Source organism: Anastrepha ludens, chromosome 4, assembly GCF_028408465.1.
Source record: "Anastrepha ludens isolate Willacy chromosome 4, idAnaLude1.1, whole genome shotgun sequence".
Lineage (NCBI taxonomy): Eukaryota > Metazoa > Arthropoda > Insecta > Diptera > Tephritidae > Anastrepha > Anastrepha ludens.
Window position 1 is genome coordinate 32,325,782 of NC_071500.1, and position 144,179 is coordinate 32,469,960.

General features: G+C 38.1%; 2 protein-coding genes across 4 annotated transcripts; both read right to left on the reverse strand.

Annotated features, from left to right (window-relative positions):
- Nucleotides 1-10,398: 10,398 nt before the first annotated feature.
- On the reverse strand, nt 10,399-80,689 carry LOC128861513 (leucine-rich repeat protein SHOC-2). The gene is made up of 5 exons (XM_054099695.1): nt 80,335-80,689; nt 78,801-79,289; nt 16,660-17,674; nt 12,690-12,888; nt 10,399-12,619 (listed from the first exon to the last, which is right to left on the reverse strand). Exons 2-5 carry the CDS (start codon nt 79,100-79,102, stop codon nt 11,628-11,630), a joined length of 2,508 nt encoding a protein of 835 aa, XP_053955670.1. The 5' UTR covers nt 79,103-79,289; nt 80,335-80,689; the 3' UTR covers nt 10,399-11,627.
- Nucleotides 80,690-120,390: 39,701 nt separating this feature from the next.
- Nucleotides 120,391-136,270, reverse strand: LOC128861518 (large proline-rich protein bag6-B). Of its 3 annotated transcripts, XM_054099708.1 has the most exons (12): nt 135,685-136,270; nt 135,493-135,591; nt 135,193-135,310; nt 134,473-134,672; nt 134,285-134,416; nt 133,599-134,222; nt 133,013-133,544; nt 125,334-125,981; nt 124,442-125,026; nt 124,239-124,372; nt 121,358-121,573; nt 120,391-121,270 (listed from the first exon to the last, which is right to left on the reverse strand). In XM_054099708.1, exons 2-12 carry the CDS (start codon nt 135,556-135,558, stop codon nt 120,932-120,934), a joined length of 3,594 nt encoding a protein of 1,197 aa, XP_053955683.1. In that variant the 5' UTR covers nt 135,559-135,591; nt 135,685-136,270; the 3' UTR covers nt 120,391-120,931. The 3 variants fall into 3 exon arrangements, with proteins under 3 accessions (XP_053955683.1, XP_053955684.1, XP_053955682.1); XM_054099709.1 differs by having other exon boundaries at nt 124,442-125,023; nt 135,493-136,270; XM_054099707.1 differs by having other exon boundaries at nt 135,493-136,270.
- Between the last annotated feature and the right edge of the window lie 7,909 nt (nt 136,271-144,179).

Consider the following 144,179-nt stretch of genomic DNA (forward strand, 5'->3'; position numbering starts at 1 on the left):
TTTAAAAGAAAAATTCGAAGATTTCATTTGAGCATCAAAAATAAATCAAAACTATCGACTTAAAGGCAATATTAAAAAATAAATAAATAATTGGCGCGTACACTTCTGTTAGGTGTTTGGCCGAGCTCCTCCTCTTATTTGTGGTGTGCGTCTTGGATGTTGTTCCACAAATGGAGGGACCTACAGTTTCAAGCCGACTCCGAACGGCAGATATTTTTATGAGGAGCTTTTTCATGGCAGAAATACACTCTCGGAGGTTTGCCATTGCCTGCCGAGGGGCGACCGCTATTAGAAAAATGTTTTTATTAATTTTGCTTTCACCGAGATTCGAACCAACGACCTCTCTGTGAATTCCGAATGGTACTCACGCACCAACCCATTCGGCTACGGCGGCCTAAGGCAATATTAGAAACATTTATTTACCACAAAAATTATTCTAGATTTTTATATTTTCTTATAGGAAATTGCGGGAAAAATCCAATAGAAACCAATTTATTGCTTATAGAACGACATTTATTTAACCATAATTTAAAAAAAAAACAAAAGTGCGTATAGCGTAGTACACATAACAGAACTGAAACTTTCAAGGCAGACAAAGAAAGAGGGAGAGGCCGGAGAGAGAATGAGAGGGAGAGAGAAAGAATATATCGATGGTTTTCGAGAAAAGTGACACAATTCAAAAATACAAAATACTGAGGTGGGTCAGTTTTCTAGATAATTGGCGCGCCAATTCGATCACCTGACAAAACGACACTAACGCCATCTCTCAGAATTGCTTCAAGATTCGCTTATGACGCTTTTCCAGATAAAAATATATAAACTCTGTAGTTGAGTTTTGCTTTTAACGGCAGAACTCCGAATTTGAGTTAATTTTGAGTTGTGTCACTTTTCTCGAAAACCATCGATATATTATATCTAAATAAATTTACAACATTTGCCGAGAATACAAATAGACAAGGAAAAAATGACCGAGGAAATAAAACGCCAAAAAGTAGACACCAAAAATATATTTCCTACAAGTTTGCACCAACAAACAAGCGCCAAAAAGTAGGCAGTGTTATTTCTCACTAGAAATTAGCAACCACTCGGAAAAACTCACGAAAAATAGCCTAAAGTGTATCTAAGATATATGTATATAGCTCCCTCTCTCCTTTTCCTCTACGTTATATTGTTTTTCTCTCTCGCGGAAGGAAAATGCCCAAAACGTTGCATTGGGTTGAAATATTACTCTCAATTCTCGCTCGACCATCAACGCCTAAGAAGTTTCACTTCAAAAAAATAAAAAAAATTCTTGCACAATTAAAATCCAAATTGTTAACCTTATATCTCGACAACCACTCAATATTTTTTACTCTATTTGCACAATTTATGTTACTGAATAGTAGAGCATCTTCCCTAAATTTCATCAAGCGATGAAGTTTTTCAGCGGGTTATAGTGAAAAGATTTTTAGAGGTGTACTCTTTAACAAACCGTTATTCGGCTCTGAGCGAATTTGTCAGAATTAACTGAAGGACTGACGTCACCTGTCACACACGTCGCTTGCAGCTCTTCTTTTTCTTCGCCTCGCAAAACTTTCGGCGAAGTGATGGCGTGAATCATGAAAACAACATCTTCAAAATGTGAGTAACGTTCTGGTGAAGAAATTTACTTGGAAAAATATACTATACTTGTTGAACTTCGTCAATGAAAAACAAACAAAAAATACCTTAATTGTGGATGAATAACTCAACAAGTCATGGATTCTTACCAAGGCAATGCTACGGTTCAATCAGCATTTCACTGACTATCAGCCTTATTCGTCGGATCTTACGCCATGTTAATTCTATCTGTTTCCCAAGTATTCAATTCGCCTTGCCTGCTTCCCATAGCGAAATCTGTATTCAAAACAACAAGATTTTGGTCTATTAAAGCTGTGACAGAAGAAAACTTCATTCCCCGTTTCGAATAATGAAAAATTCGCGAGAGAAGTGGTGAACCCAAAGTCAAATGTTTTGCAGCACTAGTCTCGTTATGTAATAGCCATACCCGACGCTCTTCTTTTCCATATAAAAACCTATTTAAAGAATATCCAGCTTAAAGCAGAAGTATTTTGTTTTGTAACTTTATTTAAAGTAAATTTTTATTTAATCTTACTATCAATAGTATCATCAAGACAATAATAATATATAGATTTTTTTGTTTCGAATTTATTTACGCAATAATAAATCAATATTTCTATACATTACTGCACTTTTCATCCTGTCCCAATTAAAATATAGCACTACCACATAAATATATTTTAAGTATAATAATGGATTCAATTTAATTATATATTTTATTTTACTCGTACGCTTAACGTAACATTTTTTTTGTGTATATATTTACGATTTCGTCGCGTTTATTCGAAGAGTCAAATTTGTGTGCGCATGCGTATTGCCATGTCGGTATGAAGGTAAATAAATGGGTTCCTTTGAAGGGGGAATCGAAAACTGAAAATGGCTAACGTTGTAAGTGGCAAACAGCTTCAATCAATATACAGATTTGTAAAGTTTAATTAAAAATAAAAATAAATCGGTTTCGTTTTGTTCAAGTTATCGCTTTTCATATAAATATATCAGTTTAAGATTATTTTGGTTTATAATATTTCTAATGTTAATATACAAGTTGAAGTCTAAAATAAACACAAATGGAGTCATAAAAATGTTTTTGATGGCGCCATCTTTTTAATAAGTTAATGCGTTGGAAGTTACATCCCTAGCTGACTTCCAGTGAAAGCTTGGTGACATTCGGTTCAGTGGAAGCATCTAAAGTGTCACAACATTTGTGTCATCGGTACAAAAATGAGTTTCGAACAAATAGCTAATATCAAATTTTGTTTTAAAATCAGTAAAACTTTTACCGAAACATTTGAATTGATAAAAAAAGTTTATGGCGATGATTGTCTATCTCGTGCCAGAGTTCATTAGTGGTTCACACGTTTCAGAGATGGTTGTGAGGACATAAATGACAATGAACATACGGGCCGCCCAAAATCAGTAATCACCGAAAACTCCATCGAAATTCTTCGTAAATATATCAAAAGATGAACCGAAATCATCGCTGTAATTCATGGAATCGGAGTTGAATATCTCCAAAACATCGATTTATCGTATTTTAACTGATCATTTCGGCTTACGAAAGGACTGTGCACGTTTCATTCCGCACAAGTTAACTGAGGACCAAAAATTACTCAGAACTCGACATTCAAAAGACCTCATTAAAGAAGCGATAAAAGGCGAGAACTTCCTTTGCAACAGTGTAACTGGCGTTGAAATGTGGTGTTTTCAACATAAAGCTGAAACTAAGCTGTAAAATGCCGAATGGAAGGCACCTGACGAGCCACCACCCAAAAAATAGCGTTTGGAGAAGTTCAAAAATCAAGTCGATGCCCATTTGTTTTTACGATTCCAAGGGAATTGTCCACAAGGAGTTCGTGCCAATGGACCAAACCGTCAATGTAATTTTCTATATTGGCGTTTTAAAGCGTTTGTTGCATCGCATTCGTCGAATTCGCCCTGAATACCGCGAAGGAGGCAGCTGGCGCTTATTTTATGATAATCCACCATCTCATCGATCCACTCATGTGACTGATTCTTTGACTAAAACTCGCATTTTAACCATCAATCACTCACCGTATTCGCCTGATATGGCTATGTGTGACTTCTACCTATTCGGAAAATTGCATTTGGCCATGAGAGGAAAACGTTTTGCGTCCGTAGAGGCCATCCAAATGTTTGTACCGATATCCTGAAAGGAATTCCGGTCAGTGACTTGAAATACTATTTCTAAAAGCTTTTAGATCGCGCAAAACAGTGTATCGAGGCCAGATGGTAATATTTAATAAACTCAAAGTTATCAGAATAAAGCTCCTGTCGGTTCTATTTTAGCTCAGTCTTGTTTACTTTGGACTTTACCTTGCATATAATACCACTATCTGGTTATTTTCATCGGATTTGTATCGCTTTCCAATCTTTTGACATAAGTCGCTTTATCACTCGTGTATAAGGCATTAGAGGATTTATTTGCTCTTTCTTCAACATTTAATCTCCATAAAAGCTTACAATCCACAACAATACCTAGGTATTTAGTTGTTGTTGTTGTAGCAGGAAAAACATTTCCCATAGGTATTCGGGGAGTGCTGCTAGAGTGACAGTCTTTGGCGGGATATATGTAGAGTAAATCCGGGTCGTTCGGTAACGTCGAACCGACTGTCAGGGGAACGCCTAGGTATCAAATCCAAGATTTTCGTGCCAACTGCACTCCTCCAAGCCTCGGAGGTGACCAGTTTGGAATCTTTTACTTCCTTTACTTCCAGTTTGACCTGTTCCCTCCACTTGTAGATTTCTCTAAGGGATCTTGTGAGTACTTCACTCATCGTTTGTGGACACTTACCTGAGATGATAACAGCCAAGTCGTCAATCGTCGGTCCACTTTTCCCAAGTATGATGAGAATCTGATTTATTACTAGGTTCCTTAGAAGGGGGGAGTGTACTCCTCCCGATGAAGTTCGTCTGTTTGCCTTTTACGAGCTAATACTGGACCCCCATTCGCCCATCACTAAAGGACAGTTTAATAGGCTGTCGATTCAGTGTGGTATAGTAGGTTCCACACCACTTGATTACAGGCCCTCTATCAAAGCTTCCGCAGATACATTGTTAAAGGCTCTAGATATGTCAAAGAAGACTCCCAAGGCTATTCTCCATAGTGCACCGCTTTCTTCCAATGTAGCACCACCCTCTGAAGAGTTGTTTCAATGGACTTTCCCTTCGTGTACGCAAGCTGATTTGGTGACAATAGGCTAGGTTCTCAGTTTTATGCTTAATGTTCGAATCTAGCAGTCTTTCGAACGTTTTCAATACGAGTGATGTGTGACTAATTGGCCTATAGTCCTTGGGATACACGTGACTGCTTTTACCTGGTTTAGGTATAAAAACTACCATTGCTAATCTCCAGCTTCTAGGGACGTAATTTAGCTTTAGATAGTACAGCAATATTTATTTCAGCCGCGGTATTAGCACAGAGCTACCATTCTACAGTAGCGCTAGGAACGTTCCGTTCGCTCCTGAGAATTCGAATGGGTTAAAGGACCCCAGAGCCCAATCCAACCTAGTTGTTGAGATCAGGTCTTCGACGTTCTCGTCATTCCTTGTGCTTCCAATAATACAATTTTGTTTTTGAATAACTTTCCTACTAAATGACAAAAAACAAAAAAGAGGTTGTCTGTAAAGTCGGTTTACTGACGATAGTTTAACGTGACAACGTCATAACAAAATATTGATGGAATGGTTGCAATTTTCAAAACAAAATTTTAATTTTATTTGTTTGATAGATATTTTGTAGGGATATGGAGAAGGAGGTAAATGGAATCGCAATGGAATAGGTCAAGTTACATTTACACAAACGTGAAAAATGACGAAACATTTATCAAATTCATGAATGATATCTTCAATTTCGATTGTGCATCAGACGTTAATAAGTCAACAACACTAACAGGCATCATCATCGATTTGACTTTCTCAAGACACATTACACTTGAAACACTCCCTTTCATTTCCTATTTTTCCTATCATCGTTTATTCTCAACAGAGAAATGGTTCATTACCATGCACACAGGAAGAAGGCATATGCAAATACAAGTATGTGAATTTATATACAAATGCGCATATACATACATATATATGCTCACTCAAGTAGGACAGAGCCAGATGTCGAACGTTGCCGAACGCGGAGACCGATTGCGCTCGTTGTCGTTCGTTCCACGCTCTCGCTTGCAGTTCAAGCACATTAGCTTACATTTGCTTGCGTACGGAATAGATTCGTATATTTGATATGTCCATATGACTTGTATGCATCTTTACATATAGATTTGTTCTTTTTGAAAATTGCGCGAAATTGTATATGTATATGCATGTTTATTTATTGTACATATATTAGTATACAACATATCTTATAAGGTATATGGTAAATATTACCATACATTTTTTCCTTCATATATAATAAAAAAAATTAATAATAATAACATTAAAACAACAGGTATTATTAACAAACTTGGTTTTATTTTAAATTCTTCAAGAAAATCAAATTAATAATAATCAATAAGAAGGCATATGCAAATACAAATACGTGAATTTATATATGTACATATGCGCATATACATACATATATACGCTCACTTAAGTAGGAGAGAGCAAGATGTCGAACGTTGCCGTTCGTTTGCTTTGTTTGCTTTGTCGTTCGTTCCGCGCTTTCGCTTGCAGTTCATTCAAGATAACGGCAATGAGCAAGGTAACGACAAATGAGCAAGGTAACACTAATGGGCAAGGTAACGACAAATGAGCAAGGTAACGACACATTTTTTCGTGCGTGCAGCCCGCTAAATCGAATTATAAGACGTTATCACGTCAAAAAAAAATGGTTTGAGTGATGGAAATCTTTATTTTGATCTTTACGCGCTCCATTGCTTGTCTGTTTGTATGCTGCAGCTGTTTACTTCACAAGTGGCAAATATGATTGACGTACGATGCCTTTTGCAAATATTATAAATCTTCCGAAAGGCTGATTAATTTTAATTTGTTTATGACGAAATTGTGTCCGGTACGCTTTGCTTCATGAATCACATCATTCGGTGCTAAGCGATATTTCTTTTAGTTTTATTGAAAATTTCTACGAAAAACTTCCGGCATAATTGCATAAAACTTTCCTATTAAAATGTAAATAAAAATCTCATTTTGGCAGTCTCCAAGCCAAGACAAATAAAAAAAAAACAAATCAGCTGATATCTCCCTGAATTAAAGATGATAGAATACAAGATTGCCCCTTCCGAATTCGGTGTGTCCTTAGGCTCCATGAGTAAACGAACAAAAGGAAGGCGAATTATTTGCTTGTGATAAGGAAAAATAGGCGAAAGCAGTGGAAACAACCAAACACAAGGAATTATACGCATACGTACAAACTTTCTTGCCACGGCATCTTCCGCACAAAAACGTTAAACCCGCATTTGGAAGCTTTAAATTCATTTGTGCTTTATTAGTTGCATTAGTTTGTTTAGTTTTAGTCTCAAAAATCACAATTTTACCAAACCAGTCACTGCATTTTCACAAACATGTACTTTTTCTTGCTATTGTTTGTTTTGTATTGGTAATAGATCTGACGTCAGACCGCTCAAATTAAGTAACTGTTTTGGGAAGACGCCACCTTCAGTATTCAATTCGCCATGGATGCCACTTTTAATATATTCGCCTTGACTTGACAGTTAAACAGTATTTTTGTTTTTCGTGATGTCTTGATTCTGCCTCATTTTTGCAAAAATTAAAATGAGGAAACTTCAAATGTTCGTACATCAAATTGGCTGCCACATTTTGTATTATTACACTATGATTTCAAGGCGAATCTTTTAAAGTATCGGCAAATCAGCTAATTTCTTTTTCGGTTCTTTCGCCGTGTCCATGCTTCTGTCAACTAAGAATAATAGAGAAAGAGATTTCGCCTTCCAAATTCGCCGTGCCGTAAGAGTCCATCAATAAACAAACAAAAGGAAGGGGAATCAATTGTTTGTGAAGAGGAAAAGTAGGCGAAAACAATAGAAACTACCAAACACATACGAACACCCATACACACATACTTTCTTGCCACGGCGTAGTGCGCATAAAAACGTAAAACCCGCATTTGGAAGCTTTAAATTCATTTGTGCTTTAACAATTTAACACACGGCACTTCGTTTGTATTAGTTTGTTTAGTTTTAATCTCAAAAATCACAATATTACCAAGTCAATCACTGAATTTTCACAAACATGTAATTCTCCTACCTTTGTTTGTTTTGCTCGTTTGTTTTTTATTGCGAAGGCAACTGACGCCAGAATGAAGAAACTGTTTTATAATGGCACCACCTTCAGTGCTCACTTCGCCTTGATTTTGTATTGCGAAGGCAGCCGACGTCAGAGTGTAGTCATTGTTTTATAATGACGCCACCTTCAGTACTTAATTCGCCTTGGTTTTGTAAGGGATCTGACGACAGACTTATCAAAATAAAGTAACTCTTTTCGGAAGGTGACGCCTCATAGTACTCAATTTGCCTTGGATACCACCTTGAATATATTTTTGTTTTTCATGCTGTCTTGTTTCTGCCTGATTTTTTCCAAAAATATGTATATTTGCAAAAATGAAAATGAGAAAACTTCAAACGTTCGTACATCAAACTGGCTGGCACACTTTATATTGTTACACTATGCTTCCAAGGCGAATCTATTAAAGGCGTTATCGGTAAATCAGCTGATTTGTTTTGCATTTCTTTCGCCGTGTCTATTGCGCTGTCAGCCCAGTATGAAACAAGGAGAATTCATTCTCTATTTTCTACTTTGCCATTATTTGGCTTTGACAATTCAAAGTACAAAACATTGTTGTTGGTCTAGTGCCACCACCTCTAATGAATGCGCCTTGCTATGATGCAAGTGAGTATAAAATATTCTGAACCATAACTTTTTTGTTGTTTATTTTTCTAAATTTATTTTTAAAACTCATATACAATACTTGTGCTTGCAAGGTACAGCTAAAGCACTGAAAGCCGAATTATGATAACTTAGTATCAAATTGCAGCTGGCGTCACCCTAAAGGGATTTTAACAAAATCATCTAACCGTACTTGATATACATACATACATAACTCCAAAATATATCTATATTAAGTTCAACTAAGTTTACGAATTCACAAAATTTCGCTTTGGCCTTTGTTATGCCTTACATCCGTAGATATGTGTGGGCGTATGTACGTATCTATGCAATCGAAAATATTTATTCTGAAGAGCCATTACGTTTAAGTGACTCGTTAGTAATTTTTTAGAGGATATTTCAACTCTGCCAAATTACAAGTTGTATTCGATGGCTGTGCAAATATTACCACAATGATGAATGCATACTAATATTGGCTAATAATTAATGGTTAGCTCTTCGGATTTATTGCTCATCAACCAATTCATAAAAGTTCAAATGCACAAACAACCAGCTGCAGATTTCATACATATACTTGTATATATACATACATACATATATTCATGCTGCACATACATAAAACCTCACTAAATACGTATGTATGTGTGTGTGTGTGTGAGTAAATTTCGGTATAATCACAAAATATAAACTTATTTAATTTTTAGTCACAATAAACCAACATTTGCGTTACACTTCGCTTTAATTCGCTATTTCTTATTTGGGAACATTTCACGTTCCTTTTTTATTTCTTTCCATATTTAAACTCTACATCAAGTGAAACAGTAACTTAGAATAAAAAAAAAAATTATAATAAAATAACTTAAAACTTGAAATATTTTTAACAATAAAAATGGTTTGGATTGCTGGGTATGTGTATGTGTGAAAGTGTGCATGGACTTATTTCCCTGTAGTTCGGCCAGTGGCAAGGTATTCATTACTCCTACCACTTTTTCCCACTATGAAGCGCTAAAGTCCCGAATTAAAGTGTAAGACCCGAATTAACGCCGAGCAAAAATACGAACTGCATCGCAGTTGAATTGGCGCGTCAAAACTTTTTCTTCTAGAAAAAACAAAAACATATGAAAATTCATAACGAGCAGCAGTTGCCAAAATTACACTAACAAAAATGTATCATTCAAAAGAGTGGGGACGTGAAAAACGCAAACAAAAATGAAAAAAAAACATAACATTTAATATAAATATAATTAACTTAAATCTAATATTATTTATTGTGCTTAGTGTGTGGCGTATTAACTACACCGTAAAATTCGACTTGAAAGAATTTAGAAACGCATCAATTTAAGGGGGTATTCTGTTCTAGAAATTTGGAAAAAATCAGTTTTTTTTTTGCATATTTTCAAAGTTTAGACCTTAAAAAATATGCGCTTCAATGGATCTTTCAAAATTCGAATTATTTTCGGAGATACAGCGGATTTTGTGACGTAGCGCCGGCCGAGTGGAGCGAACCGCACAATGAACGGCAGATGTTACCGGACGACTTGAGGACTCGTTCTTTCCAGAAAATCTTTTGTATCCTAACAACCTTTATTTATTCTATACTTATATATATACTTTATACTTCTTAATATATATATACCTGGAAATATATCGCCGATTAATCCAGAGTGAGTAGTAAATATTATGATCTAAGTTATTCTATTGGAATAGTTGCTCAAACTTCAAACGCGATTTTTTCAAAACTACTTTTTTTGAGATGTTCATCATGATATCTCGAGTTCTACTTGACCGATCGCTTTGAAGTTTGATAAGAATTTTTTATTATAGGTACATCTGTCTATCGCGCCTGCCTTGGATTTTGAAAAATTTAAGTTTGAAGTGTTTTTAAAAAATTTGAAGAGGTAAAAAAGAGGGTAACAAATTTTGTTTTTTTTTCAAGTTGACGCCATTTGGTGAATTTTTTTCTTTGATTTGGCGTAATCCGATAGCGCCATCCTAACTAATGAAGAATTTTTTTAATTTGTTTGTTTTAGATCACTACAAGGGTTGGAATCATGTCAACCATGGAGCACCGTTTTTTATGTAGCCCCCACTCCGCCGGTCTGTAATTCCAAGATTTTTTTTGTTTTTTTATTATTATTTTTATACTTTTCCAATATTAATAAAAACCATGAAAAAATGGATGGTAAAAATCTTTTTAATTTTTTTATCTTAGTTTTAAAAATACCTAAAATTAAGGTGTCTAGACCAGAATACCCCCTTAACATTGAATTTGAATGAAATGGACGATTCAAGACCTCCCAGAATGTTCGGAAATGGCAAGTTTTTTGTTCTTCCAGTGCCATTATTATACTAAAATAAAGAAAAATAATAATAGTTAGACAGCGAAAACAGAGTTTGGATGGATGCGAAGAGCGCAATAGCAATGAAACCGAAGAGGAATTGCCCAAAAAAAGAATGAAGATTGTAAGACATTGCAAGGAACCGTTATATAAAACATTAATTAAGTTATTTTCACAGACTCAAACGAGGAATCAGCGCACGCACGGTGCAAATAAAGCCTTCAATGCGTCATTGCACCTTAAATGCATTGTACAGTGGTACAACTTAGATGAAATTTTTGGCAAAACGAGTTACAAAAAATTGAACTATCTTTTACGTATCCTTAATGCACGAGCTTCCTTTGCAATGTTATAATTGTGAAGCCTTTCCTTATTAGCATCGCAATTCTCAACACCTAAAGGACCTTACTCAATAATAGACCTTTCGAGGTACGCCTATTTGCCTATTCTCAGAGCCTAGAGTCTATAGCGCCCGAGAGCACGCGACTTGCAATGGCATCTCATTGTTGAAAGGGCATAGCAAATGGACTAACCTCTGCCACAAAGAGGATGCCAATTCTCAAGCCGAACTAGAGATGTTTAAGTTTGATATACTTGCGTGTGCTTGGGAGTGTGTGTGTGATATGGATTTGAATGTGAAACAAACTGTTTTGTAGTAATATTAATTTCAACTATAATTACTAAAACTAAATATGTACGACAATCAAAATTAAATTAATTTATAATTAACCTGAAGTGGGTGTAGACAGACGACAGCACAGTTGGGAAAACTTAAGTTTTAATAATGTTGATGTGTTAATGTATAGGTATTTGTTGTTGTTAAATTTAAGGATTTTCGGGTGGCTCATCTGGTGTTAGTAGACTTTGCGGTGCATTATCGAGTTCGGTCAATACCACCGATGGGAATTCGACATGCACCGAATTCGAATTCGAGTCTTCTTCGAGTACGTTCGGTGACGGGCGATTTCCCGGTAGGAATTCATCCAAATTTGGAATATATTCTACAGTTACATATTCAGTTGGTGGCGGCATTGAAGCTGTCTCTGGTAAAGGTATTTCAGCAACCTCTGCAACAGCTTCGACAGCTGGAGCCACCACCATAGCTGGTGCAGCTATAATTTTAGTCAATTCCGTTATGATCTTCGCGTCTTGTGGTTTTTCTTCCGCACCAACCGCTACAGCTGTTGGTATATTTTCATCCCCAACTGGAACATCACCTTTGCCAGCAAATACCGATTCCATTGTATTATTATTTAAATCTATCGAATTCGCCGGCTCTTTGGTTGTGTTGGGTGCCAATGTTATAGTAGTTGTTGCTATTGCATATTCTTCATCCACATTTTCACTACCAACACCATAGAAATGCTCAGCGTCACCCGTTTCATTCGTTTCCAAAGTGGATGCCGGGAGCTTTGTTGGTGCTTCTAAAGTTTCTACTTTGTCGTTGGTAATTGGTTCGGCTGTAGTAGTAGTTGTTGTTGTGGATGTCGTCGTTGTTGAGGTTGTAGCTGTTGCAGAGATTGCTGATAAAGGTGCAAGAATGAGTGGTTTTATTAAAGGTGGCAACACATCATCTGCGCTATTCAATGGTTGATTCAGTAGTGGCACTATGACGACCGGCTTTGCGTTGGCCAATACTTGTTGACTCAATTGTGTTGGTATAATCAGTGGATAATTGTTCACGAACAGCATCGGCAAAACGGTGCAAACTTCCTGGTCACTTTCGAAGCACTGCGATTTGCCACGTATGCGCGTCTCCTGTTTCAGCATAATGGGGCATAGTTCGTTAAGGCGATTGTCACAGAGTATTGGATTGTCTGCAAATGCAAGTGCAAGTAAAGATTATTAACTATCGAGAACGAGAGGGGAGATGCTGCAGAAACTCACCATCTAAATACAATTCCAATTTGCCAGGAACATTGTGATTCATGCACCTCGTTTGTGAAACTAATTCGGAAGAAATCGATGATATTTGGTTGCTGGTGAGGTTGGCTTGACACAGTACGGGCAAACCATGGAAATCCTTTTCCAATCTTGTTATATTGTTGTAAGCTGCCTTTAAGATCTTCAGATTCGGAAGGAATGTCTGTAAAACAAAGTAAAAAGTATCGATTATTGATACTGATTAATCAATCTTTAATTTTTGAATCACTTTTTTTACGCAGATTTGCAGTAAGGTTTTACGCTTATGAGATAGGCTGCGTTTTAGAACTATTAGGTAGGAGCCCTGTCAGGGCAAAGGGATATAAATTCACATTTTATAGGAACTACGGACAGTTGCAAACTCATACCTTTTCAAATATTGGGTATGGGAATAAGTTTCCGCGCTCGCAAAAGAGGTTCCGCTGCTGATACTATTTTTCTGTTCGCTCTAGTAATATGCTGGTGACTTGTAGATGTATATGTCAGGTCTCGATCGCAGTAGTTGACATGCGTCTGAAGCGTAAAGATACTTTTTTATCTGACGTCAAAAATGGCTACGTTCGTCCCGAAAAAAAAGCATTTGCCCCGTTAAATAAAACTTGTAAAGAGTGGTTTCGACGCTTCCAAAGTGGCAATTTAGATTTGAGTGATAAAAATCGTGGAGGGGTACCGAAAATATTCGAAGGTTTTCTGCATCGCGTTATCATTGGTGATGAAAAATGGATATATTAATATATGATAGCCCTAAGGGTTGAGAATGTTGGAGCCTGCCAGGTGAGCCAGGTACATCGACAGTGAAAAAAAAAATTCATGCTTCAAAGGATGTGTTGTGCATCTGGTGGGATCAGAAGGGTGTCATCTATTATGAACTCCTTCAACCGTTACTGACGATCGTTACTGACTGCAGCTAATGCGTTTGAATCGAGCTCCCAAGGAAAAGCGGTCAGGATGGGACCGTAGGTATGACAAACTAATTTTGCTGCATAACAACGCCAGGCCACACGTTGCTAAATCAGTCCAGAAATATTTACAGGAACTAAATTGGGAAATCTCGCACCACCCGCCGTATTTCCCAGACATTGCACCTTCCGATTAATATCTGTTCCGACCAATGCAGTCAGCCCTTATGGGAGAGCGGTTCACTTTTTAGAGAGTATCGCAAACTGGCTCAATGAATGGATGAAATCAAAAGAACTCGAATCTTTCGTCAGAGGAATCCGTATGCTGCCCGAAAGATGGAGTTAAGTTGTAGCTTCCGAAGGCACATACTTCACATCATATCATGCATTTAATTTAATTTGAATTTAATTGTTTAAATAATTCGTAACTTTGGCTAAGATAGGACGGAAACTTATTCCCATACCCAATAAGTTCTGAATGAAATTGTGGGATGCGAAAGTAACTGATCTTCACAAATTCATGAAAATTCTCCAACTGAGTTAAAAATTTCCGTGGCATTTTTGAAAACTACTTCGATAGGAATTTTGAAGATAGAAAAACTAAAATAAATAATTGGCGCGTACACTTCTTTTAGGTGTTTGGCCGAGCTCTGTTGTGGCCCTTTGTGCCTGAAGCCTAAAATTGGAAGCTTCTGATGAATCTGAGTAGCTCATCAGGTTTTTTGTTGCATATCGCTAATGGATTGAGAGTCGCACAACTTAGGTGTATGAATGAGTCTTCGCGGGAACTGCACATTCGTAGAGGAAGTGCTCTGGATTTTCATCATTCAGTTCCCAAAAATGGCAGACGTTTTTTTTCTACTAATTCTATAATAGTTTCATAAAATGATAACAAAAACTGTATAGTCTTGTTCCATATCGTTCGCAAGTCCTCTTTATCCAGGTTTATTAACATATTTGATGCTCTTCTGGAGCATATTTTCATACATTCAAGCGGATATCAATGGCATAGAAAGTAACAGAGAATGTCTTCGAAGACGCACAGCTTCGACTTTAGTCTGAGCCTTATTTGCACTGCATTCTCACATAATAACATCTAATCTTGCTGAGGAATACTTCTCTATCTTCAATGAGGCTACCATACCATAAAGGTCATGACAGCAAAGAACAGGCTGACTTCCTAGCAAAATTACGAGCTACATTATCAAAGCCCGCATTAAGGAAGTTATAAAAGAAGACTGGGAAAATAGGGAGTTCATACGACACTGGACGGAAAGTCAACAGCAGTGCCTTCTTTCCGGAAGAGCTTTAGGTGGACTCCTAATTCCTTTGTAGAGGTTTGTAGGTTTACGAATCTTTACTAGATACTATACGGAACAATACTATAGTCTTATTATCGTTCTAGGAAAGTAGGATTAGTAAGAACAAGCGTCTGCCGTTTTTGCAAACTGGACAATGAAACGTCCGAGCATATTCTCTGCGGATGTGTAGCTATCGCAAGATGAAGACTAGCACACCTATGTGATGTGACTTTGAATCTATTGATGATACTGAATAACAAGACTGAGGAAGTGCTAAAACTCATTAGAAGCCTCTATTTATAAGCTCACGGTCAAACAATTAAGTTATTGAATCTAAACCAACTAGCAATTCTGCTTTCCGAATATGGTAGAATAATTTTTTTTTTTTTTACCCATAATCCAAATTTTTTCTACCTCAGTGTACTTTTCTAAATACCATATGTCCATATGGATATATACTCGTAAAGGGTGATCAGATTGAAGGTAATTTTTCCAATAGGGTGTTTTTTGACAGATCACCCGTGGCTACTGTTAAACTGAATACATATTTTTTTCAGTATTTCAGCCATTCAAGAACAGCCTTAACATCCATTGAAAACAACCGTTTGGAGCGGCCTATGAGCTGGAGGAATCATCGGCCTACATTTCTTCAAAGACGAGCTGTCGCAAATGTATCAGTGAATGGCGAACGCTAACGCGCCACAATACTTTCTGATGCCTGAAGTCGAAGCCCGTGGTCTCCACAACATTTGGTTCCAGCAAGACGCCAGCAACATATAGCCCACAGCCCGTGAAATAATGGATTTACCGCGTCGTCGTTTCGGTGAGCAAGGACCAGTGTATTGGTCACCAAGATCGTGTGATATCACACCTATCGACTTTTATTTGTGGTGGTATATAAAGTCTAAATGCTTTGTGGCTAAACCAGCTTCGATCGAGGCGTTGAAAGCCAACATTACTAAGATTATTCACACGATACCGGGCGACAGATCGAAGTCCTCCAGCGAGTCATTCAAAATTGGTGTTTACGGATGGCCGAATTACGGCGTAGTTGTGGCCAACATTTGAAAGGGTAATTCCTTTAATCTTAAAAAATAAATGTCATGAATGGTTCTGCACAAAAATAATAAAGATTGCCCAATCAATTTGAAATTTCATTGTTTTATTTCAATTTAAAATTCAATACCTCTAAATTGATCACCCTTTATGTACTGTATAATTGGCGCTTACACCCTTTGTTGGGTGTTTTGACCGAGCTCATGGCAGAAATACGCTTGGAGCTTTGCTATTGCCCACCGAGGGGCGATTGCTATTAGAAACAACTTTTTCTTCGTTTTGGTCTTTCATCGAGAATCGAACCTACGCTCTCTCTGAATTCTGAATGGTAGTCACGCACCAACCCATTCGGTTACGGTGGCTGTACACCCGCGAACACCCTTTTATGGGTTTTTTGGCCAAGTTCTACCGAGTTCGAACACCACAATGCGTCTTGATTTTTTCTCACAAATGGAGGGACCTACAGTATTACCCCGCCTCCAGCCGGCGGATGTGACGTTTTTTCATGGCAGAAATACACTTAGAGCTTTGCTATTGCCTACCGAGATGCGACCGCTGTTTGTGAAACGTTTTCTGTCCTTTGGCGTTTCATTTTCAGGCACTACCGAAGGGTAATCACACACCCACCGAATCGGCTATGGCGCTCCTATATCGCTGTTACAATCACAGTTTACTTACCCTTTCCATTTCCTTGAGCGTTAGTAGTTGATTATGCGACAAATCTAAAATCTCCAGCTTCGCTAAACCGATAAAGTCCTCCGGCAAGATGCGTTCTAGCTGATTAAAAGACAAGCTTAATATTCGTAGACTGTTCAAACCCATTAGGGCGCCATCTAAAGACTTGAGCTCGTTGTGATCCAAATTAAACTCGAACAAGTATGAATTCTGATCGATATTGTTTTCCTGATGGCCGGTGAGCCGCTTGATTTTGTTGTTGTTCAACATCAAATGACGCAACATAACCAAACCACGTATCTCACTCATTGAGAACTCTTCGATTTCATTGTAAGAGATATTTCCGCGATACAAACGTCTCAGGGGCAATAGTGAATTGTTTAAGGATTTTATGTGATTAACCGAAAAGTCGATATCCTCTAGCATTTCACATTCCAAAAAATCATCTTGTCGCAGATATTCAATCTCATTGTTGAAGGCATGAAACTCATTCAAGTTCTTGGCGTGCTTGAAAATGCCATCGAAAGTGCGTATGCGATTGTGTTGCACGTGAAGATTCTCCAATTTGTGCATGTAACGCATGCTCTCTGGCAGGCGTTCCAGGCAATTATTTTGGGCCATAATCAATTTCAAACGATTTGACTCGGGCAATTCATCATCCAAGTTGCTAATTCTATTCATATTGATGAATAACGATTCCAATTTGTCAAGATGTCGTAGAGTGCCATTGAGGTTTTCAATTTGATTGCGTCCAAGATGCAGAGTGACTAGGCTGGTTGGAAAGGCGCCCTTATCCAAGCGCTTTATATTGTTGCTAGGCAAAAAGAGATTTACAACCATTTGTGTGCCCTTGAGATCATCCTGCAGTACCGAACGTATGCGACAGCGTCCCATGTCAAATGTTTTCACAATTGGCATATGATTCAACATGTGCTTAGGGATTTCTTCGAGTTCATTGTCGCCAACACTGAGATACTCCACATTTGATAGCCCACGAAAAGGTAATTCAGGCACCGATCTAAAAATAGGCAAACAAAGACGAAAAAGAAGAAATATTAATCGAAAATAACCAAGGCAAAGAGAAAATGGTGGTGATAAACTTGTGCATATGAATGGAAAGCTTTCGACGCCAACAGCGCGTTCACGAAACCAATATCAGCTTAAATGTACGTATGTATGTATTGTATGTTTGTAGATGCAATCTGTAAATGTGTATGTGTGTGTAATAAAATATGGTGTCTATAAATTACATGTGCTCGCATACTTATGCACACTGTTTTCAACACAGCTACGAGTAATATTGAAATTGTATAGCGGTAAAATAGCGGAGAAAAAATATTCCTACATTGAGTAGATATTGAAAACGGAGTTATTTCTCATAAAACTTCTGCTCATTTTGTACATTTTTAGCCACTTTTCAACCCTTATATCCATCATTTAGGCTTCCAAGTATGAAAAGAATCAAATTATTGATGAAATGCGCCACAGCTTAGATCACCTAATTTCAAACACCTTGATTTTCCCATTCTGATTCTTATGTTTTGCAAATGATCAGAGTACTGCGATTTTATTTACTGCTAGTTATAAGTCACTCGGTACCGCCACCGCCATATGCAGCGACAACGCTAGTGCTTCCACTGCGCTGCACATTTTTTTTTTTCGGGACAGACTAGCGAGTACAGCACTCAGACAACATTAAGTCCATTGTACTGCACTCGGATTTCCTTTTTAATTTTCTTTGAATCTACTAGACCTCCGAAGAAATCTGAGTAGATCTTGTGGTGCCAAGGAGCCAAGGTGGTTGCTTCTTAACACATCAGTGCCAAAGACCTCAAGCCTGATTCGAGCGAACGCCAGGCAGATGCACAGAAAGGGGTCCGCCGTCTCATCCTCCTCCCCACATGCTGGGCAAAGTGCACTGTCTGAGATGCCCATCTTTTCCATGTGCTTCGCCCATAGAAAGTGACCCGTCATCAGTCCAACCAGCGGCCTACAGTCCCTTCTGCTTAATGACAAGAGGAACTGCGACAGTCGGTCGGGCATAACAGGTAACATTTTTGTCCATCTGCAGCCTCTCTCGCCCTGCAAGGTTCGCTTGTGGGATAGAGTAACCCATTTGCTAGCCGTAACTTTGATGGCTGCAGAAAGGAATGGCAGAACGGGCTCCAGGCCAAGGAAGTTGGCCTCAGCGCCATTGTAGCTAAAGAGTCAAAGATCTTTTTACCCGCGATACCCACGTGTCACGGGAACCATGTTAGTATCAAGATATTATGTCTGCCGACATATCTTAACCTGGATTTTCAGTACTCAACCTTGAAGTGGATGAAGGGCTGTCCAAGATCATGAGCGCAGCTTTGTTGTCGCTGCAGACACATACAGATCTGCCTCTCTATCTGTTTTCCACACCAAAGCTCATCGCTTCTTGAACAGCATACGCCTCCGGTTGAAACACTGATGCGTGCATCCCAGGAGAGAAATATAGTTTTGTCCCGCTTGATTCCACGTAGACACCAGAGTCTAAACTGAGCTCGGTCCTGGAGCCATCCGTGAAAATACGAGAACAGTGTTTGTCGAGCTCATTTTCAGAGTTTCAGCCTCTGGCAGCACCTTACTGTATCTCTTGTCAAGTACGATGGTACGGATGGCATGGAGACAAGGAGCATGGCGAGGATCGTTGGATCGAAGTCCATACATTCTCTGCTGTCCAAAGACGGACAGGGACCGTACTAATTCCCATTATGTTTCAGCCTGCAGATGGCATACATGGTCTCTTCTTGGATGAAAACATCAAGTGGTGGTAGACTAACCAGAGTAGCTAATGCCGGGCCGGAAATAGTCGGAAAAGCTCCGGTGCAACAGATGGCCACAGTGCGTTGCAGTCTCGATAAGCTCCTCTTGACTCCCACGAGAGAGAGTCTACTCATCCAGACCACTGATGCATAGGTGATAATAGGTCTCATCATAGCCGTGTAGATTCATAGGACTTTGCTAGGAGAAAGACTCCACGTTTGTCCAAAAACACCCTTGTGCTGCCAGAAGGCTGTGAGTGCTTTGGATGTCTTTGTTTCCACGTGTGACTTCCAAAGGAGTTTACTACTCCAAGATATTTGGTTTCTTTGAAAAGCTCGATTGTGACTCCTTTTAGCTTAGGCAGAACGAGTCCATCAAGCTTCCTCCTTCTGGTGAAGAAGACAATACCAGTCTTGGTAGTGTTTGCCGATAGCTCATTCGCACAGCAACAAGTGCCAGTCATATCCAGAGTTTCTGCACTTTCCTACAGATGTTCACAAGCGAAGGGCCTGTTGCCAAACGGGCAGCGTCGTCCGCATATGCTTGTGCGTAGACTCCCGCTTCGTTATGCTGCACATAGTCGCAAGCCAAATAAAATATCGCGGTTTCTGAAGTTGTTGCAGCTGACACTGCCGCTGTGCGATTTGTCTCTTATCAAACAAACTTGCCTATTTGCTTTTTTCGTAACTTTTCTATGATCCATGAACGTCAAATAACTCATAATGATCTCTTGTTAAATTTGTGTTTTTTTTTCCGCGATACATTGTTTTGATTAAGATCCATATCAGTACTATACCACTTATATACTCGTATGCGGTCAAGTGTGAGATTGTAGCTTTGTTCATGTAAAAATTCTACAGTAACTTACCAGTAACTTAGTTTCCGAGAGCTCCTAAAGAGAAAAATATCAAAGCAAGTACATGCAAGCGGAACCAGTAATAATTTCCAAGTTTTACGAAACCTGATTAAATTGTTGGCGGGAAAAATCACTGAACGTAAAAATTTGTTCAGTTGAGCTACGTCGTATTAAATAAAAAAATAAAAATAAAGCAAATAAAGTGCACATTTAAGAAAATGCATCACTTGATTTTTTTTCACAATAATTTGTTGCATTTCATCATCGCTGCCAGTTAAAAAACATTCCATTATCAATCGTACTGTTGCGGCAATCGCAGATTTCTTCATATTTGCCTTGCTTCCGTCTATGCACGTATGTATGTATATATGTATGTACATATGTATATTGCCAAATTAGTTAAGAACCAAGCAGTACAAGCACAAAACACAAAAGATTCCTTCAATGTGTTCGCTTTGTATGCCGAAAACTGCAGCAATGATGAGTGGAGGCTGTGGTTCAGAGAGGCACACCCTATTTAACTTCAAATAAGCTTTACAAATTTTATCTATTGTAAATTATATTTACTTATATTCTCCATTTTAATCACCATTTTTATTTAAATTTAGAGCTTTGACTCAATTCGCAAATTGACGACCTGAAAAAAGCGGCGTGCTACTTGTGGAGTGCCAGACTGGTACTTCAATCATTTTTCCCTCGACCTGAAGCGTAAGTGTGTGCTATTATCCACAATCGTCGAGGTTATTCGTCTCTCAATAAATTCTATACCAAAAGCCTCCGATCGAAACTTAGCGTGTTGAAGTGTTTCACCTTCATCAATCCAGTCAATGTAAATCGGGTTATCCTGTACGCCGACTACATTCAGGTATGTGAATCATAAATAACTACCCGTCAGATTGTATTACCTAGTCAGCATTTCCTCTTGTTCAAACGAGCAAATACCTGTCTAGATCTCCTGTAATTGAGGGCAATATAAGCTAAACCCACATTCAGACTCGCGATGAGGTATGATATAACAGGTTGTGAGCTTCAGAAAGCCTGTTCTGAGCCTGATTATTATAATGAACATGAAAAAGTAAACATTTTGAAGTGGTTAGAAGCTTTCATGGTAGCATGCGTATTGTAAACCATATTCTATTTTCCGTCGTGGCTTATTTTTCTCTGATCTTACGATGATTAAAGTGCTTGCGCAAAAGCATCTTATCCGAAATGACAAGCTTCGCAGTGTTAATGAAACGATTTGAAGCCTGGAGATCTGGCGCGCAAGTCCAGTGCTTTGGAATGTATAGTTTTTTTCAATCGTTTTCGAGGACGATTTCAATGAAATAATTTTTCCGTATTTTTTGAAAGTGTGTTCTTCAAAAAGTAAAGTAAATTAAGCTTATAAATTCAAATCTACGAAAATCAATACTACCTTGAAGAGTTTAAAATTTTGAAGCATTTAAAAATGTGAGTGTGGAATTTTCCAATGTTTCCGTTTATTTTTTAGGCTGCTGTATGCATGCATACATATATACACATGTGCACATACATATGTAAGTATGTATGTAGAAGTATATGATAAGTAAACTTAGCCTCCCAACGTCATGAAATTCATTCACAATATTGTTTACGGATGCTCTTGTCTGAATTGCAATCTTTTGCAATGATGCAAAAAAAACGGAATTAAGAAGAATTCGCGAAACAAAAACATGTTTATGGAAGACATGCGCACTAAATGTCCTTTGAAGCATATTACATTTTAATACGAGAACGATATAAAAAAAACTAGGGTCTGTCAGACTCACGCACGGTAGAAGTGAAACTTCTCTCGTGTTAAATTCAGGTTTTCATATTTTTTTTTCTATATCACTCCACATAAATTTGTACTATTTATTTTTGTCCTTATTAGCTTCAAATTTGACACTTGGGTGCAGTGTTGCACTTGACGCTGACATTTCTTTGCACTTCCAATGGTATTTTTTGCCTACTTTTGGCGCGTTAATCAATTTGCTTTGATCACCGAAACGGTTGAAATGTCATTTTACAACCTTCTACTTCAACTATCGTCACTCGTTTGGCAAACGCTCTCATTGTATCGCTTCGTCTCCTCCATACCTACCATCTATTTACTTCACAGCAGTTTCTTATTGCTTTCCCGCTTACACACATTCAATCGGCGCTTTATCTGATACTCACACACAGCACTCATTTGCACGGGCTATGGCTATCTATAATACCCGTTGTCGGTTGTCGATTGTCGGTTGCGTGCATGTCGCCAGTCTACTTCAATGCTTACTTGTGTGCTATATACATTTCAGTTCGGCGTGTCTCGGTGGCTCCCTCACATCGTTCAGCGCTTGCGATGCGAGAGAGCGACAGAGAGAGCGAATAGGCGAGAGTGGGAAGGAGCAGCTGCTCCTTGGCCCCGCCCATTTGACGGATTTCGGTAACGCTCCGAACTTACCGTTTCACTCGCCTATTTTCAATCTGCCTTGGGGCCCCCGACGCGCCTAAAGAAGTTTCACTTCAAAAATTTTATAAAATAAAAGGTGTCTTAAGCTACAATTATATTGGGCTCCAGGCCGTAAGGCCATTGAAGAACGAAATAGTAGACGGTCTCTCTACCCTCAGATTTTGTCAACGAAATACCAAAGCTAAAACTAGTAAACTCTTGTAAGGAGGGATAAAATCTCTTGGGTGTGCAGGTAACATTTCTCTGATCTGGGTTCCAGGACATGGGAACAAAGAGGGAAATTAAATTGGTGATGAGCTTGCCAGGAAGGGGACTGAATTGACCTCAGAGACCACCTACCCGGTCATCGGCATCCCCCTGACAGTTGTTAAAGGGGAACTGCACAAATTATTTCTCAGGAAAGCGCAGAAAAGAGGGAGCTCTATTTCTTCGTGTGCTATTTCGAAAACCCTTTGGCCCCAATACGATATACGAAGGACAGAGAAAATCCTTTGGACTCCTCGCCATTCAATTTCCAAACTCGTAGCTGTGTTTACGGGTCACTGAACGATCGGCACACACGCGGAAAAGCTAGGGTTACCATTTAACCCCCATTGCAGAAGCTGTGAGGACCTTTCAGAGAAGGAGATTGTTGAGCAATCTTTGTAAATGTCCGGGTTTGGCAGCTAGATGATTAAGCTAACTGGGTGCTCCTTTCTTCGACAGCCTGGGGCAGTGCGCCAACCTAAATCCAATCAATATTCTCCATTATATCAACAGCTCTGGCTGGCTGGCCAAAGATGGCATAAGAAGAGGTAACGTCTAAGAGTTATTCACTACTGACCTCTAGGCGCCACTTTTGGGGGATCCCTTACATCCTATCCTATTCCTATGTAGAATAGTATCCACTAGTGAAGCAATTAAATGTTCAAGCTTACATACCCAAATGCAATTACCGGGAATAAAGGCCACCTGCGATTTAGCAAATTATTTATTATCTAACCATGATCTACCTATGCAACTTTCCATAAAAAAAAAGTGTAAATTGTAGCTACATACATACATACATACATATGTGTTCTATGTTCAAATACCTTACCTTATAAAAATAATTGTCGATATTTTCCACACCAAGATAGATCTAAAAATAGAAGCCATCCAGCAGACAGCAGTTTATCATCCTCAACGATAACGGAATTCATGGAATGTGCATCACTTTAACAAAAGTTAGACACATCCAAACTGGTAATTGTGTGTGTTTATGATTAGTCGCGAGGATACTCCAATCAATTGTCAAAACAGCCCATCACCAACATAGACATTATCATTATTAAAGGCACGTCGCAATCACGATCGTGAACGCCATCGTGATCTCTGTCAACAGTAACATGAGGCGGCGCTGGCCAGCGGCGCAAAAGCATGGCGGAAAAAATTTCTGCAGCTATTCCCAGATGAATAATGCAGTGCTCAGTTTCCCCAGCTATAAATGTATGTATGTATCGACATGTACAATGTGCATATATGTTCCTTGTACAGAAGCATATTACCAGAGCATCATTCACCGTGAAAGCATTTGATGATATGTACATATTTACATGGCCTGCAGGAAATGAACAAAAATTCAAGTTCCACTGTAACTAATGACGAAACTTCTACCTTAAATCAGGCTGGGAGAGGGATGTGAGAAAATCTCTTACTATCACTAGGTGCCTTATTTAAATGCCGTGAAAAGAAATATATTTTTAACAGAGGCTCCTTAGATGCTTTTACTCCAAATGCTTGATTTGCTTGAATTGTAGTCCTGGACATCAACATGGGAAGTAATTAATTTATTGAATATATTTTTCATCTTGACAGCTCCTTCAGAGATAACATGAAACATCGGCCCATTAAGAATCCCTTTTTTGGTGTTACGCTAATCTCCTCCTCCTATTTGTGGCGTGCGTCTTGATGTTGTTTCACAAATGGAGGGACCTACAGTTTTAAACCGACTCGGAACGGTAAATATTTTTTATGAGAAGCCTTTTTATGGCAGAAAAACACTCGCAGCTTTGCCATTGCCTGCTATTAGAAAAAACTTTAATATAGGAATCATAATCCTTTTTCTCTCTACGTAGGCCATTTTTTATGGCTACAGTATATTCCTAAATGATGAAATAAAAATATCTCAGCTATAGAGCAAAAAACTTCATAACCCTCCCCAAGGAACGGAGAATACTCACAGGCATTCTCACAGGCCATTGCTGCCTGCGCAGTCATCTGCACATGATTGGGATATGGAACACTGATTCTTGTTGTTTCTGCGACCAATTCCAAGAGACTCCAATGCAGCTTTTTCTTGAATGCAGTGTCATAGCACCCAGGCCATTTACTGCCAGAAGCAAAGCATATACACTCAGTCCAATAAGTCTTGTACACAAGAGGAGTGATCTCGCAAATAGCGCCAAGTGCTTGTGGTGACAGGAGTAAAGGGAGAGCCTCTCTACATTGGAAATACGAAACAGAGAGCATCTTGGTTTTGCTTAATAATCCTAATTGCCGCCAGTTAACGCAAAGAAGCACCGACTGGAGCATAAAACGGGCCAACGGGCCATAAAAAGTTCGTTATCATCTCACGATAGCGAACACTATTCACAGTAACTGCCTGGCCGACCTCATTTTGGAAAAAATACGGCCCAATGATGCCGCCGGCCCATAAACCGCACCAAACAGTCACTCTTTGTGGGTGCATTGGTTTTTCGGCAATCAGTCTTGGATTATCATTCGCCCAAATGCGGTAATTCTGCTTATTGACGAATCCACTGAGGTGAAAATATGTCTCATCATTCTGACCATTGACAACGCTTAAAATGGTCAAGAGGCTTTAGTTTCTGAGTCAACTGCACCTTGTAAGCGTATAAATGCAAGTCTTTATGCGTAATGTTCATCAACGACGAGCGTGAGAGGTGCAATTGTTGGGCACGACGACGAGTATCGGGAACAGCAGCAATATTTTCTGCAGTACGAGCTGTACGAGCATGCACTGGTGTTTTCACATCTCCTACAGACCCGGTTTGCTCAAACTTTTGCACAATATTTCCGATTGTACGAACATTTGGACGATTAAATTGACCGAAAAAATCACGAGGTGCGCGATATGCATTTTGATTTGAACGCCCGTTTTCATAATAAGCCTGAATAACTTTAAGGCCTCGCTTGATTGTGTATCTTTCCATGGTTCAAATTGAATTAATCTGAAATTGAAAAATGTCAAATGAAATGCAGAAAAGAACTTGATGTTTAGGTGTGGTTCACATTCAATATCGGTCCTTGAAATTTAACCACCCTTTATATCTGGAGGGTTCACTGCGCCTGTTAAGAAGATGAAATTGCTGTTGCGCGCAAAGCGCTCTATAACCACTTCCTTCAAAGCTCTGTGTGAAACTTTCGTGTACAAGCAATTCTAAATTCGCTTTACGCTCACCATTTTCCAACAGCGTGGCGTTTTCCTACAGGGTATTTGCAATCGCGTGCTTGCGCATGCCAATAGCACAGTAGCAACAGCAGGTGCCATCAGAATTTCTTAAAACAATTTAATTCATTCAGTTATAAGCAATGATAGAGGAGGTTATGCAGCTCTTTGCAGCCTGTGATTAAATGGGCTGTGCTAGACAAACATTCAATAAGAGTCAAGATTGGCATGCTTGCGTATGCAACCAGTTCTGTGAAGCTCGTCTTAGTAGTTGTTGTTATTGTTGCACTGCATACGCGCGCATGCGTGCGAAGGAAATTAGAAATTCTAATACCAGACAAATGGTCGTTAATTATGGTGTGGATCTATTTTTAGTGACTACAGTTGTCAAATGTGGCGCCCAAGACAAGTGTGTCAGTTGACAGGTTGACATGCGCTGTAGTGGAGAGGAAGTGCTGCATTCCGGTCAGTGTAAGCTACATATTTAATTGTGATAATTGATTGGCATTTGTTCGTCCTTGGTTTTTATGGCTGAAAATTATTTATCTTGAAAAAATTGTCTGTCTTTGTTAGGGATATCAAAAAGGAGGAATTAGAGAGGTGTGAGGAAGGGAATTTACTTAGGAATACTGAATTTAGCATCAGAAAAACCCGTCTATGCTAGTCGATTCAAGCAAGCTAAAAACTCAATTGCAGACGATCTGCAATCAGTTGCCAAAAAATTTTGCTACACAGTTTCCGACGTCCATTTTTCCAAAAATGGAAGGAATTTAAGTTTAAAAACTTTTTTTTTTAGATTCATGGAGCTAATATTCGCCAGCCTTTCGAGGGTGTGTTAATAAAAGGAAGATCATCGTAACCAACGTCCACGCTAAAACTCGGTAGTGGTAACATTAGCACTCGAGACTTTCTATTCTACCAGTAGGAACACCTATTTTAATGATCTGTGTCCTCATTGATGGAGGATGGTTGCATATGCACTGTGTAGAAATCTAGTCAAGTGGGGAAAGTTACTGATCGCCATTCACTTGGGAATGGCCAGGACGATTCTTCTGCATATGGTTCAAGCAGCTCACAACTCCCGGGATTAGCCGAAGTATCCTCTGGGTAGCTTCCGAACATCCGTTCGAGAGTGAGCCAACGTGAGAAGGCGAAGCATCCCAGGATAGCTGGTTGTGCGCTGCGTTTAGGACTCGCCACGTAAAAATCCCTACCACCCAAATGAAAACAGCAACAAAGCCTCGGATGAGAACTTCCTGTACTGATGACGACCCCTGCAAACGAACTAAGGTTTTGAGGGCATGCACATGGAATGTCCGGTGCCTTAAGGGGGAAGGTGCCTCTGTCCAGCTGGTTGATGTACTCGTGACTGTAAAGGCTGACATCACTACCATTCAAGAGATGCGATGGTCGAGGCAAGGACCTTGCGATTTCTACTACAGCTGCATGTTAAGGAGCGCAAATTTGGTGGTCGTTCACTCCGGACGAGTGTCTCATCAGCATCAAAGCGCAATTTTTCAACATCTCGCTCATTTGCGCCCACGCCCCGATGGAAGAGAAAGACAATGCGACCAAAGATTCCTTCTATGAGCGCATGGAACGTATCTATGAGCGCTGGCCCCGCCATGACATAAAAATCGTGCTTGGCGACTTCAACGGCAGGGTGGGCAAGGAGGGAGTTTTTGGTCCCACAGTTGGAAAATTCAGCCTACACAACGAAACATCCGGTAACGGACAGAGGCTGATCGGCTTCGCCGGCGCCCGAAGCATGGTAGTCTGCAGCACCAGATTCCAGCATAAAAAGATACACCAAGCTACCTGGCTGTCTCCTGGTCGAAAAGCGTGAGACCAGATCGCATATGTTGTGATAGACGGAAGACACGCTTCTGGCGCATTAGATGTACGCATGATCCGAGGACCCAACATCGAGTCGGATCATTACCTTGTTGCAGCCAAACTGCGCACACGCCTCCGTGCAGCAAAAAACGTACATCTACCTATGTACGCAAAGAATGTTCGACATCGAAAAGCTGCGATTACAACAGACAGCCAGACAGATACGCCACTCGACTCTCACTCCTGCTCTCAGAGAGCACTGCCCAACAAACCGGCATCCACGAACAATGGAGCAACATTTCTCGTTCTCTACGTACCGCCGCCGAAGAAGAAATCGGATTCCGGCGAGCCCGAAAAAACAATTGGTACGACGAGGAATGTTATGCTGCCGCAGAAAGAAAGGATGCCGCCTATAGAGCCACGTGGGATCGCTACCGAGAGCTGAAAAAGGAAGAGAGACATTTTATCTGAAAGAAGAAACGATAGGCCGAAATACGTGAGTGCGAGGAGCTTGAGATGCTGGCCAACAGGAACAACGCCCGAAAATTCTATCAGAAAGTTCGGCGGCTTACAAGAGGTTTTAAGACCGGGGCGTTTTCCTGTAAGTACAAAGACGGCGATCTGGTGACTGACATCCAGAGCAATCTTAAATTATGGAGGGAACACTTCTCGAACCTGTCAAACAGTGATAGCTGCGCATGTCACAGAGAATGTGAAAATCCCGATACCCCAATCGTCGACGACGGAATTGTCGTTCCGCTACCCGACCATGACGAGGTAAGAATAGCGATAACGCGGACAACAAAGCCGCGAGCCCCGACGGACTGCCGGCTGAGCATGGCGGCGAGGAGCTGGTAAGGTACATGCATCAGCTCCTATGCAAAATATGGTCACATGAAAGCATGCCTGCCGATTGGAATTTAAGTGTGCTCTGCCCAATCCATAGAAAGGGTGATCCTGTAATCTGTGCCAATTATCGCGGGACTAGTCTTCTAGTAGCCGTAGCCAAATGGGTTGGTGCGTGATTACCATTTGGAATTCACAGAGAGGTCGTTGGTTCGAATCTCGGAGAAAGCAAAATTAATAAAAACATTTTTCTAATAGCGGTCGGCAGGCAATCGGCCCTCGGCAGGCAATGGCAAACCTCCGAGTGTATTTCTGCCATGAAAAAGCTCCTCATTAAAATATCTGCCGTTCGGAGTCGGGTTGAAACTGTAGGTCCCTCCATATGTGGAACAACATCAAGACGTACACCACAAATAGGAGGAGGAGCTCGGCCAAAAACCTAATAGAAGTGTACACGCCAATTATTTTTTTTTTTTTTTTAGTCTTCTAAATATCGCCTATAAGGTTCTAGCGAGCGTATTGTGTGAAAGCCTACCATCAACCAACTGATTGGACCTGTGTAATCAATCGCTCAAACTATAAACAAAAAATTTTGTATTTAATTTTAAAGTCATACAAAAACAACATCAATCTAGAACATAAAATGCATCCTGTATGTATTTTTCAAAATAAATACAATTGCATACGCACTCGTATGTATGTATAAGTAAGTATCAACTGTATAGGGATGTGTAATGATATAGTTATAAGCAAAATGACCCATATTTTTATCCGGCCATGGACTATCACTTCAGCAGCATTCCCCAAAAATGTATGGGAAGTTGCATATGAATGTATGTACGTTCTTACAACAACAATAAACAGCAGTATATTTTTTTCAAGTTATCACTTTAGTACAGTGATGCCCGAAAATTTCTTATGGGCAAGCAATTCTCATACATTGAAATAATTTGTGTATTTCTGTGTACATATATTTGTATGTGTGTTTTCATATAAGTAAGAGCTTGGAGTATTTCAACAGCCCTTTAAAAACTGCGAAGCTTACTACCTGTTCGACATATACAACAACACACAAGAACAATACAAAGCTCAAGACAGCAGCTACGCCAGTAAAAACATTATTTTTGAACAACTTTATTCTGTATAAAAATGTAAAAAAAAAAAATTATTTCTTATGAGCGAGCATAAGCGAGCAATGATTTGAATGTGAAATTGAATGTCTACGAGTTTTACAAAAACAAAAGTACGAGCATAGGCTTTGGGCATCACCGCTTTAGAAGAAGCATCATTTGCGCCTTATCAGCCATATTTTGTTAGTGAATGGAGACTTCAGATACGTCGTTATGCTAACACGTCTTTTTCAGTAGATAAGAACTGAAATAAGTATATATGTATGTATGTAAGTGCCAGATACTCGTAGTAGACTATGCAGTTGATTTTTTCGTTTTCTTGGTATGAAGCCAATGCCTACTGGGCACTTAGTTTAATTTTTCTTACTTTTTTAATTTTTTTTTCGTAAGAGTACCTTATTATGCAATTTATTATTATGCTCGCTTTTACTATGTACCTACTGTTCAACATTCTGAAGCTGCCTATAAGAAAGTCTTTGACTAATCGTGCCACATGTCTGGCGAAAGAGTATTGCATGCCTGACACTTCACTATGCCCAATTACTTCTAAATACATATGTCTCATATCCGCTTGGAAATGCTACTTGTTATTTCAGAGAAAATTCTTAAGACTCAAAAGCGTGGATATGAAAACTTTTGCCAAAGAAATTAGCAGGCAATATTCGTATTCTTTTTGTTGCACCACAAAACGAAGGCAAGAGAGGATGTGAAGTTTGTTCATTTCCCAAAAGACAAAACGAAAGGAAAAAATTGAATAAAATTGGCTAAATTAAAGCTTTACACACAACAATACTGTGAAATATAGTATATACGTGTACAGAACTCAGTAACTAGGTACATATGTACATACAGAGCCCCCCATCTATCGTTACGGATTTGAACTAGGTATTATTTGAAGAATGGTAACACTTAGCTGTCATCTGATTTGACAGAAAATTAGTTTTATTCTTCCGCTGAACGAAAATGGTTGTGTATTACTTTTGTATTACTTTGAAAATCATGATAATGTTGCAGAATGTGTACGAAAATTACGTACGACAATGGGAAGAACAAAAGCAGCGAATGAAGCGTATGTGCGTTACTTTGCGAAAAAAAGTAAGAGAAACTGGGTTGCTTATTGACAAACCAACGCGTGACCGACCAAAAACCGTGCGTACACCCGAAAATATTGCTGCTGTGGCCGAGAGTGTTCGTGAATCACCACCGCGAATTCACCGTCGTTCTCAACAATTGGACATTTCGGAGACATCATTGAGACGAATTTTGCGTAAAGACCTTGGTATGACGCCGTACAAAGTCCAAATTGGTCCAGTTGTGTTCCATCATTAACCGGAAGGATTGTACTTCAAAATAAAAAAAAAAACAGTTTGGAAAAATATTGAGTAGTTTCTTTTTTATAGTATTTTTAATTCCGTAAAGTTATATGGCGGACCCTTTATATAGACGCCAATCACATGCATTGTCAAAGTGACAAATCCACGGTAATGGTTAAGGGGGTATTCTAGTGTAGAAATTCGAAAAAATCGGTTTTTTTTGTTTTTTTTTTTTGATATTCTAAAAGCTTCAAGAATATGCCCTTAAAAGGATTTGTTAAAATTTTAATTACTTCCAAAGATATAGCTATTTTAGTGTCACGACTTCTAAACTGGCTCGGCTGGAACGCCACAGGGCGTAATTGCACCCAAAACATAACTATATATTTCAAAACGTTTAACTTGACTTCACAGGTTCTACTATACTATATATACTATACCGATTTACTTGAAATTTGATGTGAGCCCCCTCAATATAAAGGGTGGTTAAGTTTAAAGGGCCGGTGTTGATTTTGAATAAAATACAATTTTTTTCTCTTTATTATGATAATATTGGTATAGCTCAATTACGTGTGGAACGAAATGTCGGCCAAATGGCCGCAGCGGCCTCGGCGGCACACCTCCATCCGATGGTCCAAATTTTCGATGACGCTGAGGCATAATTGAGGTTCGATGCCGTTAATGTGCCGAATTATCTCATCCTTTAGCTCTTGAATTGTTGCTGGCTTATCGACGTACACCTTTTCTTTCAAATAACCCCAAAGAGAGAATTCCAACGGTGTCGTTGACGTTTAGGTGTGGTTCACATTCTACATCGGCCCTTGAAATTTAACCACCCTTTATATATCTATCGTACTTACTATTATTATAAACAAAATAAAATTTTTTACTATTTTTTTTAAGTTCCGAAAAGTAACAAAAAGTAGTAAATAAATTTATCATTTTTTCGGGCAGCCGTAATTTGGCGAAAAAAAATTTTTTTTCGACTTTTTTGTAGTAAGTGCGATAGCAGCATTCATCAAGATTAATAATCTTTTTTATTTTTTTGTTTCAGATTGTTAGAACGCTCGCAATCGTGGTAGGTGTGGCGCGCCATTTTTTGTTTACCGCCCACTTCAACAACTTATAACTTTTTGAGTTTTTCGTTTTTTGAGATTTTTAATTTTTTTATGTATTTTTAAAACATTAATAAATATTTTATTAAAAAATGGATCGTAAAAATATTTTTTATTTGCTATTTATAGCACCCGAAAGAACGCCTCAAATTCATGTCTCTACACTAGAATACCCCCTTAAGTTAAAAACATAAATAATTAAGTGCCAAAAATTAGTCTATTACTTACATCGACCTTTTTTAAATTTTTATTATCTTTTCAGAAAAGTAATTAATTTTTATCCTTTTTCCCTTATTTTCAAATTTTATCAATGGTAATCATCCGAACGGAAGCATCCGAAATCAATTGTCAAATTTTACGCAATCTTTTATTATTGAATTATGGGGGTCTTTTTACATTTTTCGTTGCATCATCGGCATTTACAGTCGGATCTTGAATATGATGTGTCGATGCTTTTGTCTCGAACATACGAGTACAATTTGTTGTTTGTTTCAAAGTTCGTTGACGTCAAGTACTCCGTTCTAGTACTTGCCCGCCGGATTTCAGTTCCTATCACCCTGTCGTACCATCCTTATGCCAGTAAAATAAGTTAACGTTTGCTAATCGCCGAAAATCATTAAAGTTTTACTGAGAAAGTCTTTCGATTCAAATGCAATTTAAATTGTTTTTGTCGCATGTCATGTCTCCAGCATTTGCAGTCGGATCTTATAGCAAAACAGTAACAAGACACAGTGACATCACAAATTACAAGTAAAACAGCTCGCCGAAAGGCAGATTGTTTTTATGAAAAGCTTTTTAATGGCAAAAGTACGGACGGAGGTTTGCCTTTGCCGGCCGCTAACAGAAAAAACTTTTTCTATCATTTGGTGTTTCGTACCTACAATGAGTTTCAAACCCTTACCCTATCGAATGGTAATCATTCACCAATCCATTCTGCTACATATTAAAGTTTATTATTTCTTTATTGTTGTTACTGTTCCTACTACGCAACTGCTATCAGTGTTCTTCTCGGCACGCTAAAATGCCCACGACATTATCAAGTCATAGTAAAAGTCAAAAAGAAATTTCATTTACAAGAATATGAATTATTTGTACGCATGGGGCACATACACATGCACATATCTATGTATGAGTATTTTGATTAATAATGGAATATTTCATTTATGCTCTGCTGTACTTATCAAACTTTCGTCTTATAATATTTTATTATAATATATTTGTTGCCATACATTATAAAAATTCCATTCTTAAAAATGTCTAGCTACAGGAATCCTACGAATTGTTATGCTATATATACGTACATACATACATACATATTTTAACGAAATTTTATTAAGTATTGACTGGGGTAATGCCTTCCACGACAATGATGTTACCTCTTGTTTTCATTTTTTTAAGACTAAGGTTTCTGAGCTCTGTTTGAAGCACATTCCTATTTATCATAAGAAAGTATATAAGTCACCTTGGCATACCAAACGGCTTAGGCACCTAAAGAATCTAAAAAACAAATTCTCTAAACTGTATAAAAGGTCTGGAGACCCAATGCACTTCTCAAAATTTCAATGCCATTTAAAAGAGTTTAACTGTTTGAACAAGTTCTTATATAGAAATTACATCTTGAATTTCGAAAACAATATTATTTCGGATTCGAAGGCCTTTTGGCAATTCATCAAATCAAAAAAGTCTTGCTCAATGGTGCCAAACAATGTTTTTTATAATGGTAAATATGCAAATTCTGCCATAGAATCTGCCAATTTATTTGCTGACTTTTTTTGCTCTAATTTTGAACCCGACCTAGACTCCGATTCTAGTTTGCCCTCTAATAGTTTTTCACCTCTAAATTTTGGGACTTTGTACCTATCTGTTACTGATGTCGTCAAGGGTATTACGAAGCTTAAGTCTACAACGAAAACTGACTCGGATGGCCTTTCGGGCATTTTGCTGAAGAATTGCTTGTGTCTCGCTGAGCCTCTTACAATTATATTCAATAAATCGTTGTCCTCTGGTATCTTTGTTGACGACTGGAAATTTACTTCCATTACGCCTATATTTAAGAGTGGAAATAAAAACGATGTTAGCAATTACAGACCGATTTCGAAGCTTTCGTCTGTCTCAAAACTTTTTGAGATAACAGTAAATGATAAGTTATATTTTGCTGTCAAAGGCCTAATATCTACCAACCAACATGGTTTCGTTGCAAGTCGCTCCACTGTCACTAACTTGTCTATTTTCAATGATTACTGCATTTCAGCCTTCCAGAACAGATCTCAAGTTGATGCAATTTATACAGACTTCTCTAAAGCGTTTGACAAAGTATCGCACCGAATACTCTTGTCGAAGCTTGCATCATTGGGTATACACTCCACTTTTTTGTCTTGGATCAAATCATATTTGTCCAACAGACACTGCGTTGTAGCCGTCGATAATACGACATCCCGTGCATTTATTGAATCCTCCGGTGTCCCACAGGGAAGTATTCTAGGACCCCTCCTCTTTATACTCTTTATTAACGATATTGGTTCTTGCTTTTCATTTGCAGAACACTTGTTGTATGCTGATGATCTTAAAATATTTGCGGTGATTAACAGTGTTAGGGACTCTGAAAAGTTGCAAACCGACTTGCACAATGTCCGGAACTGGTGCTATTTAAACCATCTGTCACTAAATATTAGCAAATGCTTTCACGTAAAATATGCTAAATCAAACAACACTTTGCATACTTCGTATAATATTGCTGGCTTACCTTTGCAATCCGTTGAGGAAATTAAAGACTTAGGCGTTATTTTCGACTCTAAGCTGAATTTCACCAGCCATGTTAACCACTAACCAATAAGACGATCATATGCGATGCTAGCATTCGTTCGCCGAAATTGTTCTGCATTTACCAACCCACACACTCTCAAAACATTGTATTGTGCTTTTGTTAGATCAAGATTAGAGTATGCCGCTATTATTTGGAGACCGTACCAAATAGGTCTGTCTAATCGGATTGAGAGAGTGCAGAAAGTCTTTCTTCGTTTTGAGCTCCGATCTTTAAACTTTTCTGAACCTGTACCATCGTACCGCTCTCGATGTTTACTAATTGACTTAAAACCACTTGATAGCAGACGGTCTATTCTATCGTGCTCATTCATTATAATATATATCGTGCTGGGATGAATGCTCCGATTCCTAGGGCATGTTCAGATTTAAATATGTTTTTCAATTCTTCTGGTGCTGATTTTACATGGCCGTATGGCATCTTAGTCAATCATCTTAAATCGTTCTTTTCTTAGTAACTAATAAACTATTGTACATTAGCTTAATATAGTCTGTAAGAATGTATCCATTCAAAGACAATAAATAAATAAATAAATAAAAATAAATAAATAAATATATGTATATGTAAGTATTTTGACTTCACAAATCTTCTCATAAAATGCAGGCCTTTCGGAGGACAATTTTTTTATCCATTGTGAGGAAGTCATTCCTTAGGCTGTGAACAGAAAAACATCCTAGGTAAGGAAGCCTATTTTCGGACAAAGAATATAGTGAAACAGCTGGTCAGATAGATTTGGGTGTAAATGCACTCAATGCAATAACCAATAATGGATACCAGAGCAATGAGGAAAACTGATTTTTCTCCGTGTAGGTGTTCCAAGTCCGACATACTACAAGCTTGGTTGAGCAACAATATGAACATTTTATTTTATTTGTAAAGCATGGTATACGAGTACAGGGTCCAGTACTCGAAGTGTAACCAGTTTCAGACCGCTCGCGCAGCTGATGCCCGTGTTAGTTGGCTAAATGCTAGTCCAGAGTATTGTTTACAAGCGCGCGGAGGCATTTTGCCGAGAGTAAACGCGAAAAAAGAAAATCAGTAACGGATTTCAAACGTAATAGTGCGATTTCATTATATTTGGCTGAAAAATCACAACCAGCGATTGTTCGTGAGCTCAAGCACCTTAAAGTAAATAAAGTTTTTGTTTATCGCATCATTACTCGTTACAATGATACTGGTAGCATCGCTAAACGTCATGGAGGTGGTCATCAAAAGACTGCAACGTCACGTGAAATGGTTCAAAAAGTGAAGAAGCAACTTGACCGAAGTCCCCGATGAAGTGCCAATCAAATGGCGAAAGAACTGAAAATATCTGACTGCAGCATTCACCGCATACTGACCTCAAAGTGAAGCCTTACAAGATCCAAAAGGCGCATGACCTCACACCAAAGCAGCAACAAGTCAAACTTGAGGTAGCGAAGGAGATGCTTCGCTTGGCCGAAAGCGGTAAATTTTCGAACATTGTGTCTTCTTACGAGACAATTTTACAAATTGACTAATTCGTAAACTCCCAAAACGATAAACCCTATCGTTCATACGAGAATTTGAATCATCGATTGGCCACCAGGAGACAGCACCCGCCACAGGCATTAGTTTGGGCCGCAGATGGGCGCTCTCAAAGCGTTTTCATCGAGCCGGGCGTCAAGGTAAATGCGAAATATTATGGAAAGTATTCTGGAGGTTGCTTTGAAGCCGTGGAACACAAAGATTTCTGTGGCAGCCATGGACGTTTCAACAGGACTCGGCACGGTCTTACACAGCTCGAGTGAACCAAGAATGGCTAAAACAACAACGTTCCGAACTTCATAACTACCACATAATGGCTCTTAAATTCACCAGATGCAAACCCGATGAATTATTCTCTTTGTGCCATTTTGGAGAGCACGGACCGATCTAAAAAATTCACCAGGCTCGAGGCGCTGAAAAAAGCCATTGTCCGCAAGTGGGACAAAATACCTGCAAGTCACATTCGGGCAGTTTTCAATTCATTTCTGGACCGCCTCAAGGCCGTAGTCAAGGCAAAAGGTGGTGATATCGAACAAAAGTAAATTGATTCTTAATTTTGTATTATTTTCATACATTTTTTGCTTTGAATTGAATAAAAGTAATTTACCAAACTAAGTTTGTGGTTTTTTTGATCGGTTACACTTCTATGTTATTTTTGTATCAGTTGGCCATGGGACAAAAGAAATTGTAAGTGCCCAGGATGCCCACTGGTGCTCACATCGCTACTAATCCTGGAGGTTTCATTTCACATTCGTCTCGTATATTGAATTCTTTTTAAGGTTTTTCTCTCCAGTATAGTTGTTTCTCTCGGTGTCACTGATAGGTTCACGAAAATTCTTTTTTGGGGAGAATTTTTGCTTTTCATACCCACATAAGGTTGTTTAGCAGGTCTCGTCTGTAAATTAAAATAAAAAGATCTGTTTGATCTCTCTCTCTCTCTTCAATAATTATACACGTTCAGCACTTGTCTTCAAGTGTATTATAATTTTGCTCATATACATAGCTTTAGTTGGTAACAGCATAAAGAAATCGAGAGAGATACACAATTTTTTCTCGCATCTCGGGAAAAGTTGGTTCTAGCAGAGCTTTATAAATAGTTGCCTCCCGTCATTCTGTAATCTACAATTTTCAATGCGAACGCGCCATAGTACGGCATTGTTCTCCACACCAGAACACTACCTTCACCTTTCCTCCTTTCTTAGGTCATGGAAATAGTATTTGTATCCATAGAAATTCTTTTCTATTTTCATTAAATACTATTTTTTTCCATTCACCGGCATTTCAAGTGCGAAATTCGATGCAATCGCAAGTATTTTGCGGCTTTCCTTTAGTGTTAAAGTCATCGCAGTTTAGCCTTTGTAGTTCTTACTATAGCAGGCGCTCTGTTTCACGTAAAGATCTACAACGTTTAGACTTCGACCAATATTTTTGGCAACTTGGCGATTTGAAAGTCCTCCGAGGTCAAATATCGATTTGTCCTTTTACACGATCTGCGAAACCTTTCGGGTTTCTCATTTTATTAGAATTAAGAAAGATTTCGACCGAACACAATAAATACTTAAAAAACGATCCCTTATCACACATGCGAAATACCGTTAGATGGAATAATATTTTGATGCATTTTCGAGCAAAGTACAGTCTTCACTTGAATTATCAGAAAACCTTGGATTACTAGATCAAATAAGGTTGCTTTAATAACCATTTTCTTCCATAAAAATGATTGCCTCTAAAAAGTATACCAGACTGCATACATATCTCTACATCGAAAAGCTCAGAATGCTGAGAGGAGTTCAAAAATTAATTTGTTTCATTGTAATTAAAATAGCAACACTCAGCTCTCATATAATGGTTTATTTTCAAAAAGAAAAAAAAGCGATATCGTTATAAGCAAATCAGTTTTGATAAGCCAAGAATACTGAAGTAAAATTCTGAAAAATGTCTCATCCATTTATGGGTAAATTCGTGCTTTTCGATAACGAGTTGCACGTGTTGCACGTCACCTTCTTTGGTTTAGATTAGCTTAGGTTGACCTGAGTGGGTGAAAGCCATCACATACTCGTTGACCTAATGGTTCTTAGTGGTACCAGATGGAGCCACCTTATTTAGATACGACATAATTGTCCGAATGGACTACAAAGTGGCGTATAAAACTTAATGAAGCCAAGTCACTTCATGTGGATTTTACAAACAAAAAAATTCAATATAATCCTGTATATATTTCTGGCACGAAAATTCCTTACTCCAATACGGCGAAGTACTTAGGGATGACGCTTGATGCCAAACTATGCTGGAAAGAGCACGTTAAAATAAAACACGTGGAATTAATCCTCAAAATGCAAAAATTAAACTGGCTTACTGGAAGGAGGTCTCCTCTTTCCATACAAAATAAACTTTTAATTTATAAACAAGTATTTAAACCTGTGTGGACTTATGGTATACAACTATGGGGCTGTGCCAAACAAACTCATATCGAAAAAATACAACGATTTCAAAACAAGTTCTTAAAGAACGCAGTAAACGCGCCATGGTATGTGAGGAACACTGATTTACATCGTGACCTAAAGATGTCATTAGTATCAGAAGTTGTCAAACATTACGCTGTAGCTCATGCCGAAAGACTCGAAAAACATACTAACCCGGAGGCTCGGCGACTTGCCAATTTAGATGACCAATGCCGGAGACTTAAACGAAAAAAACCAAATGATCTTGTTCCAGAAATTTTGATGACTGACAAATATATGTAAATTTCTGTCAGCTGTCTTCCAGTTATATACGTGTTTCCTGTAAATACTGTTGAATTTAATAAAATAATATTACTTGATAGTTGTGAACTAGGTGTAATAGAATGAAATGTATTTAAATATTTATAACGTTTCAATAAAAAAAAAAAAAAAAAAAATAATTGTTATTCGCCTCGCCCACTTTTTGTACATTAAGATGGATCTGAAGATATTGACATCTCGTCAAATTGGATTGAAAGCGATGTCAGCATTGAGCCAGTTAGTAACGAAAAAGTAATGAGCGAAATTTTCAAAATGAAAACCAAAAGAACGCCTGGTTTCGACCTCATAACTGCAGAAGTTCTGCAGAGATTGCCCAATAATTGTATTACTTGTCTGTCTCAATTGATTAATTTGTGTTTTTTGTTAAAATATGTTCCTATGTATGTACTGAAAGCCGGAAAATCGCCAAATGATGTGTCTTCATACCAACTTATTTCTCTGCTACCAATGCTGCCCAAACTTTTTGAACGACTGTTACTGACTCGAATGTTGCCGATTATAGAAAACAAGAGCCTCCAAGAGCACTCCACAACCGACCAACTTCACAGGGTTGTTAGAACCATAGAGTGTGCGATAGAGGAAAATAAAGTTTGCGCAGCGGTGTTCCTTGACGTCTTGCAGGCGTTTGTCAAAGTTTGACATACGGGCTTACTCCACAAACTAAAATTGATTTTGCCCAGGTATTATTGCGAAATCCTTTCTTCCTACTTTGATGGCAGATACTTTCGTGTCAGACTTGACAACGCCTATTCTTCATTGCAAAAAGCAATCGTATAACTTACCGGTTCACGAGCAACACGTTACCGCAAGCTTTGCAGATGACTAGCAGTTGGAGGAGTAAATCGAGACTACAACGACGAAATTGCAATCAGCGGTGAGTTCTATTGCAACATGGGCAAAAAAATGGCGTATCAAATTAAGTATTTCAAAATCAGTGCACATTGTATTCGGCCTGAAAAAAACAATTTACAAGCAAGTCTACATAAACGGCGTAAATACATATACCGTACGTCAACGAGGCAAAATATCTTGGAATAACCTTTGATGCTAAACTGCGTTGGAAGGCGTGAAGAGCTGTAATTAAAACCAAAAAACCTTCTTTATCCTATTGGTAGACACTCTATTCTGTCAACGAACAACAAACTACTGCTATATAATCAAATTCTTAAACCGGTCTGGACGTATGGCATTCAGCTATGGGGATCCTCAAGCGAATCTTGCATGACTATTATCCAATGATTCCAAAATAAAGTGTTGCGCAACATCGTCAATGCTCCATACTACAGGGTGGCTGATGAATTTTGCTACATTAAGAAACTCAAATAACTTTTTTTTAGTTTATGGAATTCATTTATTTTTTTTTCAAGTTGAAGGTCATTAAATTTTATTAAATGTAGCTTAACTAGTTTTAAAAATAATTGAATTTAAATGCCCCCCATGCTCGTTGACACAAGTGCGGCATCTTAGTAAAAAGTTGCTCATTGCTGCTTTGAGAGTTGCGACAGGAATAGCCGCAATTGTTGCCCGAATGGATTGTTTTAGTTCATCCAAATTTGTTGGCTTTGTTTTATGAACTTCTTGTTTACATAAACCCCACAAGAAAAAGTCAGATGCAGTAAGGTCAGGCGAAGTGGGGGGCCAACGAAATTCGGAGTTTCTTGAAATCAATTTATTGGGAAATTTTCGTCGCAACTCTGTCATAACAGTCTGGGCTATGTGAGACGTTGCCCCATCTTGTTGAAACCACACAGAGTTGAAAGGAATTCTCTTTCGACGTAGTTCTGGATAGAAAAATTCTTTCAGCATTTTCAAATAACGGTCTCCAGTAACCGTAACGGTGTGGCCATTTTCTTCAAAAAAATAAGGCCCGGCAATACAGCGTGAAGAAACCGCACACCACACTGTCACGCGAAGAGGATGCAATTCCGTCTCGTGGAGTATCTGTGGGTTAGAAGTACTCCATATTCGACAATTTTGTTTGTTCACATTGCCGTTTAAATCGAAATGGGCCTCATCAGACATGAAAAGGCAGTTTAACATGTTTTGGTCTTCTTCCACCATTTGCAGGATCTTCTGGCAAAATTCCAAGTGAATCGGCAAGTCTGCTGCATTCAGTTTGTTAACCATTTGAATTTTGTAGGGAAATAAGTCTAAATCTTTGTGCATTATTGTTTGCAAAGACTGTCGGCTGACACCAAGTTGAGCAGATAAGCTTCTTGTTGAAACCCTTGGATTGCTTTGTATAGCTGCAGCTACAGCAGCGATCGTTTCCTCCGTCCGAATTGGTGGGTTTCGATGATAAGGCCTTCTTGCGACTGTTCCTTGCTCAGCAAAATTATTCACCAGTCTCATTATGGTCCATCTGCTCGGGGGATCGCCGCCAAACATCCGCCTGTACTCTCTCTGTACCAAAACTACGGACTCCAGTGCGTGATAGCGGCGGACTATCCAAATTCTTGTTTGCGTGTCCCAGTTATCCATTTTAATAAAAAATTAAAATTAAATTTTAAAGATCAATCTGCAAATTAAAACAAAAATGGAACAGATAACTTAAAAAGGAAAAAAGTTATTCAATTTGTTTTTGGTAGTGGCTTTCATCAGCCACCCTGTATGTGAGAAATCTCGACCTCCATCGTGATCTTGGCATCTTACCCATTACTGACGTGGCGAAAAAGTACGCCATGGCTCACAGACAACGTTTCAGTCAACGCTGAAGCATTGGCTTTGCTTCAGCCAAATACTCATCGTCGGCGGCACAAGCGTAAAACAATTTTAGACCAGATGGGCACCCAGTAGCAGCTGTCCCTTATTTAATTATACATTCATAATGAATTTATTAATATCGAGGCATCTTAGTTTTTCCTTTTTTAATATATATGTTCAATAAAATTTGCTCGTTAGTATCTTTACTTACATAGTTGTACTATTTGTATTTTCTAAACGTTATTCTGTTTATACTTTAAGATGCGTTAATACAAAAAAAAAAAAAAATTAAGATAAAATTTTCGTCCATCTGTCCGTCCGCTCCTCTGACGTAGCTATAACTATCATTGTCAGCCAGCCGAAATTAAATTTTATTAAAATATGCGCGGTTATATGAAGTTCCATCCAGACCGAATTTAGCACTTCCTTAGTTGTTTTTCATAAAATTTTCATTTCTTTGAAAATAATTGTTGCATATTTTCTGGAAAAAAACATGACTTAAATGATTTCTTCGAAAAGGAACGTAAGATGCTTAGAAGCCTCATCACAAGCTAATTTACATACATACATAGACATGGAAATATAAATGTCCAGCCCTGTAGGAAAACTTGAACTAGTCATATAGTCTGATACTGAATAGATTTGGTTCGAAAAACTACAATGAACGAAATGGAAAGGTTTTTTTTTATTTTTTACCGAAAATGTAATACGCAAGGCTATGATCTGTATATGTCATAAGTACATACATACATACATATTATGTACAGTTACGAACATGTAACCCAACACGCGTAGTGTGTTTGTGTTGAAGGGTTAGTTGGTTGGTTAATATTAGTGCCTTTTTAGTGATTATCGAGGAATCAATAAAATAAATAAAAATAAAATAATAAGGTGTTACATGATCTAAGAGCTATAAAATTAAGCGGGTTAAATATGTATTTATTTCGAATTTTATGAAAATTCCTGAAAATGAGAAGAGTAAAATTTACGCGTTGCGGAAAGAAAAGTATTATTCGGGAAATGAGTAAGAAACGTAACATTTTGCGTATGGTCAGAAAAACGGCTTATGGCAATGGACTGGTCTGATAACGACCCGCACCCCATGCTCTTAAGAGCATCATCATAAAGGGTGGTTAAGTTTCAAGGGCCGGTGTTGATTTTGAATAAAATACAATTTGTTTAGCAAATTATTGTCATTTCTCTTTATTATGATAATATTGGTATGGCTCAATTACGTATAGAACAAAATCCGCCGCGGCCTCGGTGGCACATCTCCATCCGATGGTCCACATTTTCGATGACGCTGAGGCATAATTAAGGTTCTATGCCGTGAATGTGCCGAATTATCTCATCCTTCAGCTCTTGAATTATTGCTGGCTTATCGATGTACACCTTTTCTTTCAAATAACCCCAAAGAAAGAAGTCAACGGTATCGTTGACGTTTAGGTGTGGTTCACATTCAACATCGGCCCTTGAAATTTAACCCCCCTTTATTTTGAAAACATAGGTTTCAAAGACGATGCCTAGACTTTATTTAACTGCTTAACGCAGTGAGAGATATTTTATATCGTGAGATATTTTATGTCTCTAACTGTAAGTCAGATATAACATCTGCAGTACGCAAAAACTAAATTTTTTTATATTTTTTCTTTTTTTTTGCTTAAGGATTCTGTAATAAAAAACTAATTATGTATCTAATATTTGTTTCTTTTATTATTGAGAGTTGGTTGGTTGATTGAAGTGGTGATTCTCCAAGAATCCAGTTAGTGCTTCCGCACTATCTTGTTGCCACACCCTCTCTATCAACAAGTTATACGATGATTCCTTCACCACTGTATCCAGTTTGTGCGATTGAGAAACCTTATAAGGTTGTTTACGTCTATACCAACCAGCTCTTCGAGGCTTTCAAAAAGCGGTTTGACAAAGATTCGATATTTTTAACCCTTCCATAGGACAGAGCATTTACAGAGGAGGTGGAATATATGTAGTTTCCTTTACTCTACGGTTGATTACAATTATGAATATAAATTTTCGTCGCCTGCTCGCCTATGGATCAAAAGCCAGTTATCACTGCTGTGAGTCTGAAGACATCCCGTTTCATGTTTATCAGTGTTGACGATGGTTTGTGGTTGATTGTTTCTGGTTTGTCTAATCTCTCCATCTACAATCCGTGATTCGTAAATATTTTGAGGAGGTTGCATTCTTGATTGCACCCAGTGGTGTCAATACGCATTCTGCAAGAGTTTGATTCATTGCAGACCCCCTTTTGCAATTTCATCTCATTTGTCGTTTCCTTCAATGTTTCGATGTCTCGGGACGAAGATTGAGGTAACGTTAAGATTTACGCTAAAGGTGGTAAGGATATTCCCGTTTTGTCCTACCAGTTTGGTGGTTGTTGTAGCCAAAACCAGTGCCTAGATTGTAGCTTGGCTATCCGAAAGAATTGCAATATTATCTTTAAAAAATAATTCTGTGATTAGTAGCCTATAAGTTTAACGGATTGCGGGTACTTCCGCCTGGTATGCACTTCAGGCATTAGAAAGTCGTACAGATTTTTCATTCTAAGTCTATTACCAGTCTGCCCCAATACCACAATCCATTTTAGAACCATCTGAATGCTGACGACTTACTCCCTTACTCCATTCTTCCCGAGATGGAAAGAGAGTGGCAAAATTCCTATTGAATGTCATCGTTGGGACGATGTAATCTATCCTCACAGAGATGTAAATGGTTGGATTTGATGCTTGGAAAAGTTCGATAGAAGGGAATTGTAGATGGAATGCTGCAAAGTTTTATTAATGCAATATCGGAGATCATTGGCGGTATTTTATTTAATACCAAAATGCTCCATTAAAAACATAGAAATTACATTGTGGCTATTAAATAATGAAACTGGAATGCGATGGCAGTAGGGCACATGCGATCAACTTCAGCGGCTTTAGCGTGATGCCTTCCCTTTCGAATGCAGATGCTCACGTTCCTATGAATAAAACAGTTTAACTAAAGCCTTCCATTAATTTTACATAGACATTATTTGACAAGATGTTTGAAGCCCAATACAACCTCCTATTATTAAAATATCGCCCTTAATCGCAGGATCCGACATCATGCGACTTCAATCCGTGCGGGTAAAGAGGAATCTGCACAACGTATACTGAAATTTGAAGAAGGCGAGCCAAGCAGCACCAAGAAAATGGTAACACCTAAAACATACTGGCTAAAAAGCCCATTACATTCGAAGCTCTGGAAAGTAAAAGGCTTGATAGTCAAGGAGGAAAGGAGATAAGTGACAGAGAAGAAGAGAAAGGTAGAATAGAGACAGAGATAGTTAATCATGTGGGAATTTTCCAGTTTCTTTGACAAATCTGATAACATTCTTCAGCTTGAGAGATAAAATTTTACTCATTCGCATGACATCGGAACCCAAAATTCGTAGCATTGCTCTAGCAAAAACAGTACACTCACAGAGAAAATACTCAGTGCTATCCGGCACCTTTAGGCAAGACAGACGAATCGGTCTTAAATGATTCCAATAGAGGTCATATGCTGACCCCATAGGTTGGGTCCTGTAACAATACCGACCATCAACCAAACGTCTTTTCTGTCAAGTTTTTGAAGTAAGTTCGACAGTTTGCGGCAGATCAGGTTTGTGACAAAACACTTTGCAGTTCTGCGGCGTTCTAGACTCACCCATCGCTCTTTATATAATTGTATACATAATCACTGATCCACTTCGTGATTCCTGTAGAACTGATTCCGATTATGGGCTCTGGTGCTTGTGGGGTAACCACTCAATCGCAGTTGGCCAATTCATCGGCAATTTCATTTCGAACACCGCAGTGTCCTGGAACACATATAAGTACGAGCTTATTGCGTCTGGCAATAGAATTAAGCTTCTTCTCACATTCTCGAAACATCTTTGAGGTTTGCTTTGCGTTCTCCAGGGCTTTCAGCGCAGCCAGACTGCCACTTAAGACTCCAATCTGTTTCCAGCTCAAACTTCTCGCAATTATGCATTCTGCTACTTTCAGAATGGCAAACATTTCCGAAAACAATAGCCATTCCTCCCATAGGGGAATGACTCGTATTACCATCGTTTAAGTACCGTCCGGCTCCATAACCTATTTCATTCTTGGACCCATCGGTAAAGAAAATATCCGTCAAACCTCTCTGAATGCACTCTGGGCTACTCCATTGCCCACGCAATGGAAAATGAAACTATGGGCATAAGATCGTCTTTAGGTGCTAAAAACCATGGTTACAGCTCAGATATCATCTAAACGTTTTTTGAGTCCCGAAGTTCTTTATGGAGCCTGCACATTGCTTGTTGGGCCGCAAAAATCACAATTTTTTCTATCTTCAAATTCGTATGACCGTAACTGAATAGGAATATAAATTCTTGAAGAATTCAAGTAGGTACATTCGTGTTCGTTTTTAACATCGCCATGGTGAAGAAAATCAGTAAGAGTCAGCTTTCCTGCTGGGAACGTACTCATATTATTTGCCCATAGTTTGGTTGGGGTCATCGTAGCGGGGGAATAACTTATGCATGACGAAGATGCCTCAATTGAATTTTATTATTACGTTCAATCAATGATCAAGAGGCCAGTATAGGTCGTGTGACAATTATAATACTTAAAATATTGATCAAGTTCACAAACTCAATTGTTCGGTTTGCTGTGTGCGTTTGTGTGTATAGTTGGATCGTTTTTCGAAGGCATAAGCAAATAGGTTACATACATATACGTACATACATATGTTTACATGTGTATGTATGTAGAGTGAGCCCTATGCATGAAAGACTAAAGAGTTTTCTGAATTTTCACGAACGCGCCTCTAGTACTGAGTATATACACATATAAATATGTAGTTTTATTTTCCTATAACACAAAAATGTTCAATTGGGAAAATGCAAGCTTTCGAAAGGAAACCCCCTTTAAACAATTTGTAAACATTTCAATGAGAACTAATTGGATGCGGGTGAGGTTAACTCAAAGAAGAAAGTCATGTTTTTAAGAATTTTTTTCGGCATACAAATAGTGTTCGTTTACTCAGTTCATTTCCATATAGCAATTCAACATTTGACTGCCAGTGGGGACATTTGACTTGAGTGGGCAGATTCGAATCTCTGTGCATGAAGCACTAAATTCTGTTTTTAATACATTTCTCTATTCCGATCTTTTTTTTAACATTTAGCAATATTTTTATTTAAAGCTATTTATTCGGTTGGGGACTAAGTTCGTAGTATTTTTACCGAACTATATCAACTATATACTCGCCGTTGTGGTTTATAACCTCTTCCCACTTCTCGAACAATTTGTTAATGCCGTTCCGCCAAAAATCACCTGATCTGGTGGCAAAGAAGTTGTCGAGCCAGTTTTTAAGGACCTCTTTGTTATCGGAGGTAACGCCCTTCATATGGTTTGACATTAGGCAAGATCAGGAGAATACGACGGATGCTGAAGGATCTTCCATTCGAACTCTTGGATTGTGGCTTTAACGACTTGTGCAACAAGAGGCCTGACGCTGTCGTATAGGAATATGGTTTGACTATGTCGATCAGGTCCTTTTGCAGTCGATAACCTCATTCACGCGCATTTCTCAGTTCCACCAAACACATGTCATGTCTTCTTTGGATGAAGATCCGGCCTGAATTTCAGCTTTAGCGTATCTCCTGGAGCCCCCCACTCCTTACTTTACTTTATATTGATGCACTCGTATGGGCACCATTTCTCATTCCCCGTGACGATTCGGTTAAAAAGCGCTGTTTATGACCGCGTGCTGCTCGATGGCGGGCGAGATGCTGAGACGCAACTTGAAGGCGGCTTTCTTTGTTTTTTGCGCCATTGAAACGTGATTGAGAATCGTTTTATGATCACAGTTCATTTTTTCCGCCAATTCACGACTGTTTTGACGACGGTTCTCCTTCAAGAGTGATTTCAGACGTTGTTCATTGAATTCAGAAGGCCTTCCGGTGCGGGACATGTCATCGACGTAAAGTCGCCATTTTTGTACTTGGCAAACCATTTCCACGCTATAGACTCACCTATGACACCTTCTCCATACACGTCGCAAATGTCCCGGGCCCAAATAAAGATCCTGCGGCTTGGTTGGCTGGGTCATGCCGTCCGAATGGATACAAACGTTCCGGCTCTGAAAGTATTCGATGCGGTACCAGGTGGAGGTAGCAGAGAAAGAGGAAGGTCTCCTCTGCGTTAGAAAGATCAGATGGATAAGGACTTGGCTTCACTTGGAGTCCATTTATCACGAGAAAGAAACGACAGGCGCGCTTTGTTCAACCTCGGTCAATATCGCTTAAGCGGTTATCGCACCAATCAAGAAGAAGAAGGTTTCAAATTTCATTTATTTAATTAAATTTCAAATTGCTGCCTCTTGATACATCTGACAAAACAGAACCTTTCGAGATATTTGTTGACGGTTTTTGGAAGAAAAACCTCGGTCTATCGTCATTATAAATCACATGGAGTTTTCCTCGATTCATAAAATCATTTGACTTCGAGGTTTTAATCGACTTTAGTTCACTGCTGTGTGTGTGTGAAGTGACTGAGAATTCGCTATTGTTTTAAATGCTGTTGATATAACCAACTTCACAAACGATTCAAAAATAAATATTACGACACGGCTGCCGTTGGTATCTTTGGTGGAACTCACACCTTTAAAGCTCGCCCTTTTTTGCGGCCACTCAAGCTGCTATCAAAACCAATTCGAAATGTATTAAAAAACGTGGGCTCAGTAATTTCTTCGTTAACAACGTAAATCTGTTCTAGACCCCAAACATCCAGAGGGATCAGGGTTTGTTGTTTTCACAATCAACCACACAACGATTTATGCAGAAGCTGTAGAGACGGTTAGGTTAGGTTGTGGTGGTAGTCTACTTTGACCAGGGCTCTTGTGATGCCACTGTGCGACACGGGAACCTCATTTATTTATCTTATGAAACCATGGTTTTTTTGAAGCGCAGGATTGGTCCAATCTTTCGTTAGGAGTTTTAAAATGTATCTAGCTAGAAAACCTGCTCTGATTTTAGCTAACGCTGGAAAATTGAAGAGGAAGTGCTCAACTGTTTCTTCCTCTTCCTTATCTCTACAACTTCTACAATATTTATGAGAGAAATCCTGCCAAATATCCAATGGCCTGTTAAACAAGCCACGTCCTTCGATATATCCTCTCTTGAAAGGCAAAGCAGTTACTTTGCCTTTTTTTTATTTATTTGAAGCCACATCTCTTTATGACCTATTGTCCTCTTGAATACTGTTGTTTTTGATTATTAATTTGCTCGTGGCCATAGGTATCCCGATCGTACTTCTATCACTATGCAGTTGAAGTGTAGTACCTCTCCTGGCTAGATTATCGGCTTTCCATCAATGAGTCCGGAACCCAAATGAGGCTGACCTCGATTACGACACTAATATCATTTCGGGCTACCCTGCATACCTCTGCAACCTTTGATCTTAGTATAGTCGCATTCATTGATTCAATGACCGCCAGGCTATCCGAATTATTATATATAAGTATATTTATTGTAATCTTTGTTAAGGAACTTCTGAACCTCTGCCTGAGTCACAGCAGTAGTTTGGTAGTTGAATGGATAGTTCAATTCCTTATTCGTTCGACAATACTTCATAGCCAACCCCATCGTTTAACTTGGAACCATCTATATAGAAATTTGATTCCCCCTTCTCCATGAGGGGACTCCATGACCTTGGTGTTTGTCACTTTCTTCTTGCCGTTGTGCTCGACTGGGAGAGTCTGTCGAAAGTGAGTCTAGGAATAGATTAGTCTACATCCTTTTTGTGGCTATAACTGTAGAGCTGAGAGTTGTAGAGATAAGAAAGAGATAAAATCTACTCAGCATTTTTTTCAACCCCAAGTCGTTTATGGTATTTCTGGTTTTTGGGAAACTCTTTTTTTTGAAGATTTGATTAGTTTCGCTACGGTGAGACGCGCTTGATTGAATTCACCAAAAGATCGAATAAAAAAATTTTTTAAAGAAGTCCGTTTAACCTGAGCGAACCTTGTAATTGCTCGAACATTATTTAGTTTTATTTAGAGCTTAAGTCTGAACGAAAATAGAGAAAAATTAGACTTTTTTTCATTACTATTTCTTAAACTTCACTCTAGCAAGTATCATTATCATCGATCGTGCCCCATGGCTATCCTTTTCGGTAGAATATACCATCTTCAGTTCAAAGATGGGCAATTTTTGCAGTGAATTTCTACCAAGAAACATTAAGTCGCATAATAAGTATTTAGGTAGGTGAAATGGTTGAAGTGCCAGTCTAGTCCGGCACACCACAAGTAGCACTAAAGCGTCGTTTTGATACCATTATGAGACCTCCAACCGGCAGATATCTCCAACCAGCCAGAGCTGTTGATGTAATGGAGAAGATTGGCGGGACTTAGGTTGGCGCACTGCTCCAGGCTGTCGAAGAAAGGATCACCCAGTGATCTTAATTGTCTATCTGCTAAACCTGGACATTTACAGAGAAAGTGCTCAACAGTCTCCTTCTCTGAAAGATCCCCACAGCTTCTGCAATGAGAGTTAAATGGTAACTCTAGCTTTTCCGCGCGTATGCCGATCGTCCAGTGATCCGGAAGCACAACCACGAGTTAGGAGGAAATTAAATGGCAAGGAGTCCAAAGGACTTTCCGAGCCCTCCATATATTGTATTGGGGCCAAAGGGTTTACCGAAATAGCACGTGAAGAAATGGAGCACCATCTTTTCTGCGCTTTCCTGAGAAATAATTTGTGCAATTCCCCTTTAACAACTGTTAGGGGGATGCCGACGATCGGGTAGGAGGTCTCTCTGGCCAATTCAGTCCCTTTCCTGGCAAGCTCATCAGCAATTTCATTTCCCTCTATATTTCTGTGTCCTGGAACCCAGTTCAAAGAAATGTTAGCTGCACACCCAAGATATTTGATGTCCTCCTTACAGGAGTTTACTAGTTTCGTTCTGCACCATGGCGTCGTCAGACTATTTGAACAAGTACCTAAAATCGGAAGAAGAATCTCAGCGAAACACATAAGAAAGGATGTAAGCGTCAAGCTTTTATTATTTTAGGAAAATCAAACGATTTATTCTTCCCAACAAATATGAAAATTTTTAAATCTTGATAAGAAATTCTACGCATAGAATTATGGTTTACAGCGATGCAATTGGATTACCCTTTTATGTGTACGTATCTATGTATGTGTTTACGTACGTATATGTGTGTATACAAATACGTTTGCAATGGAATGTTTTTTTAGTTGTTTTTGTGTTGTATTATTTACGATCTCGATTTAGTTATGCTTCTTGGTTGTAATTAATTGGATTTTATTTGCCTCCTTAGCATATTCATTAGTACATCTGTAGAGTAGTCGTACATACCTACGTACATACATACATCATTGAAGTATGTATGAGTGCGTATTCTAAGTTATGTGTATTCCTTATTTTATACATTTCATTTCCTTTTGTCTGCTTTGCTCTGGTCAGTTGCATATTATGGCAATAGGTCAATTGATATAAATTACTAGCAACAGCAAAGATTGAAGCCACCAATGAATTGAGCCTTTGGCGAATGAAATAATTCGATTATATTCGAATACATATGTACACATGTAAGTATATATGTACGAGTACATATTAAGGTGTTACAAATACAATATAAAGCGAATATAATACTAAATTTGATAAAGAAAATAATATTAACATACACTGCGTTCAATACATAACTCAAGCACAGGGGCTTGTTGACAATATTTCCTCTTATTTAATTTTAATATTTTTTTGTTTATGAAAATATAGTCCAATCTTCTACAAAAGCCACATAAATCCAAACTTTTCACTTTTTGAAAATTAAAAGAAAAAAAATTTCAATAAATGTTCCTTAAAATTTCACACTTTTTATTAGCATCTTTAAAGAAAAGTGTTGTATGCAGTTTATTCCACTTATGTGGCCAATTCCCAAAGCTTGGAGTGACTCAAACATCGCGCTGATTTTGAATTTTTTTTTTTTTTTGCTGACGGTCTCGGATGTTTTCTTGGGTAGTATAGTGACAGAGGGTGAGTCTTCAGCGACTTCTGACGTATGCGCAATTCCACCAGTCGTTCGAGACTTTTCAGCATGAAAGACGTCATGCTGATGGGTCTAAAGCTTTTGCGGCTGGCATAGTCATCTCTTCCAACCTTTGGGATGAAGGCGACCCTCACCATCCTCCAAGAGTGTGGTATATAGGCCAGTGCCAGGCATGCAGAGAAGATTTTCTTCAAGGCTGCTGTCACAGACTCTGCGCCTTCCTTCAGCATGACAGGATATATGCCATCTGGTCCGGGCGACAAAGAAGCAAATAATTTATTTGGAAAAAGGATATCACTAATATGTCGGGTTAGCAAGTTTTATTTAAGCTAAAAGGTTTACAAACTACTTTTATCTTTTTAATTCAATTTCTTTACTTAGCTTATAGACTTGATGTTGACTATGACTATGACGTTGCCGGATAACTATATGAACTACATTCGTTCTGTACTACACAAAGCTACGTTATAATGATATAACTACAAATAGATACGTGGCTATGAGGAGAACACATACATATATAACTTGGTTTACATGTAGGAGAAAACTGTTTGCTAATTTACAAATTAAAAGTGGATTTATTCGCAAATACGTACATTAAATTAGTTTATTTCAAACTAATAACTATTTGGATTTTGGATGTAATGATTTGCGCTTCATGGTATCCTTACCAAAATGCAAAAATTAAACTGGCTTACTGGAAGGAGGTCTCCTCTTTCCCTACAAAATAAATTTTTAATTTATAAACAAGTATTTAAACCTGTGTGGACTTATAGTATACAGCTATGGGGCTGTGCCAAACAAACTCATATCGAAAAAATACAACGATTTCAAAACAAGCTCCTAAAGAACGCAGTAAACGCACCATGGAACACTGAGGAACACTGATTTACATCGTGAACTAAAGATGTCATTAGTATCAGAAGTTGTCAAATACTATTACGCTGTAGCTCATGCCGAAAGGCTCGAAAAACATACTAATCCGGAGGCTCGGCGACTTGCCAATTTAGATGACCAATGCCGGAGACTTAAACGAAAAAAACCAAATGATCTTGTTCCAGAAATGTTGATGACTAACAAATATATGTAAATTCTGTCAGCTGTCTACCAGTTATATACGTATTTCCTGAAAATACTGTTGAATTTAATAAAATAATATTACTTAATAGTTGTGAACTAGGTGTAATTGAATGAAATGTATTTCAATAAAAAAAAAAAAAAAAATGGTATCCTTATCATCGGGCACTGAATGGGGTCGTCTTTTGTAGAAAATGTGTCCTACACGGAAACACGGATATATTCTTTAGTGCCATAACATTGCCAGACACGAAAGGATATTTCAATATTTTTACCACCCCAGATATCCATGCCGCCATCATAAGCCCTAATCTATTTGAAACACTGTCGATTTACCGCAAATAAGCAACCAGCCATTGTTAGTATTTTAAATTGACATTTAAAATGTTCATCTTCCATCAAAGTGGCTCTTGGCAAAGTGATCTATTTGTAATGTAACCCCCAATCGAAGCCACCACACACAAAACGACGTGCGTTCTATTCAAACGTATCGGGAAATGAAATCTATAACCGGTACTGGTATAGTGGAGATTTCTTGCTTCACTGCATGGGCAAGAGGTTCAGCCCACTGTTCATATTTCAGTATAGGAAAAAAGCAGATCGCCTTCCGCGGCATATGCATCTACCATACTATAGTATGGTTGGTCGAAATGATTGACAGCATCGTATTCGTAGGTTGCGATAAACCCATGAATCAATTATTAATGGTTTGCTCACTACTGACATTCGATTTTTGACACTCCCTTACAAAAGGTTGTATTTAAGAAGATGAATAAAGTGGAAAATATTAAATCCTTTTTGGTAATAATGGTAGCAAAAAAGTATATTATTTTCTTACTTAAATGGAAAGAAACTGCGAGCGGTTTAAAAAATAAATTTTAATTAATATTTGAAAGTAAAGAATGGTCCAAATAGAAGTTATTAGCGGAAATTGCCAAGTCTAATATTAAAACAAGAAATTATTTCACTTAATCCAAGATTTTATTTTGTGAATTAATTTTTAAATTTAAAACCGATCGGGAATTGCGAAGTTTCGCCAATATGAAACTTTTTTGTTAAAACTAAATAAATAATTGGCACGTACAATTCTGTTAGGTGTTTGCCCGAGATCATCCTCCTATTTGTAGCGCGCGTCTTGATGTTATTCCGTAAATGGAAGGACCTATCCGTTTTATGTGGAGCTTTTTTATGCTGGTACTGTGCCTTGCTAAGCCTCCTCTGGGCACTTCATCCATCCATGGAAAGGTGGGCTCATTAGAAACAAGTTCCGTCAATCCCAATTTTTTTATAATGGGGTCTGAAATGTTATCGATCGCGTCGGGACTATCCAATTAGTCTCCCTGCAACTCTTTGGGAAATGCTAGCTGTTTGCAAATCTATCTAAATCACCACATCATAAGAAATAAAGCTTTGTAAATTCTCCAGTCATCGATCTCGAATTGCCTCAATTACTCTACGAGTATCATGTCCTGACTTAAGCGGTATGTATTTCATGTCATACTACCATAGTCTTGAACATACCGATGAAAACTCTTGAGGGAGTTGTTGCTCGTAAGCAGACCATATTGAAAATGAAATGTTTTTTTCTACAAATTTTACTTTTCCTCCACTTTTACACTAAATTTCTAGAGCTTGCAACTCAGTGTCTTGCTAAGGGAGCCGATTTGTCAAGAGAGAACGAGAAAGCTGCTTACTGAGAAAATCTTTTATCATTGAATCATGCGATAAACCGAATGAATCTTTATTTGTACAAAAAGGAATCTACTCGTACCAAACGCTACCATCAACGAGTCTTAAGGTCTAATTACAATGAAAGCTTAGCGAATAAGTCTTAAGGGCTAATTACGTAAGTAAAGGGTGGTTAAATTTCAAGGGCCGATGTTGAATGTGAACCAGACCTAAACGTCAAGCTTTTTTCTGCATTTCATTTGACATTTTTCAATTTCAGACTAACTCAATTTGAACCATGGAAAGATACACAATCGAGCAATGCGTTAAAGTTATTCAGGCTTATTATGAAAACGGGCGTTCAAATCAAAATGCATATCTCGCACTTCGTGAAGAAAATTATCTTCAGTGATGAGGCACATTTTCACTTCAGTGGATTCGTCAATAAGCAGAATTGCCGCATTTGGGCGAATGATAATCCAAAAGTGATTGCCGAAAAACCAATGCACCCACAAAGAGTGACTGTTTGGTGAGTTTATGGGCCGGCGGCATCATTGGGCCGTATTTTTTCCAAAATGAGACCGGTCAGATAGTTACTGTGAATAGTGTTCGCTATCGTGAGATGATAACGAACTATTTATGGCCCGAAATGGAAGATATGGATGTGGACGATATGTGGTTTCAACAGGACGGTGCCCCTTGTCACACAGCTAACGAAACAATGGCTCTTTTGTGTGAAAAATTTGATGGCCGAATAATCTCACGTCGCGGCTAAGTCAATTGGCCGCCAAGATCATGTGATTTGACACCGTTGAACTTCTTTCTTTAGGGTTATTTGAAAGAAAAGATGTACATCGATAAGCCAGCAACAATTCAAGAGCTAAAGGATGAGATAATTCGTTACATTAACGGCATAGAACCTCAACTATGCCTCAGCGTCATCGAAAATTTTGACCATCGGATGGAGGTGTGCCGCCGAGGCCGCGGCGTCCATTTGGCCAATATTTTTTTCCGTACGTAATTGAACCATACCAATATTATCATAATAAAGAGAAATGACAATAATTTGCTAAACAAATTGTATTTTATTCAAAATCAACACCGGCCCTTGAAACAAAACCACCCTTTATAAGCACATGCACGCTCTGCTAAGGGCCTGTTCACATAAAAGCGCATGCCTACAACTAGTGTTTGCCTTACAATACCAATATCTAAAACATAAATTGAAACACATCAGACAAAAAGAAAGGAAAGGAAAAAAGAACCCGTTTTGCTTACCATCGTGTTTTGCGCACACTACACATTTCACCTTCTTTTCATTCAAAATAACAATGCAATAATATGATATTATATACGGATAATCTTTTTTTTTTTTTGCGTTTCAATATAACTGCTACAAATATTTTGAATAACAATGTAGAAAAATAGAAATATGTAAACAAAGCAAATCCGCCTTTGGCACAAAGTTTTGACAGAAGTGCCAATTCGCCCAAAGCAAATTAATCAGTTCTTCTAATGATACCACCTTTTATAGATACTCCTTGGTGTTTCCCTTCCAAATGTTGCCCTATATAAATGGGCACGAACTAATCCAATGACAACATTAATATATATTTCCTGCTAATCTGAGACTGATATTAGAGTTAAATATTTACTTTTTACAGATTAGTATTTGTCTGGAAAGGTTTAGTAATTTCCAGTAGAAGGCAGATATGTTTATAATACGTGCCCACAAAGTAGTTACTCGATTACGTGAACACCGTCAGACAAATAGTGTTTACTAACTAAATCTAATACATGGAAAAAAGTAAGTATAAAAATAAATAGGTAAATAAGCAAAGTTGTAAATATAATTATGTTTTTTATTTTTATTTTTATTTTTTTTTTTGTGTTTTTATTAAATTATTGCGGCGGTGACTCATTCAAGCTCATTATTACAATACAAAGGAGCAACTTCTTTCTAAATTATTGAAATTTTGTGTGTGTTCTTGTGCAAGTCGACTACTTTTTTTATTCCTTGTTCACTCTTCTCGGGCCTCGACTAGACTCAGTCTTGCACTGGTTTCGTTAATATGTTTTTAATTTCTGACAGGGTAGGTGAACAGCCTGCCCCTAGTCGAATATTATTTGCTTGTTATTTACCTGCTGTTGCTGGTAAACAAACCAATTGCCATCAAGTGATCAGAAAAGCAGGCCTGAATCTTCAACACGTCAGAGAAAAATATAAATCAATCTAATTATTCTCCCGCCGTAAAAATAACCGACAACAAGAAATCCATCCCCACCGCAATTCTGTGCAATTTCATGCTCTTAAACGTGTCTAATTTTGACGGCCGGTACCCGTCAACCGCTTACCCGCTGTCCGCTGCAATTCTGTTCAAGGGATAACCCCTTGGGAGTCGTTAAAACTATCCAAAGAATGAAATATCCTTAAGGAGACTGCCATCTCAATTTAATGCTTATTCTTCTTCCTTTGAATTTGATTTCCGCTCTTCTCTAAATTAACTTTTAAGCATATTTTCGTTAGACATTTTGTATATCATTTATTAATTTATTTGTGTGGTTTGCTTATGTTTATATGTATTTATCCCACAGTCTGTATGCGTATTGTTTTTTGAATAACGAAATGAAATCAAATGAAATAATCAAAACGCTTTATTGCCAAATAGTGAAAAAACTAGCAGTCCAAAATTCATAAAATTATAGTAGCTTGTCCAATTTTGTTGTTCAAATCAATATACTTACATACATAGGTGAACGAGTGTAGACTAGAGAAGAAAAGTCCGTTTGCACTTCTTTAAGCTTTTATTCATTTTCGTCATAAAAATAATTTGCTGGCAGGATTGTGCGCCCGTCTCCTTCAGCAGTCAAGGTGAAAAGGAATTTCATAGAATATGCAAAAGCATACCTAACCCCAAAGGCGAATGCCGTTTAGCCAAACAAAGACCAATCAGTCTGATGTGCGAGATTATGTAACAGCAATTATGCGACTTGTGACTAACTCTGATGACGTACAGACATTGATGGTAAATGATTTTTTGAAAAATCCCTACACAGCCCAAAAAAATTCCCTACTTTTCCCTACGCTTACAAAAAATTTTCCCTATACAATTCCCTACATTATAATGAGGCACTTGCAACGTCAAAATTGAATTCTTTGCTTAAGTTTTGGACTTGGTGCTATTTTGACACTTTATAACAAAAACAAATTTTATTTCAAATATATATAAGTACACATATTTATTATATTATAAACACCAATGTAAAGAAATATTCAACAAAAAGACTAAAATTTAGACTTTTTCATTACATTCAGTTCGGTTTAAAGCAAGGCAGAGTTTTTATTTTTTCAGAATCCGGCACTGTTTCTTTTAAGAGTGGGATTAAATGGTTCACCTTTTGCAGCGCGACATTATGCTATGCGAAATTTCTGGAACCATTTGGTTTACTCGATTTTTTCTCAAAAACTCTGTTTATTTTAGGTGTCTTTTTTATTGCCTTCATATTTTTTTGGTGCATTTCTGATTCGGCGTGCTTCTGAAAATCAGACTTGCCGCAATTCAAAACTTTGTCGCACGCAGCGCATTTTCATTTGAATGGATCGTTAGCCACAGCTTCCAACCAGCCACTAAAATTGTAGGCGTCAAGCCACTTGTTATTGAACTTTTGTTTCCGATACTTGTATTGTTTTTTCCGGTGTTCCTCCGAAGAGTCAGTCGAGGAAGGGGAACTCATATATGAGTATACATGCATTTTAAATATAAAAAAGGCTTAAATTAAATTATTTGCAAACTTACTTCAAAAGTGAAAAGCACCAGAAAACTAACAATTTTCGCGCGAAGAAAAAATCGTGTTAGCGTTAACGAAGAAAAAAACGGCAATGTTGTCGTATTAACGCTTTTAAAAGTATTCTGCCATAAAGAAAAAAAGTCTGACATGAAACCTTACTGCGGATTTTTATTTTAAATGAACTTTTCTAATTTTTCCCGCTATTTCAAATTTTTCCAAAATTTTCTTGAAAATTCCTTACATTTACAGAATTTAACAAAATCTGTCCTTCTCTTCCCTACACCCACATTTTTCGACAAAAATCCCTACATGTAGGGAATTTTCCCTACATTTACCATCACTGCGTACAGATCGAAACTAACATTCAATCTCGACCCATCCGACTATCTGTACACGACCTCGGCTCGTGATAATTACGTTTGGCCCGACGATCTATTCACGAGGCTGGCTCGTCATATTCATGTTTTGTGCCAACATTTTTATCACGAGTCAGACTCGTTAAAGCACGGCAAGGGGCTAAGATAACTCTCGCGCGTTAACAATAAAGATAAAAAAACAAATTTGTAGCGTTTTAAAAAAATTTGTAATCCATAGAGGCATTCTAATTTTTGATGCATCTTTGAATTTTTTACTTTGCTTATTACCAGATATTTTAGTTGTTGATTGCCTGAAAATTTTTCAGGAATGTGAGCTACGCTATTTCAATTTTCTTGCTTTTCCATATTTTTCTAGCTCAAGTTTTTGTAGGAGGTTGTAGCACAACAAAGAAAGTTCCATATGAATTAGTTATGCCTAATAGGACAAGTTCAACATCAATGACCGCTCTCAAAGGATATTTATACCGCGCTTAAATGATGTCCCTTCAACTTTTTCACAATTCTATTATTAGTACTTTTTTTTGAATCAGGTTCTTGCATTTATGGACAACACAAGTACGTACGTATATCGGGCATGAATTACAGCAATCATGATTTAGTTTAGATTGCATTTAAAATATTAGGTGCGCAACTAAGTTTCCGCTGTTTGTCAATAGATGCCGCCAGCAGTGTGTGCTAGTCGATTCTAACATAACCTAAACGTCATAAACCAAGCTTAGACATATGGTAAACAAACCACTTCGACACATTAGTGATTTTGTTTTGGTATCATATACTTTTGGTTTTGTGATAATGTCTGATTTTGTGCCGAATAATCGTCGTTTGCGGGAAGTGTTGATTTTCTTCTTTCATTCGAAAAAAACGGCGGCTGAAGCGCATCGAAAGCTACAAAAAGTTTATAGAGTTGCTGCTTTAAGTGAAACAACGTCCCGAGATTGGTTCCGTCGCTTCAAAGACGGTGATTTTAACTGTCCGCGTGAAAGAAGACCAAAAACCTTCGAAGACGCTGAATTGGAGGCATTGCTCAATGAGGATCCATGTCAAACGCAAGAAGAGCTTGCTTCAGTATTAGGAGTTATCCGCCAATCCATTTCCAAGCGATTGCATGCTTTGAGAATGATTCAGAAACAAGGGACTTGGGTTCCTTATGAGTTAAAACCAAGGGATGTTAAACGTCGTTTTTTCGTCTGTGAACAACTGCTCCAGCGCGCAAAAAAGGAAGGGTTTCTTCATCCCGTGATGAAAAATGGATGCATTACAGCAATCCAAAGAAAAGAAAGTCATGTGGACTGCCCGGTCATGCTTCTACGTCGTCGACTCGGCCGAATATTCACGCTGCGAAGGTTATGCTAATTATTTGGTGGGACGAAGTTGGTGTTATTTATTATGAACTATTAAAACCAAGCGAAATCATCACTGGGGATTCGTATCGGCTTCAATTGATGCGATTGAGCCGAGCACTGCGCGAGAAGCGGCCACAATACGCGGAGAGGCATGAAAAAGTGATTCTACAGCATGACAATGCTCGCCCGCACGTTGCCAAACCCGTTAAAACCTACCTGGAAACACTGAAATGAGAAATCCTATCCCACCCGCCATATTCTCCAGATATTGCGCCGTCCGATTACCACCTGTTCCGATCGATGGCACATAGTTTAGCTGACCAGCAGTTCCATTCATATGAAGACATCAAAAAATGGCGGTATACGAGGTCTACCAGAAAGATGGGAAAAAGTAGTAGCCAACGATGGGAAATACTTTCAATGAAACCAGATTTCAGAATAAAAACAACGAGAACTTCGTTGTGCACCTAAATAAATAATTGGCGCGCACACTGCTGGGTGTTTGGTCGCGTATGCGGACTCAAAAAAGTGTACAACGTTTAACTTAATTCAGATTGCAAATTTCAAGCAAATAAAGGGTCTTTCAAAACTGACACCTAGCTGTCGAATTCCCAGGCGGTACCTTTTTTTATGCCATCTTTGTTATTTGCCATGTAGACAAATTTAAAATTTTACAGAATAAAACAATAGGTTAAAATTATTGAAACTTATTAAGAAGATGTTAGATCTTTAAGATCAAATTATCGCGAAATTCGTAATTTTTTTAGTGGAAATAATCGTCCGAATGAGTCGACAACAATTCAAAGGTAGGTGGGAAAATTTCAAGAAACGGGTTGTGTCGTGGATAAAAAAGACTGGCAGAGCAAAGACTAAAAACCGAGCATCCTGTTGAAAATATTGCTGCTTTGGCGCGAAGTGTTGCTGAACAGCCTTCAGCTTCGATACCGCGGCATTCTCAACAATTTGGTGAATCGACTGCTTGGAGAATTTTATCTGTAGCCATGTTCATGGACATTTAAATGATTTAATTTTTCACATATAATTCTTAAGAGCCGTATTTTGAATCTAAATTTTTACATATTTTATTTTAAAACAACATTTAGGCGCGTCTTTTGAAATACCCTCTATAGCCCCTTGGGAGAGGGCATAAAGCTCTAGTTTTCTCCACTTGTAGGACAACATCAAGAATTACATAATAAATTAGAGAAGAAGTTAGGCTAGACACCTAGCAAAGGCTGCTTAACTTGCGTCACTCGTTTAAGCAAGTGTTCTTAAATTCAAGAGGCTACTGTACATGAATGCTTCTAATGTAAACGAAAAGATTAACGTAATTAAACACATATACTTATGTATATATGTATGTATATGCACTGTATTCGGGGAAAAGTATGTATTTCATTGATTGTACAAACTTTTACTGATTGTGAAATATTTAGCATGTAGAAGCTCGTGTGGTGGTATGGGTGCATATGCCGGAATCCAGTTATCTGGAATTATTAGGCACTACTGTGAGTAGAGACTACTGTCGGAATCCCCTTGTAAATTTCCATAATTCATATCACTTTGTGAAAAGTTGTACGTTCATCGGCTTTACTGGCGAAGCATGCAGGCTACATGCCACAGAAAATTATGTGATAAAGAAAATTTCTAATTTTCTCTCTCAGTGTAGTTTGTATTTGTGCTGACACTTATTTTTGTTCTTTCTAAATAATTCTGATCAACATTTAAACTCAATTAATCACACAAACTCTACTAAGCGAAATTAAGCTCTAGAACAAAGATTTTCTAAGGGATTTAGGCAAATGTCTTTAGGTTTATGTCCTTACGCGGACATACTCGTAATAGCTCCTAGCGTGGTTAGAAACACCTTAAACACATAAGAGTTGTGACTATTAACTTCCGTCAATTAAGTCAAATCTCATATCCCCTTAAACTAGTTTCGGACTAAGTTTCAAATCAATAACCCTTTTGGATCGTGTTGTATGCGTTTTTTTACTGGCGTTAAAATTACTGAGCCTGGTAGTCACTGGAAATGAGACGTGAATATTTGTGTATGACCTCGAGATTCGTAAACGAAGTCAGCAGTGCGTGGAAGAGGGCGAGAAGCGGTCTAAGAAAACCAGGATGCCCAAGTCACGACTGAAGGAAATCTCAACCATTTTTTGGGAGAACCTTGTGTTGGGATAGATATACTTTTGGGCTCATTTACTACATCATCATCATCATTGATTCCTTGAATACCTAGCGGGGCATAGGGCACCGGAAAAAAAATTATACAAGAGCATCATATTTCACAATTTTTTTTGGATATGCGAAAATACATCGCGATGTATGTATATTAACAGCAACTCATTGATCTCTGTTGAAAATATGTCTTTCATTTATTTAAAAAGGCATAGTAAACATTTTGGTTTTTTGGATTACGACATTCTTGCAGCAAATGAGCGATATTTTAACGTCCTGGAGCAGTCGCATTTCGCTTTTGCTGGCCGAACTCGCCGATAATGTCTAGATCACCTTGCGACGTTGTCTTATTTCCCGAACGAAACTCAGCATGGCGGCATACGGTGGTCCAAGCTAACGTGTTGCCGCTGGGAGGTCCTAGATGGCGTGTCCTAAGCTTCAAAACAGCGAATAAATATCTTCACAAAATCCATATCTGAAAAATGCTTCAATATCTTAATAATTTGCTCACACAACCAAATCAACAGGCAGGCTGCATAAGAACGACATCGCCAGTGCCACAGGATGGTCCTAGTAATATGGCGTAATACGAGGGGTGCCTTTTATATGTCGGGATTAGAGAACAAAAACAAATTTTAATCATCGAAAATCACGTTATTGTTTTTCAAAATATTCTCCATGAAGATCTATACACTTTTGCATGCCTTTGAACCAATTGTCGAAGCACTTTTGCCACTCTGAATGAGGTACCTCCAAAACATGCATTCTGAATGCCGCAACCGCTTCTTCAGGTGTCGAAAAACGTTGACCTCTCAGTTTGTTTTTTACGTACGGGAATAAAAAGAAGTCATTCGGTGCCAAGTCAGGACTATACGGCGGATTACCCATTAATTCGGTGTTTTGGGTGCTCAAAAATGCAGTTGTTTGAGCCGATTTGTGAGAGCTCGCATTGTCCTGGTGAAGAGTGATCCGTCTTTGGCGATTGGTTTTCCTAATTTCTTGGATGACAACTGGCAAACAAATGGTTGTGTACCACTCAGAATTTACTGTTCTGCGTTGTTCTAGTGGTCCGGTTGCGACATGTCCAGTTTTTCCGAAAAAACAGGCGACCATTTGCTTGGAAGTGCTTCGTGCGCGAACAACTTTTGTTGCATTTGGCTCATCTTGAAACACCCATACAGTCGACTGCTGTTTACTTTCGGGCTCATACGCGTAAATCCATGATTCATCACCTGTCATGATGTCATAGACGTGTTTCGAAGCCCCGCGATCGTATTTTTTGAGAATTTCCTTCGACCAATCGACACGAGCCTTTTTTTGAGCGACTGACAAATTGTGTGGGATCCAACGCGAACAAATTTTTTTGACAGTCAAATGTTTATGCAATATTGAATGTATGCTGGTCCCACTAATGCCTAAGATTGTCTCAATCTCACGATAGGTCACATGACGATCTTGCAATATCAGTTCGCGCACAGCATCTATGGTTTTCGGAACAACAACTGATTTTGGACGACCTTCACGAAATTCGTCTTGGAGTGAACTACGACCACGATTGAATTCACCATACCATCGATAAACACTGGTCCTTGATGGAGCTTCATCGCCAAAAAACGAATTAAGTTCATCCATGCAATGTTGCTGAGTTAATCCACGTCGAAAGTTGTAAAAAATAATCGCACGAAAATGTTCGCGATTTAATTCCATTTTTGGACCGAGATGAATCTGTTAAGTTACTGTAAACAACACAAATAGCGCTGGTATTTCAAAACGTTCTGAGTACGTAAAAGCCAAAAAATGTCAAACTTTGCGATACAGCTGTCAGTTGCCAGATTGCAACACCAGGGTTGCCAAATCCCGACATATAAAAGGCACCCCTCGTAATAGACGTTTAACGTTTATTTTCCTATTTCTCATTTGAGTTAATTTGCTTGAGAACTAAATCATACTAAGTCATTGCGTTTAGAAGGGAGTTTTCTGAGAAAACGTGAACGTCAAAACGCGATAGTCAATGTATTGTCAATTAAAAGGTCGGTGCATCGAATTTATTTTTGAAATTCCCTGTGTGTGATGATAGGTTATTAATGTTCGAACAAAGTTCTCTGTATTTCGAAACGTTGAAGAGTAAAGAGCTTCAGTTTATAGCTCATCGATTTCGTGCTGAATTTGTATTAATTTTTTTAACGCCAAATGGCTCGTAGTACCAAAAAATCATGTGATTTAAAAATCACCCTGTAAGTTAGGGTATGCTATCCAGGTTTCTTGTCTCAGACAAGACACCCGGTGGCCTTAAGACCCATTGTGATACTTGTATTTGATTTTCGTTCCCTAACCAACTGGCTTAAACCACTTAGATCTTTTTAAGAAGGTTACTAGTCCCGTCAGTGATTTATTTTGCTAATTTCCCAGCTCTTAAAAGAAATAATCGCCCAGATATTTAGCATAGCTTCTTTGAAGTGCAGATCATTCACAGAGGAGATGTTGTACCGACTCAGTTTCTTCTTCATCTTCACAACTCCTGCAGAAGTCATTGTGAGGTACACCCAATCTAATGGTTAGGGCCAATAGTGCAGTGAACCGTTATAACACCTGTGAAGACGCTAATAGTTGATCTGTACGGTACAAGTATACATTTTGTCCTTGTTAGATTCAGTTTTGGCCAAAGCACTTTGAAGACCTTGTAATTAGTGGTCAGCGACCTCCTCCTATTGGTTTCCGCGAATACGTTCAAGTCAGTCTCAGTGAATAGTTCGTTCAGGGGAATGTTTATGTCCTCTACCATTCGCTGAAGGTCCACTTTAGAGCCTTTCCTTGCACACTCGTCCGCTCTTTCATTTCCCGCCACTACGGATTGGCCGGAGATCCAACGTAGTGTGGGATTGTGTTGTTAGATAAGGGCGAGCGACCTCCTGCATTCTGCATCGAAAATGGTAAGGTTTGTCATAGGTAAGTCCATCAGTCTTATCGTTTTTGCTGCTTTGTTTATAGCGTAGATCTCCGCTTGGAGACACTGCATCCAGGTTGGTTTTCAAAATTTTTATTTAAATTACCAAAATCATCCTCTATACCGATACTAAGAAAATTTTCTTCACTTAATAATAAAATAACTCGAGAACAACCGAATTGCAACTTCGTCTTCGATCATGTTGAGTCAAAAAAGTTATTTTTTTATAAATTTATTAAATTGTAACATTTCTGAATACTGGTACCCAAGTCCACATTTTCTGTTTTGCCATAAATTGCTATAAAATATATATCTATCTGTTCCTCCAACGAGTGTAGCTAGTGAGCTAATCTTCAGTGCATACCAGCTCTATGGGTGGCTATATGTAGGGTGGCGCTTGCAAGGTGAAAATGCCGATGTTCTTTTATAATATTGTACTTTAACATTATAATATAAAATTATGCAACGTTGAGTGAGTTGGTTTAGAGACCGACTGCCACTTCTGAAACGAGTATTAAAGAACTACTGCACACACTCACATGTAAAAATAAGTGTTTTGTTTTTGGTTTTTGTTTAACAAACATATCTGACGTTTTTTAAGAGCTTGAAAACTTTAATGATAAACATAACCCAAATATTGTTTGAATGAAGTTTTTTTATTATAATCTGGTAGATAATTCCAGGGTATTTAGTTTTTGAATAGGATATCCGGCATATATCTGCCGCGGCTATGAGTTTCATGGTCCATTCGATCAGCCCAATTTATGACTACTCTTTCCAATAAATCTGAATCATAAATCTTAATTACCTCAATCAGCAAAAATGCGACGCAAATAACAGTCATTTTATCTTGATTCTTGCACGAGCTCTATTTTATAGGAACGTAAGCCAAGATCCTTACGAAAGATTTTCCACGTAGTCGAAGGACAAAGACCAGCAAATTGAGAATGACGACGAATCGACATTTTCAACACTTCGCTCTATGGACGCGGCGAACAGATTACTTTTTTGTTTCATCAAATTAAATATCCGCGTTAGGCGCTTCATGATGTCTTGGCAAAACAACACCGTTTGACATTCTCAGCTGTCAAATATCACGTCAGAGTTATCGATATCGATAGCTCTCATGCAGTTAAAGAACACCCGAAAGATAAGTACGTGTTATGAGTCGAAATTAAGAGGTTATTAAGTAGGTTATGTAGCGTTTTCCGCTACTCGGCAAGCGAAAAATTTGTATGTGAAACCAACATCAATTTAGCGATGATCAAGCGACATTGTTTATAGCCGCTTAATTCACAAGCGATACGATTGGGCGAGTGCTTCCAAGTATGAGTAGGAATTTTTTTATTATTATTATTTGCATACTTTAATCGCAAAAGCGATGCAACTATATAACAGTTTCAGCGTCATGTGGTGGGGAGTAGGATTAGAGAATGTTAATGTCCCACCCTGCTCCATTAACATTCTCTGGTAGGATGCTTGTCTTTTGACAGTTCTATGACGAGATCAAACCATTTTGCACGCTTTTAGGCGGGATGCTTTGAAAAGCAGTGCTATTACATAACAGTTTGTCAAAATGAATATAATGCAATGATGCCAAGTTATACGCAAAGCGAAAGAAAATTCATCAATATCCGCAAATTAACCATGAAAGAGCTGGCAGACATTTAAACATTGCTAATGGATCCATTCAGGATGTTGTAGTTAATGATTTGATCTGGCACGAGTAAAGCAAAGCTGGTTTCAAAGGACCTGAATTTTATACAAAAAAAATTCATGATTCCCAAGGCTGAATCCGACCCAACATTAATCAAACTCATCATTGCGGAGAAGAGACGTGGGTTTATGGGTACGAAACGCCATCCAGATATAAGGCGAGTAAGTAGAGAGCTCCTAATCAACCAAGACAAAAAAATCACATGGTTTCTAGTCAAAAAAGAAAGCGATGCTCACGGTTTTCATGGATTACAACGGTGTTGTACACCACGAATTTTTGCCAGAAGGTCAGACAGTTAATAATTTGGCCTTTATTTTGGCGCTATGTGACGTTTACGTAAAAAAATTCGCCAAAAAATAAAGGATTTAAGGGAAAACAACTTGTGGATTTTGCAACACGATAACGCACGTCCACCGTGCCATCATTATGTTCGAATTTTTGACCAAGAACGAAACGAATACCATCCAACAAATATCGAATTCATCTGATATGGCACCCTGCGATTTTTTCAGTTTAATCGAAGCAAAAACGAATTTCAGGGAACGTATTTTAACAGCCGAAAGGAAGTAATGCAAAAATCGAAGACGACTCTAATGGCTATACCCTTATAGAGAAAATAAAGTTCCAGAAATGTTTCAAGAGCTGGATCAAATGCGGGCATAAGTGCGTTGCAGTTGATGGGGAGTGCTTTGCAAGCGATAATATTACGTTTGAGGAATAAATTTGTATTTGGAGTTTTCTGAATATATTCCGGAAACTTTTTGATCAAGGTGGCTTATGTGCTCTATGTAGTACCCTATAATATGTGTGCCCTGATATAAAAATTTATTGGTTACAAAAATATTTAAACTTTTTAAAGAGCGAAAATGTAAAACTTTAACGTTATTTACTACTTAATCACCAGCTGATACACTCCTATGCACATAATAATAATAATAATAATAATATTTGACGCTCACACCCTCTGTTGGGTATTTGACCGAGCTCTGCCTCCCATTTGTGGGGTGCGTCTTGATGTTGTTCTACAAAGGGAGGGCCCTACAGCTTTATGCCGCCTCCGAACGACAGATGGTTTCTTATGAAGAGCTTTCTCGTGGCAGTAACACACTTTCGATTGTTTGTCGAGGGACGATCGCCATTAGAAAGAACTTTTTCTATCATTTGGTATTTCTAATCTGGGGGTTCGAGCTCCTACACGTGCATACGTATTTACTTTGTAGGTATTTATGCGTGGAGCTCCTAGTATACGATGTATGTATGTTTATAGGGTTAAAAATGTGTTAGTATAATGTTCGTGGTGGTTCACCAATTGTCGCTCTCGCATAGCTTTTACTAATAACTGCCGAATCGTAACTTTTATTACTTACAAGATAGGGGAAGGCGTAATACGTATGTATTACACATACATATGCGCATACTCGTACATGCATATAAAAGCATTTTCTTGCTTCCATTTCTCAACTTTCTCGCACTCTATACTTCACATACTTTTCTTGCTATTGGAAATGCCACGGTATCATATGGGATGCTCGTGCTGCTGGTGATGGTATTAGTGTTGTTAGTGTTTGTACGAGTATTGTTTTCCTTTGTGATTTTGTATTTTACTTAAAACGCTCGCTATTAGTGATCGTGTACTCAAGCTGTGACGACAACAACAGTAGAAGTATTTTGTTTTTGAAAAGCAACATGATTTCTTATCAATTCAATTTTATATTAATTTTCTTCGGTTTTATTTTATTCACAAGAATATATAGTAATTGAAAGATGAAATTTCTTTAACTCATTAATCGCATTCCATGCTTTAATCTTCTACTGTTCGCTTGTTCAGTACACATTTTTGTTTATAACATCTTCTAAATATGTATGTACAATATGTACGTACATATGTATTTAATTAAATTCTAGTGGGCTTCGAGATGTGCATATAGAAACTGATTAGGTTGAGCTGATGTTTTGAGGTTGATTTCACGCTTCAGACTAAGTTAGTTTTACGCTTCCCAATTAGGAGTGCTTATGTTGCCTGGTGAAGGAGCTTCAGCAATTGCTAATTTTGGGAGAAAAGGCGAATCGAAATTATTGGAAATAATTAAAAAAAAGTCCAGAGGGTCATGGCGCTAAAGAAAAGGAATCACAAATTATGTAAATTCTAAATAGTGATCCTATCCTAAGGATCCTGCTAGGATGTTCTCGGCCAAACATTTCACGCATCATTGCAACTCTTACAGGTCATTGGAAAGTAGGGGATCATGCAGCTAGACTCAATCTACCCTTCAATCCTATCTGTAGAAGTTGTCAAGCGGAAGGGGCGAAGGAAAGTCTTTTCCACTATTTATGTGAATGTGCGGGACTACCCAGGGCACGACTCCGATCCTTCGGTAAGCCTTTCCTACAGCAAATTAAGGAGATCTCAGACATCGAGATAAAGGATTTGCTGCTATACTTGGACCTCACTAAATGGATCTGACTTGGAAACAAAAAAAAAAAAAAAAAAAAAAAATACATCATCACACGAGATAGTGGTACTAAAACGGTGTTGGTCACTAATTAGGAGCATTTCAGTGGAAATATTCAACCACCTCAACAACAACAACAAGATAGATAACAAATACTATAAAATACGAATACCCGACAGGAAGGATTGGCGAACCAGAGTCATAGCAAATGATAGTGGTCCGCATATTTTTGGTTTAAGCCACTTAGTTAGGGGTTGAAAATCAAATACAAGTATCACAATGGGCCTTAGGGCGACCTAACCCTGGCACTGTCCACTTTCAGGTATAAGCATTTAATTCAAAAACAAATACTTCCAATTCTATAAACGTATTGTATTTGGTTGTATCTTAGTACGAGTTAAAAATTGACGAAATACTGTTATTATTATTTATTTATTATTTATAGGAGATATATACAATATAACTCTAACTTAATTAGCACAAGTTATTATTATTTATTTAGTAAAATATGTATAATTAAAATTATAAATTAATCTAATGCAATAACTCTAGCTACCTGGGCTATCGACTGAGTCAAATGATAGTACATGAATATAAATTATAAGACTAAATAAGTTGCAAGATAGTTGTAGCATTAAGAAAATTTGACATGGAACGAAATAAAACATCAACAATCCCTGCGTCCACCAATTTATAAATACGTTAACTCCAATTATAATTATTGATGAATGCTTGTGCTAGGTGCATATATTATGTAAATATGCCTATATGTATTCGTATAAAGTTCGGCTTAGCCCGAATGATCAACGAGAGTTTATTTTGTCTCTTTATACGTTTGATATAATTACACGTGCATGTGCAGATGTGGGTGTGTGGTGCCCACGCGCTTGGCTTAGAGCCACCCATTAGTCTTTTAGGTATACCAACAAACACTATACAGTGAGTGAGGAGTAAAAGAAACAGCTTATACTCATATTGTCAATATCTATTTGTACGAGGACCGAAGAGGTAGGTTTGATGTTGCATTTCCTAATTAAAAAATTGCAATTCAATTACAGCAAAGCTTTTCGTTGTAATGCATTCAGATCGCATAACGAGTGCGCGAACTTGTGCAACGTTCTTAGTAGACGATCGCGAAGAAAGCTGCGTAATGACCGAATGCTGAGAATATTACTCTGTTATTGTTTATGTCCCAATATCTTATAAACCATTTGGGGCACTAATTACTTGATTGGCAGCGTAATTAAGTGATATCTTCATTATAATATAATTTTCTTTTTGACTCATTTTTACGTTTGTACATGCATATAAGTATGTGTCTGTGTGTGTACCAAATCGCTTAGGTTACATCGCCAATGCTTTGTGAAGGGGTGTGTAAATGCGGAACCGTGAGATCGAGTTTATATTTTTAAGAGATTAAATGTGCCTACCCAATGAGTATACCAATAAAATTTTTATCAAATGGATTAGGTACAAGTTTTGGTTATTTGCGTTTTTTTATTGTGAAAGTGAAATTAGCTTTCTTTTTTTATCACTAAATATTAGAAAAAATAAGGAAGTGCTATTATATGCACCATTTTATGTCTCATAAATTGCTTATAATGACTATTGTTAAAATTTTAAAATCAAAACTTATCAAGACCATTTCTATTTAATAAATAAATATTTATATGGAATACATTTATTATTTCTTTTTTTTTTTTTTGTATTTACGTTACGATTGAATTCAAATTATTTTAAATTACGTTTTCAAATATTTTAAATGTTAATTAACAAAAGCAACGAAAAATGTAGTCAATAAAATTAAATCTATGAGTCTAGGAAAAATTATTTACTATTTTTTAGTCCATTTACGGAAAAATGCTATACAAGGTGAAGTCCAAAATAAACAAGACTGGCGTTATAAAAATGCTTTTGATGGCACTATTTTTTTAATAAGTTAGTGCGTTGGAAGTTACATCCCTAGCTGACTTCCAGTGAAAGCTGGGTGACATTTGGTTCAGTGGAAGCGAAGTTATTGCGTCTAAAGTGTCAGTATGTTTGTGTCATCGGTACAAAAATGAGTTTTGAACAAAGAGCAAATATCAATTTTTTTTAAGGGGGAAGTCTACTGTGAATTTTTCAAAAAATCGATTTTTTTTTATTAGCTTAAAAAATACTTTGAACCCTCTTAAATAAGGTACAATATGTATTACAACTGGCTAAATTTTTCTTCGTTGAAATTTCGACCTTTCCCCGAAGCGCTCCAAAGCGCGTACCTGCTATACTGAAACTTTAAACGCATTTTTCTCGAAACTAAGTTTTTGTACACGGTGTACACGATATCTCGAGTTCTGATAAATGAATCAGCTTAAAAATTTAATTATATATTCTCTGTAATAGTGTCTCTCGTCTGACATAGGATTTTTTTGATATCGTTATTTGTTAAATTGTTATAAACAATAGTAACATCAATTTTAGGCAAAAAAAAAGAAAAAAATTTCAAGAATTTTTTTTTCAACGCCAAAATTTTTTATCGACATAATCCTACGTCAGACGAGAGTCAATACTATGTATATGATAACAATATTTTGTTTTTTTGTTTTAGATCACCGAAACGTAAGATTTCATGTACACCGTTTAGGCACCTAAGAAAAGCGGGCCTGCGCTTGCAGAAGTGCCACAGCGGCCATTTTGAATATTTTGACTTAAAATTTTTTTTTCAAAAACTTAAATATATAATAAAGATAAGAGTTTAAATAGATTTTATGTACGAGCAATATTTTGTTAGAAATAAAATCCGGAAAATAAGCCTGTTTTTTCCCTTGTCACAGTAGACTTCCCCCTTAAATCGGTCAAATGTTTACCGAAACATTTGAATTGATGGAACAATCGATGATTGTCTATCTCGTGCCAGAGTTCATGAGTGGCTTACACGTTTCAGAGATGGTTGTGAGGACATAAATGACAATGAACATACGGGCCGCCCAAAATCAGTAATCACCGAAAACTCCATCGAAATTGTTCGTAAACTTATCAAAAATGAACCGAAATCAGCGTTGAAATTCATGGAATTGGAGTTGAATATTTCCAAAACATCGATTTATCGCATTTTAACTGATCATTTGGGCTTCGAAAGGTCTGTGCACGTTTCATTCCGCACAAGTTAACTGAGGACCAAAAATTACTCAGAACTCGACATTCAAAAGACCTCATTAAAGAAGCGAGAAAAGGCGAGAACTTCCTTTGCAACAGTGTAACTGGTGATGAAACTTGGTGTTTCCAATATGAACCTGAAACTAAGCGTCCAAATGCCGAATGGCCTCAGACGAGCCACCATCCAAAAAATCGCGTTTGAAGAAGTCAAAAATCAACGGGCCAAACGGGTTAATCCAATTTTCTATCTTGGCGCTTTGAAGCATTTGTTGCGTCGCATTCATCGAATTCGCCCTGAATACGGCGAAGCAGGCAGCTGACGCGTATTGCATGATAATGCACCATCTCCATCGATCCACTCTTGTGACTGATTTTTTGACTAGAAATCACCATTCACTCACTGTATTCGCCTGATATGGCTCCCTGTGACTTCTACCTATTCGGAAAATTACGTTTGGCCATGAAAGGAGAACGTTTTCGACATCCTGAATGTGCATCGACATCTAGATCGTGCAAAACAGTGTATCGAAGCAAATTAAATAAATAAACTCGAACTTATCAGAACAAAGCTCCTGTCGTTTCTATTTTAGCTCAGTTTTGTTTATTTTGGACTTCAATTAGTATTACAATTGTTTTTTATATGATTTTTTGTTATAGACGTCAGACCAGGTTAGGTTAGGTTGTAGCGGTTGTCCACTATGGAACCACACAGGCTCAAAGCCCATTGTGATGCCGCGTGTGGAGCTTGTCCTTATCTCTCATGAAACCAGTGTGAACTTTTCAAAAATTGTAGAAGATCCCTGATTTCCACAGTACTGAGATCTTCCGACTCATTAAAAAATTGTTTATTTGAAATGTTAAATATACGCCTGGATAGAGCAAGGCTATTGCTTAGTTAAATGGGAGATCGTGTCTTGCTCTTCCTCATCTAGACAGTTTCTGCAGAAGTCATGTATTTGTTCGCCCATGCTCTGGACGTGTCTGCCTATTAAGTAGTCCCCCATTATAACGGAAATTAGTGTGCTAATACTATGTTTATTTTTGCATATCAAAAAGGTAAATCCACAGTCACAATACTGCACACAATTGTTCGTGATATAGAAAAGGCCCTTGACCTAAAGGAAATAGCCCTCTGTGCTTTTATGGACATTGAAGATGCATTCAATAGTACGAACTTTCAAGTAATAGAATTGGCTCGCTCTAATAGGAGAGCTAATCCAGTAATTGTCAAATGGGTAAGCAATATACCAAATCCAAGGATAATCACAGCCATTCTGGGGCAAGTTATCTTAGGTGTAACAGCCATGAAGAGATGCCCATAAGGATCGACACTGCTTTGATCTATCCTGGCTGACATCAAGGTACAGACCCTTAACAATAAAAAGTACAAACAATGGAATATGCAAATCTCATTAGGTAGTGAAAAATGCCCCACCCTGATTATTATAAATTGCATGAAAAGATAATACCGCGTATGCTAGCCTAGACCGAACAAAATGCGAATACAAGCATTTGAAATTATAATCAGAGACCGAAAAAAAATTGCAATGAATGAATACCGACATTGCAAAAGATTTAAAAATAAATTTATGTGGGTGCCTAAACTAAGCTTAGTATCAAAATCTTTAAAATCACTACTTGGCTTCAACTGGACAATACAATTTTTTGTCCTGAAGTGTTTGGCGGCAAAAATCTCAAAAAAATCGGTTTAGCCCTTCTAGAGATTATCGGAGAAATCGATCAATAACCGCGTTTCATTTTTATTAAACAGTAATTTTCAAAAAGGAGAAAAAAATGTGGTTACTCTGTAACATATTGCGAAATTCGTGATTTCTTCGGTGTAAATAATCATCCGAATGAGTCGACAAATCAAAGCTTGGAGAAAAAACTGCAAGAAACTGGTACCAAAAAGAATATTCCTGCTATAGCGCAAAGTCTGGCTAAACAACCTTCAACATCGATACCTCGACAATTAGGCATTCACGAATTGACTGTTGGCGGAATTTACCTGTAGACGCGCTCATGGGCATTTAAATGATGCAATTTTTCACATATAATTGTTAAGAGCCGTATTTTGAACAAAAATAGTGAAACCCTAAAGATTCTAAATTTGTTTATATTTTATTTTAAAACAACATCTGGGCACGTCTTTCGAAAGATCTTTTAAATGAAGTAAAATTACTCTTCCTTACATATTAATATTGATGCCAGTTTGAATACTTGTCTTGGAAAGTAATTAAAATTGTGAAAATTTTGTTACTGAGTAAAAAAGTTATTCGCTTATTTTTCAATAGTCTTTATGAAATTTTGCTTATTTTCGATTCAAGTTCCACTTGCAGTACAGTTTCAAGCCGACTCCGAACGGTAGATATTTTTTATGGGGAGCTTTTTCATTGCTGAAAATCCCTCGGAGGTTTGCCATTGCCTGCCGTGGGGCGACTGCTATTCGAAAAAAACTTTTTCTTCATTTTGGTCTTTCACCGAGATTCGAACCTTCGTTCTCTCTGAATTCCGAATGGTAATCACTCACAAACCCATTCGGATACGGCGGCCGCCTTTTATATACAATCATATAAAATGAAAGCCCAGCAGTCGCTGGTCCGAGGTGAAGCATTTTTTCTACATTCATTTCTGCCACTAAAAACTCACTGTGAAACCGTAGCAAATTTTATTGACTTTCCAATTTAATATGAAGAACTCTAGAAACAATATTGCGTCCATGCGAGCGTGCGTAGCGTCACACTAATCCTCGCAATAAATTTAGTGTTTTCATATACCAAAAAAGCAAAAATTGATGAATTTGGTGTTTGCTTCTCTTTTTAAATTGAAGCTACCAAAATTATAATTTAAAAAAAATTCAAAAAAAACCATCGTGATTAAATACTAATACAGCTCAGTATAAGATTAACATCAGTTTAGTTTTGCTGGTGGATCGCATAAACGGGTTATTTGTTAAACTATCACCTTTTCATTCACAAAATTATATTCCTTCCTGCAGCCACTAAGGATGCACGAGGCAATGATTAGGCATTAATCTACTTAAAAGTCTCAGTACTTTGGAGTCAATAAAAAAAAGAAATATATGAGCGAAATCCACAGATTCAGTATTCTGTAAAGTTCTTCTAAATATTGGCGAGGGGAAAAATTTAGTTACCTACGCAAAATGATGCTAGTAATTCTTTAAAAAATCTTCTCGAAAATCAACTGAAATATGCTTTCTCACTTTTAACTACCTACTTTAACTACTTGCATGTCTCTAATTGGCTAGCAAGCGCTTATTTTAATTGGTCGCATTTTGAAAAAAATATGGAAAGGTCAATCACAGAAGGCAAATGGTTCTTCACCATGACAATGCGAGCTTTTACACAACGGTGGATTTTTGGACCACTAAATACATAAAATTCATGGGTTCTCCGTCATGTGGTATAGTCCTTATTTGACACCCAAAGATTTCTACTTATTAAAGCAGATCAAAAATAAAATGCGCTCTCAAATGCCTATAGAAACGATTTATATATATTTTACAATATTTTATTTTAAATTCCTGCACAACAATTTTTCAACTGATTACAGACCATTATTCAAATAGGATTGATGCGTTATGCAACTCATGCTTTGGCGTTAAATCAAGCGGCGCTGGAAAAGTGCTCCTAAAATTGATTCAAATGTACGAGTATGCAAAAAAAGTATTTATTTTCATGGAAAATAATTTCAAAAACAATTAAGTCATTTTCGATTATAGATATTTATTTCTACTTACATATACGAGTATATACCTTCTGCTCAAATATGATCGAGACGTTATCAATAAAACGGTCCGCGGATGACATATGGCAAAAATAAAATAAACTGTTATAAGCTTACATGGCAAATTTCAGCGTGATATGTCACATAGTTTGTTTTCTGTGCTACTGTAAACAAGTCAAGCTCGAGTGTGTTCTTCGAATTCTCTTTTATGACTTCAATTGTCTCAAAATGCTTTCCACGGAGCGGCATCTTGAGCTTGGGAAACAGGAAAAAGTCACATGGAGCCATATCAGGCGAATACGGTGCTTGCGGAACGATATTAACATTATTTTTGTTCAAGTAATCGCGAACAAGACGTGATGTGTGAGCTGGTGCATTATCGTGATGCAAGAACCATGACTTGTTGTCCCACAATTCCTTCCTTTTAAGACGAATGTTCTCGCGCAAACGCTTTAAAACGTCTAAATAATATTCAGCGTTAACCGATTTTGCGATTTGTGCGATTTTCAAGCACAATTTCCTTTACTTTTCCGATGTTTTCGTCGTTTACTGATGTTGCTGGACGACGTTCATGAGGCAAGTTTTCAACCGATGTACGGTCCTCTTTGAACGATTTGTACCACTGGAAAACACTTGCATGCGATAGAGCAGAGTCTCCATAGGTTGTCTGCAACATTTTTAAGGCGTCTGAAGTCGAAATTTTGTTGGAATAACAAAATTAAAAACAAAGTCTTTATTCAACTTGAATTTCCATCGTTAAATTCAAAGAACACACTCGAGCTTGACTTGTTTACAGTAGCACAGAAAACAAACTATGTAACATATCACGCTGAAATTTGCCATGTAAGCTTATAACAGTCCTACCAAAAAACAAAAAATTTATTTTTGCCATATGTCATCCGCGGACCATTTTATTGACAACGTCTCGTTTATATTTGAGGTACATTCTGTCAAAAAAATATCGGGAATGGTTCATTTAAAAAGCGCGCATAAGATATTTATGTGTCTAATTTTTTTTTGCTGGAATATTGGTACAACTGTCCTCTATAGTGTCGCAGAGTTTGAGCGTATCCGTCAATTTGCTTGTTTTTGGCTTTTAATTATATCCATCAATCGCAAGTGTGCTCTGCGATGTTCACTATTCATTAAAATATTGGACAAAGAATTGGTCTTAAATATGTATTTTGAATGGGATTTCTCGTGCCGAATCATTCAAAATATTGCAGAAAAACTATGGAGAGTGTGCTTTATCAAAAACTGGGGTCTACGAGTGGTATAAGGCTTTTGCAGAGGGCCGAAAAGTCGTGGAAGATTGAGGCGCTATCCACATGAGCCGAAACCCAATGTGCCGAAACCACGTCAAAGCCGGTCAAAAGTGAAAGTCGTGCTACTCGTTTTTTTTGATTTTCATGGTGTTGTGCTTTCGGAATTTGTTCCAAATGATTCTAAGGTAAATAAAGAATATTATTTGGAAGTTATGCGACGTTTGAGAGAATGTGCGTAGGAAACGACCCAATTTGTGGAAAGAAAACTTATGGATCTTGCACCATGATAACGCACCGTCACACAAGCCTCATATTGTGAACATTTTTTGACCAAAAACTCGACAAATATCATCGAACAACCACCGTATTCACCGGATTTAGCCCCCTGTGACTTTTTGTTTTTCCCAAAGCTTAAATCGCCACTCGGCGGACGCAGCTTTGAGTCGATAGAGACAATTAAGGAGAATTCGCTGAAGGAGCTGAAGAAGATCTCTTCAAACGCGTTTAAAAGTTGCTTTGATGACTGGACAAATCGTTGGCATTAGTGTATTGCTTCGAATGGAGCCTACTTTGAAGGCGATGATTAAACAATTATTTTGCATTTTATTGAACAGTTGCTGATACTTTTTTGAAAGAATGCAATTATATGTAAGTCCCAAAATATTAAAACATGAGTAGCAATCCTTGTATTTACACTTCAAAAACGCCAATTTGCTGGGTTTCACACACATTATTGCTTTCTGTTTTTTTTTTTAACCAAATTTTTGCTCACACTTACCTCAATGAATTCCATTGCATACGTAGCTTAACCAATTTCAATTTCATATCCATAAACGAACGCATTTCCAAATCCTCTAGCTGTGAATGTGATATTTTTAAGCTAATATTCACGTTCGGATCAAATTTATTCGACAACGCATCCACAATCTGATGGAACGAATCCACCTTCTCGCACGACAGCTCCACATAGTTGTCAGCATAGATGGGTTCACAGGTACAGGGCGACAACTCCGGCCGCACGGCGCAATGCACTGAGGCGACATTGGTAATACTCCAAACCGCATACACAAAAGATGCCATTTTGGGTATTGAATTCTAACGAAAATTTTCAAAGTAAGGATACCAAACTGTATTTAATTGAATTTGAAAGCCACTTGTCACTTCAGCCGTGTTAGAGTTCGTAATTTGCTCGCTTGAATCAATTTTTGTATTTTCGTATTTTTTGGTTTTTGGATTTTGTTTTTACTTTTTTTTTTCTTTCAAATTACTAAAACAAATTGAGAAACAAAAACAATTAAAACGCTGTGCTATTTTTAAGTTAACTTGCTGTTCTTGTTATTGGTGTTGTTTTTGCAGTCAATCCTTATCAGAGTGACTTTCACGCCACTTATACGAATTTTAACACAAAACAATGCGCCGTTAAGCTTTTACATATCTCAACATACAACATACACACATTCATAAGTGCGCGTATGCGTGTGTAGGTGTACTTTTATTTAAATGTTTGCGCGCGTGCGTGTGTATACGTGCCGGCTTTATAACTCTTATCACTCGGGTTTATTTTTATCGCTAAAGTCGTGTGGTGTAGGCGTAATGCCTGCCGCGATTGCTGCTTGCTCCTGCTCTTAGCGCGCGCTCACACAGTCATGCGCACAGATTTACAAGGATCAGCAGGCACATGCAGCGCTGCCAGTGGTGTTAGTTAATAGACAAGCGCAATCAGGTACGTAAATCCCTGACCGATGTCGCGGTTCTATTGCGCGGCGAAGCTGCCGTTTTTGTTCTCAAATGTTACTTTGTATTAGATGTGCATGTATTTCGTTTTGTGTGTGTGAATTTTTTGCACGTTTTCGGATTTTCAACAAATTAACGCACAGTCACGCGGGATTCCCATGGTATAAGGTGTTTTGTGTGATAATTTGTGTAGGATTGTTTTGTTTTTAAGAGTCGATGTGAAAATGTTGTAATTTTGCTTAGGTAAGCACTTTCTGTGTTCTCAATTATTTTCCACTAAGCGCGACTTGAAAAATACTCAAATGAATATACAAATATAAACAGTTGACATTTGGCGTTCATGCAGCAACAAAAGGTCACGTAACTCTTGAAATATGAATAATCTAGCAGAAATTCTTTAAAACTCCCAAATATGATTTTGTAATACTTTTGTCCGTTTTTTTTTTGTTGTCTTTTCTCAATTAAAATTCAGTTGTTGAGCTTGGTTTTTCAATGAGTTTTTTCACATTTCGGTTAATTACCAATTCTTGTTTAAAGCAAGGATGTGTAACAAAAAATTTCTTGATTTTATTTCTTACTATTCTCATCCCCGTTATTTTCGATCTTTGTACTTTGTTTCGCCGCTCAACAAATATCAAAATTTAATCTTTTCCTCATTAAATGTATTGTACTATATATAGTATGTACAAATAATATTTATATATACATGCATATATATTTTGATTTAAATAACAATTTATATATATTTTGTGAGCGTTTGCAGTTTTTGCTGCTGATATGCGCGCACCGTTCGTTCACTCAGTTCACTTCGGTTCAGTTCAGTTCAATTGAAAATCGTTGCTCCGCTATTGACATCCGTTTGCCAACACGATCCGATTACGACTGGGAAAACAATTTACTGTGACGATGGAGGATAGTCGTTGTGAAGATCAGAATTGATTCTTGAATGGTGGTTGGCGGTGTTTTGATCGCGGCGTTGATTTGTATTGGTTCTGACGCTGGTGCTGGTGCTGGTGATACATACACCTAGCATGAATAATGGTGATGTCGATCGATCGTGATGGTGGTTGTCAGTAATGATGTTGTTGTCGATGCTGATGCCGATGTTGATGTGTGTTCAATGACTTCCCTGCAGGAAAAAGTCAAACTAGTATGGAAGCATTCTAGTGCAGATACTGGCATTTAATAATTAGAAGAAATCATACTAGTTTGTCATTCACCAGAGCAAGACCAGTGGAAAAATGATGAATTTGTCTGCAAAGTAGTTGATTTTTCTAGATAAGAAAGTTTAAGTCTCTTCTGTGAATTAGAGAATTATGTGTGTGTATGTAGGTACTGATGAATATACAAGTATTTATTTGAAAACCCTTTATCCAAGTCTAACAAAAAAAATGCAAGAATTAATATTTTGAACTCAAGAGGTGAATCTCGCTCGCCACATGATTTATGGTAATACCGCAACTCCAGAGGTGAGTCTCGCTCTTCACTTTGTTTGGTGTGGAAATTCGATGCGCCGTGTAAACTGTTTATGTTCATACAAATATCTTACATAAGGCCTCTTCTACTCGCCATTTCCCTGTTCGCTCAAGCTATTTACCATATATATATAAGTGGCACGTACACCCTTTTTTTGGACGTTTGACCGAGCTCCTTCTCCTATTTGTGGCGTGCTTCTTGATGTTGTTCCACAAATGGATGGCACCTACAGTTTCAAGCCGATTCCGAACGGGAGATATTTTTTATGAGGAGCTTTTTCATGGCAGAAATACACTCGTAGGTTTGCCATTGTCTGCCCAGGGGCGAAAAACTTTTCCTCCTCCTTGGTATTTCACCGAGATTCGAATCTACGTTCTCTCTAAATTCCGAATGGTAGTCACGCACCCACCCATTCGGCTACGGCGGCCGCTCGCTCGATTTACTTGACGAAAAATTTGCATGCGAAAGCAAAACAAAGTTGTCGAATACTAGTAAGATTTGCCGCTAGCGAGTATGGCTATACTGTAATTTCAGGCACCTCTCTTGCCAGCTCTCATTTACTTCATCTATTCGCCACTTGCTATGCCTTGGCGAAAGAAAGAGGCCAAAAGACTAGTGTTCAAGAAATAATCTCCGTAAAGATGTAAAGATACATTAAATATTAAAATATAATGGACAATCTCTCTTGCGAACAAGTGCTACTTTGGACTAAGTAGGCAATTGAGAAGTAAAGTTCTCTCTCGCCGAACAAAACTAAAACTCCATAAGGCTCTCATCATACCCGTCCTAACGTAGGGCGCAGAAGTGTGGACGATGACAACATCCGATGAGGCTTCTATTCGAGTGTTTGCAAATTGGTAATGTTACGATGATGGCAGGCGATGGAACGATGAACTGTATGAGCTTTACGAGGACATAGACATAGTGTAGTGGATAAAGATCCACCGGCTTCGTTGGCTGCGTCATATCGTCCGAATGGATACAATCGCTTCGGCTCTGAAAGTATTTGATGCGGTACCAGCTGGTGGTAGCAGAGAAAGAAGGTCTCCTCTGCGTTGGAAAGATCAAGAGGAGAAGGACTTGTCTTCACCTGGTGTGTCCAATTGGCGCCGGTTAGCATGAGAAAGAAACGACTAACGCGCTATGCTAAACTCGGCCAAAATTGCCTAAGCGGTTATCGCGCCAATCAAGAAAAAGAAAGTATGGCAAATACTTGGAGCACATAAAATATGAATCCGAAATTTAAGAAACATTAAGTTTATTTATGTTGCTAAACTGAATACCGATCGACGTAGCCGAATGAGTTGGTGCGTGTTTACTATTGATAGAAAGAGTTTTTTCTAAAGCGGCTCGCTTCTCGGCAGGCAACGGCAAACCTCTAAGTATTTTTCTGCTATGAAATTAGGAGGAGCGCGTAAAAAACTATGTGCCGTTCGGAAGCGGCGTGAAACAGTAGGTGCCTCCATTTGCTGTAAATGCACAGCACAAATAGGAGGCGAAGTAAAGTAAATACCTCAAATTTAATTTCGTTAATATTTTACTACAGATTGTTTTAATATTTTAGCATTTACTCGCAGTGCAAGCTTGAACCTATTTTTGAGTATCTAACCAATTACTGCAAGAAGTTTCGTTTAATTAAAAGAAAAAAATGCTGTAATATGAAAAAGAAAATAATTCTTTAAAGCATTAGAATGGAATGGAATGATTTTTATTTTATTTTAACTCGTCTAAAACTGGTTCTTTTAGGTACATATTGCACTCAAATTTGTTTGGCTAGTGTCAACTGTTATTTTCCTGATGCACGACCGGACAAGTGTCATCTCGTAGGACACAGCCATGTGAAAAAACCATTTGCTAATATGTAAAGCTCCTCATAGAAAATATCTGCCGTTCGGAGTCGGCTTAAAACTGTAAGTGTCCCTCCATTTGTAGAACAATACCAAAACGCACGCCTCAAATAGGAGAGGGAGCTCGGCCAAACACCCAAAAACGGGTAAAAGCGTATATAAAGGGTTTTCCAATAACAGGTTTCCAATAACGTTTTTTTATAGCCGGAATTGGATGGTATTGATCTGACCACGTGAAAGAGAAGGACTACGCCAACAGACCAGGGTCGATTCAAGATCTCAAAGATGGAATTCGGACTTCGTGAGGCTATCGAGGACATAGGGCAGCCACTTTGCAATTCGGTTATGAAAAATTTCATGAAAAGGATATTGTCCTGCAAGTGTGGTCGTGGTGGTCATTTGCCTGATGTCATTTTCCACTATTAACGGCATATATTATATTATATTAAAAAATAGCATTTTTCTTTGAATATCAAAAAACACCTCTTATTGGAAAGTCCTATATAATGGAAAGAGAGGTCGAGCCCGCACTGGTTGAGCTGATAAGTGAATTGTTAGTATTATATTTTACAACCAGTATTTTTCCCTGCAGGGTTACTACTCTTCTTACGGCTGCCACTGATACAACTGCATACACATCTACATACATACGCACATACACACTTTCATACATGCTCAACGTTGCTTGTCGATAGCACTGTTTCAGCCTGCAACTACGTGCATGTATCAATTCCCTGTAGGCAAATTCACTAGTTGTAAACTACCACACAACTGGTATGATTCGCAGACCCAACTTGACTGGCATGCAACTAGTATTTTTAACAGGGGGATATCCTACGCGATGTCAATTACAATATTTCGAAGAGAATTTCGAAGAGAAATATACCAGTCTCATACTAGTTCAAAATAGACAAAAGATTACTAGTCCAAGTATTAACCAACACCTCTAATTTGAGCTTGAAAAAGCGAATTAAAAAATGAAATAAATTAATAAAAACCTTTTTATCAAGCATAATTTAAAACATTACACACCTTTATTTAACAGCCTTGGATTTGCTAATAATATTAGTCTTACATTTTCTGAGCGATCGGATTGTTTATCATCATCTTTTGACACTACAGCAGCTTTGTGAGATTTGGAATGCTGCACGTGGGGCCTTCATACATCGCGAACGCTTGCAACTTTCTTCCAATTCCTTATCTCAAGTTTATTGATACCTTCCTCTATTTCGCCGACCCATCTTGTTTTCGGCCTTCCACTTGCTCTAATGTTGAGCATTTCTTCTGCACCCTCATACCGCCCATTTTTGTTATATGATCCAGCCATCTAAACTGGTACTTTGATGAAATGTCAAATATTTTCCTCATTTATAAGCTGGTCTAGTCATTAGCTGTCTAGTCTAGCTGTCTAGTCCAGCTGATCTCGTCATTCCCCTTCCTACGCTACTCCCCGTGATCTTTAATGGAGCCAAACATGTTGCTGAGTATTTTTTGTTCGAAGGTTTCCAGTTTTACTTTATCTGCTTTAATTAGCATCCACGATTCAGCTCCACAGCATAAGGCTGGTCTAATGATGGTTTTGCACAGCGGCAATTTGCATTGTCTGTTTAGTACGAAAGTTTCGATTTGAAGAGTTTCGTTAGTGACGCTTACGATCTGCGATCCACGGATTGATAGAAAGAATAAAATAAAAATCAAGAAAAAATAAATACGTAAATATTTCAAAATTGATATCATTCCAAACATTAAATAAAAGCGTTTTTCATTTTATACTATAAAAAGTAAAAGATTTCAAGTAAAAAAAATTTTTTTTGTATCTTTCCCAATAATATTAAATATGATTTTGTTGGCGCAGCGACGATGTATTTCATTGCATATTTAATATACCATATAATTGAATATGTACTCGTTTGAATGGTTTACAACATACCCAGATAAAAGTTTAATTCAAATAAAATAGCTATGCATAAATCGTTTCATAATTGGTACAAATCTGGGCTTTTTCGGACTAGTTCGATTTCACTCAGGAATTTCTATTGGTATTCTATAGTATTTTTTCTGATTAGTTTGATGTTTCACTACAGGGCACTTGCCTGCTGGCACACATTCAAGCATACATACATACATACACACCATGTCATTGTGGTTGTAGCGCTTGTAGAGAGCAATTCTGAGTCCATCTGAACCGTGCGATCGATCGATAGTTCGGATTGGTGACGACTCGCCAATTGTATCTAGCAGGAATGCAAGTAAGGCGCAAATGTATGTGAGCGTGCGTGTACTCGTATGTGTGTGTGTGTGTGTGTGCTGTTGTTACGATTGCCAGCGAAAAGTTATGCTACTACTCCTGCAATTGTTCCACTTGTCATTGCTTGTGCATTTTTCAGGTTTTTGATTGTGACTGATGCTTTAAAATTTTTCACCAGCTGCTGGTACTTTAATCAAATCATATTCACCAATGTATCATAGTAATTAATTGGCTAATTGTACATGCGATACGTTCGGAAGAAAGTATTAGCTTCTGTGCTATAAAGCAAGCGGTTATTGTTTTTGCTTTTCCATGCTATTTTTTCTAATTACCTTCGTTTCGATTCTTCGTTGCTTTTTGCCGACAGTATACTAAAGTTTTAAGTGGTAATCTCATTTACTGCCATATTCGATTAGCTATTGCTGTTAAATGAGTAATTAAAATGCCCATTCACGCACACACATACACATCTGTAAATATACATACATATGTACATCACAAGCATGCATTTATGCATTGTCTATGCACATGCATGTACATACATACATACATATAGACATGCATACATTAGAATGTAAATTGGGACAAACTCATAAAAGGACTATGTATGTAGGTATGTAGATATGTGGCTCATGTTCCTCACTATCTTCAAACTGAAAACGGAAAACGAATGTTGAATCTGACCGTTGTGATTTGGTAATTGCCCCGCCGACAACAATATTTCATAGCACTTGTTTGGACTTGAGTGTGGGCTAGTATCTCAGCGCTATTACTGAGACAGTCAAACTATCTGCAGGGTTATTTGGTCAAACTTGACAACTTGACAATTTTCTATCTATCGCTTCTTTTTTTCATTTTTATAATTTTTTTCTTTTTTTCGTATTGATTACATTGTTAGCTTCTACCTTAGTTGATAGTTGCAAAAACAATGCAGGGTGATAAGCGCATACCCTGGTTGGACCTATTCTCAATCGTTGGTTTTTTTATTGATTATCGTGCCAGGGGTTCAAGTAGAAACTAATCTCGTCAACACTGAGTATAAAAAATCTTTGAATTTGAGTAGCTTGGTGTGAGTTCAACCCTAATTTTGCCGCTGTACTCTTCGTTGGCTGTACAGATAAGTGGCTACAAATTCAAATAAAGATAACGACTGCCAGTAAATAGGATTTCCACCATCATATTTTTTTATTCTTCCTGATTGGAATCAGGCCATTAAGAGCTGGAGTGCGTCTGGCCTAGAGATGCCAATATTAGTAGACAATTTTAATCAAGCGATTTCGGGATATTTTGAAGGCAATCTCGGGATCCCGCGATTTTAAATGGGAAACAACTTTTTAATATGAGTAAAAACTCAATAACAAAAGGCTTACTGATATGATCGGAATATCAGAAGGATCTGTGAAAACCATTTTGAAAGACCATTTGGGCCTACGAAAAGTCAAATCTCGTTTGGTACCGAAAACTCTCAATTTCTTGGAAAAAAGTCGTCGCGTTGAAGTGTGTGAAACAATGCTTTCAGACTATCAGGACAAGCTCAAATGCATCATTACGGGAGATGAGACTTGAATTATGCCTACGACCCTGAAACAACCGACCAATCAAGCGAATATCGTGCTAAAGGCGAGGCCAGACCGAAAAGAGCACGTCAAAGTCGTTCAAAAATAAAGGTCATGATGACAGTTTTTTTCGAATTTCGTGGTGTGGTGCACTATGAATTCCTTCCACCTGGCCAAACTGTTAATAAGGAATATTATTTGAGCGGATATTGAGGAATATTATTTGAGTCTAAAAAGACCAGAATTATGGGCCAACAACTCTTGGTTTTTGCATCACGATAATGCACCGTCTCACACTGCACTCGTTCTTCGTGACCATTTCGCCAAAAATTCCACGCATATCGTTCCGCAACCACCGTATTCGCCTGATTTGGCTCCAAGTGACTTCTGGCTATTCCCAAAACTCAAGAGACCACTCCGGGGAACGCGTTTCGAGTCGATTGAGGAGATAAAAGCTGAATCGAAGAAGGTGCTGATGGCTATACCGGAAATGGACTATTTGGCATGTTTCGGGGATTGGAAAAATCGTTGGCATAAGTGTATTTCATCGAGAGGGGATTAGTTTGAAGGGGATGAAATTGATTTACAAGAATAAATAAAGATTTTTCATTTTACAACCAAATTCACCTTACTTTTTGCCCACAGGTAAAAAAAGAAAATATTAATCCTGGCAATCCTAATAAGGATAATGGAAAACTTTTATCAAATTATTGCATTGTCATCGGTCCTTGATAGCTGTGCAAAATTCCAAGTCGATCAGATTTTTAGAAGCCAGTGGAAATTAAGCTGAAAGATTCCGTTACATACATACATACAACCCGACCTAATAAAAGTGCCCACAGTAGTATAACGACTATAACTGCATGTCTCTTCATTTCTTGAGCTAAGTTGTATGCTCCATGTCTTATCTCAAAAAGAGCAAAACAAAAAGTAATGGTTTCAGGAAGTTATAGCCACATTTATGCATGTCTTGAATCACCGCATGCATCCTGTATTTAACTTTATATAAAGGGTTTTCCAATAACAGGTGTTATCTATTGCTATCGAGAGATGATTAACGATTTTTTATGACCGCAATTGGATGGTATTGATCTAGACAACGTTAATTTTCAATAAAATGGCGCTACGTGCCACATAAGCAACGAAACTATTGATCTTTTACGAGAAAAGTTTTCGCACCATGTTATCTCTCGAAGAGGTAATCACAATTGGCCACCGAAATCTTGTGATTTAACACCTTTTGTCTTTTTTCTTTGGGGCCAAGTAAAAGAAAAGGTATACGCCAACACCCCAGGGTCGATTCAAGACCTAAAAGATGGAATTAATGAGGCTATCGAGGACATAGGGCAGAAACTTTGCAATTCGGTTATGGAATATTTCATGAAAAGGATATTGTCCTGTAAGCATGGTCGTGGTGATCATTTGCCTGATGTTATTTTCCACTTTTAACGGCCTCTTTATAATGAAATAAACATTTATATTAAAAAATTGCATTTTCTTTGAATATCAAAATAACACCTCTTATTGGAACCCCCTTTATTTAAATTGGTCAATATAAGAAATTTATAAAGATTCGGGGCTTATATCTATTGTCCTCCAAGCGCTTACTTAAATACTTTAGGCGGAAATGCATCCTGCGCTTGAAAACTATTTTTTTTTTAACATCATTAAAAAAACAGAAAAAAATGTGTACGCGCCAACTTCTGTTAGGTGTTTGGCAGAGCTCCTTTCCCCATTTGCGGCGTGCGTCTTGATTTTGTTCCACAAATGGACCTACAGTTTCAAGCCGGCTCTGAACGGCAGATATTTTTAGGAGAAGTTTTTTTCATGGCAGAAATACACTCGGAGTTCTGACCTTGGCTGCCGAGGCGCGACCGCTATTAGAAAAAACAGTTTCTTTATTTTTCGTTTTCATGCACGGAGAAAGAACCTACGCTTTACCGAATGATAATCACACACCAAGCCATTTGGCTATGGCCTACACTGCTGTGACATAATAATCGCTCAGAGAAGTTGTCACCGCCAGAAATTATTTCGCTATTAAAACACTTGAAAAATCCTTTCCCAGAAATGAAAAAAAAAATAAAAATTAATCTTGCATGCTGGGAGAGTGGCACACCGCTGGTATATGGAACAAATTCTGTACAATCAATAGCCCACGTTTTTTAGCAAATTACCAGGTTTGGTTGGCGCACTTTTAATTACTTTATTCATTTCACAGATTTCGAGTATTTTTGCACAAAAATTCAAACGAAAAATAAAAAAAAAAACATTGCAAGCTAATGTCAGAAAATGAACAGTGAAAGTTGCCTAATTACTTGAGTTTTATGATTCCGTCATGATAACAATCGATGATTTCAAGCAAACAAAATCAATTTAATTTATTTTTTACTAGAAAAAATGTGCACGACACCGTGGAATGGGCAATAGAATTCTGGCCGCTTATTTTGCACGCATTCAAATACTTGTTTTTTTTTTTTTTTTTTTTTTTGTATATCGCCAACACAATCTCTGTAATCTCGCTTGTTAGTAAACAAACCGCTATCACAACTTCCATGACGCAGAAAAACCAGCTGATTCCTTCAAAATTTTTAAGGGTCGGTTAACGGTCTGATGTTGGTCACACCTCTGCATTCTGTACATCGTGGTAATCTATCAGAAAATGCTCAGACCCATTTTACAAAAATACAAGTAGAAACACTTTGCTTCTTCCTATTTTTTTAAAAGGCAACCTAGGTGTGAGTGGGGCAGGTACCTTGGTTTATGATAGGGCGAGTGCTTGGACTTTTTGCTTGAACGTATTGGCGTTGCCAAATTAGAATTTTTAGGATATCATTAAAAACAATAGAATATCGACAACAACAACAAAAAAAATACAAAATAATGTCTTTGACTTGGAAATTTTACAGCAACAAATATTTCTACTATATTTCTTAGCCATAATAATGTATTTTTATTGAAAAATATCTAAATTTGTACGAAATTTTTTAGACTGTTTGATACGATTTTCTATGAGATTTAATAATTTTTTATGCAACCATTTTACATAAAAGCGCGTTTTGGACTCAGGTGATTTCAGCATTTCTTTACGACCAGCTGAGAGTGTTTTTACTTGTGGATCTGTACAGTGCTCAGAACTAGCAGGCTGAGGTATAGATTTTAGTTGTCTTATGCGGGTATCCGTTACCACACGCAAATTCCAGCCCCCTAACGCCCCTTCTCTTCGCCATCGTCCTTGATGACGTCATGAGCCAACTGACCCTGCACAAAAAAGGCATCGTATGGAGTTTCACCAGACATCTTGAGGACTTGGACTTCGCCGATGACATCTGCCTTCTCTCTCACAAACTCTCTGACATGCAAGCGAGGGCGAACAAACAAGTCGCGCTAGCACGCACTGCCGGACTAGAGGTCAACTTTGCCAAGAGCTAGGCTATGATAACGCAAGGCAGATACTGGTTAACGGATGTCCTGTGGAATTCGTTGAAAGCTTCTGTTACCTCGGCTGCATCACCACGGCAGATGGTGAAACAGATGAAGATGTCAACTGCAGGCTAAACAAATCATGGGCGGCATTCGAGCGAATGCATACAGTATGGGGGATTTCGAAAATCTCCAGGTGCACTAAACTACGAATATTCGGTTCATGGGTAAAGGTCGTATTGTTGTACAGAAGCGAAACATGGTTGATCTCTAACACCATCACACAGAGGCTACAATACTTCATCAACAAATGCCTCCGCATCATCTGCAGAATATTCTGGCCAAACATCATCAGTAACGACGCACTGTGGAGATTAACGAATAAAGAACCCATCCTTAGGCAAATCAAGCACAGAAATTGGCGATGGTCACACGTTGAGCAAACCACCAGATAGCATCACGAGAATGGCACTGGACTGGAACCCACAAGAGAGCAGAGGTCGCGGTCGACCAAAAAACAATTGGAGAAGTTCAATGCTGCACGAACTAGCAGATGCCGACATCTCAAGGGACGGTGCAAAAACAACAGCACAGAACCGTGTACAATGGAAGAGTATTGTCGAGGTCCAATGCTCCCGAGAGGAGTGAACAAGGAAAAAAAAATTAAATTTAAAAAAACTTTTTCTTTAGTTCTAAAAAAACTTCAAATAAAAATCTAAACAAGAAATTAGGGTGAATTTATTTAAGTTAATTCTTCAATGTAATCTCTACCTTTTACATTATTCATCCCTTTCCTTATCATTTGCAACTCAAATTCGTTGACAACATTTTTTGCATCAGACACGTGAGCGACCTGTTCTCTTCACTCTCTGATCGTCTAGCCAAATTGGAGTAATGCGATTGTGCGAGTTTTGACCAGCGCTGCAATAAAGCAACAAATGTTTGAACAAGAAATTGCAAAAATCCCGAAACAAAGCGCCAATAGAAGCACTGGGAAAGCCCAAAAACACATGGAGACACAAAACCACAAACATTTTTTTCTAATCATTGTGCGTACTATAATATTTATAGTATTATAGCATTATTTGTCCATAATGTTTGTCCGTACGAGTAAGTCGTTACTTTAATTAAAGGAAATGCTGAAGCATTTGTTTGTTTTCGTAATGTAAAACTGAATTTGACTTTATTCTGAATGTTGATTTATAAATAGTTGTACAATAACAAATGCATTGGGATGCGTTGCTCATGTTCTTTAGTGGCTTTGCGTATATTGACTTCCAATCAATTACAACGCCTTATCTCAAACAAATAAATGTGCCCAAATATATAGAACCCGTACATACTCGGACAGCAAACGTGATGATTACGTTGAATATGACACCGACAATAGTTGTCTGCATGTATGTACGAGGGGGGTTCAATAAGTATGCGTGTTAGAAATGAAGATAAAGTTTTTTCAAATTTTTTTTTTACTTTTCAATAAACTCCTCTTTTAGAAAGATACACTTTTGCCAACGTTGTGGCCATATTTTAACCCCTCCAAAAATAGGATTTGTCGAACTCTCCAAAATACGTCTCTGTCTCGGCGATGACTTCCTCGTTTGAACTAAATTTTTTCCCGCGAACCATTTATTCATGTTAGGGAACAAGAAAAAGTCGTAGAGAGCCAACAATTCATGCAGTTTGGCGGCGGCGGCTCCCGAGTAATGTGCTAGTGCGTTATCGTGGTGAAGCAGCACCTTCTTTTTCGCCAAATGCGGATATGTCTTCTTCAATTTTTTGTGAAAGCGGTCTAATAACTCACTGTAGTATTGCCCAGTGATTGTTCTTCCTTTTTCTAAAAAATCCATGAGGAAGACGCCGTTCGCATCTCAAAAAATCATCGCCCTGACCTCTCTGGCCGATGTAACTAACTTCGCCTCCTCTGGAACACATTCACCGTGAGAAATCCATTGTTTTGATTGTTGTTTAGTTTCTGGTGTGTAATGACGAATCCAGGTTTCATCAACGATGAAAACTCGACACAAAAATTACTTCGGATCTCGCTTAAGTTGTTCCAAACACTTCTTCGAAGTTAACAACCGCATCCGTTTGTTGTCCACGGTGAGCAATCGCGGCACTCATCGGGCCGACAACTTTTTCATCGCAAACTTATCATGTAAAGTATTAATTGCCGTTCCGGTCGCCACACCTTCGCGCTTTTTCGTTCGTCGATCAGCGAAAAACATTTCGTAGACTTTTCGAATAATTTCTACGGTAACCACATCTGCCGGGCGTCCTGGTCGCTCCTCATCAAAAACGGATGTTCTCTTACGTTTAAATTCGTTGAACCAATATCTAGGAGTGGTTATGGATGGCGAAGTGTTCCCATAGATAGCATCCAACTTTGCTTTAATCTCCTCGCATTTTTTCTCATTCAAAAACAAAAAGTGAATTACCGAACGATACTCCTTTTTTCCATAGCGAAAATCATGAAACACGTCTTACTCGAATAGCTACCAAATCCAAACTAACCTATCAATCAGTCTGAAATTTCTTTCGACACACGACGCTAACACCAACTTCCCTCAGGAACACCCTCTACCATCAAACACGGGCACTTATTGAACCACCCTCGTACATATGTTGGTATAAGTACTCGTTATCAGCAAAGCTAGGCAATTGGGCGATTGACAAGACTAAAGTGTTACATGGCGCTAAAGGTATTTATGCTTGTATGGAAATTAGTATGCTTATCCCTACACAGAATTCCACTAATGTCGAACTAGTACGCTTCTAGTGAATTTGGAACCATGAGTAGATCACTGACCAAATATTAAAAGCCTTATAATGTGAAACTAACACGAAAGTAAGAAATACTAGTGAACGATCTAAGTTTTGCGGTTCGATAAGAGAAGGTTTTTTTTTGCTATGTTGGTCCACTTTTCATATGGACGTATGTGATATTTCATTTCAATTTGTCAATTTATTCTTTTTTACAAGCCACTTAGTATCGACATGTCACAGTATTTTCTACAATAGAATTATAGTGAAGTGATTGAATTTTTATTTTTAGAAGGTTTAAAAACAAAGGAATTTTATGAATGAATGTTGAAACTGTATGTGGATTTTTCACCATCATAAGAACAGTAGAAGGATGGGTTGCTGAACTTAAACGTGGTCGTACAAGCCTTGAAGACAATCCACGTCAAGGAATTCTAAAACCAGCAACAACACCAAAAATCGTATAAAAAAAGTAAACGACATCTTACTGGACAATCGTCGAGGGACTGAAAGAAACTCTAGACATCTCATTGGGCAGTGTAAACAATATTTTTACTGAATTATTGGGTTTCAGAAAGCTGTGTGCACAAAGGGTGCCGCATTCGCTAGCAATGGAACACGTTCGATTGCAACTTCTTCAGCAACATTTGGAGCATTTCCCGATATGATAAAGTAAATTCTTTGCGTCGATTCAACACTATGGATGAGACTTGGGTCTATCACCGTGATCCTCAATCAAAACAAGAGGCTAAAGAGTGGTTTTCATAAATTGAATTCATAAATTGGAATCTCGTTGGAACCAGTGTATTGATGTTCAGGGAGACTGTACTCAATAATTAACTATAAAATATTTCAAACCATTAAATTGTGTTTTTCTTATCGAACCGCAAAACTTATTGGCCAACCTAGTAAAGGGTTTTCCAATAACAGGTGTTATTTTGAACAACGCATTCAAATTATTAAAATTCACTATTAAAATGGTGAAAATTTGGCAGAGACGGTTCGTAAAACTCGAACATTTTTGGGTCATCGTGAAGCTCTTTGTCGGACCGCAATACAGAAATTAGTGAAAAACTTTGAGCTGTTGAGACAAGTTAGTGATGTGAAGAATAAAACCTGTGCACGTCGCTCAAGAACAGCCGAAAATATTGCTGTTGTAGCCGAAAGTGTTGAAGAAACCCCAGGTTTGTCCATTCCTCATCATTCTTTGGAATTAGGCATTCCACAAACGTCATTACACCGTATTTTGCATAAACATTTGGGTCTTAAGGCTTATAAAGTTCAGTTAACACAAGAACTCAAGCCGGCCGATCATCAACAACGTCGTGTCTTTGCTGATTGGGTCGTTGAAATGCATGAATATGATCCGGAATTCCATCGAAAAATCATCTTGAGTGATGAGGTCCATTTCCACCTCGGTAGCTTCGTCAACAAGCAAAATTGTCGGATCTGGGGCTCAGAAAATCCAAGAGCTATTGTTGGAAAGTCTCTCTATCCACAACGTGTGACTGTTTGATGCGGTTTATGGTTCGGCGGAGTTTTTGGACCTTACTTTTTCGAAAATGAAGCTGGAGCAACAGTTAGGGTGAATGGATTGTGCTATTGAGAGATGATTAACGATTTTTTATTGCCGGAATTTGATGGTATTTTTCTGGACAACGTTTATTTTCAACAAAACGGCACTACGTGCCACACAAGCAACGAAATCATTGATCTTTTACGGGAACATCACCGTATTGGAAAACCCTTTATTTGCCTAATTCAATTATAACAAACTGCGCTACGCGATATATTGAATAAAATGTATAGTCACCACTATTTGCTATAATGCCTGCACATCTTCGAGCAATATTTTGTATTACTTTCTGCGCCAGTTGTGGAGGTAATCGGTTTCAAATCAGCCAATTTTTTTCCTTTTGAGTTTTTGCTTAACTTGTGTCCAAGCATTTTCAATAGCGTTGACATCAGGCGACTGTGAAGGCCAATCGACGTTTCTTCGACAATCGGTTCAACGTTTTCGGAACAACCCGGATTTATATCCGGCCAAGGACTGTCACTCCAACAGCATTCCCCTTGAATGCATGGGAACTTTTTGGTAAATTGTATGCATTAAAACTGCATTCAAATTGGCGGTAAACACAAATAAACGACTAAACGCTTTTTGGAAGAAGCAGTCACAAACATAAGCAAAAATAATTTTACACGAACTATTAGGGAACCTATCTATGGTGTAAAAAGATAATTAGGTGTATATTTAATTCGGCGATATGACGACAATTTGCAGTTTTGCAGCCTGAAGTCGTGCTGTCGTCAAAATATATCCGGTCATCAGATCGTGTGTATTTTAACATTTGACAGCTTCTGCATGTCGTCTGCCGTTGTCAAAGTGTTTATACTATAACAAATTGCACAACGTGTATTGCGAAAAGGATTGCTTCTTTAGCATGGAATTTGATCATGACCCATGACCATGTTTATCAGACAGTCTAGATGTATTTTCAAACTTAGTCCATTTGTTGCGGGACCAAAGACAATAGATTACCAGCTTTGGTCAACTGCAAAATTGTGCTGCGTCATAGGAGATCCGGCAGCAGAATTCTGCCCGCTCATTTCACACGTATTCACACACTCGTCAAATCTGCCGTTGTTCCGACGGCAAAGAAGTAACATTGTGTTAATTTTTTAAGTATATCACCAACACGATCTCAGTTTTTTCGTAAACACACCCCCTTTTTCGGCAGCCCATTAGCTGATTCTGTCAAATTCGCTCAGAGCCGCATAGCGGTATGTTATTGGCCACACCTTCTCAATTCCTTTCCATGAGCCAATCAACTGATTTCTTCAAATCGCTGAGAGCAGGTTACACTGTATTGGCCGCTTTTCTGCATGCTGTACATCGTAACTCGTGACCAATTAACCACGAACTATACCAGAAATAATTGTCAACTTGATGCTTTAAGCAAAAGATTTAGTGATTTTTGAAAATTGAAATCCCCCAAAAAATTGGCTCTAGGCACTGCCTTTTTTAATGCTTTTTTCGGCAAACCCAACGAAATGGATTATAGTTTTTACAGATCCACCATTTTTGCAACAGATTTTAGTTAATTTTATACTGCTCTCGTGCAAAATCGAATGCATTTTGGTAAATTGTAGATTTTGTGTTCAACATCTGTCACAAGAGCTTCATGACACCGACAGTCATCAGAACGAATAGCTGCAAAAATAAATTCCAACTTAAAAGACCCTGTATACAGACCCTGCATCAGTTAATATATTATAATATGTGCATTGGGCATAAGAAGTTCGAAACTACCAAAAGATGAACTTAATTTATGTGCAACAGAATTAAATTTGCATCAAACTCACAGTTGCTGTTAGGCGTGTAACGAAGACTTACTTAAGCACTCACATAAGTGATGCGTATGTACATATGTATTTGTGTGTGCTTTTTTGCTTGTTTGTCTGTTGATCTGTAACTTGACGACACCCAGTTAATTACTCATTAGGCGATCTCATTAAATTAAGCGTAAAGAATTTTCGAGTGCAGTGCGGGAATGATTGGCGCCTCGTTGGCAACATTTCTTGCTGTCAACACTATTCAGTATGAAACATAGCACATTGCATTGATGCCAATGGTATTGCAGCAACAAGATGAATAACAACACTAACACCCTTCAGATATTGTTTTCCTAAAAGTAAAGGAACTGTACGGAATGTAAAAGAAAAAGAATTTGTAAGCAGATTGGATTCACCGCAGGCGACAACGGCGACGAGCGTGCAGATGCTGAACAGTTGGCCAGTAGAGAATGATACCAGCAGGAGGCACATACATACGAGTATGTGTGTACATACATACCTACACTATATGCATGCGTACATGCCAATAAGCGAACTTACGCGTGCATAGCATGCACATGTGCGTTCATACATATGTACGTATATGAATCTGTGCTCGTTTTTAAAAACGTCAACATTCGAACGAAAGACACTGATTACACTAAAATGCACCATCCGTGTATGTACATATGCATGAATGTGTGTATGTATGTATGTATGAATGTATGCATCAAGAATGTTATTACTCGTGTGGATGTGGCACATATGATGCGCCGAAAATACCAAAGGGAAAAGTACTACTTAGGCGCTCTAGCTGGCTACCAAGTAGGCTGGTAGGCTGGTAGGCTCTCAGGCTGCAGGCATCACTCACATTCCAATCATTCGTTGTTTGGAAAGCGGCGAAGAACTGCTAAATCGACTGCTGACGCTCGTTATTTGGCGCCAATGGTATGTGAATTGGGTATTTCTTTTCTGTTTTTGGAAAATTCTTTAATTAATATCAAGAGGAACAAATAAGCTAATTCCACCTCAATACGCTCAATTACCACAGGCAAACGCGTTGGTCTGAATTGATGACGCAGTTAGAGTTTCGTCAACAATTGTGGCAACACGGGAAAAATACTCTAAAGAATTTTAATTCAAGATCAAGAACTGGAATTTATAATTGCTACTGTGTTTACCTTTTTCTGGGGTGTATGAATGTATATACATAAAGGGTCGGCCATAGGATGAGTTCTTTTTAAATCAGATGCTATTTTGTCATTGACAGCTTTACGTATGTATGTATATATTAAGCGCTCAAGAAAGTGATAGAAACTTATGCGTAGATATGTATGTATGTACGCCGTATGAAAGGAATCCCTTTACGCTTGAAAATCATTTCGAGGAATTGAGAGTGACACACGACATTTATATTTCGGCGACTTCGTTCCAAAAAAACTTGGCCAAAAAAATCGCATGACTGTCAAGAAGTCAATGCATCTGTAGAGAGTAAGAGTTCCATCACAGTTTTATCGAATCACCAACTAAACATTATGGTTTGTGAACCTAGTCAACATATGTATGTCTAGCTGGAAGATTTTCGCTATGAATTTGGGAGGGACAAACGCCGGTTTTTCTGCAAAAAATGTTACAGGCCGGCTCGTTTCAGCGGGGAATGTTTAGAACCAGCCAGGCGGTTGGCCTCGAAATTGAGGTCCAAGCTGAAGGATTTATATCGGCTTTAGAAGATGAAAATCTACTAAGCTTCTTGGGAGAAAAATCGAACGCTCCGCGACAAGAGAAACCAGTATGCAAGCCTGTCAACAGCCAAGGGACAATTCGAGAAACAACCGTTTTAAGTACCGTTGCCTTCCGCACTAAAAATGCTGGCTCACGGCGATGTAGATTTCTACTTAGCGCCCTTTTTTGGGTGTTTGGCCGAGCTCCTCCTCCTATTTGTGGTGTGCGTCTTGATGTTGTTCCACCAATAGAGCGACCTACAGTTTAAAGCCGACTCCGAACGGCAGACATTTTTTATGAGAAGCTTTTTTTTCATGGTTGAAATACACTCGAAGGTTTGCCATTGCCTGCCGAGGGGCGACCGCTGTTAGAAAAAACTTTTTTTCTTTTTTGGTCTTTTACCGAGATTCGAGCCTACGTTCTCTCTGAATTCCGAATGGTAGTCACGCAGGACGGCTACGGCGGCCGATATATATTTACATTAAAACTCTTCTACCTGGCTTTCATAGTGCTCATAACTACTCTCCGCCAGAATAGAAAAAGGAAGCCATACAAATGGTTTTCCAATAGAGGGTGTTATTCACGTAAAAGATCAATGGTTTTGTTGCTTGTGTGGTACGTAGCGCCGTCTTCTTGAAAATAAACGTTGTCCAGATAAATACCATCCAATTCCGACCATAAAAAATCGTTAATAATCTCTCGATAGCACAATCCATTCACCCTAACTGTTCATCCAGCTTCATTTTCGAAAAAGTAAGGTCCAATGTTTCCGCCGGACCATAAACCGCACCAAACAGTCACATGTTGAGGATAGAGAGACTTTCCAACAATAACTCTTGGATTTTCTGAGCCACAGATCAGACAATTTTGCTTGTTGACGAAGCCACCGAGATGGAAATGGACCTCATCACTCAAGATGATTTTTGAATGGAACTCCGGATCAGTTTCATGCGTTTCAACGACCTAATCAGCAAAGACACGACGTTGTTGATTATCGGCCGGCTTGAGTTCTTGTGTTAACTGGACTTTATAAGCCTTAAGACCCAAATGTTTATGCAAAATACGGTGTAATGACGTTTGTGGAATGCCTAATTCCAAAGAACGACGAGGAATGGACAAACCTGGGATTTCTTCAACACTTTCGGCTACAACAGCAATATTTTCGGCTGTTCTTGAGCCACGTGCACGGGTTTTATTCTTCACATCACTAACTTGTCCCGACAGCTCGAATTTTTTCACCAATTTCTGTATTGCGGTCCGAAAAGGTGCTCCACGATGACTCAAAAATGTTCGAGTTTTACGAACCGTCTCTGCCAAATTTTCACCATTTTAATAGTAAATTTAAATCATTTCAATGCTTTGTTTAAGCGGGTATCGTTCCATTTTTATTATTATTACTTACTTGTCAAATATCAAAAAATGACAGCTTGAAAAGTGACATCTCCCGAAATAGCGGGCAATTCAAAATAACACCTGTTATTGGAAAACCCTTTAGTTATTACGAATCGATTTTTTCAAATCGATATACAGTGGTCTCACAATTTATTCCTATAACCTGCGTCCAACCTCAGTCTAGTCTAGAGTTAACCGGAATTGTTATTAGACTCTGCAGCCCAGTGGAAAGGATTGTCAATATCCTGGAGCAAACGTCGATCCACTGCTTGAGGGTTCACTACCTCCTCTCCACGCGATAAATCATAGGCCAAATACTCGAAATACATATTCACGTTGTTTAATATGTTTTTGTTTATATAATTTCATAGTTTTAATTAAAACTACAATACTAATTCTTGTTTTTTCGTTTAATATAACCACTCCGAAATTGTTGTCGTTTAGTTTGCGATAATCGACAGGTTAACCAAATAGCTGATTTTGTTTTATCGATTATCGTTATGAAATGGGTTAGCGAATAGCAATATCGTTCAAATTGTGGTTAAGAAAAGAATATAACGCGAATATCGTTAAAATGTGTTAGTGAAACCCACTACTGGTCTGAAATTTCATTAGGCTATCTGTACAATTTGTACTGATCCATTCATCAAAGTATTTACGAAGTATTTTATAAACAATGTGGCAGCACAAACTATTAAGCTGAAAGTGCAATCAAGTTAAGGGAGATTGGCTTCTGGAGACAATCTCTCAAGGCACATGGTAGCATTTTCGGGCAGTTAACGCCGTATTTCTCCGAACTTCGAACAGATCTCTCTATCCGCAAACTAGAGTTTGAGGGTCGTGCTAGGGGCAATATTTCCAAATAGGCAGGATTGAATCGAGGGCGAAATCTGGACCGAAGTTCGCACCTCTGTCTTCACTGACGGTTCCAAGATAGAATCGGATGTCGGGGCAGGGGTTTTCTCTAAATCAGCCAATTTATCTATCTCCTTTAAACTGCCGAATACTGCTAGTGTTTTTGAGGCAGAAGTCTTTGCGATCCAGCAGGCATGCAAAATGCTTAGGGAACGCAGGAGCGAGGGAGATATTCAAATTTTCTCCGACAGTCAAGCCGCCATCAAGGCTCTGACGACGCCATGATACAGAACGAAACTAGTAAACTTCTGTAAGGAGGAGATCAAATCTCTTGGGTGTGCAGCAAACATTTCTCTGAACTGGGTTCCAGAACATAGGCAGATAGAGGGAAATGAAATTGCTGATGATCTTGGTTGGAAAAGGACTGAGTTGGCCTCAGGGCCCTCCTACCCCCCTCCTACATTGTTAAATGGGAGCTGCACAAATTAGTTCTAAAAAAAGCGCTGAAAAGAAGGAGCTCCATTTCATCATGTGCTATGATATTTCAAAAACCCTTTGGCCGCAGTACTATATACTGAAAACTTAGAAAGTCCTTTGGACTCCGCGCCATTTAATTTCCAAACTCGTAGCTGTATTTACCGGTCACTGAACGATCAGCACTCACGCGGAAAAACTAGGGTTACCATTTTACTACCACTGCAGAAGCTGTGGGGACCTTTCAGAGAAGGAGACTGTTGAACACTTTCTCTGTAAATGTGCGGGTTTGGCAGCTAGAAGATGAAGGTCCCTGAGTGCTCCTTTCTTCGACAGCCTGGGGCAGTGGGCGCCAACCTAACCCCCATCAATCTTCTCCATTACATCAACAGCACTGTCTGGTTGAAGATATTTGCCTGTCGGAGGTCTTAGAATGGTATCAAAACGGCGCTTTAGTGCTACTTCAGGAGTGCCAGACTGGCACTTCAATCATTTCTCCTACCTACCTACTAATTCAAGTGAAAATTATCAGAAAACCTTAAATAATAATTTTCTTCAATAAAAATTCTTGCTTCTAGTCAAGTGAACCGGTCTGTATATGTATACATATATCTCGATTCCTTTCCGCTGGGTACGCGTGCATAAAAGCACAGAAAAATAGTATATAAAAAATATTAAGCCTATGCCAAATGATAAGCTATTAAAGTTGACGATATTTTATTAAATGCAAATTTCAAAAATTATTCTTCAAACGGCAAATAAAAATGATTACGTTCTACGCTATTTTTATCCCCACACCTCATCTTCACTGGCATTAATTTGTCATGTGTTTTCTGTTTTATTTAGAAATTTGATGAAATAGCTAAATAAAACATTTAATTTTAATTAGCCACTTCATCATATGGAAGATGTGAATATTTTATCGTGCGCTCATTTTAAATTTAGTATAAATTTTATTATACTCGTATGTACATAGCTAACGGTTAATATTTCATACGGGTGAGTGGGCAGTGACCACTCCTATTGATTTATTGTGACATGAGATGAATTCCTAACACTTTTAATTGCAAATGAGTGGCATATAAATACAGACATACCTACAAACATATTACTCACACAGTGACATCTAGCCAAACTCAAATCTGACATGAGAGGATACGAGCGATTTGTTGGCATAGGCTTTCACGCCTTATATCGGTAGAATTTTTACTCAAAACTATGTTTAGGACACACATTGAAATGTATTTCGCCTCCAGTCTTTAAACCACTTTCTGGACTTCACCATCACGACCACGTCACATGGCACAAACAATATTTTTGCCTTAAGTGCTCCGGCCACTTTGACCTTTTGGTCAAATGTTTCATTGTTAAAGTGAGAATCATTTGGTATGTAGGCGGCATTGTAGTAATTAAAATATTATTTAAATTGCTTATTTCTATTTTGGCCATTTGCATCTTGTACCAATTGATTCGCATTCGAAGACTATGGACGTCAATATGTACAAATACAATACAAAACGTAGTACTTATTGCTGTCGTCACAACATCATGTGCCGGTGGGTGATAGCGTCGGTATGCGATTAAAAATAAAAATCCAACAGATTTAATGAATGAATTTATCAATTATGTTTTGCGCTTTTCTGCTTGTACTCGATGAATTAGAGCTGGTGCTGGTATTTTTAGTGCACGAGTGGGTATGCACTACGGCCAGTGAGACAAGTGAGTGTTCATGCAAAATTTATAGTATTTAGTTGATAATTACATATAAAATATAGAATTTGTAAAAATTCGGCAAATTTTAATCAAACTTTCACACTTAAAAGACCAGCTGCCATATAAACCACACTGCGTAAGATTATTTTAAGAGTTCATTTTTTTTATCTCACGAAATACATACTTTTTTTAAATTTATTCAGAATGTCATGAAATTAGATTTTTCGTAAAAAAAAAAACCTAAGCCAGATCACTCCACTTGCAGTCATTACGTTCACATTTTTTTTTTTTTTTATTGAAATGTTATAAGTACTTAAATACATTTCATTCTGTTACACCTAGTTTACACTATCAAATGATATTTTTCTATTAAATGCGACAGTATTTACTTGAAATACATAACTACCATAAAACTGGAAGATAGCCGACAGAAATTTACATCTGCTTGCCAACCGTTAGAATTTCTGGGGCAAGATCATTTGGTTTTTTTCGTTCAAGTCTCCGGCATTGCTCACCTTGATTGGCAAGTTGGTATTCAGGTATCGTCGTCAGGAAAGTAGCAGTAGTGCTAGTTGTTGTTGTTGTACCAGTATATTTAGCCCTCTCAGTGTAGTGTAAATCACCGGTCGTCTTCGTGTAGCTCATCTAACGGTAGGCCCAGGAAACATGCTGTTTCTGCAGGTTGGGTCCAGAGGGAGAGGGCTGTTAGACGAGTGGGTTTGACGGGGCATGTGCAGGGTGCCTTCACATGCTGGACATTTGTTTAGTATGTCGGAGTCACTTCTGGATAAGTAGGAGTTTGGCCTGCTACAGGTTAATGCTGTAGTGCCAGTCTTAGAGACCGGTAGGTCAGATGTAAAAATTACATAAAGTATAGGGCCAAGGATACTGTCTTGTGGAACCCCGCCCTTAATTGACTTTAAGCTTGAATAAAAGCTCTCGCCCTTGATCCTGAAATATCTGTTATTTAGGTTAGTCCGTTGGGAGCCGCAGGGGCTGGGCTACATTTCCCTTTCCATATTGAACCATGCTGAGCTTTTGACAAAACGTAAAATGTTGTTGATACCTGGAGTATATAGATTATATATATTCGTTAAGAAGTAGGATCTTAAATATCGGTTCCTGCTTCTGACTAGAGCTGGGCATGTGCTAAAAAGGTGTTGAATCGTTTCCAACTCCTCCTCATTTCTGCAGGTACGACAGAAATCATGCGTGTAAGCGCCTAATCTCCTTGCATAGGAGTCTAAAATGGTTGAATGTCCATGTGTGCTCGCTTTGAGCCTTAAGGGGAACGCCACTGTGAAAGTTCAATTGTTAGTATAACTGCTCAAGAAAATGTGGTGAACATTTTAAAGTGAAATTCGCTTTATTCCCGATTCTATGTGCACTTAAGTGAGCGCCCGTCGGTTCGACCCCGTAGCGCTTACAATACGATGCTTTATTTCAAACGCGTTTTTCTCGAAACGACTTTTTTTGATACGGTGGCAATGATTTCTCGAAGACTAATGAACCGTTTTTAATTCTCTTTTTTCAAAATTTTTGATATCGCAATCGCTAATTCCGCTGATCTCTGCACCTTAATCAATAAATTAGAATAGGCTTTTTTCTGCATAGCACACCACCAGACAACACTTCCAAATAGAAGAATGGGTCTGACGACAGCAGTATAAAGCCAATGAGCAACCTTAGGTTTAATTCTCCAAGTCTTACCTAAAGCTATCTTACAGGCATAAAAAGCTGGGTTCTCTTTCCTGACCCTTTCTAAGATCTTTGACTTCCAAGTCGATTTCCTATCTACGTTTAGTCCCAAGTACTTGGTCAAGAGCTTCCCTATTGAGCATAATTGGACTTAGCTGAGGGATTCTGTGTTTCCTAGTGAACAATATGAGTTGTGTTTTGCCTGGATTGACTCCTAGACCACACTTTTCTGCCCACCTAGAGAGTATATCTAGAGCATTTTGTATTAGGTCTCTTAATGTAGATATAAATTTACCAGAGACAGCACTAACAACATCATCGTCGTAAGATATCACCTTACAGCCCACCGATTCCAGTATTAACAGAAGTTTATTTACAACTGCGTTCCATAAAAACGGGGAGAGGACTCCACCTTACGGTGTACCTCTACTCACCAATCTCCTGAGCACCGATTCTCCTAGATTTGTTTCAATGATTCTGCTTTTTAGCATTTTGCCAATGAAGCCTATCAAGCCCGGTTCTACCCCAAGATCAGTGAGTGCTGCGGAGCTTGTTTGCGTCCAACCATTTGATTTTTTTTTTCCTCCGGTTCGATAATAGTTGTTTAGCTGGTCGCATTCAAAACAATCCACATTACCGAAGCCCTCTGTAGAAAATCTCAACAATTACTTTTAACCCCTTGCCTTACCAATCGAAAGACGATTGTGTGTGCTACTTTCGATGAAAGCTTTTCTCGTGCGTATAAAAACAATGTCGTATTTGATACGAGCTTTTCCCTTTTGGCCAGAAAAAGTCATCACCTGTCTGATAGGAGGTTCTCATTTTAGGCACGGAAGTAGCATCACGTCTCCCACACGTTGTTTTAAGACGAAGTGTTGAATTTACATTGAGCGTTTCTGTATCGATCCCATAACCTATTCTTCAAATTATGACGTCTGTTCTGGTGTCAGTTTTCCTGCTTCCTCAGAACTAAGGCAATTTCCCCAATTATATTGCCCAATCAGGAACAGGAAAAGCCGCTTATTAGGAGAAGGTTTGGAAATTCGCGTTTTGCCTTCAAAGATTATGGAAAATTCAATAGTTCTGCTAATGGTGCAGTCTTTATGGCCATCAGTGTGCATAAACAAAAAGATGGAGTCGAATTTCTCTTTACGATTTTAGTGAAATTGGACGTTCAATTAAGAGACAGAACTTCTCTAAGTATAGTAAAAGGGAAAGAAGATTAGAGCCTGGGAGTTAAAACCTCTTTAAGTTTTTATGATTGTTATGAAATTTTGTACATACAGTCAACGTCAAAAATGTGTGTACGCCATAATTTGAAAAGTTTTGACTATTTATTTATTTAAATAAAAAAAAACAAAATAAATAATTGGCGCGTACACTTCTGTTAGGTGTTTGGCCGAGCTGCTCCTCCTATTTGTGGTGTGCGTCTTGATGTTGTTCCACAAATGAAGGGACCTACAGTTTCAAGCCGACTCCGAACGGCAGATATTTTTATGGGGAGCTTTTTTTTCATGGCAGAAATGCACTCGGAGGTTTGCCATTGCCTGCCGAGGGGCGACCGCTATTAGAAATATGTTTTTATTAATTTTGCTTTCACCGAGATTCGAACCAACGACCTCTCTGTGAATTCCGAATGGTAGTCACGCACCAACCCATTCGGCTACGGCGGCCGCCTACTAAAAATGCAAATGCATTGAAAAGCAGGGCTTTTACACATGGGCTGAAAAGTCCATAGATTGCACCGGTTTTATTTTGATAAAAGTGGCGCTACTTTTGATATTTTCAAAACCATGAATCAAAAAGAATTTTGAGTTTTAATTTCACACTGCATCTTGATGGGGAAAAATACTCTTCAAGCGAAACAATGGCTTGAAAAGTGTTATGGGGACTCCGCTTAATCAAAAACAACAATAAAACGATGGTTTGCTGACTTCAAACGTAGACAGGTCGTAGAGACACCGATGATGTACAACGCAGTCGACGTCCAAATGAGGCGGTAACACCAGTAAACACCAAAAAAATCTATAACATCGTTTTGAATTAATGAGAAGTGAAGTTGCCTGAGTTAGCTGACCACTTAAAGATATTATATAATATTTAAAATTCGCGTTGAATTTACATTGCATGAGCATTTAACTATGAGAAAGCTCTGTTCAAAGTGCCGCGTTTGCTTACTGTCGACCAAACACAAGAACGTGTTGATGATTGAATTGAGCTTCGACTTTCTCCCACAACCACCGTATTCGTCAGATTTCACTCCCAGTGACTACTGGCTGTTCGCAGACCTAAAAAATGCTCGACGGTAAGAAATTTCGTGCTTATGAAGAGGTTATCGCTCGAGCTGAGGTCTCTTGTGAGGCAAAAGTAAAAAAAGTATAAACTACAATATAAAAGTGATATCGAAATCTTAGAGCGTTGCTGGAATGATTGCGTTGATCTTGATGGAGATTGCGTTGATGAATAAAGCTAATTTTAAACAAAGAAAAACGTGTTTTCTTTCTTAGCCCCGGGACTATTCAGCCCATGTGTTAAGTGTGCAAAAATGACCAGCACCTTTTTTTATGGTGGGTAGAAAAATCTGCCACCTATTAACAGTGACTTAAGGGAGAAAATAGTACCTTTACTTTTACTTCTACCATTTTTCCCGAAGCTACGATGTTCTTCTACGAAATAAGTAATACATAAACCTTGGCGTTGCAGCAGTATCGCTGACTATATCCAAACATAGGATGCGCGGGAGATACGTGGCACGACATTTAACATACTTTCCAGTTTTCATCGCTATACGCAGAAGTAGAGGTGTAGCCAACATCAGATCGTTAACCGGTTCTCGGCGATTTTAATGGAATCAGATGATTTGCTGACTTAATCAAGGTTATGAAAAAACTGAGACTGTCGGTGATACACGAAAAAAATTAACGCAGTCTACGATCACGTTACTTCATTGCCGCCTCAACAGCGGCTGAAATGAGCGGGCAGAATTCTGCTGCCGAGTCCGCGGTGACGTGGCTGCCAAAGTTACTGGCACATTTTTCGCTTCGGATGGTCAAACCTGGTAATGTATCATCCTTTAGTTTTCATACCTCAGTAAATTTATAAAAAACAAAAAAACACCCAACTGCAATTGAAAATGCTGGTGGAAACGTTATTTTAGCGCTAAGCGCTGCAGAGGCATGAGAAACGATCTTTTGTGGCATCGATTTGGGCTTCAGCAGGATGGCACGCCATGTCACAATCGATATTTTATGCGCGAAATTCGGTAATCGTTATCAGCCGTCTCGGCAATATCAACTGGCTACCTCGCAGCTGCGATTGAGCGCTGTTTGTTTGTATGCGAACAATCCATTACCCGGTCCAAACCTTAAGGACGAATATCGAGCAAACTATTCGTCAGATAGATTCAGAAAACGTCACCAAGGGCTAGGAAAACTACATTAACAGGATCCGCTATTGAGAAGCCAGCCGGGGAATGAAATCGCATTTCATAAGTAATGGGAGTGTTTGCTCTTTCGAAGCCAATAATGTAACAAAAAAAAATATATATTATATATACATATTAGTTTGGGGAAAAAGAAATACATTATTTTTGCGTACATTTTTATTTTTCGCGAATGGTTTAAAATCGGTTTTCGGTCGATCCTTAGCTCCGCAGCGAGTTTACGACTACTAACTGCCGGTCAACTTCGATTATTTGTGTGATTTTATGAACATTAACGACATTTTCTGTAACATAAAAAACTCCAAAATTGTACATAATTAGCGGTTATAGTATCGGCACCATAAACACCATTCACAATTTCAGCAGCCTGGCTTGCGTTTTCGTCTTTATCAAAGAGAACCTGTAAAATGGACCGAATTTTCTCTTTGTTGGCTTTCATTGATAGCACCCTGTATCTCACAATAGAATGGAGCAAAAAAAAACAGCAATCGATTTTTTTTTTAGTGTGAAATGTTACCTAGACAACGAGCAAAAACTATCGGCCACTACAGCCATGTACCGAGAAAATTATGGATTTATTTTTCCCCAAACTAATATTTCTGAATATTTTTGAAGTGAAACTTCCTAGACGTCGATGGGCGAGCGAGAATGGAAAGTAAAATTTCAAGGCCATGCAACGTTTTGGGCATTTTCGTTCCGCGAGAGAGGAAAAAGATATAATGTAGAGGAAAAGGAGAGAGAGAGAGAGAGCTATACCTTATATATATCTTAGATACACTTTACACTATTTTTTCTAAGTTTTTCCTTGTGGTTGCTAATTTCTAGTGAGAAATAACACTGCCTACTTTTTGGCGCTTGTTTGTTGGTGCAAACTTGTAGGAAATATATTTTTGGTGCCTACTTTTTAGCTTTATATTTCCTTGGTGCCTACTGTTTGCGGCGTTTTTTGTTCCCAATTTTTTTGGCGTTTATTTCCGTTTCCTGACTAGTCCCCTGTGCGTACTAAGACGTGCTATCCATTCCGGCGTCCGATTTATTGGTATTGCCTTGCGGTAATTTGTGCCGCTGCTGCGGTCCTGGAAATGCTACGTTTGTGCGGGTGATAAACGCTGGGAGTAGTGCGCGTTGTTGCTACGGTTTGTGTCCGGCGTTTACCTACACCGGTCTACCCTTCTCCGTTTTTTGTCAATTTTATCTATTTGTATTCTCTGTAAATGTTGTGAATTTATTTAGATATATATTCTTTCTCTCTCTCTCTCTCATTCTCTCCCGGGTCTCTCCATCTTTCTTTGTCTGCCTTCAAAGTTTTACTTCTGTTATGTGTACTACGCTACACGCATTTTTTTTAGAAAGAAAATACTATATGGACGTCCCTGTGTTGAACTGGATTTTTTATAATTGCACTATGCGGCCGAAATACGTATTTCTACTCTTTTATGAACAAACGTCGAGGTATATGCCTTCTTAGATATCTGTTTCTATTTTGGAAATGTAATTTCGCTACGGTGTTAGGGATAGCCAGAGGACCGAAAAAATGATGATTTTGAATAATTTGTTTTTGTTTGTCAATTGCCTTATTTTACAAAAATAAAAACATAGCATTGACTTTAGAAAATTAAAAAAAAAATAATAATAATAATTGTAAAAGTTATCGCTGTTTATGTGGAGCCCGTTTCTCCAGAAGTCTCTTGCGGTGATCATCACAAGTCCTTGGAGATTCATTTAAAATCAATCGGAGAAGAGAAATTAGTTTTATTAATAGATAATCTTATGCCTGATCGCAGCTTTTTTTCAAAACTAACAATATGGCGGCCTCAGGAAATATTTTTCAGATTTTCGAGAAAAAAACCGACAATTGTTTAAAAAAAAATCGAAATTTTTGAAAAAAAAAAAAAATCCTTCGATTAGGCACGAGTTTTTTATGTTTTTCGAAATCAGTATAAATTTTATTGAAATCTACAAAGCGGTTTTTAAGTTACAGTGATTCGTCTTCTTCTTAATTGGCGCTATAACCGCTTACGCGATTTTGGCCGAGTTTAACAAAGCGCGTCAGTCGTTTCTTTCTCGTGCTAACCGGCGCCAGATGGACACACCAAGTGAAGCCAAGTCCTTCTCCACCTGATCTTTCCAACGCAGAGGAGGCCGCCCTCTTCCTCTGCTACCACCAGCTGGTACCGCATCGAATACTTTCAAAGCCGGAGCGTTTGTATCCATTGGGACGACATGACCCAGCCAAAGTAGCCGCTGGATCTTCATTCGCTGCGTCGTAAAGCTCATACAGCTCATCGTTCCATCGTCTGCGATATTCGCCGTTGCCAACGTGCAAAGGTCCAAAAATCTTACGCAGCATCTTTCTCTCGAACACTGGGTATATTCAGAAACGCATTATAAATGCGCAGTAATTGCAGCGCTGGCAACACTGCCAATGTGACAAGTGATGCAATTGATAGATTTGTTAGGTCTATTCGTGCAAAAAGATTTGTTGTATTTATGAACGCGTTTTACACTAAAATGGAAGTATTATTGAGTTTAGTTGTTGACGATATATGTGAAGTAAAAAGTGATAGTTTTTTGTTAAATTTAAGAAAAAAAGACGTGTAAAGCTAAAAAGAAGATCACATATAGTAAGATGTTCATTAAAACGAAAAATTCCCAAAAATAAATCTTTTTTTCCTAGTCGCTAATGCTTTTTAATTTATTGTGATTGTAATTCATTACTTTTCAAAAAAAAAAAAAAAAAAAAAATCTTTTTTTGAAACAATTAGAAAATTTTCGCTGCGCGATTTGCCCGTCTATTTTCAAATCTTTATTCACTTTTTTTTATTTCTTCCGCCACCTTATTCCACAAAACACTCTTTTTCCTCCTCCCTGAAGCAAATTCACTTTCCATGCTCAGTCGGACTCTGAGAAGCAACTTTACTTCCGATGTACTTAAATAATCGCTAAAGTCAAGAAAAATGTAATAAAATATTGTTTTAATAACGTATATTTAATATATCTTTGCATTAAAAGCTAAAAAAATTAGTTTTATACAGTAGGTTCTGTTTTTATGCGGTAGATACGTTCCGCAAGAAACAGCATAAAAAAAGCTACTAGTTCTATAGTAAAACTATAGATACGTTTCAAATGCTAAAACCGCATAAATCTGAAATAATGTAATAAAATCGCATAAAAAAGGGCACTAGTCCCATATTATAACTATAGATACGTTCCATAGACCGCATGAATCTGTGATGAGTTTTTGCTTAGCTGGTTTAGAATCTTGTTTATATGTACAATTCCCGATAGGTCGACATGCATTTTGTAGTTTAAAAAAAAACCGCACTATTTCAAAACCGCATAAAAAAAAGCCGCATAAAAACAGAACCTACTGTACTCACTTTTCATCAGACATCATATTAGCGTAATCAGCGGGAGTATTAAAATTTTTCCTGCAAATAATGCGTGACGTTTGATACAAAAATGGCGTTTTGGAACGCAATGCATTTGCAGTACTGCCATATTTGCATTTCGGAACGCATTGACCCGATTTACACGAGGAGACATCTGGAAGGGAAACATTTTGTTCGGAGGCGAAGGACGGTCGGGGAAGAGAGAAGGGATTTTGTCTCCCGTACTCGGCGACACGCTTTGCTCTTCTTATTCGTATTTCTTATCTTAAAGCAATTTTTGACAGTTGCTTCATTCGTTTTCTTCTTTTGTGGAAGAAACAGAGAACGTTAATGAATAGAGAAGTCTCAATGACAGGAAAGTGTTCATTTTTGAGGGGTACTCGTCTCGCGAAGACAATTTCACCACAGACACATTTTTCAACAAAAATTAACAGTAAGGGGCTGAATTATGTAAATTTAGCAGCAGTCGATAAGGATTTGTTGGTGATTAGAAGCAAAGAATGCTAGGTAGCTTTTTAATATGACCTATATATTTGAATTTCTCCAAATCATCCAAATTATGTACATATGTTATGTCTGTCTGTCTGGTGTCTGTAAAACTTTGTTGAATTCCCTTCAACTGAATCAAAATCCTCTATAGCAAACGCTTCATTACCAGGCGCACAGGAAGATGGCATATGCAAATGTAAATTTGTGAATTTATATACATTTGCGCATATGTATATGCTGTGTGTATGTGTGCTCACCAGCCACAGCTCAAGATAAAACGGTAAAACTTCGCAAGAAATCCAGCGCGCATTCAAAGGCGCAGCGCACATTCATAGGCACAGCATTGTATGTACAGTAACCTTGACATGTTTACAGGCACCTACAAATGCTCTGATTTCAGAGTAAGTTTCTAACTGCAGATATATGCATATGTTTTGTGCACTTTTTATCTATTGAAAAACTACATACGTAAAGTAATCTACTAATTAACTATTTGCCTACTATCAGTTAACATAAAATAATTGTTTCCAAATTTTATCTTAGTATTAAAATGTCCGAATCAGACCTTTTTTTTAAGCTACTTGTTTTCTTCTGCAATTACTGTATGCTCATGCGCGCACTTGACGCACAGCAGCTGCGGCTGTCGAGCATTTAGAAAGACATATTTACATACATATATTTTTGCATACATATGTACGATGCCGCGGGCACTCGACTTGACAAAAATTGAAGATTTATCAAATATTGGCAAATAATTCTTCGCGAAATATTCCAATATTGACTATTTTCGAATTGTCGAGAAAATTGGCATATGGGCGGCTCGTTTTATGAATGAAAGTTCTTGCTCTTAGAACTATGAGCTCGAATTTATCAATGAATTTTTTGAAGATGAGTTTTTGTTGCACAGTACAATAGTTGAAACTGTTCGGCGCCGCCGCGACTGTTCAGCGCTATGGCAACTAGAATGATGGCCGCTACGCCTGCGTCTATGACTGCATTTTGTTCTTGTAGTCGCTAGGCATAGAATTTTAGCTTTGAACGGCATACGCATTTTGAGGAATAAAGCGAATGCCCTGTGTGTGCGGTTGTATGTACATGCATATGTGTATATTAATAAGCATTGTTTTGCTTGAATTCAATATTTATATTTGCATATGCCATCTTCCTGTGTGCCTGGTAATGAAGCGTTTTGTATACAGAATTTTTTGATTTGTTTGAAGGGATATGGGCACCAAGTGTACATACACACATACAAATATGTACATGAGTATTCAAAAGAAATTTGTTTTAGCATTTGTGAGGCAGGAATTTGATCATTAGGTTATTTACATGAAATATAAGGCGATGCTCGTGAGGTAGGTCATGTTGCTTCAGTGCACACATATGCGTGCAACATATACATATTTAATAAAGATGCAATAGAACTTAGTTGTCCCATATATGCAAATACGTTTCTTTGAAGTTTTCCTTTATTTATTTTAAAGTTTTATACTATCTAGAAAATGCATACATACAAATTTATGTATATTATTATTCCCTGTAATAAAATGTAAATTGAAAAAAAATTGTTTTGCCAAAGGAACAAATAAATGCATGTTCAAATGTAAATACATATGTATGTCGATATACCAAAACACTTGTATGCTATGAATTAATTTCGACTCAAAAAATTAGTAAAAATTTTCATCAAATTTGTTTAGTTTTAAATTTACTAAAACGCACATACCAAAATGTGAGAGGTCGTTTTATAATGTATTTTTTTTAATTAAATCAAAATATTAAAGTTACTTTGATTTGATTTGGCGCATATAATAAATTCAATCATTTTTTCTTCATCACCTTTGTTTGAAAATACAAATTGAATAAATTTTCGTTTACCAAGGGAACATAAAAATGCACAAGCAAATGCCTTGCAAAATGCCGTCGGCATTCGTCAATTTGATTTCATACAGAAACCAAAAACTGAGCAGAGCCAATGTACTTGTACATAATTCACTGTAATCAGCCCTGTTAAGAACTTCCCCGCTGTCGAGTTCAAACAAAGGTGATGAAGAAAAAATGATTGAATTTATTATATGCGCCAAATCAAATCAAAGTAACTTTAATATTTTGATTTAATTAAAAAAAATACATTATAAAACGACCTCTCACATTTTGGTATGTGCGTTTTAGTAAATTTAAAACTAAACAAATTTGATGAAAATTTTTACTAATTTTTTGAGTCGAAATTAATTCATAGCATACAAGTGTTTTGGTATATCGACATACATATGTATTTACATTTGAACATGCATTTATTTGTTCCTTTGGCAAAACAATTTTTTTTCAATTTACATTTTATTACAGGGAATAATAATATACATAAATTTGTATGTATGCATTTTCTAGATAGTATAAAACTTTAAAATAAATAAAGGAAAACTTCAAAGAAACGTATTTGCATATATGGGACAACTAAGTTCTATTGCATCTTTATTAAATATGTATATGTTGCACGCATATGTGTGCACTGAAGCAACATGACCTACCTCACGAGCATCGCCTTATATTTCATGTAAATAACCTAATGATCAAATTCCTGCCTCACAAATGCTAAAACAAATTTCTTTTGAATACTCATGTACATATTTGTATGTGTGTATGTACACTTGGTGCCCATATCCCTTCAAACAAATCAAAAAATTCTGTATACAAAACGCTTCATTACCAGGCACACAGGAAGATGGCATATGCAAATATAAATATTGAATTCAAGCAAAACAATGCTTATTAATATACACATATGCATGTACATACAACCGCACACACAGGGCATTCGCTTTATTCCTCAAAATGCGTATGCCGTTCAAAGCTAAAATTCTATGCCTAGCGACTACAAGAACAAAATGCAGTCATAGACGCAGGCGTAGCGGCCATCATTCTAGTTGCCATAGCGCTGAACAGTCGCGGCGGCGCCGAACAGTTTCAACTATTGTACTGTGCAACAAAAACTCATCTTCAAAAAATTCATTGATAAATTCGAGCTCATAGTTCTAAGAGCAAGAACTTTCATTCATAAAACGAGCCGCCCATATGCCAATTTTCTCGACAATTCGAAAATAGTCAATATTGTAATATTTCGCGTTGAATTATTTGCCAATATTTGGTAAATCTTCAATTTTTGTCAAGTCGAGTGGCCGCGGCTCCGTACATATGTATGCATCAATATATGTATGTAAATATGTGTTCTGAATTCTCGACAGCAATAGCAAATCGAAATATTTTTTCTGTCGCAAGTGCTCGCAGCTTCATATGTATGTATGGCTATGGCAGTTTGTATGCATGTATTTATGTACTATATATGCGCGTTTGCTTTTGCATGTCCATAGGAACGATTTTTCATATGCAGATATTTATTTTATTGAGCTGAACGAATATATTGATATTGTAATGAAATCCTGTCAATTATATTATTGGTATATGTTTCTTTAAGATCCTCTTACCAAATAAATATTGTTATCCTTAAGAAAATGAAATACTATTTTTTTTTAATTTTAATTTTTTATTTTTATTCACAAGTAATTTAAGTAATCTTATATATACATATATATATATTACAATGCTATAAATAATATATTAGGTATTTACATTTCCTGAAATGAAAAAAAAATATAAAATTGAGAAAGCACGAATTACGAAATTGTTCTCATACTATAACAATTTCTCACACGACTTCGATATTGACATCGATTAAGTCATTGCGATTTACCTGATTTTTAAAACACTACTCTCAATCCATCATGATTAAGAAAAAATTGTAGTGATTAAAAATCTAGGCTCGGGTGCTAGCTGAAAGAGAAGAAAAAATAAATAAAAATAAAAAATAAAATAGAGAAAACCTGAAACGGAAAATACCTGTAAAATATATAAATAAAAAAAAACCTGAAATATAGAAAAGTGGAAAACCCTGAAATAAAAGAATAGGTATCATCATATGCAAAATATAGCTAATAGATTATTAATTACCTGTGTGAACGGCGAATCTCTTTTCGTGGGGCCCTGGCTTTCAACCTACTTACAACCTACAGCTTTTTTAATTTATTTTGTAGTTTTCTTTCTTTGACTTTATTGACCTCATTTCGCAAGAGCCACTTTGCATTCTTGAATAAAAGGACAGTTAAGAGAAAATCTAATAGCTTCTCGCGATGATCTCTACACTCGCCAGATCCTACAAACCAGTCTGGAAACACTTTTTGTGTTTTTTCTTTTAGAGCGGACAACATTAAACACCTAAGACCTGCAATGTGGGCATATTTTGCGAAGAGCTGACGGTACCACACCATTTGGAGTCGACACACTTCGAAAACCCTGTCTTCAGGATTGACAAGCCTTAAATCGCTGTCATCCGTGAAGTTTTTTGATCTTATCAGGGCTTCTGAATGCAACTTCAGCTCCCCTTTGGTTTTCGTCATGGCGTGGGTGCACTTTTCACATTTCAACTTGCACAGCATTTTCTGGTAAATACCATAGCCTGTGAAGTAACGCTGCACTTGTACCTCAGCTTCATTACTTTCTTCAGCAAAATGTATGTCTTCCACATCAATCTCTTCTAAAACGAGATCCTCATTCCGCTGGTCTCCTACCTCTGTCTCAAGATGACGATCCTCGGGGCCTATATACCAATCTAAATTTACATCGTCATCATCTGCACAATTAGAACCTTTCTTCTCAAATCTCTGGCGTAAAATTTTCATTGAGATCAGTCGCGCAACTATGTATTGAATTTCGTGAGCTGAGGGATGGGTATTCATACCCTGACTAGCTCGTATGCGATAGAAAAAGTTTTCTAACGCATCTTGATTCATTTTCCCGGTGAAAATAAATTTGAGGGAGCTGTGCTCAATGAAAAGTTCCTCGCATAACATTTGCATCGCTGAAATCGTTATGCGGAAACCTTCGATGCACTGCACGCGTGCGTTTTCCGGCAACTGGAATGACCGCAAAAAATCTAGATGTTCATTCAATCTATCAATTTTTTTGCTGTCACCCCGCCTAATCGGACATTTTGAAGGATTTTTCGACTGGAATCTTTTTGCATCCAATTCATCGAACAGATCATTCATTTTTTTAACGAACATCTGTGTGGGCTTAGCGCATTTTATCACGTAGTCGTCACTGCCTAACAAATTTTGGGACAAGGCCATGTCGATACCAGAGGCTATCGAATTGCTCAGGACCTGAGTCGCGCGTGAAACGCTCATTTTATCCATAAAATTGGGATATATATGGGCCTCCGTTAGTTTCGGACAAATTTTAAAATGGGGATTCATTTGATCTATATCAAACAATTTTTCAATCACCTTGAAGCTTGTCACTCCATCTGATGTTAAGATGTCATATTTCATCAAGGTATTTCGGACGCCCCATTTTTTTTAGTTGTGCGACATTTTTGTCCAAAATGGACATCAATGTCTCCGTACGTATACCACCACGGGAGATATAATACGAAAACACGTATTTCCATTTGGAGCACAATCCCTTAACCATAAAAAATAAACATTTATTCCCAATTTTGTTTTCGCGTTGACCTTCCCCATGGTCTACAAACCCATCGATAACATCTCTAGCTTTATTATAGCTCAAGTCCGACTTGATGATAATTTCATCGAATAATAGAACGCTTATGCGTTCGGTGTCGGACATATTTGAAACAATTTTTTCTAAATTATCACAGACATTGGCATCGAACCCCGGAACAACATATTTGATGGGGCGCCAAGGCGAAAGGGATGATTTATGGGGCAAAGCAAAACCTAGATCGTCACGCATAAACGTATATGCTTTGGAGGACATATAATTGATGTTTTGAGCCAATGTCTTTTCCTCCTCGCTATAACGATTTTTTTGGCCACTGACGATCATTCTTGCGAAAGTTACAGCATCACTGCTTGAAGTTTCTTCCGCAAGAACTGCACGAGTACACAAATATTTATATTTTTGCAGTAGCTTCTCATTTTCTGCTTCTAACTCTTGAATTCTTTTTTTTAATTTTATTTCATTGCTCCGATAATAACGAGCAGCCTGAGCAAATCGTTCGCTACTGCTTGTGATTTCTAAGTCCTCACAGATGTTTTTGTTTTTGGGTACCTGCCTTGTTTCCTCTAGCATAGAATATTTTTCGAATTCTTCTAACGTGAGATCATTTGCTACACCTACACCTACTGTACGATTTACGTACACTTTAGTAACGGGCGGGCAAACCCAATCAGAGCCAGTACTAGGTGAGCGACTTCTAGTAACTGGCTCTAATCTTAAAGATGGAACAGCCCCATCTAAAACTTTATAACGAGTTACTTGCTCTGGACTAAAGTGGCGCTTACAAACATATAGCCTGTCAGAATCTGCTGGTTGCACGTTGCAAGCCAGGGCCCAACTAATTCGAGCCTCTCCTCGTCGAGGAAATTCGTACAACGTATGACCCTTTTCCACCACGCATCCTACCACGCAACAGCTCCGTTGCTTTTTTGGAATTGTACCGCTGTATGTAGGGTCATCGTCGTGCCCTATTAAGAAAATTTATTTTATAATATAATATAAACGTATAATAATTCAAAGAAGGTTATAGGCATGTTTTTATGATGGAACTCCCTTCCCACAGCCCCCAGGCCGCGCCACCACTCTCATTCATCACTAATAATCGAATATTGCTGAATGTACTTTAAATCTCTTCCTATTAGTCCCTACTCCTACTACTACTATTTTTACCTTACTTTCCTTTTAATACTTTATCTTTACTACTACATATCTGTAATTTTAATTTTAATTTTGATTTTACTGTTTATCTTTTTATGTAAACTATTCTTAAGGTCAATCATTGTAAAAATAATCTATGGTTGTATGTTTTGACTTAGTAATAATAAATAATAATAAATAAATAATATTTGCTTAAATTTAATCTAAAAACTCTTAGTTTTCCCTATTTCCCACTATTTATAGCACACTCTAGACTTCACAATCCGCATAAGCTGTTCAAATGCAAAGTTCAAAAACGGTTTGAGATAGAAAATTAATAAAAATAATTTTGCTTGATATTTTTCTGATTGGTTGTTTTGATTTTATTCAACAAGGCATAGTAACGGATGCCGGGTATTGTAATATTATGGTTATTAATAAAAAATTATTTTCTATGAAATATATGCACATACACATTCAAAAATAATTTAAATTTCTTAACTTCCTCCACTTTCCTGCCTCAAAACTCTAATGCTACCAGTTAGCAAACCTCACCCTCAATAAAACCTATCCACCCTAATATTATATCAAATGCATGCAATACATATGTAGGTATGTGTGTTTGATATTCTTGTAGGTTCGCTTTAGCGAAATATAAAAACACACATACCTACTTATGTATTGCGCAAAAACTTACCTAAACGAAGGGTGGGGATGGCACCCTTTTTCAAACATTGTCCCCCCACAACACATGCCTCAAAGTGTTTTACACACACAAATGAGTTGTGGGGTGGAAGATGTTCCGTCCTGGCAATATGCAAATTCTCCCTCCATTTGTCTGCTAATATGGGGTCCTGCGGGAAAGAAAATAATTTCACTTCACTGTTTTTTAAATAACACCCGCGCACACGACACGTTCTGCTCATTTTTAAATCGAAAAAGTTTAAAAAAATTCGGAAAATCGAAAGCGTTTGAAAATTGCGCGACGTCAATCAAAAGTTTTTCTCAAACTAAAGTTCATTAGACTCTTTTGGTTTGACATGGAAATTTTGGCGCAAATTACGCAAAATCAATTCAAATTCAAAAATGAATTTTCATGCAAATAAAGAGACAAAAAGCACCTGTAACCTAACTTTGGCACAAAACGGAAAGTTTCCAAAAAAAAAGCTCTTAATTCTCAAAAGCTGTTAAATTTCTGCAGTTGAGCATATTTCTGTTAACGTTCTGTGAAAAATGTCGCTGTTGTGTACCACGCGCGCAAAACGAGTACCCCTGAAAAGTGCTGCCATTTCAGTCATTGAGACTTCTCTATATTTGACGTTCTCTGCAACACTGCAAAAGTACGTTGCGCATTATAATGCGTTTCTGAATATACCCACTCCAAGCGTCGCTTCATCGGATGTTGTCATCGTCCAAGCTTCTGCGCCATACGTTAGGACGGGCATGATGAGAGTCTTGTAGAGTGTTAGTTTTGTTCGTCGAGAGAGGACTTTACTGCTCAGTTGCCTACTTAGTCCAAAGTAGCACTTGTTGGCAAGAGAGATTCTACATTGGATTTCAAGGCTGACATTGTTATCGGTGTTAATGCTGGTTCCTAAATAGACGAAGTCTTTTACAACCTCAGTGATTACCAGTTCAAAAAACATGGTTTTGAGAAAAACGCATTTAAAGTTTGGCTATCGATTTATGTAGAGTTATACGAATTATTTAATTACTTACACTGTGCCATCTATTCCTCGGCCATATAATAGCATTCCAGCATGACCAGTACCATTTACCTTCTCGAGATTTATCGTTAGCGCGCTTATCTGCCACTTTCATATGTGCGGCATCCAGCTACTTGCTCTCGAACGCACCGGAGCGCCCGAGCGCCCTTTGTTTATTGTTGAATAACTCGAAAAGTATTTGTCGAATTCACTTCAAATTTTCACACAATATTTTTAAGATACTATACTTTAAGAAAAGGCAAAAAAATAAAAAAAATTTTAAAATCCTGACTACCCCTATCCCCTTAATTATGAAACTTTCCACTGGTATCCACTAGATGTTCGCATATATACACAAATACAATGAATAATAATAAAAAAAACATGACAATTTGCTTGCACATAAAACTGCATTAGATTATATTTTATTTGCCTTATTTTTTATGCACTATACGTAAATGTGAATCTTGTTATAGTTGTAGTTCTTATGTTTCTTCTCCTGTATGGATGTCTTCTTAGTTAACCTTATTTTTCAATATGCGTGAATTTTCTGTGTTTTTTTTTCTTTCTTTATATTAATAATATCGTATAAAGTACAATTTTTTCGATTAGTATGTATAATATTTTTTCGTCTACTGTGGTGTTGACCTCTTTTTTCTATTGCCTTGAATGCATAATTTATCAAAATGAAAAAGCACAAATCAAAAATCAAAAACACACTAATAAAATGTTTTTTTTTTCTTTTAATAAGTTTTTGTTTATAACAAGTATCAGCAACCACTTTTCCTCCCTTTTCGTTAAACTCCTTTATTTTTTTATTATTATAACTTAGTTTCGTTTGAATTACTTGTATTCTGCGTATACTTTTACATGCTATGATTTTTTTTTTGTTTTTCGTCGCGCATTACCTACAAAGCACCAATCTACGTTTTCTACTTGTTAACAAACTTTGTGGCATGCGGATATTTATCGGGTTTGTAATCAGAGTCTTTCTTTAAGCGTTCGCGCACATGCGTACGCACTGCCTCCGTATACGAAGCATTTACCGCAACATCGTTGGCAATAGTTTCTGTGATTTCATCGGCTGTTAGCGTTTCAGTGGTAGCAGTTGTAGACGCACGTGGGCCAACGGTCTGTATGGCCTTGCGTACACTTCGAGCGATTAGTGAGCTAATCTCAGTTGGCGGTTTATTGTTTTGTATCATTTTCCTTCGTTTGGCCGACATGCCTGATATGTACGCATCCGAGAATGGAATTTGATTTGGCGGATTCTAAACACAAACAAAAAAACATTTTACAACAATACAATATATTTATAGACACGCTTAGAAAAATGCGAAATTAAACGAGAGACTTACTGCACTTTGGGTACATAGATCACGTGCAATGATTGGCAACCAGTCGTTGGGGAAATTACTATGCCACAACTCCGAACCGACGGTAACATCGGGCAATTGTTCGGCAGGGGTAAGTTCGATTTCTACTTCGTCGTCCATGTCTATTGTGAATTGACTACTGTGTTTTGCGTCGGATGTCGACGCCATTTCTACCATCTCCACATCAGATTCCAAGGGCTGTAGATTAAATAAAGATGGCGGAAATCCAAATAGTGGTGAGTATAGTACAAGACATAATATGCATGAGGTGGGCGTAATACAAGAAAATTTTTGCTTTTCAATTTACTTAAACCATAACCTGAACTTAGTGCGGACATGGAACCACAAACGGTAGCTATAATAATAGTTGTTCCCGCCCCACTGCAAGTTATCGCAAACATATGAATGAATTACTGGTAAAGGGGTGATCAGATTGGAGGCTATCAGACCAACTTATGGTGTTCAGCAATGACGCACATTTTTGGCTTGTTGGCTACGTCAGTCAATAAGCGAAATTGCCGTATTTGGGCTGAATACCAACCAGAAGACCTTCCAGAATAGACACTACATTCATTGAAAACAGCCGTTTGGTACGGCCTATGGGCTGGATGAACCATCGGCCCACATTTCTTTTAAGACGAGGCTGGCGCCAAGGTAACAGTGAATGGCGAACGCTAACGCGCCATGATAAACGACATTTTAATGGCCGAAATTGAAGCCCGTGATATGTAAGTCTATATTTTAAGTCTAAGGCGTTGCGAACCAACATTACTAAAGTTATTCACGACATACCGATCGAAGATCTTCAGTGAGTCATTCAAAATAGGGGTTTACGGATGGCCGAATTATGTCCAACATTTGAAAAAAAAAAAAAAAAAAAAATGTCACGAATGGTTCTACACAAAAATAAAAAAAGATTTCCCAATCAATCTGAATTTTCGTTGTTTTATTTCAATTTAAAATCCGATACCTCTAAATTGATCACTCTTTATTAAAACATTTTTATAATATAAGACCTATTTGAGCTCGAATAAACTGGAGGTCCCTTCTAACAACAGGATGTAAGCGTCAATTGGCTGTTTAAAGTTTATCTACCAGGTGGCGCTGAAATCGAGTTATTACCAAAAATTGTATTTATAGTCCCATTTGGCGTAAATATTTGTCAAGATATTTTGTACTTATATGTATAGAGCACATAGCTGAGACATTCTGGCATTTGCAAATTACCATGACGACACAACAAAAAATTTATAAACATATTGGCCATGTTACTTTGCTATCCTCAAGGCAACAGCAGACGCAGATACTGTTATAAGGACGCCATATAGTACTTGCAGTATGTTTTTCGTAAGAGTTCTCTTGCTACTTTAAACGTTCGGATGACTGACTCCTCGTTAGAACAATTAAGTTGCTCTTTGGATTAGCACGAGATGATATTTCAGCGCCAACGCTACGAATGCATCCAGGTAACCTCTTCCCTGAACCAATTCATTCCCACTCTAATTTATTTCGATGTTCTCACAACTGGGAATACAGATGAAAGAAACGATCATCGATTTAGATATTAAGTCATAAAAAGGAACGGGCAATGGCAATAAATCTACCATCTGGTTACCAGAAAATATTGCTGCTTCGTATCTGTACCTATTCATGCCCTTATTTCTAAAGATCTTGCGAAAATATCTAGCACTATTGGTAGAAAGATGTTGCCATTTTTATTGTTGTAACAGCATAAAACATAACCCATAAATGTCACGTCACTATTCTTACTGGAATAAGCACCTACCCCAACACCACAGTTCATCTTGGGCCTGTCGGTGTAGAGAGGTGATTTTGTTATCCGCAATTTAATCTCTCCTCCATTCTCTCCTAGATGGGAAAGTACTTCATATTTCAAATCTAATTTAGCTAATAGCCTAGACAGATGGTAGCGTTAATCGGGATTAATGCTGTAATTCGGAATTATCTCGTGAGCTAAGTGCAATTAATGCGGATTGACAACTAGACTTGATTCTCATAATTTATGCGGCCGCCGTAGCCGAATTGGTTGGTGCGTGACTAACATTCGGAATTCGGTGAACGTAGGTTCGAATCTTCGTGAAACACCAAAATGAAGAAACAGTTTTTTCTAATAGCGGCCGCCCCTCGACAGGCAATAGCAAACCTCTGGGTATACTTCCGCCATGAAACAGCTTTTCATAAAAAAAAATATCTGCCGTTCGGAGTCGGTTTGAAACTGTAATTCATTCCATTTGTGTAACAACATGAAGACGCACGCCACAAATAGGAGGTGGAGCTCGACCAAACACCCAGAAACGGATGTAAGCGCCAATTATTTATTATATTTTTTTAGGGGAATCTTCGATGGCAACATTGCCGAAAAATGACAGTTACTATCAATTGGGAATGATGAATATATGATGAAATAATGAAACTTTTAAAGATAAGAACAAGAAAGACTGGTTGCAATGCTAGTTTGCACTAATACGTTCGAAATTACGTTAATTGTTATAATATTTTTAGGCAGTCTTAGAAATTGCAATTTAAGAATAAATAATAAAGAATTATTTCTTAGTATTAGCGCAGCTAATACCCGCATTTGTTGCCATCGGTTCATCTTTTACTGACAAAACTATCCAATATATTGTACAAATCAGCTGTTCACTAATCCGCGTAACAGCCGTCTGTCGCACTACAAATTTAATCAGATTTAACTGCGCCGGTAATCCCATTTAACGTCGCCGTCTGTCTAGGCTATAATGGCCCTGTTCTTAAATAGGTAGTTTGTTAAGTATTTTTTTTTGTTTTTTTTTTTTGCAAATATTCCTTGACTTATATATTCATAACAGTTTTTTACGCTTACAGTGTCTGCTGGCTCCGACACTGGCGTTACATTTCTATGTACGATGAATTGTTGTGCATCAGCTGTATCAATTGTGGATGGAGGTCTTCTGTCTACATAGGACCTTAAAAACTGCAAAGCTTCGTCCTTTAAAACTAAAAAACAAAAGAAAAAAAAAATTGTATAAATTGGTTTTTTCATAAGTCATTTACATTTGTACTTACACAATCGCATAGGTACCGAGAACTGACTCATCAACTGAACCCAGTAATTTATAACTCTACTACGGTCCACACACACACTCAAAACGCTGTATAAACGGTTAAGAAAGTCTTCGCATATTTTCTTTATACGTTGCTCAAACGTAGCCGGATTACTCTGCTCATCACGCACAATCTCAATGAAGAGCGGTAGCATGTGTCGAAAAATATTGGTAACAGAGTGACGTGAATCATACTCGGGCTTTTCATAATGCGGCAGCAGCACCAGCAGTGCTTCATCAAACCATTCAGCCGCGCGATTAACAGCTGGTGTTACGGTATCCTCGTTGATTGGTTCCCCACGAAAAATGCGCTGATTGACTAAGTTGACTAACTGAGTGCGCAAATTTCGACGATAATTGTCTGTGCCAGTGTTGGTGCTACCAGAAGTAGCTGACGTCTCGGTCGATGGCGCAGCAGTTGATGCATTGCGATTTTGTCCAGATATAATATTACGTGAAGAGTAAAATTCGGGGAGGATGAAAGGTGGCGGTAATATTGGCGCTGAGGGAGCGTTCGTACGCGGTGTAGACGTGGGTGAGCCACCTACTGTGGGTGAAGAGCGTACGCGTGGAAAAATATCGGTAAGTTCAACAGGTGAACGCAAAGTGAATGGATTAATCGAATTCGTGGCTAATAGATTAGAAAAAAGTCCATTTGGAAAATGGTTGAAAAATGGCGGGAAGTGCCTTAATGAAAATAATCTCGAAATCGCTTTTGAAGAACTGCAGTTTGATAATAACTGCTTTATTATAACAGGAAAAGTATATTAAAAGAAAAAAAGAAAAATATTTACAGACAGTTCCCGCCATTTTAAGTATTTTATGTGATTTGTTTCAGTTTGTTTTGTACTTACTTATTATCTGAGGGCTAGCATTATTAGTAGTAACATTTGCTCCAGCTGTACTGTTGTTATTGGCGTTGCTTTCCGGCTCCCGAATGTGATGACTATTACAAGGTAGGAAGCGATCGAACGCCGATATCATATTTGCCGGTATAAAGCGACCATTCCAACCATTTGCTGGTATGCCACCAATTTGCAGTTGTGGTCGCGATGTTGAACGTGTTTGTGTAGATGTTGTTGGCAAAGTGCCAATTGCCAATGAAGCGGAAACCGGACGAAGTCTGGTGGTAGCAGGCAAGCTCGCACCTGTTGCCGGTACCGAATTGTTGCTGTTGCGATCATTGCTAAGACGTGTACCTGCCCTGGCGCTTGCGTTCCTGCTACTACTGCCACCACCACCACCCCCACCACTGGCATTGGCATTGTTGAAATCATTATTTCCTGTAGTACTGTTATTAGCGGTCGCTGTTGCATCTGCTGCTCCTGCCGAAGCTCCTGACTGTGTACGTTGTTGCTGCTCGCCATTTCCATTGTTCCCACGCGGATTTACTGCCACATTTAGTAGCGAAGGCGGTAAGATTTGCACATGAAGCTCGGTGTTAATGGGCGCAGAGTTCACCATGGCCTGAATTAGACGCGACATTTGCGCATGTGGTGTATCTATAGAATTATCAGAAATTTCTTTCAATTAGTTTTCATGATTTCTCTGTTACTTGGGGTTATAAGGCGATAACGCAAACAAAAAGAATGTTATTGAAATGCCTGAAATAAAGTTTAACTCGTTGACTACTAACTACGATATAAACTGTGGATTGTTTAGTTGCCTAGGTCAACAACTACGAGTGATGTCCTCGCATTTTCAGGCTAAATTAATATTGTCTTGTCAAATATGCAAGTATTTTTTATAAGATGCATATAGGCTGATACGGCCCCCGTAGCCGAGGGTTGGTGTGTGACTAACATTAGGAATTCGAAGAACGTTGGTTCGAATCTCGGTGAAATACCAAAAAGAAGAAAACGTTTTTTTCTAATAGCGGTCGCCCCTCAGCACACAATGGCAAACCCCCGAGTGTATTTCTGCCATGAAAAAGCTCCCCATAAAAAAAGTTCTGCCTTTCGGAGTCGGCTTGAAACTGTAGGTCCCTCCATTTGTGGAACAACATCGAGACACACGCCACAAATAGAAAACGGAGCTCGGCCAAACACCCAAAACGCGCCAATTATATATATATATTGTGGAACAACATCAAGACGCACACCACAAATAGGAGGAGGAGCTCGGCCAAGCACCTAACAGAAGTGTACGCGCCAATTATTTATTTTTTTTTTTATATATATTGGTCAGGAAGGTCTAGGGACACTGCGCTGTATCAGTTGCCCATAGAGATCCAGAGTGCTTTTGACAGTTGTTGTTGTCGTTGAAGTGGTTGAGTATTTCTCTTGAAATAATCCTAATTAGCGACTAACACCGTTTTCCTACTGCTGTTCTCGTGTGATGTCTGTTTGTGTTCTTTTTTTGTCACTTCCATTTCGTGAGATCCAAATATAGCAGAAAACTTGTTTTATCTATCTTTCTGATTTCAGTGATTTGCTGTAAGAAAGGCCTACCGAAAGAGCGAAGTCTTGCTCTAGTTAGATCTGGACATTCGCATAAATAGCGGAAAAGACTTTCTTCACCCCCTCTGCCTTACAGCTTCTGCAGATGGCATTGAAATGAAGCTTGAATCTGGCTGCATGATCCCCTACCTTCCAGTGACTTGTAAGGGTTGCAGTAATACGCGAGATACTTGGACGAGAGCATCCTAACAGGTGCTTCGGCCTCTGGATGTTGTACGACGCCCATGCTTTTTTTGTTGTAGTGCATGTGCTTAACGACAGTGCTTGCTTCAACCTTACTTTCGACTAAGCATAGTTCGACAGCGCTTCTCATTCGGGTTGTAATCACTAGATAATAGAAACATACAAAGACCAATCTGCAGATGAATAGAGTACCTGCTACGAACAAGGAGAGCTGAAACCGCAAAGGCGGACAGCCTAGTCGTTGACGACTTACAACGGCACCCACTGCCAAGGATACGCATATTATTTTCTAGTCATAGCAATAGCATTTTACGATATAGTGAAGAGAGTTGTGCACTTGACGAAGAGATGTTGTGCTATAATGAAGAAGAAGATTTTTAGCATGGCTTTAGAGCAAACATCGCTTCATATAATCATTCCGCAAACATTCCGGACTTTCGCCCCAAAACAAAGCTGTCTGTACCGAAGAGGAAGTGTATACCTGCAAAGATATATTTAGGAAGAGACCTACATTGAGGTTAAGTTTTCACTAGTCCCTGAGTGCACTGATAAATTAAATTTACAAGGACAGGGCACGGGAAGATACCTATAACCGAAGCAGTGGATGCATTGGCTAGAGTGGATGCGGCTTCATTATTAATAAGACCCAAGCCGTTCCTTGCCATGGGTCAACATACCGTCAAGGAAGATCTTAGAAGAGAAGAATTAAGGCTACTAAGCTGATAGCAAACTGTTGGGCTAATCCAGGCTAAGTACTTATTAGGAGTTATAACCAAAATAGATTTAACTATCTAATAGTTCCCACGACAGTCGGTGCTACGGAACGACCCGCATTTATGTCCGGCTAAGGATTGTTACTTTAGCAGCGTTCTCCGTTTATGCATGGGGAATGCTGATATTGTTACAACAACAACAACAACTATCTAATAAGCCTCCATAAAGACAAACTGAGAATGCTCACTGGATTTCTCGCAGCTCACTGCCGATTGCGAAGCCATCTGCACAGTTTTGGGATATGGTCCGCCGACTTCTGTCGTTCCTGCGACCAATCCCTAGAAACTGCATTCTTGTCGAATGCAAGGCCATAGCGACATCTCGGTCTGGTACGGCCAGTAGAAAGGCACAAACGCTCAGCTCCGTCAGAATGTATGAAAGATATTTATGTCGAAGTACTAATCTTATTTTCTTCTATTTTAGGCATTCATAGAGTTAAATTCGCAAGTTTCAACTGCAGGGCCCATTAAATATTGATACAATTTTGTGTTTTTAGTAGAAAGATTTGTATATATGCATAGTAGTGTGAAAAGTAAGAGCTAAATGTTTCGTTAAAACAAAAGGAAAATTTTTATTAATGCAGTTAATTGTTATAAGTAACAAAAAATTTAAGTAACAAAACGCAATAAGACGCAATGGTCTAAATAAGTGTGCAAAAGCTGTCAAACCCTTTAACACGTTGAGTGCCACCATACAACAAAAAAATGGGGTTCGTCCGGCCACGATTTTTTTTTACATAATACAATAGAATATTTGAATTTTTGAGTAGGCCATATGATGCCACATTGGTCTCATACCCATGGGCCAAGCAGCATAAACAATGCAATGGCTCTAGTATGGCGTGAATACACTACTACTAATAGCCTCTATGAAGCAGCTGCATCAGCACAAACCGAAATCTCACACATTATACCGTGAGACCAAGTGTCACCACGAGGCCTGAAAGTCCCTTCGCACTGTGAGACCAACCTGGACTCACATGGCACTCAGCGTGTTAATTATATGCTGATTATCTTCGGCAGATAAGATTTTTATTCATTTCAAAAATAACCAATTATTAATATATAATAAATCCACTACGAATGTGGCTGCCTCTGTGAACTGAAATTATTTTCATTATCTTCACATTTCAGTTAAATTAACAACAACTCGTTAAGAAGCGCAATCACGACCGTCGGGTTGACATTACCCGAAAATCCCGAATTTGTATATGACTAAAGCTGCAATTAGTGGTGCCGTAGCCATAACGGCATAACCGTAACCATAACCATAGCCGCGACAGTACAGCATTTGTCGACTAGTCATGCCGTAACAATAAACAGCTGTTATTGAAGTAGAATTAATTTGCACGAATAGTTTTCTACTAAAGCAATTAATTTTTTGTCATTCCTTTCTAATAATCAGATTTTGATTGCAAATATCAAAACAAATAATGTAAAGTGTTTCACGGCTGCTGGGGGAAAACCAGAATTCAATCGATACATGCGGCTACGGTTGTGGTTATGGCGTTACGGTGCGGCACCTATAATCCTTTACAGTGATGCCCATATGTTTGATCAGAACAGCTGCTTGATATGGTTACGGTAAAGGTCACTAATCGCAGCTTGAGAAATGTTTTGTTGAAAGTTTCAATGTTGAAATAAAACAAAACCGAAATAACAAAATTACGAAAATATGTCAAAATAGGAAAACATAGAAAAAGTAGTTAGTGTTATTTCTCACTACAAGGAAGAACTCAGGAAAAATAGCCTAAAGTGTATCTAAGATATATATAAGGTATAGCTCTCTCTCTCTCTCCTTTTCCTCTACATTATATCTTTTTCCTCTCTCGCGGAACGAAAATGTCCAAAACGTTGCATGGCCCTGAAATTTTACTCTCCATTCTCGCTCGTCCATCGACGCCTAAGAAGTTTCACTTCAAAAATAAAGTCGCACTACAAAAAACACAAAATAACTCATAACAGTATTTATTTTTAAGCATAACTAATTCCCAGGTTGGCAATATTTTCCGATTCAAACAAGATTTCCAATTTTTTCAATCAACGTACAAGTTCGGGGTAAAAGAAACCTGTTATTCGAGCATTTGATGCGCTTCAACAACAGCTATCGAAAGAGTCCAGAATCATTCACATCCGATTCAAAAATAAAATTTGCAGTTGCAGTTAAATAAAACTACTTCTTACAAACATATAAATACTGTTCTCGTATAGTATGCCAAACAACATGGCTTTGCAGGAATCAGAGTATCCTTTTTCGTGCTCTTTACTGAATTCTTTTGCGAGGTGTTTCAGTACAGTACTAGTCCTGCATACTCAAACTTTACGAATACTCCAAATTGCTTAGGATACGTAATATACAGTCTGTCTAATAGAAGCGTGACCGCAATGACTGTTTGACCAATTCGAATCATACTTTGCGTTAATTTATGCCCAAGTTGTGGAGGTAATCGGTTCTAAATCAACCGCATTTGCTTTGATAACTGTTTGGCCACGTCTATATTTTTTTCCTTTGAGTTTTTGCTCAACTACTGCCCAAACATATTCAATAGCGCTGACATCAGGCGACAGGCGACGTTCCTTCGACAGTCGGTTCAACGTTACCGGAACGACCTGGATTTATATCCGGCCAAGGTCTGTCACTCCAGCAGCATTCACCTTGAATGCATGGGAAATATTTATGCTGCTACAACAACAGTCAATACAAATTTTCAATCCCATTTTGCTGGTTCCACTCCACACACACCTTCGGCTTGGGATCGTTGCCTTCTTGTAAAATGCAAGGTTGGCTAGTTCTTCCAAACATCTTCGCAACTGGTAGTAATAAAACGTTTTGGTACATTTTATGCATTAAAACTGCATTCAACTGCATTGTAGCAGCATAAACATTCCCCATGCATATATGAGGAATGCTGCTGAAGTGACAGTCCTTGACCGGATATAAATCCGAGTTGTTACGGTTACGTAGAACCGACTGTTTCTAGCAGTACACCAGAACCGACGTATGCAACTATTCGCCCAAAATGAAGACTCATCCGTTGATATTGCGTTTGCCCAATTTCGTCCTGAATTCGCCTTAACTCATGCAAGTCTTTTTTTCAGTGTGTGATAATGAGAGCAGCGGTTGTTTTCAATGTGCTTCGAAATTTGAGATCTTCAGCGCATAAACGGCTTCGAATCGTGTCTTTAGATGCTATAGCACCACTTTACGTTAAAACCACTTCAGCTTCACCTAGCGATAACTTTGTCGCAAACAAATCAATGGTGCTTCTGATCTTGCTTTGGAGAAATATTTTTCTTTTTTGTTTTTTGGCCTCGTTCGGTGAAGTCGTCAACGTTTTAAACTTCGGTATCCTGTTGCACTCATTTATTAATGTACACCATCGACTTCTTCAAATATTTTGCTGCATTAGATTTATTGGAGGGTTGCACTTCGACCTCATGGCCTTTTGTGCCCTATGCTGCACTTGTACATGACATTTTTGGACCTTTAGGGTGTGTAACTCGGAACAAATTTTTCTAAATTTCTCAAAAAACTAACAAGTTGCACAACACGTATTGCGAAAAGAATGCACCTATTTAGCATAATTTAGTTTATAACAAAACAGAACTTTAAGTTTGAACTTTGTCACGCTTCTATTAGACAGACTGTTCAAGTCGCAGACAGATACAACACTAATTTTTTGAGTACAGGAACTAATAGATTTTCAACACCGTTCACTGAGGTTCAAAAAAGACCATTTTTAATTTTGATCCCATAAAATCCGTAATCAGAAGAAAAATTCGCGTACAATTGAGCGAGCTGTACTTATTTAGAATAAACCCGCTTGTCACTAACGATTTTATCTATGCTCCTTAAGGGGTTATATACCTTGTGTTTTTCAAAAAAATCAAAATAAATTTTATTTCTTTATCGTAAAGTACAATCCCTTGAGAACATTTTCCAAAAATTTCATAGAGATCTGAGCAATACATCGAAAGTTACAGCGTTTTAAATTGTGCGTCGTGACGTCCTGAGCGTACGGCCTCATGCGGCGCTTGAAACTTTAAACGCGATTATCTCAAAAACGTGTTTTTCCAAAAATGATTTTGCGGTGGACGCGATTGCAAAAAAAGTATTCAACCGATTTTTATAATTTTTTTTTTAAATTGTTCGTAATTGATGTCGCCTCTTAGTGAACGATCAGCTTTTTATGTATAAATTTTTATTTTGCAGATATGAATTTTTTAATGCCAATTTTAGGACTGTAGAAGTGGAGTTTTTTAAAAACATGTTCCTATTTTCACAAAAATCAAAATATTTAATATATTGATCGTTCACTAAGAAGATATAACCCTATACTAATGAAATCTTTTCGATTTTTTTATTTCAGTTGACTTGGTGGACTTGAATCGCGTCCACCGCAAGCCTCTTCCAAAAAAAGGGTCTTGGGGGAAAACGCCATAACTCCGCCATTTTTAAATATTTTTACACAAACAAAGCCTTTTTTTTTCTTTAAACATTGTAATATCCAATAATAAAAACTTTTATACAATAAAATTATTGCTACATATCTTTAAAAAAAACCCAACTTTCGCTAATTTCACCGGACCACAAGGTATATAACCCCTTAAGCCAACCCATCTAAATTAATTCTCCTTTTAGTTGAAACTACAGGCTTCCTGGGCCTACTGCACTTAGCAGGCCTCGTATTGCAGCTACAATTAAATCATAACGGTGCTCTAATACTTAACTTGTCATGTAAGCAACATTCATTGTACGGTACTGTAATTTAGTATTGAACCAAAAACTTAAAATACACTTCAGCTTTTAAGGAGTTGTGTTAGTGCGCCTTTTATGCTTTGCGTACCGAAAAGGTTTAGTACAATTAGTTAAGTGAAAGGATATGCGTTATTGGCTAAAACAAAACATGTAAAAACTGAAGAAACCAACGATTAAATCGATTACAGTAAAAAAAAAAACCTACTGTCAAAATATAATCCCCGTCTCGGTTGGAGCATAATTTCTATGGTATTACCATCTACAATCGTTGCAAATTGCAAACAAATAAATAATAATTAAGTACAGATTTTTTCATATCAATTCGCATCAGGTGCACTATGGCATATTATTTCACTTACCATTGCTTTGAGTGGATGCATTCGTTGCGGCTGCTGTACTTGGTGTGTTGCTGGGAGTGACCAAAGGTTCATCGACAGGATCTTCAACGGAACTACCGCTACCACTTCCACTTGCACTAGCATTTGTGCTGTTTGTATTGCGATTGTTGCTATTATTGTTGCCTGCAGTTGCCACAGCCGAGTTGCCCGACACTGTCCCATTACCGCTTGCCGTTGTCGGGGGCGAGCTGGTAGTTATGGTTACTGGGTGATTATAACGTGGTGCTATATAAGCGCGCGTACGTGGACGCGTCTGATTATTGCCTGTTGTGGCAGCAGCAGCAGCAGCCGCTGCAGCAGCAGATAAGTAATTATTGGAACTAACATATCCGCTTTGTTCCACCAATATGGGGCGACATGTGAGAAAGCGTGGAGCCGGTTGCGACACGTCCAACATCAGATCGGATATGGCATGTTGAGCATGCGACATGTAATGGAGTGCTTCAGAGACACGATTGTAAAGCCGTTGTGCATTTTCGCGTTCGGTTGTATTCTAAAATTGTGATAATTATTATATTAATTTTAATTTTAACTAAGTATTTCTTACATCTTCATCGAATGTAGGATCGTTATTCAGTAATTCGTAGAACTGCTGAATGAAAGGATTTAGACGAGTTTGGACAGTGCGCATCTGTGCCACTACTTCAGCTAAAACACGAGTATTAGTGCGACGACGAGAAGGATTCTCATCGGTGTTAGTACCAGTCGTTGCGGAAGCGTTCGACGTGTCTCCAGCCGAAGTATCAGTCGACGTATGATTTGGAGATGTAATATTGTTTGCAGTATCTGTGCCGGAAGTATTGGAAGTAACGCCGATATTAGCACCAACGGCGTCGAAAGTATCATCAATAACATCTTCTATAATGACCGCAGCACCATCAGCATCAACTGCACCACCATCATCGTTACTTGCATCCATGTCTGCAGCAGCTTCACCGCTATTCGTAGCACCATTTTCACCCTCATTAGAGCCAAAAACTGTTGGTAATTGTACGACGGTCACGTTTGTATTATTATTACGGCGTAACGCTGCAGAAACAGCATCTTGCACCATTTCAACAATATTTTGGTTCTGCGGTAAGTCGGCAGCGGTGAAACCCACTTCTACCACAGTAGATTCCATAGTCCAACTACCACGTGCCAATATATCCAAAGAGCTGTTATTAAGACCCTGAAGAAAATAATGATATAAAGAGCCATAGGAATCGCAGATCAGGAGATGGAAGTATTTACCCTTTCTGGATCTTCCAAGTATGCAGCAATATTATTTGCGCAATCCAACATATGTCGAGCCACTGTTATGCGATTTACGCAAAATGATGAGGAAACAGCAAAAGGATTTACAGGTTGCTGCACGTTATTTTGCTATGACGAGAGTACGAAAATTTATGAATTGTAAACTTATTTCTGTTTAAACTTACTACAGGGTTCATTGGTATTGCCATGGTGCCGACGACCATGCCATCCAAAGCACGAAATAGAGGAGAATTCCGCATGCCACCACGATTATTGGGCCGTTCACGTGCACTTGGTGCTTCATTCGAGGAGGAATTGGAAGTCGAAGGGTCCCGCTGCGACGGTGGTGGTCGCTCGGCCACATGCACAACTTTTCCATCAACATCTAAAAATATATAAATTATTAAAAAATCGTTAAATAAAAATGGTTATATAAATCGTCAAAAAACAAAAAAAAACTGGAAAGCTCAATATTCCTATCTAGTTTGGTACATATTAATACAAAAACAAAAAAAAAAAATGGCAATGACAATAAATAAAACACAACCTCAATAAATGCAATATTTAATCGAAAATCCCATTTCAATTTTTGCTGTTACAGGGACTATATTTTTGCCGTCTATTTAATTTTATTTGACCAATAACATGCGGCTTTCCTCAGTAAGTGCAGGAACTCAATACTGTGGTTTCTTTAGTTGTAATAACCGAGTGAAAATTGTGTTATAAGTACTAAAGCTTATTGTTTTTGTAAATTCTGTATTATTAAATTGATATTGCCAATTGCTGGTTCGATATGAGTTTCTTTCACAGTGCTGAGTTTTAAATACAAAGTTTAAACTGTATAGAAATGCATACAGATTGACAAGTTTGGGTCTGCTAAAGCTATTCATATCTCTTTGACTCACCATATTCTTTCAATTGTTTTTCATCAGCAAGAACACGTCCACAATAAATAATACGTTGTTGGTCTGCCGCTATATTAGTCTTCTCGGCGATTTTGTCCTTAAATTGACGTATAGTCAGCTACAACACAATAAAACAAAGATAGTATAAAAAGCATGGAATAAGAAAGCGTCAATTTGCGGAGGCGGCATCTGCAGACAACTCCTTCCCTTCACCTTGGTCAATGGTGCTATGGTCGGGTCGGTTATGGCTGAACTATTAGTCTTCCAATATTTCACAATTCAATTGAATGTTTCACTTACCTCATTGTCAATACTAAAATCATGCGTCTGTGCATCGAGCGTTTTCACTCTTAAATTTATTAACATTTTGCGTGGTGTGCGAAGAGGTCTATCGAAAGCCTAAAAATGACGGCTAATGAAATATACTGCAGCACCAAAGAATGCGGGTAGTGACTTGCCACACAAAAAATCACAGAAGAAAATTTTATTTACGTTTGTTTTCGTTTAATTCCACGTTCCGCTTATGTTTGTACTTTAGTTAAAATACAAGCGACCTTTTATAAAAGTTATGAAGAAAAAATTTTTTTTCCAGAAGTTTTTACAGCAGACCGTGAATGCAAACGTTGAAAATGTCAAATTCGCACAATTGACGTTTGCTTGACAGTTAGATGTGTGTTTTTTTAATACACACTGGTTTTGCTCCTTTCGAAAGATTGCAACGTTCACTTTGTACGTATTCGTCAACTCTCTCGCTCACACTATTCAAAATCAATGGCTCAAAAGATCTACCTGCATTATTCTTACACACAGACTTCCAAGCGGAAAACCAATCCAATTGGTAAAAAAGGAAAAAATTCTATAGGCGGCTTCAAACGACCACTTTCGCAGCTTTTTCTCCACAAAATGTTTATTATGTCAACGAATTATAATTTTCACTCATATCTCTGTCCACTACACTTTTCAACCTATGAGCCTTTAATGCAGTTTGCCACTTTTTTCAGGTGTTTCTAATCAGATTAGTCACAGCCACAAAAAAATCACCATTCGCCTTTTGCTTCGCAAATGAAATGCTGCCGGATGTAAAGAAAAAATCGCTTTGACAACTAATATCGGTATGTGTTGCCAGATATTGTTATTCACAACAATCTTCATGATTTTTTTACGGTCAGTTCAGATCGAAAGCATAGACATTTTAATTTAGGGGTGTTTTGAAATCCAACTAAAATTGAATTCGCATTGATTTGGATTTCGGGCTCGGAATCTAAATGGAGTTAGGGAATCCAATTGAAATTAAGAAATTCTAATCGAATACATATATTCTTCGAACTGTCCCGAATTAGTGGTTGTGTTGGTGAGTTCTTGGCTTACATTTGCATTAGATTGTGAACATAAAATTTGTGCCAGAGATTTTAATTTAGCAAAGCCTGTTGGCAAATTCAACAAATATATGGAATAAGGAATTTGTTTGCGGTTATGTTGCCATCGAAATTAGAGAGCATTGTAAATAAGAACTTATAATTAAAAGCTAAAAAAAAAAAAACACAGCAATAAGAATTGGTGACACGGTATGAGTGGCTTTTCTATTGTGCTTACAATTGTTTTATCATGTTCGTTTAGTGACGGGAAAACTATATACTAATTTCAACTAATAATAGATTAAAGCTTTTTCGCTGCTTTTAAAAAGTTATTAATTACCATATTGTCAAAATTTTAACCAACCAATAAGGTGTGCGACATAACCTCACTCCCTTTCCACGGCAGCCGGTTCTACCTACTGGATTTATTCGGAGATTTTCCGACTAAGAGCACTGCTTAGTGCACTGAACTGCATCAGTTGAACAGTTCCATGCAGCAAAGCTGCTCCCAATACTTCTTCTAAATCTTGTATTCAGACTAAACCTGCACACGAAGCTTATTTCGGCTGCGTATACCAAAGACGGCTCCACTTTAACTCTACTTCAGTTAGATATAATCACTGCAATGGGTGGTGCCATTTTAAGACCTACTCAGGTCTAAGATGCATAGGAAGTGGTCCACACGGTTTGTGGTCCTGTTCCTCCCGTCATCAGGCACACTCAGCCTCCACGGTTTCTACTTCGCGTAATGTGTACCATCACCTAGTACCACAAGCGGACTCTTTTCGGCTCCTCGGAAAAATATTACTGCCCTCTTTCTGCGCAACAGCACCTTCCACCTTCCGCTCGCGTGAGGGACAACCAGCCTACCACATAGTCTCTTCTGGGTTTTAAACCAGGAACCTGACATCAGTCAAGTGCAATTATTGCAATGGTTGGTGCTAATTGGCCTGATCGCTAGAGATGGGGAAATTTCGTTGTCTCCTGTTGTAGAGCTCACAACAATAACAGCGTCATGTACAGCAGGACTAACGCAGACAACTTCTTGCGTCCCCTAGCAAGATTGACGAGATAACCGATTTCACGAACCGTCACGTAATTTTGGTAGCCGCGGTCCAAGAAACAAAACCCCATGATAGTTCCTCCCTGCTTACCAGAGAGGGCTATAACGTACACCGTAAGAATGGCAAATGAGACAGTTGGGTGGCCTAGCGGTTATAGAGTGATATCCCCCATACTGTGAACTATCTTCTTATCGATGCAAACATCGACCACAAGGAGAACAGCATCTTAAAAGGCGATGCCCTGTCACCTGCTGGATATCACCTTAAGATTAGTTTCGAAAACAGTTTGATTGTTGGTGCCTTCAACACGTTCTTGCAGGTGTAGAGAATGCAAAGGTGTGGCCAACAACAAACCGTTAATTGGCTCTCACCGAATTTGAAAGAATCAGCCGATTTGCTGACGTAATTATCACACGTACGAGGTACCCGGACTACTTCTGGAAAGAAAATTGTCACCAAATTGATTTTGCAATAAGTCGTTTGTTAAACGCGCTCTATGGCAAGACGAAGTGCTCTATGAACTTTATTTCCTTTAAAGTAAATTTGTGCGATTTGGAAGTGTTGTTCTTTCGTTAAACGATTTATGATGACTTGCCAAACCTTACTCAGCCGTCAAACCATAGTTATCGATATCGATAGTTCTCATGTAGCTAATAAACATCCGATACCAGTCGATACTCCCACACAATTTGACTAATTTTCCTTGAACTTCTGTGTTGTTGTGCCATTTATTGAACAACTCATTATAGAAGATTTTCCGCAAGTTACAACCAACTACAAAAACATAAATAGCTTTGAAGCGTCCTATTTTGGCATAATTACGCAATTCAAGAACGAATTACAGTGGTTACAATCGGTTGATAGCGTCGTGTATGCGGACAAAGTTGTAAATTAACCTATCATGTTTTTGAGTTCGTTGGACCTTCCTGGTGTGCCAAAATATCAACCAAAATCGAAAAGAGAATATGCCCTCATGAGCTCATGCCACTCATGAACTTTGACACAGATAGACAATCATCGCCATAAACTTATTCCATCAATTCAAAAGTTTCGGTAAAGATTTTGCCTATTTTAAATTAAAATTTGATATTAGCTCTTTGTTTGAAACTCATTTTTGTACCGATGACACAAAAATACTGACACTTTAGACGCAATAACTTCGCTTCCACTGAACCGAATGTTACCAAGCTTTCACTGGAAATCAGCTGGGGATGTAACTTCCAATTTATTAACTTATTAAAAAGATGGCGCAATAAAAAACATTTTTATGACACCAGTCTTGTTTATTTTGGACTTCACATGCTCACAAGTCGAGCGACAAAAAACTTTATTTGTTTTTTGCTAAAGGCGAAGAAACACAAAAATTGTATACCATCAACTAATTCAATAATAACAACCCAGTTGGATTTGGCAGCATGAAAACATGCCTCGTTTACACAGGATTTGTCACCTTTGATCTGGATTTCTTTTGCGCTAACGTGTGGTCGCAAAAATCAGTACTAATTTTCTCTTTTCTCTTGAAATAGAGTTTTCAGGGTTTTTTTATTGTGATAACATCTTCGGGATTTCATTACAAACTTCATTATCAAATTTAGTTTCAAGCGATATTTCCCCAATTACTCGCAGCCGAGTAGTTTGAAATATTATTTCTGCCAAGGACTGTCCCTTCAGCAGCATTCCCCGTTACAAATTGGGTTTTGGGCAACCTATTACTACTCCATGTTGGAGCGCTGTCAACTGCCTAGAATTTAGATAGAATAGATCTACGCCAAGAACCTGTGGGTCCCCTTCGGCCGCGTGAGCCTTGAATATTCCACTCTAGTGTTATCGTACCAAGAGAATTTGGATGTCCCAGCCATCTCCACTTTCTTCTTCTAATTTCAATACTGATGAGTTTTTGCTTATTCCGTTTCATAAATTCTTCGTTGGAGATCCAATTTCCCGGCCACCTTATTCGCAAAATTTTACACACGTGAAAATGCACACTTTGCTTTCCGAATTCTTCCGTCGATGTCGTGCTTTCCTACTCCATCAGGTATCAGGCTATCCAAATACGTGAGCTCATTCACCTCTTCAATTGATTTACCCTAATTCTTGAAAGACGCAGAGGAAGTATTGATTGACATTTTATCAACATTTAAATTTAGTCCAGAGCTTGCTGCGTGGGATGCTAAAGTGTTCAGTTTTGATTCTTCTTCTTTATTGGCGTGATAATCGCTTACGCGATTTTGGCGTTTTACAAAGCGCGTCAGTCGTTTCTTTCTCATGCTAACCGGCGCCAGTTGGACACACCAAATGAAGCCAAGTCCTTTTCCACCTGATCTTTCCAACGAAAAGGACGCCTTCCTTTTCCTCTGCTGGCATCGCTTCGAATACTTTCAGAGCTGGAGCGTTTGTTTCCATTCGAACGACATGACCCAGCCAACGAGGCCGCTGGATCTTTATTTGCTACACTATGTCTATGCCTTCGTAAAGCTCATTGTCCATCGCCTGCGATACTCGTTGTCACCAACGTGCAATCTTATCGACTTTTACTTTTTTTCCGAACTTTATTCATAACTCAAATATTACTGAAAGATGAAATTTCCTCAACAGAGATTCCGCCTTCTTACGAGTACAATGCACAACTGTTCGTATTAAAGTCTTGTTGCTGTTGACAGCATTCATGTATAATATCCGCGATGAAAATAAATGAACCGTCAAACAGCAAGCAACATAGCAACAATAAGAACAGCAACAACAAAATCAATTAAGTATGTCTGGCGGTAGCTACATATTTTACAAAGTATTTGCTTCAGTTGCTCTGCACTGGACCTGTTGGAAGTTCTGCTAGCAACCAGGATGTGGTTCTGGTTCGTTTGTGTTGACATGCGTCAAATACGGGACTGACATATTGATGCAACAACAACACTGGACTTGTGTGCAACAGTTTGCACTGGAGATGGCAACGGGACTTTTCACTGCCGCGGGATCCAAATTAAATATTTGAAAAGAGCCGAGGTGGAGTCAATTTGGAAGCTAAACTTTAAATGCCACAAATAATATATTACGGTAATATTAGAAGAGTCTGTGTTACATTGCTATTACATCAGCCCCTTGGTTCTAAGATTAGTTAGCCGAATGCAAAGGTCCCTTTTACATTACTCAAAGGACGCCCTCTTTTGTTTTTTTGCCGGGACAAACTAGCAAGTACAGCACTCAGACACAATTAAGTCCATTATACTTCGCTCGGGTTCCCTTTTTAATTTTCTTTAAATCTACTCGATCTTTAAAGAAATCTGAGTAGATCTTGTAGTGCCACGGAGCCAAGGTCTTCGCTTCTGAACACATCAGTGCCCGAGCCCTCAAGTCAGGCCGGGCAGACGCACAGAAATTGTCCGCCGTCTCATCCTCTTGTCCACATGCTGGGCAAAGTGCATTGTCTGACATGCCCACCTTTTCTATATGCTTTGCCAATAGAAAGTGGTCCGACATCAGTCCAACCAGCTGCCTATAGTCCCCTCGTCTTAGTGGCAGGAGAAACTGCGACAGGTGGTCGGACATGACAGGTAAAAGTTTTGTCCATCTGCAGCCTGCCAAGCTCGCTTGTGGGTTAGAGTAACCCATTCGCTATAGGACACCCTTAGTAGTAGCTTTTTGTTTTTGTCTTTTATAAATCGAAGAGGAAGCAAAAGAAATGACTGCCATATCTCGAGTTCAATACGTCACTGTTAGATATGCAATAGTTAAATGCCCTCTAAGATTTTCAGAAAGCCACAATAACCTATCATGACCCAAACCTTCACTGAAGAAATACAAAAAAATTGCCTTATTTCTCGCTAATTAATTTTATTAAAAGACTATATTGGAAAAATGTTTTACTAGTCCAGCTATTATAGATTTTTGTTATTTGTTATTCAATTTTATAAACTCTTTACCACAATATTTCCTTAAAAAGTGGACAGTCCTCTTGGTGGTAGATGATGAAAAAAGAGTCACTATATATTTACCGACGGATCTAAGCTTGATTAATGGCAAAGGAGTTCACTCTGAAAAGCTAAGCATCAGTGCATCCCTTCGCTTGCATAATCACTGCAGTGTGGCCCTACTGAATCTTAGGAGACAGGATATGAGAAACACGATAACGCTACTAACAGGGCATTGTCTAATTGGAAGGTATGCAAATAGACTTGGGGTTCACATAATGACTTTTGTCGAAGAGATCAAGATATTGAAGAAGAGGAAGCCGTGGAACACCTCCTGTGCACATGCATCGCTCTATATAGAAAAAGGCATTGAAGATGTCTCATAAATAGGGTGCCGAAATAAACAAAATTTATTAAATCCACAGGTTGGTGAGTGTAAAGGCTGAGTTCCAGTGGCTTCACAATGGGGCTATTCAGGCATAAGTGTGTCGGCCGATAGCCACTCAACCTAACCTAACCTGACTTAACCTAAAAGAAAGAAATCAAGAAATTTCAATTACAAAAACATATATATATTATGTAAATGTTTAAAAATATGTATGTATGTATGTATGTATGTATGTATGTATAAGTATTAACACGCATAATTGCACTGCAGCCGCATTTCCCTTTATACTATCCTAAACTGGTTGTGCTTCCTTAGTTATATGTTTTTCATTTCCTAGTAGCTGCTACAGATGTGGGTGGGATACTTGGCTCGACACCCATCTCTAGTTTGAAAGAAGCCGATAAATTCCTCGTCGTTATCCATCAAAGTCACTGTGATTGGATGTGACACTTTAGTAAATTTAAAAGTATTTTTTTCTACAACAATGTTTCATTAAAGAATTTATTTTAAGTTATTTATATACACACCTCCATCATACATACATACAAAAATACAAGAATTATAAATTTCATCTAAATATTATATTCCTTCTTAATGTGCTTTAATAGTTCTTCTTACAAAAAAAAACTTGTATATGTCCGTATGTATGTCTGTATCTCAACCTAACAAGAGCTCCCGAATCGCAATTGCGGTGCAAACTTTTATATATTTTCGAATTCAAAATGCAGTAGCAACAATAAAATAATCAGCTTCATTGTAAAACTGCATAAATTTGCATAGCAAAGGCGCTGACTGCCTCTGACGCAACCTCAGCCTCAGTCCCCGTCGGCGCTTCTCTACCGCAGATTCATACAAAGCCAAAACAAAGAGAGCAGAATTGAAGCAAAAAATATCAGTTCTAGGAGCAAAATAATACTGTAGAAATGCAAACTTATGTCAATTGTAAATTAAGCGTGGAAATGAGCAAAGTAAAGTACAGGCGCATGCCACATGCAACATGATTCCGCCAGCAAACGCGGCATGGCAACTCGCTTACGTTGAGCTTACCGCTAGACTGGCGAAATATATGAAAAGCTGTTTAACAAGAGTGACTGTCTCAAAAGAATCTCTTTACATAAAAAAAAAAAAAAATTAAAATTAAAAAAAGCAAGTAAGGAAATGCTAAATTCGGTCCGAACGGCAGTAATTTGGGCTGTCTGTAAATTTTTGGAATCAAACAAACTCAGAGAGATATATGTAGCTTGCAACAACAGACGGACGGATATATGTATATACATATAAGTCTATGTCGGATCTAAATGAGGGGAGGGAGCCAAACCTGTCCCAAGTGTTTGCGAGTTTTATCGTTTTCGAGATCCACGCATTTGTCCATAAAAAGGCTAAGGAGGTTTGCCATTGCTTGCCGAGGGGCGACTACTGTAGAAAAATATTTTTTCATTTTGGTGTTTAATGCATGGAGATTCGGACTTACGTACTTCGAATGGTATTCACGCACCAACCCATTCGGCTATGCTGGCCGCCTTTTGGCCTCATTATGTGTAACTAAGTTCTCGCTGTTTTTTTTTTTATGAAAATACAACTTTATTCTGAAAAAATGGTTACAAGTGAAGCATTGAAAGTATTGCCCATCGCTGGCTACTACTTTTTCCTATCTTTCTGGTAGATCTCGTATACTGTCGCAGTAAAACTGTTCACCTTTTGAGGCTATCCACGGATCAAGCCATTTTTTGATGTCTTCATATGAATGGAACTGCTGGTCAGCTAGGCCATGTGCCGTCGATCGGAACAGGTGAGAATCGGACGGCGCAATACTTGGAGAATATGGCAGGTGGGGTAGGATATCCCATTTTAGTGTTTCCAGGTAGGCTTTAACGGGTTTGGCAACGTGAGGCCGAGCGTTGTCATGCTGTGGAATCACTTTTCCATGCCTCTCCGAGAGCTCGGCTCAATCGCATCAATTGAAGTCGATACCGATCCCCAGTGATGGGTTCGCTTGGTTTTAACAGTTCATAATTAATAGCACCAACTTGGTCCCACCAAATACATAGCATAACCTTCGCAGCGTGAATATTCGGCCGAGGCGACGACTTAGAAGCATGACCGGGCAGTCCCCAGGACTTTTTTTTCTTTGGATTGGATGAATGAATCTATTTTTCCTCACCTGTCACGATGCGACGACGAAAACCCCTCCTTTTTTGCCGACGTTCAACATCACTTGGTTTTAACTCATAAGGAACCCAAGTTCTCTATTTCTGAATCATTCCCAAAACATGTA

What these genes read in the sequence shown, in the direction of transcription:
- LOC128861513 (XM_054099695.1), bottom strand. Translation starts at nt 79,102, where the DNA reads ATGGCATCTTTTGTGTATGCGGTTTGGAGTATTACCAATGTCGCCTCA. An exon ending in ATGCAATGGAATTCATTGAG is followed by an intron (nt 17,675 to 78,800) that starts GTAAGTGTGAGC and finishes GCCTATTTTTAG; the next exon opens with ATCGGTGCCTGAATTACCTT. An exon ending in CGCTCAAGGAAATGGAAAGG is followed by an intron (nt 12,889 to 16,659) that starts GTAAGTAAACTG and finishes TTTGTTTTACAG; the next exon opens with ACATTCCTTCCGAATCTGAA.
- LOC128861518 (XM_054099708.1), bottom strand. Translation starts at nt 135,558, where the DNA reads ATGTTAATAAATTTAAGAGTGAAAACGCTCGATGCACAGACGCATGAT. An exon ending in CAATACCAATGAACCCTGTA is followed by an intron (nt 134,417 to 134,472) that starts GTAAGTTTAAAC and finishes CTCTCGTCATAG; the next exon opens with CAAAATAACGTGCAGCAACC. An exon ending in ACTTGGAAGATCCAGAAAGG is followed by an intron (nt 134,223 to 134,284) that starts GTAAATACTTCC and finishes TATTTTCTTCAG; the next exon opens with GGTCTTAATAACAGCTCTTT.